This window comes from Staurois parvus, unplaced genomic scaffold (assembly GCF_062004578.1).
Source record: "Staurois parvus isolate SC_StPar_1 unplaced genomic scaffold, SC_StPar_1.0 ptg000468l, whole genome shotgun sequence".
NCBI lineage: Eukaryota > Metazoa > Chordata > Amphibia > Anura > Ranidae > Staurois > Staurois parvus.
In genome coordinates, this window is record NW_028318264.1 from 9165341 (window position 1) to 9292215 (window position 126875).

General features: G+C 41.9%; 1 protein-coding gene across 1 annotated transcript; it reads right to left on the reverse strand.

Moving 5' to 3' along the window:
* Window positions 1-17091: 17091 nt before the first annotated feature.
* Window positions 17092-114155, reverse strand: RPRD1A (regulation of nuclear pre-mRNA domain containing 1A). Its single transcript, XM_089689038.1, has 8 exons — window positions 113986-114155; window positions 111830-111911; window positions 99549-99691; window positions 96796-96902; window positions 92218-92339; window positions 81010-81136; window positions 80260-80435; window positions 17092-17515 (listed from the first exon to the last, which is right to left on the reverse strand). Exons 1-8 carry the CDS (start codon window positions 114153-114155, stop codon window positions 17366-17368), a joined length of 1077 nt encoding a protein of 358 aa, XP_089545164.1. The 3' UTR covers window positions 17092-17365.
* Between the last annotated feature and the right edge of the window lie 12720 nt (window positions 114156-126875).

Consider the following 126875-nt stretch of genomic DNA (forward strand, 5'->3'; position numbering starts at 1 on the left):
AGATACTACCATTACTCCATGCCCTTGATCGTCGTGCAACATGACAATGATCCAAAACGCACATCTAAGGCCACTGTTGAATTTCTGAAGAAGAAAGTGATTTAGTGGCCAAGTATGTCTTCCGGATCTGAACTCAATCTATGGGGAGTTCTGAAGAGACAAGTTGAGCATCACTCTCCATCAAGCATCCAAGCTCTAAAAGTGGTCATTCTTGAAGAATGGTAAAAGATAGATTTTGCAATATGTCGCCAACTTCTTCATTTCATGCCTAGAAGACTTGGTGCTGTTCTTACAAATCATGGAGGTCATAAAAAATACTAGATCTAGTAGTTTTTGTTGTGGGGTGTATTCATTTTTGCATCAACTAATTTGAGTAAAACTGAAGATTTTGTAAGTTATAATATTAATCTTCCTTTCTTGTAATGAGCTAAACAAATGTTCTATAAAACTCAGTTTTGCAAAGGTTCTGGAAATTGTTCTTGTGTTCATTGAGATATTGATTAAAATCTTACTTTTCAAAAGGGGTGTACTCAAATATGCTGAGCACTGTATATACAGTATATAACAAGAACATACAGTCATGGCCAAAAATATTGGCACCCCTGCATTTTTACCAGATAATGGACCACTTCGCCAAGGAAATTGTTGTACTTACAAATATTTAGGCATTCTCATGTTTTTTCGTTCATTTGTATTGGTATGACAAAAAAAAGTAAAGAAACAAAAAGCCAACATTTCACCCAAAACTCCAAAAATGGACTGGACAAAATTATTGGCACATTCTAAAAATTGTAAGAAGTAATTGCATTCCAAGTTTGTGATGCTCCTATTTGTAATTAAACTCACCTGTATCAATTAACAGGTGCTGACAATAAAGAAATCACACCGGCAACCAATTAAAATGGTGAAACATTGACTCAACCTTTCTGTTCTGTGTGCCACATGGAGCATGGAAAAGAGAAAGAACAGCAAAAAATTGTCTGAGCTTTTGAGAACAAAAATTGTGGAAAAGCATGGGCGATCTCAAGGTTACAAGTCCATCTCCAGCTATCTTAATGTTCCTGTGTCCACTGTGTGCAACATTGCCAAGAAGTTTACAGCCCATGGTACTATAGCTAATCTCACTGGATGTGAACAAAAGAGAAAAATTGATCAAAGATTGCAATGGAGGACTGTGCAAATGGTGGCTAAAGAACCTCGTTCAACTTCCAGACAAATCCAAGCTGACCTTCAGATACAGGGTGTAACTGTCAGCTTGCACTATATGTCATCATCCGAAAGAAAAGGGACGCTATGGTAGGAAACCCAGAAGGACCCCATTGCTGACACAAAAACATAAAAAAGCCAGATTGGAGTTTGCCAAAATGTACCTGAGGAAGCCAAAATCCTTTTGGGAGAATGTGCTGTGGACAGACTAAACAAAATTACAGCTTTTTGGTAAAGTCCATCATTCTCGCATTGACTCCTGCTGCCTTCCTTCTGGGTAAATGCACCTTTCTCCTACCTCCACTCTTAACTCCAAAACTCTTAACCCCAGAAACCACTAAACAGCTCATCCACTCCCTCATCATATCACGACTCGACTACTGCAACTCCCTCCTCACTGGCCTGCCTCGCCGCTGGCTATCCCCGCTTCAGTCCATCCTGAATACGGCTGCCAGACTCATTCACCTTTCCAACCGCTCCATCCCCGCCACCCCTCCCTGCCAATCCCTCCACTGGCTTCCGATTGCGCAACGGATCAAATTCAAAATCCTAACGCTGACGTACAAAGCTGTCCACCATACTGCCCCGAACTACATCACTGACCTAATATCCAAGTACCGCCCAGCACGCACAATCCGCTCCTCACAAGACCTCCTTCTCTCTAGTTCCCTGGTCTCCTCCTCCCATGCCCGCCTCCAGGACTTCTCCAGGGTGTTACCCATCCTCTGGAACTCCCTGCCCCAACCCAGCAGATTATCACCTACTCTCCTCTCCTTTAGGCGCACCCTGAAAACCCATCTCTTCAGGGAAGCCTACCCCACCCCCTGCTAACTTGCCGACCTCCTCCACTCTTCCTACCACTCCATCCCCCACAGCTATCTCCTCCTGTGCCACCACCCCCTCCCTCCTAGATTGTAAGCTCGAAAGAGCAGGGCCCTCGATCCCCTCATGTTTTGCATTGTATTGGTATTGTTCTGTCACATGTTCTGTCCCCCTTTGTAATGTACAGCGCTGAGCGAACTATTGGCGCTTTATAAATACTGTATAATAATAATAATAATAATTCTATTGTTTTCAGAAAAAAACAATGAGGCTTTTAAAGAAAATAATACATTCCCTACAGTCAGGTGGAGACTCACTGTTGTTTTGGGGTTGCTTTGCTGTTTCAGGCACTGGATGTCTTATGCATGGAATTATGAAATCTGAAGGCTACCAAAGAATTACAGGATACAATGTTGGGCCCAGTATCAGAAAGTTGGGTCTCCGTCAGAGGTCATGGGTCTTACAGCAGAGCAATGACCCAAAGCACACGTCAAAAGCACCCAGAAATGGTTTCAGACAAAGCGCTGGAAAGTACTTAACTGGCCAGCAATGAGTCTTGATCTAAATCCCATAGAGCACATGTGGAAAGATTTCAGAACAGCAATTGGGAAAATGAACCCTTCGAATCTAAGAGACTTGGAGCAGTTGGCAAAAGAGTGGTCCAAAATTCCAGTAGAGAGGTGTAAGAAACTCATTGATGGTTACAGGAAGCAATTGATTTCAGTTATTCTGTCCAAGGCGAGTGCTACCAAATATTAAATTGAGATGCCAATTAATTTGTCCAGTCCATTGACTTTCTGTTTCTCCACTTTTTTGTGTCATACCAATACAAACAAAAGAAAAAAATATGAGAATGTCTAAACATTTGTAACAATTCTCTGGGCAAAGTGGTGCATTATCTGACAGGAATGCAGGGGTGCCAATATTTTTGGTCATGACTATATGCAACAATATATGGAGACATAAATGTGGGAGTAGAATACTTGGGGTTCTCCGCCTCACCTCTCTCTGACAAGGGGGGGGGGGGGAACACACTATAAATTACCCCAAGTGATCACAGACATCCCACCTATGAAAATTTGGGATAGACTCCCTCAAGAGCTGGTTCTGGCCAGCTCAGTAGATTGTTTTAAAGAAGGCCTGGATTATTTCCTAAATGCACATAGTATAACTGGATACAAATATTAATAGATATTTGATTAAGTGCAGTTCTAAGTACCAAAACTAAAGTGAAGGAAAAAAAAACCCCACACCTTTGAAAAGTGAAATGACACTCTGAAGAGCAAGCTCAATAGTAAATAGTATGGCTCATATTCACTGTCTGCTCAATAACCATTGTGAATATAAATCCAATATATAATGGAAATATGAAAAACAAAAAATCTCTGAAAGGTGAAATGTCACGACGCACTCAGAAGTAAACGGCGCGTACAGAAAGTGTGCAGACCACACACAGAGGATCTATCAATTTTAAAAGTGGTTTTATTATCCACCTCATCCACCTCACCAACCGTTCAACATCTGCCTCCCCCCTCTGCCAATCCCTTCACTGGCTCCCGATTGCCCAACGCATCAAATTCAAACTGCTAACCCTGGCCTACAAAGCCATTCACAATGCCGCCCCAAACTACATAACTGACCTGATACCCAAATACTACCCTACCCGTGCCCTCCGCTCCTCACAGGGCCTCCTACTCTCTAGCTCCCTGGTCTTCTCCTCCCACGCCCGATTGCAGGACTTCTCTAGGACTTCCCCCATCCTCTGGAACTCCCTACCCCAGTCCATCAGACTGTCACACACCCTCCTCACCTTCAGGCGCAACCTGAAAACCCTCCTCTTTAGGGAAGCCTACCCCAACCTCACCTAACACCTGACCTCACCTAACAACCTCCTCCACTCCTCCCACCACTCCATCCCCCACAGCCATCTCCTCCTGTATCACCTTCCCCTCCCTCCTAGATTGTAAGCTTGAAAGAGCAGGGCCCTCGAACCCCTCGTGTATTGTATTGTTACTGTCTTGTCTCATGTTCTGTCCCCCTTGCTACTGTACAGCGCTGAGCATACCTTTGGCGCAATATAAATACTGTATAATAATAATAATAATTAAAATGTGAGTGGAATGTCAATAATAAATTGTTAAAAAGGATAAGGCACTATGTCCTTTTTCTTTTATTGCACCATTAATATGGAGAATTAAAGAGTGGAGGGAAAGGAAGTATAAGACCCCTGGAGAACAGAGGGAGAAATCCATCCATCCTGATCAAATACAGGGATCAGCAAGCCTAAGAGACCCCAGGTGTGAAAATTTAATTACTACAACTGGCAACTCATCATTCCTGGAAGTAAAACTACCATTGGAAAACACCTCATCTGTCCATTTAACCACCTCCCGCCCGCCGTATAGTGTAATGACGGGCGCAAGGTGGTTCTCTCGTTCCGGGAGGACGTCATATGATGTCGTCCCACTCTAACCGCGCATGCGCGGCTCCGGGGGCGCGCAGCGCGGTGATCGGTGGTGCGCTGTGTCCCTCGGACACAGCGGATCACTGATCGACAGAAAGAGCTGAAGATGTCGACTCGGTCATGTGATCAGTTGTGTCCAATCACAGCTGATCACATGTAAATAGGGAAATGCCGTTTATCGGCATTTCTCTCCTCACGAGCTGTCACGTTGACAGAGGAGAGGACAGTCGGTAATCGGCATTCCTCGGAGAGGACATGTACACTGATTATCAGGGCACTGATGATCAGTGTGCCCTGATGATCAGTGTGGCCCCAGGGCAGAAAGGGTGTATAAGTGCCCAGTAGGCTAATGGTTAAGGACAAAAATCTGTTTTAGCCTAATTCAGTTATGCTAAAATTAAGGTGAGCGCATAAGAAAATCATATCCGGTTTTTCAGAATATTATCATGGAGTGGACACAGTATTGGATTTTATGTTAATTATTGGACATTTTTTTGGATTATATTTCAATATCTTTTATATAATGTTTATAAAGTATAAATATATCACATTCAATTGCTGTTATCTATGTTTATATATTTGCTTATTCCATCATATATATGTTTTGTTTTTTGGATCATATTGTATATGGATATATTGAGCACATATTCCACTTTATAAACACAATTAATCTATTGAGTGGGGCGCGGCACACAATTATTATTTTAGACAAGTGGCTATTAGTCCTCAAATAGAGAGTAAGATGAAAGGTTACGAATAGTGGGGTGCTTCCCCTCCCCCTTTTTTTTCTCTCTTCTTTCAGTAGATTCAACAGGTGTTAGGCAGGGGGGAGGTTGAGGAGGAGAGGTTTATGGGGGGAGGAGAGAGAGAAGAAATATATATATATATATATATATATATATATATATAAATGTTTTTTTTCTTCTTCTCTCTCCACTCCTTGCCCTCCTTTCTTCTTTTCTTATATTAAAAATAGGGCATCCGGAAGCTCAATATGTCACATACGTTTGTGATTAAAGGATTGGGAGTAGTTTTCGGGATAGGTGTACGTGTCTTGGAGGAGTCGATTGTGGGATTATACCACTTCAGATTCCAGGGCTTGGATATGGGCCAAAGGGTTTTAAAAATAGGGAGAGGTGGGGGGAGGGGAAGGGTGGAAGTTGGGCAGGGGGATTTGGGGGGAGGGGGGATGGGTTATAAAGGTCACTCTGAAGATCTTTTCTTGTTCCAAATTTCACATATCCACGCTCCTTTTAAGTTGGTATTTAGATGAAGGAGATAGCAATAGGAATGATTAAGAGTAAGATGGTCAACAGGAGACGGTCAACAGAATCAGGGTCAGGCTGGGTCGGCAACAAGGCAATCACAGGAACAGAAGGAGCAGAAATCAACAGGAACAAGACCATACGGCAATTTGAGCATGCAAAGAGCCGGTTTAATTAGTGCGCCCTGCGCTGTCATTGGTGCCAGGCGCGCATCAGCAATCGCGAGTGCGCATGCGCGGCCGCCTCTGTTGCCGCGGTTGCCTATGTCCTAGTGGCCGCCGACTAATGCGCATCGGCGTTCTGCACATGCGCAGACCTGTGCGCCGCCGCAAGCCCTGGGATTCCTGACAAAATCAGTGTTAATATTTGGTACAGAAGCCTTTGTTTGCAATTACAGAGGTCAAATGTTTCCTGTAGTTCTTGACCAGGTTTGCACACACTGCAACAGGGATTTTGGCCCACTCCTCCACACAGATCTCCTCTAGATCTGTCAGGTTTCGAGGCTGTCACTGAGCAACACGGAGTTTCAGCTCCCTCCAAAGATGTTCTATTGGATTTAGGTCTGGAGACAGGCTAGGCCACTCCAGAACCTTGATATGCTTCTTACGGAGCCACTCCTTAGTTATCCTGGCTGTGTGTTTCGGGTCGTTGTCATGTTGGAAGACCCAGCCATGACCCATCTTCAATGCTCTGACTGAGGGAAGGAGGTTGTTGCTCAAAATCTCACAATAAATGGCCCCATTCATCCTCTCCTTAATACAGTGCAGTCGTCCTGTCCCCTTTGCAGAAAAGCACCCCTAAAGCATGATGTTACCACCCCCATGCTTCACAGTAGGGATGGTGTTCTTGGGAAGCAACTCATCCTTTTTCTTCCAAACACGACGAGTGAAGTTTAGACCAAAAAGTTCTACTTTGGTCTTATCTGACCACATGAATTTCTCCCATGCCTCCTCTGGATCATCCAGATGGTTATTGGCAAACTTCAGACGGGCCTGGACATGTGATGACTTGAGCAGGGGAACCTTCCGTGCAATGCATGATTTGAAACCGTGATGGCGTAGTGTTCTACCGACAGTGACCTTTGAAACTGTGGTCCCAGCTCTCTTCATGTCATTGACCAGCTCCTCCCTTGTAGCTCCTCATCTTTCTTATCAGTGATACCCCACGAGGTGAGATCTTGCATGGAGCCCCAGTCCGAGGGAGACTGACAGTCGTCTTTAGCCTCTTCCATTTTCTAACAATTGCTCCAACAGTTGATCTATTTTCACCAAGCTGCTTGGCAATTGCCCCGTAGCCCTTTTCAGCCTTATGGAGGTCCACAATTTTTTCTCTGGTGTCTTTTGACAGCTCTTTAGTCTTGTCCATGGTAGTAGTTGGCGTCTGACTGACTTTGGGGTGGACAGGTGTCTTTAAAGAGCTCAGACAGGTGCTACTAAGTTAGATTAATGAGTGGAGCAGAGGTGGACTTTTTAAAGGCACAGTAACAGGTCTTTGAGAGCCAGAATTCTTGCTGTTTCTTAGGTGTTCAAAAATGTATGTTCAGCAGTGCAAGACAAATAAATTCTTTAAAAATCATACAACGTGATTTCCTAATTTTTTTTTTTAATTCTGTCTCTCAGAGTGAGAATGTACCTACAATGTGAATTTCAGACCCCTCCATGATTTCTAAGTGGGAGAACTTGCAAAATCGCAGGGTGTTCAAATACTTCTGTTCCTCACTGTATATAGACAAAGATTTGGAAAATCTATACCTAATAAACGTTTAGGCATTTGTAGCCTTTAAACCATTCTAGACCATTTACCTCACTATATAAAGGAAGAAAAGCCTGAATTGTAACCTGTTAATATGTTTATGTCTTAACAATAAGGCTAGGTTCACAGTAGTGTGGGCTGTGCAGCCTGCATTTGCACTCATTTGAATTGGCTGCTGTGCCCACGATTCACGCAAAAAAGAAAAAAAAAAGGTGTCTTTTTGACCATGCTGTTTCCCTGCGGTTCCCACACCCATGATCATGCTGTGGGCTGAGATGCGTGGGGTTGCCATTGAGAATGAAAAAACATTTAGCTTTTCTCAGAGACATCCATTCTCATAAGAAACTGGTAAAAAAAAATTAGGCTTGATGGGAGTAGGAGGGGTTATATATGGCTAGTTAACATCTTTGCTAGTTCCATGCTCTTGTAGCCAACAGTATAACCCTTTTGTATGAGAATTCACCCAATGTCCCCTAATGGACAGTTAATCTACTTCTGTCATTTCAAGGTATATAGGGATTTTCCCACAATGATTGCATGTTCAATAGTTAGTAAAGACCTTTTATCTTAGATAGAGTATATTGAATACCTAAGCAAATAAAACATTCATAAGTGCATGATATGGCTGTTGCTTAAACTGCAGATTTACCCCACTTTCGAACCAGGCCATTTTGTCCTATAGCGCTGCGCTACCTTAACTGATAATTGCACAGTCATGCAACACTGTACAAAAATGAAATGTTTTTTTTACACAAATAGTGCTTTCTTTTGGTGGTATTTGATCACCACTGGATTTATTCTTTTTTGTGCTCTAAACGAAAAAAGACAGAAAAAAACCCACATTTTTTTTTTACTTTTTGCTACAAAACATCATTATAAATTTTAAAAAATGTATTCTGTTACATGTCTTTGATATAAAAAAAAACTCCCAATAAGTGTATATTAATTGGTTTGTGTGAAAATTACAAGTATTATTTTTTCTCTTTTAATACTAGTAATGGCAGTGATCATTGACTTATAGCAGGACTGAGTTAGTACAGCGGGCATTTTGACACTAACTGACACTGGGTGGGAACTGACTAACTGCCACAGACATCTGCAGTGACACTAATACAGTAATCCGTGCTAATAAAAGCTCTGTCACAATACAATTGACACTGAGCAGGAAGGGGTAAAATCTGTGGTGATCAAAGGGTTAACTGTGTGTTAGGGAGTGTGATAACTGTGTACTGTGTGGTGTTTTACTAGGGAATGTGCTGGTTTTTATCTCCCTGCTTTGCATGGAGATAAAAGCCAGCACACCCCCTGCTGAGAGATCTGTATTGTTTACATTCAGAGATATCTCTCCTGTCAGTTGCTCCTCCAATTGCCACGTCCCAGCCATAAATCGCTGGCTGGGACCCAGTGATTGACATGTACAAGAGCCAATGACAGCGCAGTAGGCAGGCAGGCACGCACATGCCCTCTACCTGGAAATGCAGAATCACGTATATACAGTTGTGTTCAAAATAATAGCAGTCAGACATCACTAACCTGATCAATCACTGTTTTTGGTAGAAATGATATTTCTAAATGGCAAATAATTTACTAGCAGGTGTAGTAGAGTAATAGAAATCCAACAGACCCAACAGTCATGACATGCATGCTGCTGATTCTGTGTAATTGGATCACTAGTTGAAAGGGACATGTTCAAAATAATAGCAGTGTGGAGTTCTATTAGTGAGGTCATTCATTCTTTGAAAAACAGGTGGCAATTATTGCCCTTATTTAAGGAAGGAAGGCAGCAAATGTTGTACATGCTGGTTACAGTGCATTTCTCTCTGAAATTCTGAGGAAAATGGGTCATTCCAGACATTGTTCAGAAGAACAGCATACCTTGATTAAAAAAATGATTGGAAAGGGGAAAACATATAAAGAAGTGCAGAAAATGATAGGCTGCTCAGCTAAAATGATCCCAAATGCTTTAAAATGGCAACCAAAACCTGAAAGACGTGGAAGAAAGCGAAAAACTACCATTCGAATGGATAGAAGAATAGCCAAAATGGCAAGGACTCAGCCAACAATCAGCTCCAGGAAGATCAAAGAAGGTCTAAAGTTCCCTGTGAGTACTGTTACAATTAGAAGACACCTATGTGAAGCCAAGCTATCTGCAAGAAGCCCCCGCAAAGTCCCACTGTTGAAAACAAGATGTGCTGAAGAGGTTACAATTTTCCAAAGAGCACATTGACTGGCCTAAAGAGAAATGGCGCAACATTTTGTGGACTGATGAAAGTAAGATTGTTCTTCTTGGGTCTAGTGGCCGGAAACAGTTTGTCAGACGACCCCCAAACACTGAATTCAAGCCACAATACACTGTGAAGACAGTGAAGCATGGTGGTGCAAGCATCATGATATGGGAATGTTTCTCATACTACGGTGTTGGGCCTATTTATCGCATACCAGGGATCATGGATCAGTTTGAATACATCAGAATACTTGAAGAGGTCATGCTGCCTTATGCTGAAGAGGAAATGCCCTTGAAATGGGTGTTCCAACAAGACAACGACCCCAAACACACCAGTAAACGTGCAACATCTTGGTTCCAGACCAACAAGATTGACGTTATGGAGTGGCCAGCCCAATCCCCGGATCTTAATCCAATAGAAAACTTGTGGGGTGACATCAGAAATGCCGTTTCTGAGGCAAAACCAAGAAATAGAGAAGAACTGTGGAATGTAGTCCAATCATCCTGGGCTGGAATACCTGTTCACAGGTGCCAGAAGTTGGGTGACTCCATGCAACACAGATGTACAGCAGTTCTCAGAAACAGTGCTTATACAACTAAATATTCATTAAGTGATTCAAAGGAAAACAAAATCTTCCAACATTTTTCAGTTTATATAGTGAATGTTTGAGTTTGTAAAGAAGAATACAAACACTGCTATTTTTTTGAACCGTCTAATATTCACTTTCCTTCAATTTTTTTAGAGGAACAACACAAATTTGATCTATTTTTCTTCATGTTTTGATTTGGAATAGAATGTGTAGTGTTCCCAATGCATTTGTGTGTATGGAAATAAAAGCTATTAGAAGGATTTTGAGCTTTATTCACTTTTTTCAACACACTGCTATTATTTTGAACACAACTGTATGCGTGATTCTGCACAGTGCAGCCGCCCTGTACCAGTAAAGTTACTATAAGGCACCAGGAAAATGGTTAATATAGTAATACAGTGTACTCAGCAATCTTTCACAAAACAACAACTCCAAAAATAAGAAAGAAACCAGTAAATGATGTGACAGGAAGGCAGGAAGAACTAAGGGATGTGTCCAGGATGAGAGGTATATTTGTCCCAGGTTCATGCTCTACACTGACTGTTTCTCCTTTGGTGCTGTGTAGTGAGCAGGGGCGGAATGACCATTTGGAAACTCGGGCACTGCCCGATGGCCCGGGGTCAGTAGGGGGCCGCATGAGATTTTCCTGGTACCTTTTTCATAGGCTTTTTTGAGTTTGGGCAAGGACACAGGGGCCCCATGATCTCCTATTGCCCGGGAGCCCCATGAGTTGTCATTCCGCCCCTGGTAGTGAGCCTGTCTGGCTCACTGATGATTTCATGAGCTCAGGTGTAGTGAGTTAAGGGCTCTGGGCTCTATAAAACTCCCAGGCTGCATAGAGAGAATGCTCCAACCTGGAACCAGTTTGCTGTGCAGGACAGACTGGGGAGCAACCAAATCATCCTGTGGTGAGAGAACATCTGTGTGATCTTAGACTGTGTGAACACCCCGTGTCTGAGCAGTGGTAGGCTGTATTCAGACAGCTAGATAGGAAACCTGTGTTTGCAGTTAGATGCCCAGTGTGGCAAAGTTTTATTATCTCTTTGTATTTTTTTTTTGCTGTTTTGACTATATGCACCTTGTGTTCATCAGACCTGTAAATAAAGCACAAACTTTTCACCAAGGTCCTACTGTCATGCTGAGCCTCTTTTTGTGCTTGAGCCCCATCCAGGGGGTCAAGCACAACCCGCTCCTGGGCTAATCCCTCACAATGAGAATGCTGATTCTATCCAAAAGGTATATTGAAAGCTGAAATAATGACAATGTTGTCATCTGATCCGCGCACATACCACACACATAATCAACACACCGATACCAGAAAATGATATTATACTAAACACACTGTACAGCATCTGATGATCTTTTCACTGCCTCAGGCTGCCCAGCAACTAACAACCTGCAATTACAAAGCTGGATGCACAGCACTTCACAGCTAATATGGTATACATAGTCCTCAATCAGCAGCACAATAGCAGGAGGCTCATAAATTGCAAACTGTGTAACAGACAACAGCTTGATCAGCAGAACGGACTTAACATAAGTAACAGTATGGATTTCCTTTATAGTCCATGTGTGCTCAGCGGTAACACCTGAACCATAAGGCTGAATTGATGATACTGACAACAGCAGAATAACAATGTATCAGTTCCTAAAACTGCAGATTCAAATGGTATCTTCACTTTACAAAGCCCCCATGTGATACATCGGCAACTAACTTGGTTTGGTGATGTAGCCAGGCACACTAACGGGTAAGTACAAAAATAGACAGGTAACGTGCTGCATGGAGGTGGGGAGGGGGTCAGTAAACACTGGATACAAATTAAAAGTATTTTTTAGGTTTATACTCATTTTATTGAGTTTTGCCAAATCCAAAGGAGGATGTTTAGAAATTGTACAGTGTGTGGGTAACCAAAGACCTCTCTAACTAAGCAGCCTCAAGCTCAATACAACAATAAAGATTCTATGAAAATCCCCAATCTTTCCTAGAAGTAACCCTCTTCTAGAATTAGCACAGTGGTTATACTAGGATCATGGCTGCGGATGCAGCTATCATCCCAGTAACAAAAGTTGCAACCAGCCTTTTCTGTGCAAGTGACCCAAGTGGCTCTACAGCTGCCCAATCACTTCTGTGGACTGATTGCAGAAGTGATTGAGCCATTCCTTAGTTTCTCTTCATTGTGATATCAGCCCCAACATCAATTCCATTGAAATACTTCTCAGTGCCAAACTCAAATATATCGTTTTTATGTGGAGTAATATGTCTCCACGGATCTAGAGGACTGCCTGCAGGTTCGTACTGGTCAGGTGTGTGGTGATGGCGCTTGGTGCCAGCCTTGCCACATCTATGTTCGGATCAAGGGTCTGGTAGGAATTTAAGGGGGTCCCCACACTGTTTTCCCCTCTTTTTTGGAGGTGTGGTATACAACAAATTGGAAAGCATCTGCAAGGAGGGGGCACGAAGGAGAGAAGGAACAAAGCTTGCAGGCAATTACAGGTTAGTGTGTGACACAGTCAGTCACTCTGTTGCGGTTAACGAGTGAAGATCCTAAGGTAAAGGGGGACACTGATATAAAGTTCCCCCCTTATATCAGTGTCCTCACTCCCTTCTTACATCAGTGAACCCCTTTACCTTAGTGTTTTCACTCCACAGACTCTGGTGTAAAGGGGAACTCTGCAGACCCTGATGTAAGGGGGAAGGTTGTGGACTCTGGTGTAGGAGGTTCTCTGGTCACCAAAGACCTCCTTACATCCCCAACAATGATTGATTTAATCCCACTCACAGAAAACATGGCGACAAGGGATAAGGGAAATTGAGAGCCTGCAAAGCAGTTTTACGCTATGTGGAGCTTTTTTCTGGCTTTTCTGTTTATGGACAGTGGTATGACCCTGGGGGCTGGCAGCGTTTAACCCATTATTGGCTGGAGGAATATTGGTTGATGCGATCTATATCGGTTAGAAATTGAGCTGTGTACAGTACGTGGTGTCATCTACTATCAGTGTGTATTTTTTATATATATACTTTTGGGGATGAGTACATTGGGCTCCATTCCCAAAAGCAGATTGAATGTGGTATTTAGGTGATCTGACACATTTTCCCTAAATATCACATGTGATCCTCAAACTGTCAATTCACTATACTGTTATGAGGTATTTACCGCAAAACTGTTAAACTGCTTGGTAAATACAGCATAAAAATGGGTATAAAGTCAACTCACAGAAGACAATAAATAATTTAATGCATGTGGTAATTGGGTAGCAGTCTAGGCATGCGGTAGCTAATGAAAATGCTCTACTTTCACTGGTTGATGGCTTCCTTAACAACCAGTAACTGTCATAGTTGTTAAGGAGCGGGCGGCCGCTGCATCCATAACAACTGGTCATCAGTCAATGGGTTCCCCGTTGACAGCTAAATGTAAACAAAACAATTGCCAGCAATTAACCACTTGTCCTCCGGAAGATTTACACCCTTCCTGACCAGGCCATTTTTTGCTATTCAGCACTGTGCTATTTCAACTGGTAATTGCGCCGTCATGTAACACTGTACCCAAACTAAATGAATGTCCTTTTTTTCACATAAATAGAGCTTTCTTTTGGTGGTATTTTGTTACCACTGGGTTTTTATTTTTTGTGATATTATCGAAAAAAAAACCCAGAAAATGTTGAAAACTAAAATATATCTTCTACTTTTGGTTATCAAAAATATCCAATAAACTCAGTTAGTCATAAATGTAGACCAAAATGTATTTTGCTACATGTCTTTGGTAAGAAAAAAATCCCAATAATTGCATATTAATTGGTTTGTGTGAAAGTTATAGCATCTACAGACTATGGTATAGATACTCGAATTTATACAGCTTTTACTTTCTGACTGCCTATCACATTTCTTAAGGTGCTAAAATGCCAGGATAGTACAAACACCCCCAAATGACCCCTTTTCATAAAGTAGACACCTTAAGCTATCTGCTGAGAGGCATGTTGAGTGTATGGAAGATTTTATTTTTTTGCCAAAAATGTATGGAAAATTATATATTGCTCATGTATGCCGTGGCTATACGTGGAATAACACCCCCAAAACACATTCTGCTACTTGTTCTGAGTATGGGGATACCACATGTGAGAGACTTTTTGGCAGCCTAGCCACATAAAGGCCCCCAAAATCCAATAACCACTTTCAAAGGGCATATTTCCTCATATCACTACCTATCACAGTTTTGGAGGCCCTAAAATACCAGGATAGTACAAACACATCCCCCCAATGACCCCTTTTTGGAACGTAGACACCCAAAGAAAATTGATAAGAGGCATGGTGAGTATTTTTCAGATCTCAAAGATGTCTGAAAAATACTCACCGTGGGGTGACTATTTTCCACAAAAGTGGTCATTTGGGGGTTGCTTCTACTATCCTGGCATATAAGGGCCAACATTAGAAGCTTATGTCACATATCAATCAGTCATCTAACCACTTGAAGAACAAGCCTTTTCTGACACATTTTGTTTACATAAAAAAACATCCTTTTTGCTAGAAAATTACTTTGAACCCCCAAACATTATATATTTTTTTTAAAGCAGAGGCCATAGAGAATAAAACAGTGGGCGTTGCAATTTTTTATGTGCATTTGCGCAGCAGTTTTAAAAAAAAATATATATAAATTTTTTTAGTTTGAATACACAAAAATACAATATATTGCCCAATTGTTTGATAAAATATAAAAGACATGCTTTAAAATTGTGCATGCCCGTGCAATGGCGGCAAACTACATAAAGGTTTAATATCGATAGGGAAATGTAAAAGCCTTTATAAGTCACCACTTTATATTTACATAGAGGTCATGCTAGAGTTACTGCCCTCGATCTGACGGACATGGTGATACCTCACATGCATGGTGCAGACTCTGTTTACATACTGACATGGGTCTAAAGCTTGCATTCACCTTTGTGCATATATAAGCTGTATCAACATGGTATGCACAGTGATACTGTTACATTCAGTGAATAAATAATATCGGGACCAATGCCCGATAGGGGTGCAGAGGCTGCAAAAATTAATAGCTCACCGCTCCCAGGATATAGACCGCATCTCAAGACGGATGAGAGTGAACACTGCCATTAAGTTCAGAGGAAGTCCGCCATCCACGAAGGATCCTGCAAGTATGTCTAGGGCCGTGTAAGACTTCCGGGTGAGGTGAAATGGTGGAAAGCCAGCAGGTTGCAGTTCAAAAGCCTGGGCATGCTGACACCAGTGATGTCAACGCATTGTGCCCAACAAGTCAAGTGGGCTTCGTCAGGTTGTCGTGGCTGCCATATTGACAGCCTTATATAACATCCTGTAACATCCTGATCATTTTCCTTAAGGCTTTAGCCACAATGTCACATAATCATCAAATATAGTAAATATATTTCCAAACGTATACCTATAAGAAATTATGTTGAACGGATGAAAATAAAGCCGGTGCCTTTATGACTGAAGTTGCCAATGTATTTGCCATGTTGTGAGGTACAGTATCAAAGCTTTTGATGGCATAAGTGTGGCTGACATGGTCAACTGACCGAAAGAGACAATAGGGCATTGCTCAGGATTGTGACCTGGAATAAGAAAACAATTGCTGCAAAAGTGACCAAAGAGCTCATTCTCAGTCTTTCAATGCAAAACATGCCATCACTTTCACAACTGCAGACCATGTAATGTTTCCATTTTTTGCCTAACCCATGTGGATTTCCAGTAGAGTTTAGTATACATCAATGTCTATTTTATATGCCTGTCATTAGAAAGGAAGGTTTATTGTTTGTGTGGTAGTCACATTAGAATGGGTACCTGACTGTTCTCTACAAAAATGTTCATACCCAAGCACTGTACTCTGGTGCACTAGGGTTGAAAGCAGCAGCTATCATATATATCTGTGCACAGCAATAACAAGCACAATCAGGAAGGGGGGGGGGGTCTGTAGTTGCCTTTCCTTGCCCTGTAATGTACTGAAAATGATCATCCTATATATAGGGCTAATATGGCGTCCGGCGTGCATGGCATCACCCCTACTGCAGATGTGTGTTTACACGAAACGCGTCTAGGAGGAGCCCCTGCACGCTTTGACGCTACGCCGCCGGATCAGGAGGTCCGGTGGCCCACATTAGATGTATACTGGTCAGTGTTTTTGGGTGCTTTTACTGCTCATAGCAGTCTCATATTATATATAGTCATTTATGTATGTATTATTGCTCAGATTTTAATGCAATAAATTTACAGTTTTAAATACTACACTATGAGCACCTTTATTCTCCATATCTGGCACTGAGCCTCCACACCTCAGCCCCAGTGTTTTAGGCATTACTGCGGACTTGAAGAAGTTAGCACATTGAGACAAGATCGGTATCCTTTTCTTACACCACTGAGGGACCATCAGAGGATTCCATTTCCGGGCTGTCTTTATTCAAGATCCTAGGATGCATGTGATCCAGATATGCGTTTTTTACTGGGTTTCTGGTGAGTAGGCAATCTATTCATATTATCACAACGGGAGACCGGATTGCACCTACAGCGTCAGAAATTTCACTGTGCACGGAGGAATCCATATATTGATATTACAGTGGACTTATTTTCATTTCCATTTTATTTTATTTTTCTCTGCCATTTAGATTTAACTTCATGTAGCGCTGCACTCCTTGTATTTGTGAAAATAAACAGGTGAAGTAAACTTTGGCATATTACTATGTTGGTGTAAGTGAAGCCTAAAACCAGCCTTCTATAATTCACAGACAAAGTACGCTTATACATTATATGTCACAAAATAGTTTAATAATTTACAATAAACAGTCAGTAAGACAAGTAATGTACAATGCCCATCAGTATGTTTTTGTTAAATAGGTGCTGTTTACTATCCACATATCAATGTTTTACACAACAGTCAATTTATTCAGAGTCAAACCAATTTAAACAATATACATAATCAACTCAATTTAAACAATGTACAAAATAATACTAATAAGCTTCCCATAGCTAAATGAGACAACTGGGGCTATCATGGAAATTTGACCACACAACTACCAGTTAGTCATCACTGTAGATGTCACTTGCATACGGCAAATGGACTCGACTTCCCGTAACGTTTGGAAGACGTGATAGATCTGGCAGATTTTGGATTCGGAGCCTTAGCTCTTTCCGGACCTGGGATACTCTTGCCAATTTGCGCTTGTACTCCTGAAGAACAGATACCAACATCAATTTAAAACAAGGCACATAGAATTGAAGCAAAAGTTTTTTTCAGAAACATCAGCATCTGTATTTACAAAGCAGGCCCACTGTTTTTCACACATGTACACTTGTGCTATAGAAGAGGTTATAATTTAAAGAAATAAATCCACTCATGTATACAGTTATATATATATATATATATATATATATATATATATATATATAAAATTTTTTAGAAACTTGAAAAATTTCATTTCCATTTCATTCTGCGATAAGTTCTCTAAAACTACCACAAAATTAGAGCATTACTTACTTGCATTATGGCTTTGCACTTTAATTGACTCACTGCTTTTCACAAAAGTCTGCGAAGAGCTGAAAACAAACGCTCCCTGCTATAAGAGCTATATTCTTAGAATCGTGCATGCCTGATTGTATGTACAGTGCCTTGAAAAAGTATTCATACCCCTTGAAATTTTCCACATTTTGTCATGTTACAACCAAAAATGTAAATATATTTTATTGGGATTTTATGTGATAGACCAACACAAAGTGACACATAATTGTGAAGTAGAAGGAAAATGATAAATGGTTTTCAAAATTTTTTACAAATAAATATCTGAAACGTGTGGTGTGCATTTGTATTCAGCTCTCTTTTCTCTGATACTCCTAACTAAAATCTAGTGGAACCAATTGCCTTCAGAAGTCACCTAATTAGTAAATAAAGTCCACCTGTGTGTAATTTAATCTTATGTATAAATACAGCTGTTTTGTGAAGCCCTCAGAGGTTTGTAAGAGAACATTAGTGAACAAACAGCATTAAGGTCGAGGAACACACCAGACAGGTCAGGGATAAAGTTGTGGAAATGTTTAAAGCGGGGATAGGTTATAAAAAAAGGGGGGGGAAGACAGGCGCATGGAATAAGCAGTCCGCAAAGTCTCTAGGCTGAATGTGGGATCAGTAGTTGGTGGAGGAACAAAAGGTCTGAGACACCCGGCGAGCTGTGGTAGAGTGAAGCAATGACTCTGGAGTGGATGAGAAGAGAAACACAGCTCCTTTGAATGTAGACTATAAGATATTTAATGGTCAACACAAATAAAACCACTCACATATAGGAGGTAATAAGTAGGCTCATAAGGGGTATGGGCACAACGCCAGAGTTGTTATCTGGAGCATAGAACAGGATGGCCAGCTGGACAGCAGGGAGAACTGGAGAAGTGTCAGGATGGAACCTGTAGTGTAAAGAAACAAAGAGGGCGCACAGGCCTAGTGCATTACCTTCTAAAAATGAGATTTATTGAATAAAGAGTAGTATACTCACAAAAGAATAACACAAAAGGCACATTGCATCTGAGAAAGAGGTTCTGCCTTGAAACGCGTCAGGGATTTGGTGGCCAACAGTCCCCCAACAGTCACCATCTAGGGAGATTGGACCATGCTGTCTTTTTTGTGATGTGCCTTTTATTTTATTCTTTTGCGAGTATACTACTTTTTATTCAATAAATCAAATTTTTAGAAGGTAATGCACTAGGACCGTGCGCCCTCTCTTTGTTTCTTTGCACACAGCTTATTTCCCTGGTCCATTGAGGGCAGCAAGGCTTGCATTCCCAAAAAGTACTCCATGTGGGGTTACGATCATTGTGGAGCTCATAGTCCAGCCCAGGAGTTTCCGCATTCATTTGCTCATACTTTTTATCAACCTGTAGTGTAAGCCTGGCAAGTCTGTGTGGACTCCCGCTGGACAGCAGGGTCGCTGGAACGATGTCAGCTGAAGCCTGAAGATGAAAGCCTGGCAGATTCCTGTGTGCTCGGGAGCAGCAGCGATGGCGTGTGACGTCATAGATAGTTGCTTGAGAAAGGAGCACGCCGGTCCTCAGAACCAGCGCATGCTCAGAAACATGTCGCATGTCTATGATGTCAAACGCCATCGCCGCTGCTCCCGAGCACACAGGAATCTGCCATGCTCATCTTCAGGCTTCAGCTGACATTGCTCCAGTGCACCCTGCTGTCCAGCTGGAGTCCACACAGACTTGCTAGGCTTACACTACAGGTTCCATCCAGAGTCATTGCTTCACTCTACCACAGCTCGCCGGGTGTCTCAGACCGCTGTGGTTCTCTTCTTAGGTTATAAAAAAAGCTGTGAACATCTCACGGAACACTGTTCAATCCATCATCTGAAAATGGAAAGAGTATGGCACAAATGCAAACCTACAAAGACATGACCGTCCACCTAAACTGACAGGCCGGGCAAGGAGAGCATTAATCAGAAAAGCAGCCAAGAGGCTCATGGTAACTCTAGAGGGGCTGCAGAGATCCACAGCTCAGGGGGGAGAATCTGTCCACAGGAAAACTATTGGTTGTGCACTCCACAAATCTGGCATTTGTGGAAGATCGGCAAGAAGAAAGGCATTGATGAAAGAAAGCCATAAGAAGTCCTGTTTGCAATTTGCGAGAAGCCATGTGGGGGACACAGCAAACACCTGGAAGAAGGAGCTCTGGTCAGATGAGACGAAAATTGAACTTTCTGGCCTAAAGGCAAAATGCTATGTGTGGCAGAAAACGAACACTGCACATCACCATGAACACACCATCCCCACTGTGAAATGTGGTGGCAGCATCATGGAGGGATGCTTTTCTTCAGCAGGGACAGGAAAGCTGGTCAGAGTTGATGGGAAGATGAATAGAGCCAAATACAGGACAATCAGAAGAAAACCTGTTAGAGTCTGCAAAAGACTTGAGACTGGGGCGGAGTGTTAGAATGGCCCAGTCAAAGTCCAGACCTAAATCCAATTGAAAATTCATGGCAAGACTTGAAAATTGGTGTTCAAAGACGCTCTTGAAAACCAGTTATCATTTTCCTTCCACTTCACAATTATATGCCACTTTGTGTTGGTCTATCACATAAAATCCTAATAAAATACATTTACGGTTTTGGTTGTAACATGACAAAATGTGGAAAATTTCAAGGGGCGTGAATACTTTTTCAAGGCACTGTATTTGCTGCTCATTTTCCAGTTACAACACTGAGACTGCAGGTGCTGATAAAGAGGGTAAATCTTGGGCTTTGCTTACATATGCGGTTGAGTTGCACTTTTACCACTGTCCAAGTAGCAAAAGCAGCTGTACATGGTTATACACTTATTGTGGTGGAAAAAATTATCCCCCCATTGCCTTTGGTGTGAAGTGCCATGTATTGTCCCCCCTATTGTACAGCGCTGAGCAAACCCTTTGGCGCTATATAAACTCGTAGTAATAATAATAATAATAATAATAGTACTGAAGGGTAAAAGCAGACAGTGAGGAGTCGAGATACACTATATTGCCTAAAGTATTGGGACGCCTGCCTTTACATCCACATAAACTTTCATGGCATCTCAGTCTTAGTCTGTAGGGTTCAATATTGAGTTGGCCCACCCTTTGCAGCTATAACAGCTTCAACTCTTGTAGGAAGGCTGTCCACAAGGTTTAGGAGGGTGTCTGTGGGAATGTTTTACCCTTCTTCTAGAAGCACATGCGTGAGCTCAGGCACTGATGTCGGACGAGAAGGCCCGGCTCACAGTCTCCTCTCTAATTCATCCCAAAGGCATTCTATCGGGTTGAGGTCAGGACACTGTGCAGGTCAGTAAAGTTCCTCCACCCCAAACTCACTCATCCATGTCTTTACCGACTTTGCTTTGAGCACTGGTGTGCAGTCATGTTGGAGCAGGAAGGGGCCAACCTCAAACTGTTCCCACAAAGTTGGGAGCATGAAATTGTCCAAAATGTCTTTTATGCTGACACCTTCAGAGTTCTCTTCACTGGAACTAAGGGGCCAAGCCTACCCCCTGTAAAACAACCCCACACCGTAAGACCCTTCCATCAAACTTTACACTTGGCACAATGCAGTCAGGCAAGTACCGTTCTTCTGGCAACCGCCAAACCCAGACATGGCCTTCGGATTGCCAGACAGAGAAGCGTGATTCTTCACTCCAGAGAACACATTTCCACTGCTCTAGAGTCTAGTGGCGGCGTGCTTTACACCACTGCATCAGATGCTTTGACCTGCACTTGGTGATGCAAGGCTTGGATGCAGCTGCTCGACCATGGAAACCCATTCCATGAAGCTCTCTATGGACTTTCGTTGTGCTAATCTAAAGGCCACACTTGCTGACCCCGCTCTGTAATTTTACATCACCTACCACTTCGTGGCTGAGTTGCTGTTGTTCCCAGTTTCTTCCACTTTGTTATAATACCACTAACAGTTGACCATGGAATACAGAGGGACTTATTGCACAGGTGGCAACCTATCACGGTACCACACTTGAATTCACTGAGCTCCTGAGAGCGACCCATTCTTTCACAAATGTTTGTAGAAGCAGTCTGCATGCCTAGGTGCTTGATCTTATACATCTGTGGCCATGGAGGTGATTGTAATACCTGAATCCAATGATTTGGAGGGGTGTCCCAATACTTTTGGCAATATAGTGTAGCACAAGTCAAAATGCCCTCTGAAAAGCGATCCACTGAGCCTGTGCAATTTGAACTCAGTTTGATAAAGAATATGGTTTATATGAATATTTAACCACTTGATAACCGCTCTATAGCTGAATGACGGCTACAGCGCGTTTACCCAGTTCTGGGAGGGCGTCAGAATGCGCCCTCCCACTCGCCCCCAGCGATCTCCATGTGATCTCCTGCGGACACAGCTGATCCTGTGGTGAGGTAAAAGGCCAATCACAGTTGTCTTTTACCATGTGATCCGCTGTGTCCAATGACACAGCGTGAGGAAAGCATTGCCGATAACCAGCAGCTGTCAGAGGAGATCAGCACTGATCATCCACCAGCCCAGCAATGCCATCCACCAGTACCCACCAGTGCCCATCAGTGCCACCCATCAGTGCCATCATTCAGTGCCCATCAGTGCCATCAGTCAGAGCCACCCGTCAGTGTCACCCATCAGTGTCGCCCATCAGTGCCCATCATTACTGCATATCAGTGCCTCCTCATCAATACACACCAGTGTCGCCTCATTAGTGCCACCTCAACAGTGCAGCCTATCAGTACCCATCATTGCTGCCTATCCATGCCACCTCATCAGTGCCGCCTATCAGCGCAGCCTCATCAACGCACATCAGTGAAGGAGAATATTTACCTGTGCAAAATTTTATAACAGAAACAAAGAAAACCTTTTTTTTTCAAATTTTTTGCTTTTTTTTGTTTATGTTGCAAAAAATAAAACACCCCAGTGGTGATTAAATACCTCCTAAAAAAAGCTCTATGTGTGTGGAAAAAAAAATTATAAAAATTTCATGAGTACAGTGTTGCATGACCGCGCAATTGTCATTCAAAGTGCCAATGCGCTGAAAGCTGAAAATTGGTCTGGGCACAAAGGTGGTAAAAGTGCCCGGTAGGCAAGTAATTAAAAACAGAGAAAGATAAGAATCTGAATTAAATTGAGCTATACAGCTTTCAACTTATATAGTTGGCATATAGGGAATGTTTATTTCCTTAATAAGGCTAGAATTTCCTTTTAGAGTGAACAATGGTGAGTATATGCTGTTGAGCTGAAGAAAGTTTACTTTACTTTGCCCTACCTGAGAAAAGGAAAGGGTCTCTTTAGTGTAAAGATTATCTGATGATCACTTTATGTTCCATCCCATGCTGGTCTTCTTAAGCCAGCCGGTTCAGCAGGAAATGGCCAAAATCCAAACCATCTATGGGCAGGCTGATTGTACTCAAGTCGACCCATCAATCAACTTAGGTACAACCAGCCTGTCAGATTTTACATGCAATTATAGCCAACAGCTTTAGCCACTAGCAATAATCACTATGTTCTCCCAGCAGGGAAGGCTCCCCATGCCCACCAGTTGGGATAACAAAATAGCTCTGAGGCAGGGATTCCCCCTATCAACATTGATTGCGGTTCATGGTTGCATGCAAGAAAATCACATTGACTAAAGCTTTAAGGAATCCACTTTAAAACATGCCTGTGCTTTGTCCATTTGTCCATTCAGGACAAAGTAACAGAACTATTTTAGTCCCACTATCTTCATACCTTTCATTCCCTCTCTCACCACTCCGTTTAGCATCAGGAACTGAAGGAAATACCTAGTATTGTGGGGTATGGAAGACCTTGCAACCTGGCTATTGGGCAACTCTGGGCCACTCACCTCTATCACATGGGGGAGTCCACAGCCCTGTGTAAGCTACAACTCTGGTGACTCGTAGCCTACACAAGGTTTCCTTTATGCTCCTGGTAACTAAACAGAGTGGCAGGGGAACAAAAAGAAAAGCAAGTATATTGCGTTAAAGTGAACCTGTTGCTTTGCCCTGGATAGGGAAAGCACGGATTCACTTTAAGACCTTTTCAAAAAGCACCACAATAAATAGTAACATGTACAAACCTAATTTCATACCTGAACGCCAACATATATGACATGTTCAGCATTTGGTAGTTTTTTTTTCATCAGGTTAAACCTGGTGCTGCAAAATATGTATGCAATTACAGTACAACATAAGTAAATTTTATAGGGTGGAAAAAAATAAAATGAAAATCAGACTTTGCAACATTATAAAGTCACTTTGTATGTTGTGATGCAAGTAGAATAAATAGGGTGTCATATATTTCCAATGGTAAATGCATGCATTATGTACAGTATAGTGCACAATGAAACACTATTGTGTATTTTCTCTCATAGAGATCACGGTACACCTCCTGACAATATCATCTCCCTTTCTTCCGCCAAGGCAAGACCGGTCTTAGTTCAGGCATATCCAAAATGAGCATCTGCCAAGATGCTAGTCAGTGTATGACACAGTGTTGCCACTGCCTGTATTGTAGTCTTTATGTTCTTGGCTGTATGTACATGCATGCAGCTGATGTACAAAGTTATTGATACTTCCTGCCTTGAGTGTGTTGAAAGGCAGACTACTTTAGCTAAGCGGGAAGTCCTCAAAACCACCTCATCCGTATGTAAAACCAAAAAAGGTTCCTCACTGGCTAATGCCACCAGTTCAGACACTCACCTCGCAGAGGTGATCAATACAAGGATCAGCACCTTGTGTATTAGTGAATAGAGACAGGAATGTCTCTCATAGGTGCAAACAGTGGTTTTTGAAGCACAGAAAACAGATTCATATCCTATGGAATCACAGAGGAAGGCGCAGGGGGGAAGTACATGGCAGATTTATTGTACAAAGGTCTTATTAAGACTAGGTTCACATATGTGCGGGTGGTGACGCTGCGGATCCTCACAAAAATCCGTGCAGCCGCACCACCCACACAGAAGAATGTGGACCCGCGGGCAGCTGCCATTAATTCTAATGGCACGCCGCCCATACTGCAAATCGCAACCGTACTGGGAACCAAGATTCCCGTGAGGGCTGCGTTTTCAGGAGTGCAGAGACTTTTTCCCTGCGTGTCCCGGGCACGGGAGTCCATTCAAATAAACTGGCTCTTGTGTCCACACAAAACACAGACTGCAGGGATACAGATATGTGAACCAGGGGTAAAGGAACGCAGAACAAAAATGGGAATTCTTCAAAACAACCGTATGCGAACACACAGCAAAATATATTCCCATTGACCATAAATTTAAAAGGCTAATAATAAAACTGATGAGGCTCACAGCCAGTTAAAAAAAAAGCTATAAATAATAAGAAAAGAGCTTTTAAAGAATATAAAAATGAAGGAACACTATCATCGTTTAAAGGTTACAAAGAATATAACAGAATATGTAAAAAGGAAATCATGGACAACCCCCCAAAAATTATATATTAATAGTAAAAAGCTCAGGTCTGAGTATGTAGGCCTCCTCCTCAAAAAACTACACTCCCTCGGCCTCAGAGATTCTGCTCTCTCCTGGCTCTCATCCTACCTGTCACAACGCTCTTTCAGCGTTACCTATAATGCTACCACCTCCCCCTCACTCCCCCTTTCTGTTGGGGTCCCTCAAGGCTCTGTCCTTGGGCTCCTTCTCTTCTCCATCTACACCTCCTCCTTTGGCCAACTCATACACTCTCACGGCTTCAACTACCACCTCTATGCCGACGACACACAAATCTCTTTCTCAGCCCCCTACCTCACCCCCTCGGTCTCCGCCCGAATCACACACCTACTGAGCGACATATCAGACTGGATGTAACTCCACTTCCTTAAACTGAACCTCTCCAAAACCGAGTTTCTTGTCTTCCCCCCCAGCCCGGACACCACCCCCCATTGACTTCTCCATCACATCCAACAACGCCACCATCAAACCCGCCCCGCAGGCCAGAGTACTTTGTGTCATTCTGGACTCCAACCTACCCTTCCAGCCCCAAGTCCAATCTTTAAAAAACTCGTGCAGACTCCACCTCCACAACATCGCCAAAATACGCACGTTCCTAACCCCAGAAACCACTAAACAGCTCATCCACTCCCTCATCATATCACGACTCGACTACTGCAACTCCCTCCTCACTGGCCTGCCTCGCCACTGGCTATCCCCGCTTCAGTCGATCCTGAATACGGCAGCCAGACTCATTCACCTTTCCAACCGCTCCGTTTCCGCCACTCCCCTCTACCAATCCCTCCACTGGCTTCCGATTGCGCAACGGATCAAATTCAAAATCCTAACACTGACGTACAAAGCTGTCCACCATACTGCCCCGAACTACATCACTGACCTAATATCCAAGTACCACCCAGCACGCACACTCCGCTCCTCACAAGACCTTCTTCTCTCTAGTTCCTTGGTCTCCTCCTACCATGCCCGCCTCCAGGACGTCTCCAGGGTGTCACCCATCCTCTGGAACTCCCTGCCCCAACCCATCAGATTATCACCTACTCTCCTCTCCTTTAGGTGCACCCTGAAAACCCATCTCTTCAGGGAAGCCTACCCCACCCCCTGCTAACTTGCCGACCTCCTCCACTCTTCCTACCACTCCATCCCCCACAGCTATCTCCTCCTGTGCCACCATCCCCTCCCTCCTAGATTGTAAGCTCGAAAGAGCAGGGCCCTCAATCCCCTCAGGTTTTGCATTGTATTCGTATTGTTCTGTCACATGTTCTGTCCCCCTTTGTAATGTACAGCGCTGAGCGAACTATAGGCGCTTTATAAATACTGTATAATAATAATAATAATGTGGTGACTGAAGACAAAGAAGGCAGATTTGTTGAATGCCAATGGCTCAAGTCCATTATGAGGATGATATTGACACAGCTCCAAATGAATCACTATGGCTCAAAATTGACAAGGTCCAGAAATGGTGATTAAGGCTCCTGGACCAGATGGCATACACCAACATGTCCTTAAAAATTCTGTCATTTCAAAGCCATTGTTTCTAATTTTTAGGGTCTCATAATGGTTGACCAATGTGGTTATTATGTTTAAGAAAGGGATCAAAGTCTTTATGAAGCAACTACAGACCTGTTAGTCTATAGTTCAGAACATACTGGAGAGTTTATTAAAAAACCACATAGATGAGTTCTTGCTGGAAAAAAATATTTTAAGCAACAGACAACATGGATTCATGAAAGACAGAAGTTGTCAAACAAATCTGATTTCTTTTCATGAGGAGGTGAGCAAAACCTTGGGCAGAGGGGTGGAAGTAGACGTGGTATACTTGGATTTTGAAAAAGCATTTGGCACAGTTCCCCACACACAGTTAATGTGTAAGGTAAAGTCTACAGGCTTGGAAAAATCTGTATGTAAATGGATAGAAAACTGGCTAAAAGATTGTATTCAGAGAGTAGTAGTTAATGATTCATACTCTGAATGGTCTAGATTTGTTAGTGGTGTACCCCAAGGTTCAGTGTTGGGACCCTTACTTTTTAATATATTTATAAAGGATATAGAGTCTGGGATACTGTTTCAAGCTTTGCAGATGACACCAAGCTTTACAGTGGAATAACGTCCTTACAGGATGTCTTCAAATTACAAACTGACCTCAATGCACTGTTTAACAGCTTTTCGACTGCCCTATAGCAGAAATACACGACCCACGGGTGCCGTGATTTGATCAGTGATGTTCGGCCTAAATTGGATGATCAATCCCTGCCCCATCAGGGATCTTTCTGTACCTGTGTTTACACTTACACAGGTACAGAAAATGATGACATCTTCTCACTCTGGGCATATTCCGTCCCAAAGAGAGAAGAAAGAAGACACAGTGAGTACAAACGCTACACTTTTACAGTTAGAACACATTTTAGGTCACATTTAATCCCCTGATCACCCCCCACCCCAGTTAACCCCTTCACTGCCCCGTCACCAGTGTCATTAGTACAGTGTACAGATTTTTTTAATGATCACTGTATTAGTGATCTCATATGCAGCAGAGTGTCAGTACTAGTGCTGCTCTACCTTTTGGTGAACTGGCGAGCACCAGCGGACTAGTACATCCTGGTCTTATACATACCCTGAAGTATCCCTCGGTGATGAGTTGAGTCCCATAAGTGCAGTACAAGCTGGTGCGGTGGCGAGAACAAGTATTGTCCCGCAACCACCAAGAATTCGCACACAGGCCCGTAGAGCCCCTAGTATCCTTCCGGATGTGCTTGCAAATCCCGATTGGCAGCCCACAAATTCTGCAGCACCCGTACTTCCCCCCCATTCACTGTCCAACCTGGAATTCAGGTGAAAACAGCAAATTTAACTACTTCACTTGATTTTTTGGAGCTGTTTTTCATGGAAGATCTGTATGCATTGATTGTGCAATTTATATGCACAACAGTTTATTGCCGCCACCCCAAATTCAAACCTTGCCAGACCATTCGCATGGAAACCCATTATGGTTTCCGAATTTAATTTAATTTTTTTGGGTCTAACCCTCAACACGTGCATTACTAAAAAAAATGAATTGCGGTTGTATTGGACCACAGACCCGATTCATCATATGTCCGTGTTCTCTGCTGCCATGGCCAGGCATAGATATGAGAGTATAATGTGTTTTATGCATTTCAACGACAATACACTCTGTCGTCCTTGGGGTGACCCTGAATTTGACTGGCTGCACAAAATTCGGCTCTTTGTAAATCACCTTAACCAATAATTTGCAGATGTCTATACTCCACAGCAAAACATCTGCGTTGATGAGTCCCTCATTAATTTTTCTGGCCGCCTTGCATTCAAACAATTTCTGCAAGCTTGCCAGATATGTGGTCAAGGTGTATAAGACCTGTGAGAGGGCAACAAGCTATACATACAAGTTTTGGATTTACGGGGGAAAAGATAGTCATGTGGAGCCCCCCTGGATGCCCAGACTACATGGGGAGCGGTGGCAAGATAGTTTGGGACTTGGTGTCATCCTTTTTCCATATGGGGTACTACTTATATGTGGACAATTGTTATTCAAGGGTGCCACTATTTAGACATTTGTACAATCTTGGAATTGGTGCATGTGGCACCGTGTGACCTAATCACTTGGGCTTCCTCCAATGGCTTGTAAATACCTGTCTAAGAAAGGGGGAAAAAAGCCTGCTTGAGAAATGAGGAGTTGCTTGCAGTGAAGTGGAAGGCAAATGGGATGTTTTCGTCCTGTCTTCCATTCGTGCAGACACGACCATCCAAATTGCCACGGCAGCTGGTGTTGTTGAGAAGCCCCTCTGCGTCCACGAATATAACCTTAACATGGGAGTGGTGGACTTCAACGACCAGATGATGAAGCTGTACTTAGTTTCCCGAAACGCCAGATGTAGATACAAAATATTGTCTGTTTATCTATTTAAATTGGCTCTATATAACGCTTTTGTGCTTTACAAAGCAACTGGACGAAGTGGATCCTTCCTAAAATTCCAGGAAGAAATAATCACGGCCCTTTTGTATCCAGAAGGTATTAGTATAGGGTACAGCATGGCACAGTTCAGGGCACATATTTTCACAGGGTCTCGAAAGATGTTAAGTAGTCAGGAAACAGGCTATCACATCTTGAGAGACCCTACAATCTGGTTAAGTTCAAATAAAAAAAAAAATTAAAAAAACCCAGAAAAAATAAATAGTACAAGTACAAAAAAAAAAATAAAAAATTGTAAAAACCCCAAATAGTTGTAGTTTTTTGTTGTTGTTGAGCTACTGTTCTCCTGTTACGATTTTTCTGTTTTATTGTTAACCATTGATGTTTTCTTTGCAGGAATGCCATTCAGCTGCAGCACCAACTTGTTTATTCTGACAGCAACAGGGTCTTGCTCTCGGAATATACATAAGTAAGTGTGTGCAGCGCTGTTTGATGAGATTTTTCATCCTAAGTTAAAAAAAAGAGCATATATGGCAAAGCATGGGGGCCTGGGGTGGCCAGTGGGTCGATGGCCCCTATGCTTCGGCATATACATTTTACAATATTTTTGGGAACATATTTCAATAAAAAAGTTGTTTTATTGAGTTACTGTTTTATTGTTAACCATTGGCTCCTATGTTTCGGTATATATCTAAAAAATACATTTTGCCAGAGATTTCTTCATCTACATTGACTGAAGTGAATGGAGGAATCTCTTTCATGTGTGCCCACCATTAGAATTGGGTGGATGCAGGGTGGTATATTGTAATGGTGGGCATCCCACACACTTTTTCTGGCAGAGATTTCTTCTCTTTTTTCATTCAGCCCACAGGCTACATACAAAAAAAAAAAAAAAGAACATAGCATATATACCCACAAGGACCAGAGAAGTACTGGTACATCACTGGACTTTGAGTGGTTATACCAGGATGATACCTGCAGCTGCAGGCACCATCCTGGTATTGTTTTTTTCATCCAGTGATTGGCTTTCATGTAAAAGCAATCCTAGTGGCTAATTAGCTGCAGGATTGCTTTTAAAAGACGCAAGAGATGCCCACCCCCCCTTCCACGGCCTTCTCAGGCAGTCTCATGCCATCAGGGGAACCTGAGAATGCAACTGGTGTTTCTGCCAGCTGACCATAGAGCTGATTGGAGACCGGAATGGCGCCAATCATCTCTATAGTCTAAGAAAGCGGAAGCCATGAGCATTTCATCACTTCAGTTTTGCAGCATATAAACACCATTTGTAAATTGGGAAAGTATCTGATCACACCGATTTTGTTGAGATTAGATGTAACGGCAGAAGAGATATCTAGAGTCTGATAGACCCCAGATTTCTCAAAAAAGAATATCTGTCAATGACCATTGAAGTTACAAGGGATATTTGCATTCCCTGTGATAGCATTAAAAGTAATAAAAAAATTAAAAGGGACAGTGTAAAAATGATTAAAAAAAAATCAAAATAACTAAAAAAAAAAAAGCACCCTCGCCATGTTGACCCCGTGCCATGTATGTGATGTATCACCGCAAATGTCAGATCAAGAGCAGTAATTCTAGCACTAGACCTCCTCTGTAAATCTAAAATGGTAGCTTGCAAAGGCTTTTAAAGCATTGCCTATGGATATTAAAAATGTATGCAGTTTGTTGTCATTGCACGGGGCGTGTTCAGTTTTAAAGCAAAAACATATTTTTCTTTTCTTTTTTTAGATTTCAAAACCTTGTAAGAAAAAATTAGATCTGCAAAATACTCACCATTCCTCTTTTTAAATTCTTTAAGGTATCTACTTACCAAAAAGGGGTCATTTGGGGGGTTTGGTGCTATCCTGGCATTTTAGGGCCTCTGAAACTGTGATAGGTAGTGAGGAAGTGAAATGAGAAAGTTACGCACCTTCAGGCTTTTAAAGTGGTCATTGGATTTCAGGCTCCTGTATGTGGCTAGGCTCCCAAAAAGTCTCCCATATGTGGTATTTCCATACTCAGTAGAAGTAGCAGAATGTGTTTTGGGGTGTAATTCCACATATATCCATGGCTTATGTGAGCAATATATCATTTAAGTAACAACTTTGTGTTAAAAAAAAAAAAACAATGTTTTTGTCATATTCCAAAAACTTGTGAAAAAAAAACTAAATCTTCCATGGACTCAATATGCCTCTCAGCAGATAGATTAGAGTGTCTACTTTCTGAAAAGGGGTCATTTGGGGGTGTTTGTACTGTCCTGGTATTTTAGCACCTCAAGAAATGTTAAAGCAGTCAGAAAGTAAAAGCTGTGTAAATTCCATTATCTATACCAGGCATCACTAAATGGTGGACCGGAGTTCGGATGCAGACCGAGTCTCTGTCCCATCTGGACCCATGCAGTCCTGCCATTAAGGAGCCTTTTCTTCGCCCAGCTGACTCGCGGTCATCCTCACAGAGCTGACAGCAGGAGGCAGGACAGTTCTGGACGGAGGGTGGCAGCTGCCCGAGGTTAACAAGCAGGTGATTGGTTGCTAGGATGAAGGAGTAGCAATCAATCACTGTCTGTCAATCGCTGTCTGTGTAAGGTAGGACAGTGGGGGGGGGGGGCAAAGTTAAAGGGGCTAAGGACATTAGTGTGAAGGGGGGCTGAGAACTGAAAGTGGGGGGGGGCTGAGAACAGTAATGTGGGGGGGCTAAGGACTGTGGTGTGTGGGGGCTGAGGACATTAAAGTGGCTGAGAACTGTAATGTGGAGGCTGAGGACAGTAACGTTGGGGGGCTGAGGACAGTAACATGGGGGGTTGACAGTAATGTGGGGGCTGAGAACAAAAACAAGGGGGGCTGAGGACAGTAACATGGGGGGTCTGGGGACAGTAATGTGGGGAGATGATGTAAAAAGGGGCAGAGTACACTTCAGTGAAGGGGGCAGAGGACAGTACTGATGGGGGGCTTTGATGTCAAGGAAGTGTGAGCACACTACTGTGAAAGGGGTGGAGGGGGGTGATGTAAAGGGGGAGCCGAGGACACGCATGAAGAGGGATCTTGCTGTGAATGAGGAGGGAACTGTGATGTGCAGTAGGGATTGAGAACACTGATGTAAGAACAGGTTCAGATCTGTACATGTGTTAGTTGGTGCACACATTGTGGGTAGGTCAGCACTACCTGCTAGAAACCTGAAGAAGTCCCCAGCCCTTTTTTTTTAAAATGCAAGTGAACAATCAATACACACATTCCTGCATTAAAAATGGCTGTGTGTATAAGTGGGTGCTGCAGCGACCGTCGGCTGGAATCGAACAGAATCAGCAGGGGAAAATGTCACCAGCACACCGAGGATAATAAGGTCCAAAAGTTTTAATGAACAATCACATAGTTACAGCAAGGCAATGTTTCGGAGTCTCCCAGGACCCATATTGGTGATCCTCTGTGTGCTGGTGACATTTTCCCTTTTTTTTCCAAAATCGCACCGCAGCAACACATGGTTTGGTGCACACAAAAATGCACCACAGGGGCCTACATGAGATTCGGACCTCTGATGCATGCAAATTTTACTGCCCAGACCTTGATGAATTTTAATTCAATACCCCTGATCTATACCATAGTTTTTTAGATGCTATAACTTTCACACAAACCAATTTATATGCAGTTATTGGGATTTTTTTTAACAAAGACATGTAGTAAAATACATTTTGACCTAAATGTATGATGCAATTTGGGTTTTGGATATTTTTTATTACAGAAATGAGAAAATATAATTTTTTTCAAAATTTTCTGTCTTTTCTGTTTATAGCGCAAAAAAAACAACAACCCCAGAGGTGATCAAATACCACCAAATGAAAGCTCTATTTGTGCGAAAAAAGGACATACATGTAATTTTTGTACAGCATTGCATGACCGCGCAATCATGCGTTTTCTTTTCAAATTTGTTTTGGTTTATAGCGTGAAAAATAAAAAAGCATACAGGTAATCAAATATCACCAAAAGAAAATTCTATTTGTGTGACAAAAAGGACATAAATTTTGTTTGGGTACAACATTGCATGACCGCGAAATTACCAGTTGAATGCAGCGCCGAATAGCAAAAAAAGGCCTGGTCAGGAAGGGGGGTAAATCCTCTGGAGGGCAAGTGGTTAATTGGGCAGCTATGTGGCAAATGAGGTTTAATATTGATAAATGTAAGGTTATGCACTTAGGCGTAAGAATATGCATGCATCATACCCCTGTACAAATCATTAGTAAGACCTCAACTGCAATATGCAGTTCAGTTTTGGGAACTAATTCACAAAAAGAACATTGGGGAACTGGAAAAAGTGCAGAGAAGGGCAACCAGTGTAGAGTTATTCACCCTGAGGTCATCACAGAGGACAAGAGGGCACAATTTACGTCTGAAGGAAAAGAGATTTAATTTCCAAACACGGAAAGGTTTCTTCACAGTAGGATCTGTGAAAATGTGGAATAGACTCCCTTAAGAGTTGGTTCTGGCCAGCTCAGTAGATTGCTTCAAAATAGTCCTGGATTCTTTCCTAGTTACACATAATATAACAGGTTACTAACATTATATATATATAGGTAAAGTTGATCAGGGTGGAGTTTTTTCCCCTACGGGAGCAAATTCTTTTGTGCTTTGCTGAGTTTTTTTCCTTCCTCTGGATCAACTGTGGGTAAAGGAGTATAACTTTTTTGTGTTATGGTTCAACTGGATGGACTTTTGTCTTTTTTCAGCCAGAATAACTATGTAACTATATGTAACTATGTAAGGAATGAAAGGCCAACAGTCTTTAAAACAAGGTAGAAAGAGCAGAAACCTTTCTCATGGAAAGTGGTTAACAAGTGAACTATGCCTTCCACATCCGATGATAGACCTTGAAAGAAGTAGACTTTCTTTCTTTTAAAATTGAGATTTTCATTCAGGGATTCTTTTAGAACCTGGCTTCATCAGCCATGCTGTTGAAGCCAGCGACTTGAAGTAGGATGGTTAAAATTGGTCATGAGACAGAAGATCTGGACAATCTAAAAAAAATTAATCGAGCGTCCACCATGAGTCTTACCATATAGGTGTACCATATCCACCCAGGCCACTCTAGATCACCAGAATGCCCTCTAACATCATCCTGTAAAGCATATGGTGAAAATGTGTCAGCATAAGGAAAGTATTTTTCACAGTGCATTGAACCTCGCGAGCCACTAGAGCATACACACATTCTTCTAGAGGATCCCTGTACCTTGAGACAAACCTGTTAAGTTTCTTGGTGAACCTTGAGCCCAGAATAATCACTTCTGGCATCTCGTACATGTAACACAAGTCCAGCAACATCTTTGGGATTTCAGGATCACATTCCTAGGTCCAGACACTGTTGGCTGAAGATGTCTGCCTTGAAACTGGCTACACCTGGGATGTAAATGGCAGACAAGACTGGAACGTGAAGTTTTTCCCAGGTCAGGATCCACTCCAACTCTAATGCTGCAGAGCCAGCCAAATAGCTTGAACCTCTAGGATGTTGACTGAGAAGAAACTCCAGAACCAGATTCAAGAGCCATCAAGTCACAGACAACCTGTTCCAAATGTATTTATCGGTCCAGGGACTGGACTGACTTGTCTCACAACAACAGAGTGTTATGTTGTATGTGTCTGGAGTGTAACTAGGTAAATGGGACTGACTAGAAGGAAGCTACCATTAGACCCAGGTCTCCTAAGCAAAATCAGAGAGGTGAAGGACTCTTGGACTGTAGAGCAGAAGTCTGGGGTTGAAGAAATTGAACTTTCTACTAAGGGTGAAATATTCTGGCCTAAGCTATACCTAGGACTAGACCCAGATACTGCAAATGATAAATCGGATCTAGCAACAAATTCTGAAATTTCAGGATTCATCCATAAATCCACCCATCCATCCTTTGCAATGTCTCGACAGTAATTTCCAAATTGTCCAACAAAGCTTGCACTGACTGTTCCCTCAACAGGAGGTCTTTTAAATAACTTTTAAATGGGATGCCATAAGAGCACAGCAGGACTGTGGACAGCACCTTGGTGAACAACCAAGCTGCACACGAGAGGCTAAATGGCAATGCCAGGAACTGAAAGTGCACGAGACCCACAGCAAAGCATAGGATATGCTGCTGCCCTGAAAAGATGAGGACATGCAAGTACATGGCCTTGATATCCAAAGAAGCAAGGAAGTCTCCCTAGTGAAGGGATGGGATAACAAACTTGGTAGATTCCATTCACAATTTCTCAGTGTGAATGAAGATATTCAATGCTTTGAGATCCAAGTTGTGGCGGATGCCCACTTTGGGTTTGGAAACAGAACAGATTAGAGTAAAACCCTTGAAACCTTTCTCCTACAGGAACTGCGGCATTGGAAACCTTATCTACTAGGCTGAGAAAGCTAGATGGATATCTGCTAATCAGTGCAGTGACACAGGAAAGATGGAGGTGAGATACTGAGAAGGGGGCAGGAAGCAAAAGTCTAGCTTGTAGCCCCTGAAAAATACCTGTATCTACGATGCAAGCTGTTCAAGTGTCCATGAAGACTAACAGATTTCTCCCCGCTTTGGAAATTGGAGGCTCACCTTCACGCAGAGAAAGGTTTATCTGAGTGTTTGATGGACTTTTTGTCCTTGACCATAAGGGTGGTTCTGGAGCCAAACTTAGGGGGTTTGGACTTGGATGTTGCAATAGTGATGTAATAAAACAGTGTTTCTAAACTGCTTGTAAGTAAGCATTCCTAGACTGTTCCTTTGGCTTTTTGTTTGTCTGGAGAGGATAGGTGCTCGTGCCACCAGTAGCAACCTCATTGATGGTAAGTAGATCTGATGAGACCACATGGAGCAGTATTTTTTTTAAAGCTTGTTATACAGGCCAACATTTTACTAAAGTGTCCTCTGCATGGACAGGAAACCTCCCACCTTTCCATTACCAACGCGGTATTAAACCCAAAATCTAATGTAACATACAGTATAGCAGCTTACCAATCCTTAGATATGGTAGCTGCATTCGTTTTCTCTTTTAGGCCCCCCCCCTCGCTTTTAACTGGTGATCTGGCCAGTAACACACCTTCTGTATTACAGTAACCCCACACTGGATAACTGAGGGCAGCTTTGGACAGCAGCATTGTCAGTCAGAGGTGTGGAGAGTGTTAGATGTACTTACAGATTTAGATACACTAACAAATTGAAGCCAAACTCCAGATAATACTTTATAGACAGTTACAGCAAGCAGTTGTTTTCCTTTTGGGAGAAAGGTTTCACATGAATAAATAAAATAATTATTCTAGGCAACCCTCTCAGTGAAATTGGTTTTTCTCAACCCTCTACTTCGCAGGATACCTTGAAAAACAACAGACATACTGGCCAGATTACCAGGTAAAAATAAAAGAAAGAAAGTCTAAAAAAGAAAACGAATGCAACCACCACATCTAAAAACTGGTAAGCTGCAATACATTACATTTTTGGTTTTGGGTTTAATATTGCACAGCCACAACTGTTTGTTCTATATATTTTCTGATTAAAAGATCAACCACAGCAGTGACAAACTTCCTTTTAAGTGATTTTAATAGGCCTATCAGTGAGAACAGTGCTCTAGAGAGCTTCCAACAACTTATCAGTTGGGTTCAGTTGAATTAAAATGGTTATCAGTTGAATTAAAACGGTATTAGACTCAAAACTAAATATACAGTATAATACATAAATGTGGTGGTTGTATCATTTTCTTTCTGAGCCTTTTTTTCTAGTCTCATCTGCTGATCTGACCAGTAACACACCTCTTGTATTAGAGTGCCTGGATGAATGAGCATAGGGGCACAGCAAACAGTAGCGATATCAGTCTTGGGGGGGGGGGGTACGTTTATTAGCAGATTTAGATACACTAACAAATTAAAGCCAAATCTCAGCTCACACTTTATAATCAGTTACAGAAAACAGTTGTTTTCCTTTTGGGATAAAGGTTTTACATGAATAAATAAAAGCTGATCGTGTAAGCACCCCTGCCAGTGTTAAATAGTTTGTATCTTCCCTGCAAACTGATACATCTGGAGGAGACCGTGTTCTTTTGGACAAGAACAGACTGAAAGTAGAAAGAAAGCCTAAAAAATAAAATTAATGCAACCATCACATCCAAGAATTGGTAAGCTGAAATATAGTAAATGTCAGCTAAACCAGGGGTAGGCAAACTTTGAGAGGTAGAGATCTAACTGAACAACTTGAAAGAAAGCAAAGATTACCGAGGTTCAAACCCCCCCCCCCCCCCTTTTTTAAGAAATTAAGTGTCAAGGCTTAACTAACTAGTATGGAAAACGTAGAAAAATATACTGAAACAAATGTCACTGGAAAAATATAAACTTAGTCTACCTTAACATTGGACAGTCAATAGACCAGTGGACAGTGTCAGTAGGGCAGTGGATGGTGTATGAACAGTGTCAGTAGGGCAGTGGATGGTGTATGAACAGTGTCAGTAGGGCAGTGGACTGTATGTGTGGATAGTGTCAATAGAGCAGTGGATGGTGTCAGTAGCTTTTTATTTGTATTTTTTGTAGTATTATGTTTTACAATTTTATTTTTTTTATCTTACAATTTTCTTTAGAAGCCCCATTGGGAGACAGAGAATAGAGATTCCCCAATCCCTTTCTCTGCAGCCTCAGCTGCACTGGAGGGTGAATGAATAGGAAATGCTCTCTGTTAAGCAGCTTCCTGTTCACTAAAGACTAAAGCATATTAACTTCTTGCCGACCGCGCATAGCCGAATGACGGCTTCACCGCGGCCGGCCAGTTCTGAGTGGACGTCATATGACGTCCTCCCAGAACGCGCTCTCCTGCGCGCCCCAGGGGGTGCGCACCCGGCGATCTCCGTGATCGCTGTGTCCTACGGACACAGCTGATCACGTGATGTGGTGAAAGGCCGATCCCACCGGCCTTTTACCACGTGATCAGCGGTGTCCAATGACACGCTGCTCACAGGGAAATGCAAGTGCCGGTTCTCGGCTGCACTTTCCTCACGCTGTCAGATCGTGAGGAAAGTACTGCCGAGAACCGGCAGTTGTCAGAGCGGGGATCGGCACCGATCATCAGGGCACTGATGATCAGTGCCCTGATGATCGGTGCCCAGCAGTGACACCCGCAAGTTCCGCCCAGCAGTGCGCCCACTAGCCCCGCCCACCCGTTCCCAGCAGTGCCCCCACCTGTGCCCAGCAGTGCCCCCACCTGTGCCACTCTGCAGTGCCACCTACCTGTGCCCAGAAGTGCCACCTACATGTGCCCACCAGTGCCACCCACCTGTGCCCACCAGTGCCACCCACCTGTGCCCACCCACCAGTGCTGCCCACCAGTGCCACCCACCAGTGCAGCCCAGCAGTGCTGCCAGTCAGTGCCGCCAGTCAGTGCCCAGGGGTTGTGCCAGTCAGTGCCCAGAAGTGATGCCAGTCAGTGCCGTCTATCAGTACCCATCATCAGTGTCACCTATCAGTGCCTCCTATCAGTGCTGCATATCAGTGCCGCCTATCCGTGACCCCTAATTAGTGCTGTTTATCAGTGCCGCCTATCCGTGCCACCTCATTAGTACTGCCTATCAGTGCCCTTTAGTGCTGCCTATCAGTGCCCATCAGTGCCGCGTATCAGTGCCCATCAGTGCCGCCTCATCAACGCAAATCAGTGAAGGAGAAAAAATACCTGTTTGAAAAATTTTATAAAAGAAACAAATAAACTTTTTTTTTTTTTCAAATTTTTTTGCACATTTTTTAATTTATAGCGCAAAAAGTAAAGCGCCCAGTGGCGATTAAATACCACCAAAAGAAAGCTCTATTTGTGAGAAAAAAATGATCAAAATTTCATATGGGTACAATGTTGCATGACCGCGCAATTGTCAATCAAAGTGCGGCAGCGCTGAAAGCTGAAAATTGGCCTGGTAAGGAAGGGGGTATAAGTGCCTGGTAGGCAAGTGGTTAAACACAGTTTATTATCACTGACAGTGTTCATTCAGAAAAGGATGGGGTGGGTAAATATTTAGCGGGCCGTTCCCTGGCCTCCAACCTTAGCCATAGAGGGATTACTTTGACGCAGTTGGCCAGCTTAAGCATGTATTGCAATATGTGTGAACCAAATATTCCTATTTATTGCATAGTCTGCTTGAAAGGGTATATACCAGTGTGCAGAGGGTCCTCAGAATTTCTAGTGTTAATATGTAGTTACACCCCTTTAGCACCTGATGGATAAATGCATGCACTAGCTGTTGGGATTTGAGCACAGGGATCTCTTGTTTGTTGTATTGTTGGGTCAGTAGCCAGACCTGAACCTTGTAGCTCTCCCCATTGTGTCTTTTCCCCTATGCTAGCATTGTGTCCACAGTAGCATTTGCGTAGGCAGGGCAGAGTAGGACTGGCCATAGAGGGATTACTTTGACGCTGTTGGCCAGCTTAAGCATGTATTGCAATATGTGTGAACCAAATATTCCTATTTATTGCATAGTCTGCTTGAAAGGGTATATACCAGTGTGCAGAGGGTCCTTCAGAATTTCTGGCCTCCAACCTGACACATCCCCCACAGCAGCTGGCAGGAGAGGTGAGGAGGGGAACCTGGCAGCGCTGCGGGGTGTGAGGTAGCATATGGGGCTTGGAGACACCTGAAAAAGGAACCTGGAGAGGTGGGGAGGCATTTAATGGAACTAATGGCTGTATTTTACTCCCTGCAGCAATGTCGGTGGGAGAGGAGGAGAAGTGGGCATTGACAGTATTAAGCAGCTTAAGGGAGGAAAATACAGGCCTGGTTGGTCCTACAAGTCCAACTTGTTACTGTGTCCAAGTTTGCACTGAATATTCCCAGTTTAAGTCCTTTGAGCATTAGCTTTGGACTGCTACAGGTTTCCACCATTGGTTTTTGTGGAACATGTATGCAACCAAGATCCATCTGAAGTTTGTGCAGGATGGATTTGACTTTATCTGCCTGGATATATTTTCTTCCTTATGACCTGCAAGTACTACAGTTTTTTAACCAACACTTTAACTAAAGTTAAAAGTAAAACCACTTGTAATTCCATAGTACTTTTTAAATTTCTGTTCTCAGGGCCACTGATAAGGGGGTACACCCGGCCCTCCTGTAGGGGGCCCAGCCCCATCAGCTGCAGAGGGGGGCCCGGGCAACTGCAGCTGCCAAATTCCATTGTTAGCCTCCTGTCATTCTATCACACAGCGGCTCAGTGTTGTGAATGTTACCTGCGCTCCTGCTCTGCTCCACAAGTTTGACACTTTCAAGTTTCCCTCTGTTTATAGTTGATTGAAACTTCCTCTCCTCTCCCCAGACCGATCCCTTTCTGTTCACTGCTACAAACCTCTCTCCTTTTATAACTTGACCCCCTCCCACTGTCATCAGCTGTTCCCTCTGCAAATCTATACATCACGCTCAACTCTTTTTATTTAACTACTTATTTACTGATCTAGTTAATGTGTCTCATTTCCTATCACCTACAGCTCAGATCTCGCATTATTATATGATTCCTAATTGTATCTCACCACTAATCTGATTGAATTCACAATTCCTGGTCAGTCCCATTCCCTGACCTATAATAACCTTTAGGGCCAGTTCACACTACATGTGTTTCAGTTGCTTTTTTTCTGTATCCAAAACGCACAGAAAGTAGGTTATATGGCTGTCAATGTCATAGTTCACATCAGTGCTTGTTGTTCCAGTGCGTACCAGTTGTAGAAAAAAGTAGAACATGCTGCATTTTTTCTGCACAGAACTGTAATGTAATGAGGTAGAACGCATCAAAAAGCACTGGAATGCACCAAAAATGCACTGGAACATACATGTCCCTAATTAAATTGAAGAAAAAGATAAATAAACTGGAATGCATTAAAAAAACGCACTGGATAGAACATCTCAAAAATGCACCAGACACACGCATGCAAAAACGCATCCGGAACACATCTAGACTGTGTTTCTATAATGTGAACCGGCCCTTAGGACTTGTTCACACCATTTGTGGTGCAGAGCACGCATTTTCCAGCACAGCAAAGCAAAGCAAAGCAATGCAATGCCCTCTGCAGATGTGCGCAGGTACCATGAACACTTAATTACACCTCCACACATCTAGTAAACACAGATGCATTCACAGCCACCAAAACGCATGACACCACACTACTACTGTGTGGTTAGGTGCAGCACACTTTTAAAATAATATGACTGCAGTATTTTTGCATGTTCCCACACGTCAGGCAGCCCATTGAAATTAATGGGCTGAGGAAAATAAAACTGTCAAAAATACCACATTCGCACAGGTCCTCTGGCCTGTACAGCATGAATGAGTGGGTTGTTCATGTGGCTGGAGCCACCTGTTACACTATGGGGACACAGCAGCTGTATGAACACAAGTTTTAATCTGACAAGTGTGCAAGCGTGGGGAAGTGGTCCTGAATGCTCACTGTCTGTGTTCAGGGCTGTACACCTGCACCCATATGCCTGTCAAATTAGGACCCGCAGCGTTTCCATAGTGTAACCTAAGTTGCCTGCAAACGGCGATAGCCACAAAAACAAACCACTGATTCCCACTCTACAGGCCAGAGCACCCATGAACCCCAAAACCTCAATTACACACACAGCTTTATTTAATAACTCAGTACAGTTTTATCACTTAGATTTAACACATATGTTGTTGGTATTGTGTACATTAATAATGTTTTTAGTGTATTTTTACCATAAATATAATTTTGATATTTTCTCTGGTTGTGGTGGGGGCCCTGTCAGGTAGGCTGTATGGGGCCCCATGATATCAAACAGCGGCCCTGTCTGTTCTGCAGGATTCAAACACTTGATCACTTTACAACTGAAGCCAGCTGACATCATCCAGACCAGAACAACCTCTATTCTCCACAGATTTGAATATTATGATCAATGTCCAAGAAGAGGTTTTACAATTATTGATATATAAACCTCTTTAAAAATGTTCTTTTACATGCAATTGTGACTTGTATATCTGTTTTACAAGGACATTGCACTATATATAGGGAAATGTGGTCAATTTCAGCGCTGCTCACTTTCATACCTCTCTGCTTTTATTTCTACAACAGTAAACAAAAAAGTATGTTACTCTGATGATTTGCCAAATATGTCCTACCAATACCAACCTGGCACACAAATTAGAGACTTGTTTTATATTGGCTATTTGTGCGATTTACTCCTAGTCCCTTAACCAGATATCAGGGAAAGTTGTGGGTTAAATTCAACTACTCACCACTTTAATAAAAGAAGGCAAAAAATAAAAATGTCTAAGGTTAATAACAAGGAAACAAAAGCTTCCGTTTTTACACCAGAACCTCCATCTCTACTGTGATCTTAGTGTGTCTAGTAACTGGACAAGGGATTTCGGGAGTGAATGTGGCAAATGTAATTTCGGCCACAGTTTTTTGTGTTCTTTTTTAAGGAGAAAGGAGATGTTATAACCTGTCTGGACTGCATGAAATTCAGGAATGAGACCCACCCACCTGCCAGGAGCAGTTTCCTGAAATGTTACTATAGTTGGTTACACTGAACCTAAACTATATTTAATTTTTTTTTTTTTGGACAGTTGTCGTTTTGATTAATTTTGACTTGGCTGGAATGTAACTTTATTAACAATAGCATGGAAACTAGACCCTGTGACCCTCTTAAACCCTACAGATCAGTTACCAAAATAAATCTGCATTACATCTGACCTAGGCACTATGTATAAAAATGGCTAATGTGTAAGGTAAAGTCTACAGGCTTGGAAAAATCATATGTAAATGGACAGAAAACTGGCTAAAAGATCGTTTTCAGAGAGTAGTGGTTAATGATTCATACTCTGAATGGTCTAGGGTTGTTAGTGGTGTACCCCAAGGTTCAGTGTTGGGACCCTTACTTTTTAATATATTTATAAATGATATATGGTCTGGGATTAAAAATCCCATTTCAGTCTTTGCAGATGACACCAAGCTGTGCAGTGGAATAACGTCCTTACAGGATGTCTTCAACTTACAAGCCGACCTCAATGCACTGTTTAATTGGGCAACTATGTGGCAAATGAGGTTTAATGTAAGTTTATGCACTTGGGGGCTAAGAATATTCATGCATTATACATACTAGGGGGGGGGGGTACAACTGGGGGAATCAATGGTGGAGAAGGATCTGGGAGTTCTGGTAGATCACAACAAGCTTAATAATGGCATGCAATGCCAAGCTGCAGTTTTCTAAAGCGAGCAAAATCCTCTCTTGTATTAAAAGAGGTATAGACTCCAGAGAGAGAGATATCATATTACCTCTGTACAGATCATTAGTAAGACCTCATCTGGAATATGCAGTTCAGTTTTGGGCACCAATTCACAAAAAGAACATTGGGGAACTGGAAAAAGTACAGAGAAGGGCAACCAAACTGATATGAGGCATGGAGGAGATCAGCTATGAGGAAAGATTAGAGGAACTGAATTTATTCTCTCTTGAGAAGAGGAGATTAAGGGGGGATATGATCTCCATGTATAAATACATCAGTGGTGCATATAGTGAACTCGGTGTAGAGTTATTCACCCTGAGGTCATCACAGAGGACAAGGGGGCACTCTTTACGTCTGGAGGAAAAGAAATGTAATCTCCAAATATGGAAAGGTTTCTTCTGGCCAGTTCAGTGGATTGCTTTAAAAAAGTCCTGGATTCTTTCTTAGATACAAAGAATATAACTGGATACTAACATTTATAGGTAAAGTTGATCTAAGGAATACCCGATTGCCTCTCGAGGGATTAGGAATTTTTTTCCCCTGTGGAAGCAAATTGGATCAGGTTTTGTTGGGGTTTTTTTTTGCCTTCCTCTGGATCAACTGTGGGTATAGAGTTATAACTTTTTTTTTTGGTTGAACTGGATGCACTTTTGTCTTTTTTCAGCCAGACTATGTAATCATCTGCCCTCATGTAAAACCTGAAAGCTTTTACCATCAATGGGATTTTGAAACACAGTGACCAAGTAGAGAAAGGATAAACCCCATGGGATTTCAATAGGTTAGTCTAAAACAAATGTCTTATGAATTTTTTTCATGGTATTACCTGAGTTTACAATATTTGAGATAAATTAAACAATTGTCAACAAGAAGTTAAAGAATATGTAAACCTAATATTACATATTCCTGATATGTGCCTGCGGTACCATGTACTTGTATGAAAAAGTATCCTGTGGTCTTTCTTTCTATTGCTTCCTTTGTGTGAAATCTCTGGTGTTCCTGCCAGTCCCTTCCTGTTAAAAACTGACTACACTAGGCCTGAGAACAAACCGTGGTCAAGTTCTCTAGTTGTTCTGGGAACTCAGCCTGTTCTCCTCCAATGATCAAACCTGTCCTGAAACACCTCACCTGAACAGCCTTTCACTGGGAAGATCAGTGTGATGCTGTTTCTCTTCCCATAGCTTTTATGCAGCTGAGAACAGAGGGAATGTGATCACTTATAAAAAAGGTATTTATTGTTTTTTTAGAACCATACACAAATGGTTTGCCTTTCATTTCTATTTTAAACTGAATGTGTTGTTTTACAAGCTGAGGGTTTACAATCACTTTAAAACTGAACTCTGGGCAACGCAAAATCATTAAACTTACCCCCATTCCACAGAGGATAAAGAATGTATTGCCTATTTCGTCTAGGGGAGAACACCAAGTAATACTCACTTTATCCCATGGTTCCATGACAATCAGTTGGCCTCTCTGCTCTCTAACACTGGAATGTGGGCTGGAGTTCGTGTGTCATCACACAGTGTAGCAATAGTGGCAGCCACTGGCTCTGCATTGTACATGATGACATCAGCAAGAGGGGCATTAACAAAACTGGTCAGAGAATGGGAAGGAGTGCGGCTTTGGGGGAGTGATTGTCACAACCAGAATAGGTTTAGCAGTTTGGAGGAAGCTGGTTTAAATAGTTTGGCAAATGGCTGGAATTAGTCTAGCCATAAACTTTTTTGTTAGTTTTGGATAAATATTAGTGAATGATTGAACCCTTTGTCAGTATTTACCACTATAGAATTCAGAAGGAGAAATCAAAACAGGTAATAGAAGATTTCCTCTTACCTCCTGTTACAGTGACAACCATAAAATGTGGATTTCCCATTCCTCTCTGTCCTGGTATCAAAGATATCAAGATAAAATAGAGAGGATAAACATTCCCAGTGTGAGCACAAGAAAAAGTGCATAGAGATTCTAACCCTCTTCAGCTCTATCAAAGAAAAAAAAAGTTTTCACTAGAGACACACTTCAACTTCTTGTTGTCATTATTAGGACCGATATGGCAATCTTCGACAAAGACGGTGAATTCTGAACAGTATATTTGCCAGGCACTTGGGATCTGCACATTGTAGATTGGATGGACAGATTGTTGGGTGGGGCTGGGGAGGACTCAGCTGTCATGGTACATATCGCTACAAATGACATAGAGAATGACGGAGAGTCCTTAAAAATGATTTCAGTGACTTAAGTGGTATGTTAAAGAAAAAGAACTCCAGTAGGGAGTATTCTCAGAAATACTGCCTGAACCTCAAGCCACACAAGAGAGGCAGCATGAGCTTAGAAAGTTTAACAAGTGGCTTAGAAACTGGTGGAACAAGGATGGTTTTGGGTTCATTGAAAACTGTGACAGCTATTTGGTCGGTTATCTGCTCTACAGCAGGGACGGACTGCACCTAAACAGGAAAGATTCTGTTGGGGGAGAAGATGGGCAGAAGGTTAGATGAACTTTTAAACTAGAGTGTGTGTGTGTGTGTGGTCGTGGATCAGTGAAATATATATATATATATATTGAGGGGAAGGGGGCCTCAAACCAGCTGATAGAGCAACTAAAGTATTGAGGACTAATACTTATAGGCTGGATGAATTGTGCTGTAACCCAAGAGCAAGAAATTATAAAATATGTAGGTGTATAAAATGAAAAGACATGTTAAAAAATGCTAGAAGCGTACTCCCTTGTATAGGAGGGGCAGGATAAGTAGAAGAGGGGGAGGAGTGTAACTTAAATGTGGGACTCAGCGTGCACTCAATAATAAAAGCAGCTAGTACACTAAAAAAGAAAACCGTATACCTTCTAAATGACAAATAAATACATATATGTGCAGCACTAAAATGGATTTACGTAAATGACTATATAATCTCAAGTGCTTGATATCTATATAAAGTGCTAATGATCCGGAATAAATAGTTGATAATACATATAAAGTGCTTTATGATACCCAAATAAAGTGCTAATTATCCAGAGATATATGATGTCATAAATAATGGTGGATAATCAAAGAAATGAATAAATAATTATGAACGTCCAAACAGATGGAATTAAGATAAATAAAAGTTCCAATAAATATCAGTAATCCGGATAAAGGTAAATCTTGTTATCCCAGTAGCATGCAATCATATATTCCGGTGATGTGCGGGGTATAGTAAAAATACACACTCACCAGATGCGCATTTTAAATGCGCAGTATGTTAATATGTGGTAATCAGCCAGAGGTCACCTCTATGGTAGGATGGAATACAGCATGGGATGGATAACCCTCCTCTGGAGTCTGGGGTGATAAGTCAGCCAGAGGTCCCCCTAAAGGTAAGCTGGAATATGGCCTGATGTGGATCTCCCTCCTCTGGACACTGGGATGGTCACCTGGGTTCCTGAGAAATTAAATGCTAGGTGCAGAGCAAAAAAGGATGGTGCCCATAGTGTAGTAATTTGGTATTAATATAGGGTTTTATTGTGCAAAGATTAAAATCCAGACAGCTTCTGTATGAATAGGAGTACATGCAGCACAAAGCTGCCTAACACACTGACCAGCTGGTAGGCAAAGATGGCCGCCGGACCACCACGATCCGGCGGCATGATGTCACGGTGTGCAGGCTCCTCAACACGTTTCCTACCATGTACGTTGTCAAAAGGGGTGTGCCTGTATGTCAAGAGGGATTTCATGATGCATATGAGGGATGACATAACTAACGGGGCTAATGAGGACGTGGACACTTTGTGGCACTTCAAAAGGATGAAATAAATTGTAAAATAATTGTGGGTGTATGCTATATGTTAAGAAGGAAGAGAATAATCTACTTTCACACTGCACAGTTCCCACTATCCTGATACTGACTGAGCAGATGGAACTACGTACTCAACTAAGACTTGTTTCTTGAACGGTATGCAGGACAATTTCAAATGCTGGAAGCCCCAACTAGAAATAATGCTCTGCTGGACCTACTAATTACAAACAACATGACATTGACTGCAGATGTCGCAGTAAGGAATAACTAAGGAAACAATTATCACAGAGTAATTACACTTATAATAAATTATAGGAAAAGGAGACACAACGGTAACACTATATTTCAAAAGAGCAACTTTACTAAGCTGTGTTTCATACTACATGGCACTAAATGGGATTAAATCCTTGAAACAATGAACACTGAAGAAAAGTGGGAGTGCTTTAAAGGACATATTTAACAATGGATTTAGTCATTGAATTCCAATGGGAAACAAATAAAAAAGAGCAAATATTAAACCTGGGTGAATACCAATGTAAAAATGCATAATGAGAAGACTGTCCTTTAAAAAGTATAGGGTGGAATGGTAATCTTTGGCATTCCAAAACTACAAAGAGTGCAATAAGCAATGCAAGAGCGTGTTTGGGGCAGCTAAAATAGATTATGAAAGACAGATTGATGAGACTAAAAAAAAAATCCCAAAATGGTTTTCAAATATATTAAAGTGTTACTAAACCCAGGACCCTGCATTCACTATATCTGGTCTCCAACAGTACACAGAACATGGAAATGCAAAACTGGTTAAAACTTGTAGGAGGAGTTTTGTTTCTGCTGTAGGAGGATGCAAAACCCCTGACCCTCTGTCTAGACAGTGCTGACTGGCCCTGTGCTGATCATATGCACTCTCCCAAGAAACTTCATTCATTCACAGAAGTCTGCGGCTGTGTGGTTTTCAAATCTGACAGATAGTACGGGAGAACATCTCCCTGTACTTCTGTCAAAGCGAGGGGTGGCAGCAGGCAATGGCTGCAGCATTGGAAACATTTTACATGTTCCACCCTTAAAAATGGGTGAAACATGTTCCCAAAGGTGAACTTATCCTTTGAGCCAGAGATTGTGTAGCAGGATAAACATTAAATGCCAGGGCTCGCAGGCAGAAGTCTCACTACAGTATGTCTGTGTACCACAATCTATGAGAATCACTGGGACTCTTTCCTCTTCTGTCTTGCACAGCAGTTAAGGGGGGATTTTCTTCAAAATTAAAGCATCCAAGAAATCACCTTCAAAATTAAAGAGTCCAAGGAATCACCAGAGCATCTATTATGAAGGCTAGGGGTTTCCTAGCTTTGCTTAGATTTTTTCTAGCTTGCTGTTGAACCTGGAGGCCAGGATGCCCACATCTGGTTTCCTCACCTTTGACGATTTTACAAGATGCTAGGGTTGCAAAGACCACTTGTGCTAGTGGTGTATGAAGTCCACTACTTGCCAGTTGTCCAGTCCAGGGACTGCTGAGAAAGCTGGAATGTAAGTTTCTGCCTCAGATAGAATCAGACTTGTTTTTCTGAATGGGTGACCTTTCAGAAGGGAGGTAAAATGTTGCAGAGGTAATAGGCTGACTCAATTTCAGAATGTCAATGGGAAGCTTCAACCCCTCTGGGACCATGACCCCTGAACAGTCAAAGAGTTGTTAACTCTTTCCCAGCTTGCAAGGTTGGCATCTGCTATTTTTACCTTTCCAAGGCATGCAAAAAAAAAAAAAATCAATTTTCCCAATTCCAAGGCAAACTTTGGCTGGAAGATGAAGTGATCCAAGGATTGGATCTGCTTTCCATGAGTATGTTGGTTTGAATAGGTCCAAAGTAAAAACTTGGCAAAGGAAACTGCCTTCAAGGCCACAATGAGTCCCATAATTCTAATGCAAAAGTTAACGGAGAGGTGCTGTTTTGATCTAAGGGAAGCAATTTCTGAAGAAGGAAGATTCTGACCTGGGCTATGTCCAAAATTAGAGCCAGGTACTCCAGGCCCTCTCTTTGTTCTTTCCCCTACTCCAAACAATGTAAGGGCTGCAGAGTAGACTTTGGAAAGTTTGATTATTTAGCCAAAGGTTTGAAAGAACTGAATAACCCCTTGAACATTGGCAGATAAATGTATGCCTAAGAAGCCTTTAGTAGGTCATCCAGATAGGTTTTTAGTAGAGCCTGAAGCAGGGCAAGCACTTTTGTGAGCACTCAAGGTACAGAGGAGATCCTGAATGGTGGAGCTGCAAAGATGGAGATGTGTAGGTATGCATCTTGTATGTTTACTGATGTGAGAAGAGGGAAGAAATTATGAATATCTTCAATTCCATCCAGAATTTTGTTAGGCAGAGAAGGTTGATTAGAGATTTAAGTTTAGCATTGGACAAATTTAAGCATTTTGTTTTGGGACTGTGATTAGATTTGAATAGAAATCTTGAAACCGTTCTTCTGAAGAAAATGGTACATCAACCCCTTGTGAGTGAAATTAATGTAAGGCAGTCATTAAATCTGCCTTCCTTTGTTCTGAGGCTGGAGGATTGGAAGGTAAAATGCAAAGATTAGGAAAAGATAGCAATTCTATTTTTACCCCTTTGAAATGACAGACTGGACCCAGAGGTCTGGGATATCTTGGATCCTGATTGACGTAAATGCCACAATGGACAGACATCCCCTACCTCTAAGGAGTGGGAGTGTCCCTTCATTGAGAGGAGGGCTTCTAGGTAAGCTTGGTGAGCTTAGTGAGTTAGTGATGAAAGGAAGTCTTAAGGCTTAGTTTTAAGGGTTGAGGCTTGGGGAGAACATAAAAATCTATTTTGCTGAGTAGAAGTAGTAGCTGTAGGAGTAGAAGACATAGGTTTTTTTCCTGTGGAGTAGAAGTAGCTTTTCCCAGTAACTTATTTGATGAATATTTCACCATCAAACACATGTGTAGAATATGCTTTTTACACTCAGACCAAGGTTTTAGTTACAAACTCTTACGCATAAGCATAATGGACATACTGGGAACTGGCAAATTACATTCTCCAGCCAGTGAACACAAAAACAATAAACCTGAGGGCATCAGTTGTAATTGTTGTAAGAGAGCAGGGCCATAAATAGTGACCTGGGTTCAGTTTGAGCAGGGTTTGGTGAACATTACTAAAGTTTGGATGCCAAATCCAAACTCCACTGAAGTCAATGGGAGCAGAATGTCAGAAAAACAGTTCTGGGCTAGTATGTAAGGGATTATAAAACAAATGATATTGGAGGGCTGGGCATTTTTTTCCTTTATTCCATTTGGTGAGGAGCAGATTTAGTAACGCTTAAAATTAAAACACTAAAAATGCAAATCTCTATTGAAAATGCCTTGGCCCTGCCTGTAAAGTGGAGCATGTGTGTGATGCATACAACTTACCTAAAGGGTTTGGTATAAATTTGGGGGAACCGCCTGCTGTTTTTTTTTATTAAACTACTCCTGCACCTTTTGCTTTTAGAAAAAGAAAAAAAAAAAAAACCTATTCCCAGCCATGTCATTGAATGGGGCTGGTGACATCCCTGGTTGTGAGGGACTTGGTGGTGCCTGCCCCCCCCCCCCCCCCCCACTGGCATCCTTATCAACCATTTATAGCAGGAAGTTGTCATAGAAGAGCAGAAGTAATATTGCTATTTTTACATTGCATTTGGCTCTGGTCAAAAAGTTGGTAAATGTTTGGGCATTTCTCCAAATGCCCTAGCAGCCAAAGTTTATTAATATCTAGTTATATTTTGTATATTTAGGAATGCATCCAGCTCTTTTTAAAACAATCTACTGAACTGAACTAATTCTCGAAGTCTATTCCATATTTTCACAGCTCTTGATGTGAAGAAGCCTTTTTATATGTAAAAGTGAAATATCTTCCTCCAGCTGTAGGTGAGTGTATAACACAAGATCCAGTGCCCTAAGCAAATACTGTAGGCCAGCCACACACAGTGGGGTCCAGGAACACATGAAGGGTAACTGATCAGGAAACTAAGAAACATACTTCTCCAGAGAAGAACAGGTCCATCACCTAAAGACTTTAGCAAGAAATTGGAGCCAAAAGGAGTGAGCGAGGTTATATGAACACACTGTAGGGACAGCCCTAGCATGTTTTTACCAATGTCCAGTTACCTGAAGGTAGCCTGCAGATAGTCAGTGGTCTAAGAATACAAGTCCTGTACTGTATGATTAAAGTATAAGTTTTTTTTGTACTTACCATAAACTCTTTCATTTAAGTCCACTGGGTGCAAAGATTTTCACCTCCCACTACCAGCATGCCTCACTTTTGTAGCAAGCAGTACAGAGAGTGTAATCAAAAACACAGAGTTGTGGGATATATGCTCCTCAATGGACTCCATGAAAAAGATGTTGGTTCATCCAAATATCCTATTTTCTTTCTCATTTATTGAGGAACAAAGGAAGTCTTTTATGGGATGTCGAAAAGCTGTCGGACTGGGGGAGTGGGCAATAATTGCTAATAGGCCCAACATCCAAAGCTGGCATCTTATGAATCAGTAACCTCCTGTTGGTAGAAAAAATGTGAGAATAGATGACCAGATAGCAGCCTGGCATTGGGAAAGGGATGTCAGAAAGATCAAGAAACACCCACGCACGTATTGAAGGCATGTCATGACATGAAGCATGTCTTGACAGAGAAAAAAAAAAGAAAACAATCCTCAAGACCAAGCTTGGAAGATCGTTTCACTCAAAAGGTAGAACAAGAAACCAAATCATTCTATAGAAGTCAGTAGCTGAAAGATTTACAGCATGAAATTACAGCATAGCCAAAAAAGGAAGAGGACCTCCTCTTATGAGAACTAGAGCAGGACAATGACTGAAGGACGATAACAGCAGAAATTGCCCTAGGTCATAAGAAAGACCTAGGCTCACCTAATCCCATTACAGGCCCAATGGAAATGGAGTTCTATGCATGGAAAGGCTGGCAGGTCAGGCACTCACCTCACAGAGGTGATGACTTTCTGGAAAGGACCCTTTGAGGATGGACAAGAGTAGAATTGCCTTCAAAAAGTCTAAATGGCCACACAGGGGTAGGTAAATGGGAACTTCCTATACAAGGACCGTATAAAAAGGTAACATGCTTAAACAAAACTAGCAGGGAAGATTCCCTAACTGATAGTGCTTAGAGGTAAGCTCTAGCCAAACTTATCTGCAATAAGGAAAAATACTCCTTGGGTGAAGATTTATGGTAGACCGTGATAGAATATCCTTCTTATTCTTGAGCATAGTAAAATTACAGATTTAGACATACTTCTGACTCCTCAAATTCAATGATCTGTTAGAGCCCATTTAGCAATAGTCAGGAGCCTTATCAAGTCCGCTAACTACATTTGCTTTGGACGAACCGGAGCAAGGAAGATTATCAGAAAGCCCTCATTTCTTGATTGCTATGCAGACTTGAGATAAAGTATTAAAGATGAAAGCCCTAAATCTGAGTCTATAGATCCCACAGAGGCACCGAAGCCACTACTGTTACCACTAGAGGATTCCTGCACTTGGAGAAAAAACAGTACAGCGTCCTCAAGCTGCAACACAGGTTCTGGAACGCATTTGGGTGTATGGGTCACTCCCTCATGTCCAGAAGTAATCAGCTGGGGAAGCCTTTTCACCAACTGTTCACACCTTAGATACAAAGAACAGGCGTGCCCAGGTCAGGATCCAAGCTACCTGTTATCGCAGTAAGATCCCCTATTCCTTCTTAACAGCTGAGGCATGCCATCGCTGTAGTGTTATCCAACTGGATCGACCAGGTGACCCGCCCAAGGGATAGTTTAAATTTAAACACACCTCCCTCACCCCTTTTGCACAAGGCAAACGTGTCCAAATAATTGGGTATTATATTGTGTTTGTGCACACTAAAATTGATTTTACAGCATTTGAGCCTGAACATATGCGTTTAGTAGACAGTTGTGAAAATACTATGCAGCATACAAATATGCAGCTCCCACCATTTTTTCAACAGGACCTCTGCTTTAAAAAAATATGTAATTGTTTGAGGGTTTTAGGTAAATGTCTAGCAAAAATGCTTTTTTTGTGTGTGAAAAAATACAAAATTGCCCTGGACTTCAGTGCTTTAAGAGTGATTCCAACGATTGATTTGTAGAACACTTGAATGCAGAAATGGCTTCCAATATCCTAGTGGTTTCCTTGTTAAAAAAAAAAGGCCACTGATTAATGCACTGTGGTAGAACCCTGTTTGACAAAATCCTTTCCAAACAGAAATAAGTCTAAGTAAATGGTTGAGGGGTGTCAGGGACATGACAGGGTGTTTTCAATGCCCACAGTCAAAGACCTCAAAGTGCAGATGCAAATGGTAGGTCGTTGCAGCTGCAGGGTCTGCAACATTTCAGACTGGAAACAGCAGACTGTTCCTTCAGTTTCAGAGTAGAATGCCAAAACAGTCTCCGAATTCTGGAGTAATAGCATAAGAATGAGACTCCTCAAGGATAATCTCATAAAAGGTAAGGACTGGAGTAATTCAGATGTTGTCACTGCAACTGGTGGCTCAGCCACCAGGACCATGGGCAGATCAGCCATAGAATATACTAGGGAAGACAGGGGAACATGCTTAATTCCTCTGAGGTCAGAGCCAGCAAGGAACTGAGTGGAATTGGGCCACAAAGTCTTGCATGACTGTAGTAGATACCCTAGCTGACATCACAGGGAACTTGGTCCCATGCAAAGGGGCTAGGGAAAACTCTGATGATGAGTTAGACTCTATGAACCAAGGATAACAGGATTCCAGGTTGCAGATGTCAGCACCTTCAGAAGGCATGGAACAAACGTGGCCAGATTTGTTAGAGGCAAACCAGCTGTATTACCCTAACAGAAACAGGCATGTTGCAACTGAATAGTGCTAAGACACCTAAGCAGTGGGGAGATGCTTCCTCCATTCTGCATGGAGGAGACTCCACCCAGCATATGACATCGCCTCAGTTCCACCTGGTTCAGGCCTTCGATGGTGAAAACCTATTGAAAACAGGAAATTTAAAAGGCACCCAGCAATCTATGGAAATGGAGTAGCTCCAGGTCCTCAGGCTGACTGGCCTACTTACTGAGTAAGTCTTCAGACAAAAGGGAAAGGCCTTAGGCAACACCAGAGTCTGTGGACATTTGAAAAATGCTTTGTGGCTAACTTATTATCAGAACATGGTCTGGAAAGGGCCTTTTGTGGAATAGAAGTGTTCAAAGGTCATTCCCAGGCTGGTCCAAAATTGTACAGTCCAGTGGGGTCCAGTTATGACAATTCAAAAGTCAGGTTGAGGTGAGGACACCAGTGCCAGGTAGCAATAATTGCTGTAACAATGGGTATAAGTGAGCGCTAAAAAACGAAGCCGCTGAACACAAAAGGCACCAAAAAAACCTCCAAAGATTCACATATAAAGAAAGTGCAGCGCTTGTACATTAAAACATGCAAAAATATCAAAGTGCAAGAATATGTCACTGCAAAACGCAGGTCGGGTATAGTTATACTACCCCTTATGAGTCTCAATATGTCACACAAATATAGTTCACAATCTCCCAGTGAGTTAGGTGAGGTGAAGGATCAGATGGATCCCTGTTGACATGTAGTGAAAATCAAAAGGTGATATGTGGTGATATCCAAAACTGATAAAAGATTGTGCACTCACCAGATGCACAACCAATATGCGCATGTAAGAGATAACCCCTCTTAAGGTATGGTTCCAGGATTCATCAAGGACAAGATCTGGTCAAACTCTGCGTAGTAGACCCTCCGCTGTCATGCATGGCTCTGTCCCCTATTCCACTTTATTCTGCCGATAATTGGAAGCTCACCAGAGAGCCCCAAAAAGAAACAAGGAGGCCAGAATAGCGTGATACCGCTTAAACATGCGTGCGTTTATTTCAGCAAAGAAGGGTATGGTAAAAACAATACTGACCAGATAAGAAAGTTGACCGCCGGGACCCCAGTGGTGCCGGCGGTGGTAAACATCACTGTGCCGCAGTTCCTCCCTGACGCGTTTCGTGCAACCGCACTTACTCATAGGGGGTATGCTCTGGGCCCAGAACTGCGACACAGTGACGTTTACCACCGCCGGCACCACTGGGGTCCCGGCGGTCAACTTTCTTATCTGGTCAGTATTGTTTTTAGCGGTATCACGCTATTCTGGCCTCCTTGTTTCTTTTTGGGGCTCTCTGGTGAGCTTCCAATTATCGGCAGAATAAAGTGGAATAGGGGACAGAGCCATGCATGACAGCGGAGGGTCTACTACGCAGAGTTTGACCAGATCTTGTCCTTGATGAATCCTGGAACCATACCTTAAGAGGGGTTATCTCTTACATGCGCATATTGGTTGTGCATCTGGTGAGTGCACAATCTTTTATCAGTTTTGGATATCACCACATATCACCTTTTGATTTTCACTACGTGTCAACAGGGATCCATCTGATCCTTCACCTCACCTAACTCACTGGGAGATTGTGAACTATATTTGTGTGACATATTGAGACTCATAAGGGGTAGTATAACTATACCCGACCTGCGTTTTGCAGTGACATATTCTTGCACTTTGATATTTTTGCATGTTTTAATGTACAAGCGCTGCACTTTCTTTATAGGTAGCAATAATTGTAGAGATCAGCTCTAGCAGTGATGTAGGGAAAGATCCTAATTCAAATTCAAATGAAAAGTGCTGACGAGAAAGAAGTTAGTTTTTTAATAGCTGAGCTGAAAAAGGGCATCCATAGGGCACTAGAACTAAAAGAAAAGGAAAAAAAAAAAAGCTGAGGCATGCTGGTAGTTGGATAAGAGTTATTTCTTGGCTGGCCTAGAAACGTTTGGGTTTGCCAGTGTTCATTGCACATTGGCAGTATAACCTAAAGGTCAAATACTTCCTGTGTTCCTCACTCGATGAGGAATTTATTTTAGAAAACTGCACACACATTACTAAGCATAATGAAAAATAGATTTTGGGCAAACATACACTTTACCTTAAAAATGTTAGAACAGCTTCAAATTATGCTGCAGTGTCTTACTTTTATATTTTGTATAAGGCAGCCAGCAGCCACTTTCTGATTGCATATGCTCCAGAGATGCCTGCATTTCATTTCTGATCACGCACATTTAAAATATTGAAAATTAAAACGGCAACCTTAGCCTTCCAGATTGCAATACATGGGCCCTCAGCTACTGTTCTCTGGCAAGGTGGGGGAGCCTCCACACATTTGCGGCAGTTGCCCCCGCCCTGTAACATACAAGGTGTGTCTAGAATGTAATCAGAATGAAGTTCCTTCGCTCAAAAAGGGCTCTGTGAAGGGAGAAGCTGGCCAAGGCCACTTGAGGTGGGGTGCTAGGTATATGTTACAACACTTGCATTCCAGCCCTGTCAGAGTCGAGACATTCTTTTTTGTGACACCCTGTTCAAGTGCCTCATATTAAGAAAAATGCAAGCAAGTTTGGAAAAGCAGTACAATATAAATATTTTGTGTGAATTTGGGTAAAAGTGCATCAGAAACTTTGGAAATGGTGAGGAAAACATGGAGAAGCTGCACTATCATCTGCACAAGGCTTCAAGGAAGGGTGAGAAGGTGTCGAAGACGACAACAATCAGGAAGGCCTTCTTTGTCAAAAACGGAACAGAATGTGGATGAAGTGAGGTCTGTTCTCAACCATGACCAATGGCTCACTATCAGAATGACTGCAGAAGAAACGGGAATCACCAAGCCAATTGTCCATTAAATCATGACTTTGAACATGAGAAGTGTGTGCAAAACTTGTTCCAAAGAACTTGTCACCTGATCAGAAGGAACACTGTCAACTCTTTGCGACTTTTTCAATTCCCAAAGATGAAGAAGGGTTTAAAAAGACACCATTTTGGTAGTGTAGATAATGTCCAAAGAGTCACTAGGCAGGCTCTAAACGCTGTCCCACTTGAAGACTTCCAGAGATGCTATGGAGAATGGAAAAATAGCTGGGAGCATTTTGTACACTCAAGGTACATATTTTGAAGGAGACAATGTTCAATTGTAAAATAATAAAAAAAAAATATTCTCAGTACTTTCTGGACACATCTCGTATATGTGTAGGCTTTAATGGCCTAGTTAAAGTACTTAATGGCATGTTTGCTGGTTTGTGGGTTGATCCATCTTCTCCAGTTATCAGTTCTTGTAGATGATGAAAACGAAACAAAAAGTTTTAACTTTAAAATATATTAAAAAAAAAAACATTGAAGCATATGCACTACTCTTTGACCCACTGTCATCTATTACAATGATTCAAAGCTACACTGGCAGCAGTGTTACTGCTTCATAGAGCCATTGACAGCATGCTGCAGACCTGATGGCACCATTCCTTGTAACCTACATTTGGCAAACAATTTTTTAAGCAATCTTGCAAAATGGTGTTTGGTTTTCTACAACCTTTCGTACTCAAGGTCTATGAAGCACTCTGCAGTCTAAACAGAGCAACCAAAATTATGGACAGACCTTAAAGCCCACAGCATTAAAGAATAAATTACTTTGTATGAAAAGACTATCAAATACTCACAGAGCCCAGAGCAGAAAACTACTACTAAAAACCTACTGTGATGAAAAAAAAAAATCTACCTCAGTTACCACGGATGTTCAAATATATGAAAAAAGGAAACAAAGAAAAAAACATATACATAACTCTAATGCTACCTTCTTAATTTCTTTTATTAAAAAGGTAGAAAAACAAAAGTTAAAATCAAGTGCCTACAGATCTGCTATATCACCCCAACGTGCTAATTTCAGTTCATGGATGTAATTATGCTTGGAAGATTCTATCAGCTAACAGCCTTCTTTGTGATGTGTCCTCCTTGAAGTTGGTCTGGAGGAGCTACAGCAATAAGTCCTTATCCTTGTGAATGAAGTGGATAAACCAATTTACTTTTGATCGATCTTTCTACGGTTGTTTTATTTACGCAAGGATTTTTGTAAGCATTTGAGGAACTTTTGTTTTGTTATAGAGTACCACCACTATTCCTATATGATCACTACATTCTTGTTTAATATGTTCTCTATGATTAAGTTTATATACATATTTACATTCTAGGACGTATGCATATATCCATTTAAATGGCCATTTTTGTTTTTTTAATAGGCATACCTTGATTTTAACTTGTTTTTTGTATTTTTCTAACTTTGTAATGAAAAACATTTTGTGTGTTAAGAAGGTGGTTTTGTAAGAGTTTTATACAAATGTGTGTGTATGCGTGTATATATACATACACACGGCTCAAAAAAAAGAATAAAGAAACACTTTTTAAACACAGTGTAGCCTCATCAATTAATCTCCTGAGATATTGATCTGATCAGTTAAGTAGGAGAGGGGGTTGTTAATTTCATTAACACCAAAGCAGCTTGGTGAAATACTCAGACCAGCCCATCTGCTACCAACAATCATTCCATGTTCAAAGTCACTTAAATGCCCTTTCTACCCCATTCTGATGTTTTCTTCACCTTGCTACCAAGCATTTGAAGAGGTGTACCTAATAAAGTGGCCAGTGGGTGAGTGTGTGTATATATATATATATATATATATATATACACACACACACACACACATATATACAGTGGGGATCGAAAGTTTGGGCACCTCAGCTAAAAATGTGTATTAATGTGCATAAAGAAGCCAAGGAAAGATGGAAAAATCTCCAAAAGACATCAAATTACAGATTAGACATTCTTATAAGATGTCAACAAAGGTTAGATTTTATTTCCATCATTTACACTTTCAAAATAACAGAAAACACAAAAATGGCATCTGCAAAAGTTTGGGCACCCTGCAGAGTTAATATCTTGTACTGCCCCCTTTGGCAAGTATCACAGCTTGTAAACGCTTTTTGTAGCCAGCCAAGAGTCTTTCAATTCTTGTTTGAGGTATCTTTGCCCATTCTTCCTTACAAAAGTCTTCCAGTTCTTTGAGATTTCTGGGCTGTCTGTCACGCACTGCTCTTTTAAGGTCTATCCATAGATTTTCAATTATGTTGAGGTCAGGTGATTGTGAAGGCCATAGCAAAACCTTCAGTTTACGCCTCTTGATGTAATCCCCTATGGATTTCGAGGTGTGTTTAGGATCATTATCCATTTGTAGAAGCCATCCTCTCTTTAACTTCAGCTTTTTCACAGATGGCATCAAGTTACCATCCAAAATTTGCTAAAATTTTATTGAATCCATGTTTCCTTCTACTTGTGAGATGTTCCCTGTGCCACTGGCTGCAACACAACCCCAAAGCATGATTGATCCAACCCCATGCTTAACAGTTGGACAGAGGTTCTTTTCATTCAATTCTGTGCCCCTTCTTCTCCAAACGTACCTTTGCTCATTCCGGCCAAAAAGTTCAATTTTAACCTCATCGGTCCACAGAACGTGTTTCCAAAATGCATCAGGCGTGTCTATATGTTCATTTGCAAAGTTCAAACGATGATTTTTGTGGTGAGGACGTAGAAGAGGTTTTCTTCTGATGACTCTTCCATGAAGACCATATTTGTACAAGTATCTCTTTATAGTGGAATAGTGTACCACAACTCCAGTGTCTGCCAGATCTTTCTGGAGGGATCGTGCAGTCAAACGTGGGTTTTGAATTGTTTTTCTCACAATCCTGCAAGCTGTTCTGTCCGATATTTTTCTTGGTCTTCCAGATCTTGCTTTAACTTCCACTGTTCCTGATGACTGCCATTTCTTAATTACATTCCGAACAGAGGATATTGACATCTGAAAACGCTTTGCTATCTTCTTATAGCCTTCTCCAGCTTTGTGAGCGTCAACTATTTTCAGTTTCAGTTTTCTAGACAACTGCTTAGAAGAACCCATAGTGCTGATTGTTGGGGCAAGGTCAGATGAGTCTGGGCATTTAAAACCTTTGAGATTGACATCACCTGGTCTTCCCAGACGATGATTGAGAACAATCCATGACACTGGCAGGTCTCAGCTTGGCAAAGGGGGCAGTACAAGATATTAACTCTGCAGGGTGCCCAAACATTTGTAGATGCCATTTTTTTGTTTTCTGTTATTTTGAAAGTGTAAATGATGGAAATAAAATCTAACTTTTGTTGACATATTATAAGAATGCCTAATCTGTAATTTGATGCCTTTTGGAGATTTTTCCATCTTTCCTTGGCTTCTTTATGCACATTAATACAAATTTTTAGCTGGGGTGCCCAAACTTTCGATCCCCACTGTATATATATATATATATATATATATATATACATACATACATACACACACTACTTAAAAAAAATTAAAGGAACACTTTGAAATTACATCAGATCTCAATGGGGAAAAATATCATGCTGGATATCTATACTGATATGAACTGGGTAATGTGTTAGGAACATAAGGATGTCCCATTGTTTGGTGGAAATGAAAATGATCAACCTACAGAGGACTGAATTCAAAGACACCGCAAAAACCAAAAAGTGAAAAAAGTATGCAGCAGGCTGAAATTTCATTGCAGCAACTCAAAATGGTACTCAATAGCTTGTATGGCCCCCACATACTTGTATGATGTCTGACATCGGGGCATGCTCCTAATGAGACAACGTATGATGTCCTGGGGTATTTCCTCCAAGATCTGGACCAGAGCATCACTGAGCTCCTGGACAGTCTACGGTGCAACATGGCAGTGTCCGATGGACCGAAACATGATATCCCAGAGGTGCCCTATTGGATTTAAGTAAGGCATCAGGGGGCCATTCAATGGTATAAATTCCTTCATCCTTCTGGAACTGCCTGCATTCTCTTGCCTTGTGAGGCTGGGTATTGTCTTGCACCGGGAGGAACCCAGGACCCACTGCACCAGCGTAGGGTCTGACAATGGATCCAAGGATTTCATCCAGATACCTAATGGCAGTCAGGGTGCCATTGCCTAGCCTGTAGAGGTCTGTGCATCCCTCCATGGATATCCCCAGACCATCACTGACCCACCACCCAAACGGTCATGCTGAACGATGTTACAAGCAGCATAACATTTTCCAGACCCTTCACATCTGTCATGTGCTCAGGGTGAATCTGCTCTCATCTGTGAAAAGCACAGGGCGTCAGTGGCGGGACCTGCCAATTTTGGTGTTAATGGCAAATGCCAACTGAGCTCTATGGTGCCAGGCAGTGAGCACAGGACCCACTAGAGGATGTAGGGCCTTCAGGCCACCCTCATGAAGTCTGTTTCTGATAGTTTGGTCCGAGACATTCACACCAGTGGCCTGCTGGAGGTCATTTTATAGGGCTCTTTGATTAAAAAGTGTTCCTTTAACTTTTTTGAGCAGTGTATTTAAACCTCAGTGGTAGCCCTTATAGGTAAACACATTTTTTTCACATTCTTGTAAATTACCTCTCCAATATCTTAAAAAAACTTAAATGTCAAAATAAAGGCATAGTTGCCAATCCTGCACATCTTAGGCCTCTTTCACATGGACGTTCCGAACAGGTCTGCCTGAACATTTTTCAGGCAGACCCGAGTGGAACTTCCATTCTTCTCTATGGAGAGGTGTCTGTTTACACCCGCTGACATCCAATCCGATCAGCAAAAAAGGGACGGATAGGGGTTCCAATTCCCTTTCCATCCGTCGGATCAGATGGAAATGAACAGGTGTTTCGTTTTCATCCGACTGCCCATTAAGGATAGCAAGCTGCTGTGTCTGCTCTGCAGCAGTGGAGCGGACACAGACCTGTCATCCACTTACTTAACGGGGATCAGTGGAGAGATCCCTCGTTGAGCAAGCGGATCAGCTAAACTGGTCCACCCCATGTGAATGGACCCTTAAGTAATGCTTCTCAAGCTAAGGTGCATGATTCAGGTGTTCCTAGCCCTCCTCCTACACCCTGCAGATGTCACTGGTGACAGTAGAAATCCATTTTGTAAAGTGTTTGCTACTATGGCATCTTGCCGACATTGCGAGGACTACATATTATGTGACATTATTGTGCATGCTTACGACAGTGGCATTGCCCAGAGCGGCCCCGATGCTCTTTGTTTATCCCCATAGCAATCTGTTTGCTATGGAGGCACACAGTGTCTGCATACTCCCAAGCTGTGTGTCCATGAAGCCGCACTCTATAGCCTTACACAGCAGGACATAGCACTGCCCCCCCCCCCCACTTCCTCCTCACTGCATTTGATTGACAGCCAATGGCTCCTGCTCAAGTGCTGGGTGAAGAGTTCAGAGAGGGGAGAAGAGACACAGCCATGCACAGTGCTCGATCTATTCTCCCCTCTTTCACTTCACGCAGGGAAGGGGGGTAGAAAAATAGAAAACATTTTTACCTTAAAGTGGTGGTAAAGTCCCCTTTTTTTTTATACCTAGAGGGAAGCTTATATTAAGGCTTACCTGTAGGTACAGTAAATATTTTCTAAACATGCAAGGTTTACGAGATATTTACTTTATATTTTGTTATATCCCAATCTTAGATTATTTTTATAGGGCAAGAAGATGATGTAGGTAACAAGGTGGTCTACATACACAGACCTGGTCAACAAGGTCCACAAGCCACAGAACTCAGATAACTACAGATCTAAAAGGATAGTAGAGGATTAAATGGCTCTTGGTACAAAATAGGAACTGATAATATGACTGTAACAGGGAAAGCTTCCAAATCAGTCAGAAAACATGCTGACATAGTGAATTTCAATAGCTGAGGTATGGACCTGCAGTAAAGTTTACTCGATTTGTCATATATCTGACAGGGGGAGGTGGGAATTTTTATTTTCAACAAATCTGGAGTTTTGCTATATACATAGTTACTTAGTTAGTCTGGCTCAAAAAAGACAAAAGTCCATCCAGTTCAACCATTAAAAAAAAAAAAATTTAATTCTATACCCACCGATCCAGAGAAAGGCAACCCCCCCCCCCCCCCAGCAAAGCATGATCCAATTTGTTCCTGCAGGGGAAAAAAATTCCTTCCTGATCCCCCAAGAGGCAATTGGATATTCCCTGGATCAAATCTACCTATAAATGTTAGTATCCAGTTATCTTGTGTATCCAAGAAAGAATCCAGGCCTTTTTTAAAGCAATCCACTGCGCTGGCCAGAACCAACTCTTGAGGGAGGCTATTCCACATTTTCACAGCTCTCAGTGTGAAGAAACCTTTCCATGTTTGGAGATTACATTTCTTTTCCTCCAAATGTGAAGTGCCCCCTTGTCCTCTGTGATGACCTCAGGGGGAATAACTCTACACTGGGCTCACTATATGAACCACTGATGTATTTATACATGTTGATCATATCCCCCCTTAATCTCCTCTTCTCAAGAGAGAATAAATTCAGTTTCTCTAATCTTTCCTCATAGCTGAGCTCCTCCATTCCCCTTATCAGTTTGGTTGCCCTTCTCTGTACTTTCTCCAGTTCCCCAATGTTCTTTTTGTGAATTGGCGCCCAAAATTAAACTGCATATTCCAGATGAGGTGTTACTAATGATTTGTACAGGGGTAAAATATCTCTCTTAATACGAGAGGATTTTGCTCATTTTAGAAACTGCAGCTTTGCATTGCATGCAATTATTAAGCTTGTGATCTACCAAAACTCCCAGATCCTTCACCATTGATTGCACTAGTTATACCCCCCCTAGTATGTATGATGCATGAATATTCTTAGCGCCCAAGTGCATAACCTTACATTTATCAACATTAAACCTCATTTGCCACATAGTTGCCCAATTAAACAGTGCATTGAAGTCAGCTTGTAAGTTGGAGACATCCTGTAAGGACGTTATTCCACTGCACAGCTTGGTGTCATCTGCAAAGACTGAAATGGGATTTTTAATTCCAGACCCTATATTGTTTATAAATATATTAAAAAAGAAGGATCCCAACACTGAACCTTGAGGTACAACACTGACAACCCTAGACCATTCAGAATATGAATCATTAACCACTACTCTCTGAATACAATCTTTTAGCTAGTTTTCTATCCATTTGTATATAAATTTTTCCAAGGCTGTAAACTTTACCTTACACATTAGCTGTGTGTGGGGAACTAAATCAAATGCTTTTGCAAAATCTAAGTATACCACGTCCACAGCCACTTCTCTGTCAAAGGTTTTGCTCAGCTCCTCATAAAAACAAAACAGATTTGTTTGACAACTCTTGTTTTTCATGAATCCATGCTATCTGTTGCTTAAAATATTTTTTTTCTAGAAAGAACTTATCTATGTGGTCTTTTATTAAACTCTCCAGTATCTTTCCAACTATAGAAGTTAAACTAACAAATCTATAATTATTTGGTAAATAATTTGACCCCTTTTTAAATATCGGCACCACATTGGCCTTATGCAAATCCAGTGGTACTATGCCAATTATTAAAGAGTCCCTAAAAATTAAAAACAATGACTTTGAAATGACAGAGCTCAATTCTTTAAGGACCCGTGGGTGTATGCCATCCAGTCCAGGTGCTTTATTCAGTATACATATTTTTGGATCATATCAATTGTGAGCCAATGTGGATCATCTGGAGCGGTAAATACCATGCCCATTATGGACAAGAGCTCCCCCATGCTCCTTTGTATACACAGAGCTGAAGAAGGTATTTAATACATTTGCCTTCCCTTCGTCCCATCACCCACTCTAGATTATTTTGTAAAGGGCCTACATGCTCGGACCGGACCTTTTTACTATTATTATATTTAAAGAATGTTTGAGGGTTTGTTCTGCTATCTTTTGCAAATGATGTTCATTTTACATTTTTTCGGCCTTTATTTCCTTTTTGCATATTGTTATATTCTTTGTAATGTTTAAATAATGAGTGTTTCTTGTGTGTTGCCGTAACCCACATAGGTTTGAATTTTAGCTTTTTAAACTTGTTGCCCATGGGAATATATTTTGCAATGTGTTCATATGCAGTCTTTTTGCTGAACTCACATTTCTGTGTTGTGTTTATCGATGCCAATATTCCCCCTCCGTTTAAGTCTTGGAAAGCAGCTCCTAGCCTTGGAAAATTAGCTCTTAAAATTGAGCATTTTTTTTCCCCGTATGTGCTTGCTGTTCACAGCGAATAATAAATGAAATCATGTTATGGTCACTGCTACCCAGATGTTCTTTTAAATGGACATTCGTAATAAGCTCTGCATGGTTTGAGATTACCAGGTCCAGTAGATCATCATTCCTAGTTGGGGCCTGTACCATAAAATTATCCTGAAGTAGGTTTAAAAATGTTTGCCCTTTAACTGTTCCTGCAGTACCATTACTCCAGTCAGTTTCTGGGTAGTTAAAATCCTCCATTATCATCACTGTCCCAGCCCTTGCAATCTGTGCAAGGAGCAGAGTCTCCACCTCCTCATTAAAAGTGGGAGGCCTATATCAAACTCCCAAGATTACCATTGGAGTACGCACCCCCATGTGCAGTTCCACCCATAATGCTTCAGCCTCATCACACTCTCCATCAACTAGGTCCTCTTTCACACTCGCTCTGAGATGACTTCTCACATACATACAGACACCACCACCTTTCCCATTTACCCTGTCTCTCTGAAAGAGAATATAGCCAAGAATATTAATGGCCCAGTCATGTGAAGACTAAAGCCAAGATTCAGCAATACCAATTAAATCATAGTTTTGTTCATGCCCCAAAGCTTCCAACTCACTTATTTTGCTTGGCAGACTTCTGACATTGGTGAATAAACACTTTAATGCATTGACACCTTGTGCACACGTATTTTGCATTTTTTTATTCTCATACAAATGGTACCAATTCCAATGGTTGTTTGCAACATGGGAACCTTCTTACCATCTGCCATAGCCCTCCCTTCATTCCACCCACCAATAAGAACTGACCCCTGTCTGATCTGTCTACCCCATTATAATCCAATTCTCTCTCCCCCCTCAATCCTAGTTTAAATACTCCTCTAGCCTCCCCATAAACCTCTCCCCCCACACAGCAGACACCCTTCAATTTAGGTACAAACCATTTCTAGCATATAGGTTGCACCCCAATGAAAATTCACCCCAGTGCTGTAGAAACCCAAATCCTTCCCTCTTATACCAGGTCTTTAGCCATGCATTGAGTTCTCTAATCCCCCCATCTTTCCTGAGTTGCACATGGTACAGGTAATATTTCAGAGAATATCACCTTGGAAGTCCTTCCCTTCAACTTGCAACCTAGTTCTTTAAATAGATTCTTAAGGAGCCTCCACCTTCCATGTATTTTGTCATTGGTTCCAACATGGACCAAGGCAACTGGGTCATGCCCAGCCCCTCCCAGTAATTTATCAACCCAGTTCACCACATGCCAAACCTTAGCACCAGGGAGACAGCAAACCATTTGGTTGAGGCGAGCCTGGCGACAAATTATTCTGTAGTTCTGATTATAGAATCCCCTACTACCAACTGTCTAGGCCTTCCTGCACTACCCTCACCACCTTTTCCAGATGGTCTATCCTCACAGCTATTAGGAATAGCAGTGACATCCAGGGCTGCCAGCCCTGAGCTTGCCACCCCCCCACATCTTCACCCAACTTGGCAAATCTGTTTGGGTGCACAAACCCAGGGCTGACCTTCCTTTTCTGTGAACCCCTACCACTCCCTCTTGTTACAGCAACTCATCTCCTTACCTAATAATCCTGATTAGGCCCTCCATATCAATTCCATTAGCTACCTGCTCAGGGAGCAGAAAACCCCTTTCAAAGTTGTCGGTTCCACCCAGTCTTGCAGCTTGCTCCTCCAGATCTCTAATGCGAGCTTCCAGAAGGGCAAACCACTCACATCTGTTGCAGCAGTATCCATCCTGGAGCCATTGCTCCATTGTTGCATACATGTGGCACTGCAAAAAAAAACTTCAACCTAGCTAGCACTCATATCCCAATTACAATATTAATATTACTAATAAGAAGACTGCTGTTTTCCACTCCAGTGTTTTAACTCCTTAGTCAAAGGTCCAGCAAGCAAAATACAGGCAAGCTCAAGGATGAGCAAGCTCAGAGTGAGCTCTACAGCAAGTTATATAGGGCCTGGAGCACCTGTGACCAATTAACCCCTCCCCTTAATTAGCAGACTGAAGAAAGGAAAGGAATAAGAAAAAAATGCTATTTAAAAAGGGACAGAAAAAGTGATTTGAAAAAGTAAAAGCTTTTAGTAAGACCCAAAAGAAGAAAATAACTACAAGCACCAGCAAAGTAAAAGTTTTTTGCTCTCCATTCAAAATTTCCCACTCTTTAGCTATCAGCCAGAAAAAAGTGCCAGGCCCAAATGTGTGCTCTACAGCAAGTTATATAGGACCTGGAGCACCTGTGACCAATTAACCCCTCCCCTTAATTAGCACACTGAAGGAAGGCAAGGAAAGGAAGAAGAAAAAAAAAACGCCATTTAAAAAGTGACAGAAAAAGTGATTAAAAAAATTAAAAGCTATACAAAACCTTTCATGAGAGAAATAGCAATGGCTGTCATTGAACTGCAGTTATTCCAAGTTAGTGACTAGAAGAGTTGGCATGAGAGCTAGAATGACAACTGGGGAACCAGAATTAGCAAAATATGCCAGCAATGGTCTATATTGTTCTCTCAGCAAAGGTTTTTTTCAGAACACTTGCTCAACATCTGATTTAAAGAAACCCATTAACAGCAAATAATTTTGACCCTTACTTTCACTCAACTGTGTACCTTCCAACATGCAGATATCGATGAAATGTCAGTTCTTTGTGCTACTACACTAGAACAGCTTTTTGTTGTTGACGCTGATATATGTATCAGAAGATATTTCAAACACAAGTTAAAATACAGAAAAACCTAACGGCTCCCCCTTTTTTTTGTGATCTCAGGTGGCAAAACAGTGCATTACCACTCTATAAACAGAAAGCAACTGTGACAACTGCTTTTGTCCCCTCATGTTAGCACAAGGCCTCATGCACACTGAGAACCTCAAAAACATTTTTTGAGGTACAGCAGTTTTCAGAATCAAAAATGCAGTAATAAACCATGTTTTTGCAGGCGCATGTGATAATGCATTATTGTATTGGCCCGAAATTCTGGCCATTAGAATACATTAACAAGCACTCATGCATGTTATTTTGCTTTTGAGTGTTTTTTTTTTTTTTTTGTAGGCTCAAAAGCACGTCTCCTGAATGCACAAGTTCTGGGTTTATTGTTTCTGCCTATAAACTCATGAAAATGCCTATAGTGTGCATGAACACATATAGGGGGAAAATTATTTGAGCCCCTGCAGATTTGCCCACTTACAGAGAAATGACGGGTCTATACTTTTTTATCATAGGTGTATTTTAAAATGATAGAAACAGAATATGAACCAAAAATCTAGAAAAAACACAAAACAAATGTAAATTGAGTTGCAGCTCAGTGAGTAGACTAAGTATTTGATCCCCAAGCAAAACATGACTGTGCTTGCCAACAAGGGTTTCTCCACCAAGCACTGAGGTGAGACCTTTCTTGTAGTTGGTTACCAGGTTTGCACACATCTCAGGAGGGATTTTTGGTTCACTCTTCTTTACAGATCTTCTCTAAACCCTTAAGGTTTCTTGGTTGTTGCTTGGCAACTCGAAGTTTCAGCATCCTTCATACATTTTCTATAGTATTAAGGTCTGGAGACTGGCTAGGCCACTCCATGACCTTAATTTACTTCTTTTGAGCCACTCCTTTGTTGCCTTGGCTGTATGTTTTGGGTCACTGTCATGCTGGAAGACCCATCCACAACCCATCTTCAGTGTTCTGGCTGAGGGAAGAAGGTTCTCATCCAAGTTTTTACAATACATGGCCCCATTCATTGGCCCCTCAATACAGCAAAGTCGGCCTGCACCTGTAGCAGAGAAACAGCCATAAAACATAATATTTCCATCTCTGTTCTTGATGGTAAGGATGGTGTTCTTACGGTCTTAGCATTTTTCTTCCTCCAAACACAGAGAGTTGAGTTAATGCCAAAGAGCTAAATTTTGGTCTCATTTGACCACAGCACCTTCTCCCAATACTCTGAAGTTTGAATTATTTAGATGTTCAATGGCAGACAGGCCTGTATATGTGCCTTGTTGAAGAGGGGGACCTTGTGGGCACTGCAGGATTTCAATCCATGACAGCATATTGTGTTACCAAAGGTTTGTTGGGGCCTGTGGTCCCAACTGCCTTGAGATCATTCACAAGCTCCTCCCGTGCAGTTCTGGGCTGATACCTCACTTTTCTCATGATCAGCCTTACCCCATGAGGCGAAATCTTGCATGGAGCTCCAGACCAAGGGCGATTAATGGTTATTTTGTATTTCTTCCATTTGTGAATAATCACTCCAACAGTTGTCTCCTTCTCACCAAGCTTCTTGCTGATAATCTTGTAGTCCATTCCAGCCTTGTGCAGGTCTACAATCTTGTCCCTAATGTCCTTTGACAGCTCTTTGTCCCATGATGGTAAGGTTTGAATGGAAGAAAATGATTCTGTGGACAGGCATCTTTCATACACATACATTGTCGTTAGGAACACCTTGTCAAACTCACAGGACTAATCTGTGAACCACATGAGCACATAGCCAGTCTGTGGCAGCCAGAATTACTAGTGGTTGGTAGGGAATCAATTATTTTACTCACTGAATTACAACTCAATTTATAACATTTGTATCATGTTTTTTTTTTTCTGGATTATTGGATGATAGTCTGTCTTTATGATTTAAAATACACCTATGATAAAACAAAATATAAACCCTTCATTTCTTTGTAAGTGGGCAAACTTACAAAATCTGTAGGTGATCAAATAATTATTTTCCAAACTATAGGTTAACATGCAGGGGAGTTAGCCAGAGAAAAATAAAAGCTCAAATGGCTGCAAGAGTGGCTTTTTTGAGAGGCAGTGTGGATGAGGCCTCAAGGACACTTTTTATACTCATCTCAATGTATTGGTTTTATCAATATGTACAGGCTTTTAATGAAATTCCTGACTCAGGTACAAAAAATGTATATGTAAAACTATAAACTGATAATGTTTATATTTATTTTACACTATGGGGTTGGGGGTAGGGCTATGGGGTTAGATTGTGCTATATCATGGAATGATTTTTTGCTGGAATGTAGGGTGAAAGAATGGCTAACAACAAAGGCCTGTTCTTGTAAATTACCATTGAAAAGCATTTTTTGTTTCCCCCCCTTCAGTCCTGAAGCCAGCTATCTACCCTGTAATCTAAATGTAAGATTTCACATGCAACTATTTTCTGCACACAGCAAGACAGCTTGAGGTGGAAATGCAGGGCAAAGACTTATTTAAAGTAGGCAGCATGTACAATATTTTAGATCTAATTTTATAAACGAGAGACAGTACACTAGTTTTGGATGTTATGTTTTATTGTTTTACAGCAGGGCTGGCATGGTAATGAAGACATCCTTGTGGAAGATATGTCCATATCCTGTAATAAAATCTAGAAGAGGTTAAAAAAAAGCCACAAATTTAAGATCATTACATTCTCAATACTTACCATTTCAACTGCAAAGTCATGCTAGATACAAATGAAGATGTGTGCAAACCAATGGAGACTACTGGAGTAACAAATATCCTATATTTCATAGCAGTACTCAATATTAAAAGTACTACACACAATGTATGTACACTATTATCTTCTATTTTAACCAAAATTAGTACCTTCAAATGGCTTAATCAACTGCTATTCCCTAAATGAGTGGTAATCTTTGTTACAACCTGAAAGGCTTTCTATAATTTATCCCATTATATACACCATGTATGGCTTTCTATAATTTATCCCATTATATACACCATGTATGGCTTTCTATAATTTATCCCATTATATACACCATGTATGGCATGTCTTTTTGCTGATGACACAAAGATGTGCAATAGAGTTGATATCCCTGGAGGTGCCTTTAACATGGAACATAATTTGACATCACTGAAAGATTAGTCAAAACATTGGAAACTGCAGTTCCAGGATTCTAAATGTAAAAAATTGCATCAAATGGGAAAAATTATCCCTTGATAGAGTATATAATATTGGGGGTACAACGGTGGCCAGAACTATAGAGTAAAAATGTTGAGGGTACTTATTTTTAGATGGTTGTAAAATGAACAAACAGTGTGGCCAGGCAGTGAATAGAATTTTAGGGTGTATAACTAAAGGGATCACCAACAAGAGGATAGAGAACATGTTCCTATTCTAAATAAAGTTTAACTAGAGTTCTGTGCCTGGTTCTGGAGACTTCACTTACAAGATATTGAAAACTATTGAGAACAAAGTCAGAAAAAGGGCAACTTAATTGGTAAAATGGCTGTGGCAATAAAACAGGAGGAGAAACTGCAGGAACTTACTATGTAGTAAAGTCTTGAAGTTAAAAAGGGAAAGGGGGGACAGGATTGAAACCTTTAAATACATTAACAGCGTGAATATGGTTCAGGATGGCAGCAATTTCAATATGAAGCAAAGATAAAGAACATGGTGAAATGACCTCAAACTAGGAGAACAGTTCAAAATGAATGTTAGAAAGTATCATTTTGTAGGGTTTATGCTTGGAATAGTCTTCCATCAAAGGTAGCAAGTGTGACAACAGTATATGGATTCAAAACATGCCTTGGACAAACCTAGATCTACTTAAAAAAAAAAAAAATGGGGCAAACTTGGACAACTTAAACTTTTTTCTACCGCCACTCTTCTACTTTACCATGTTTAAAGTATGTTAATCCAAAATCTATTTTTAGGATGCTTAGCATCGTGTCTCACTGTAAACAGTTCTCCTTAAGCCAAACTCTGGGAAAAGTAAATATCCTTCACTGCAGTGGGGCTGCACTCACACTGCAAGGGTTAAATGCTTGTTTATGTCTAAGGGACCAAGAAAAGCAATTTTACTTACCAGATCCTCCAAGCTGCAATATTAGTACTCACAACCGGTTATCTCCTTTGTTCCTGTGTGAGGACACCAAGGAATATTCCACTGCCAGAACACAGGAGAGCGCCGTCTCCCAGGGGTGGTGGGGGTGGTAGTGGCGGGGGGTTGTGGATGGTTGATTTAAATAAAACTGGAGCTAAAACTGGGCTTTAAGAAATTATTTTTTGTGGATCTGTTATGAAGTTTCTTACCTAAAGATCCTGTCAGAAACATTAGCTACCTGCCAACTCTAAGCTACTGTCTCACATTTAGCAGCAGCATTGTCAGGCAGTGGCTAAGCATTGTCAGCCTACATTAGGAAGCGTTACTACTGGCAGGATCTCCAGATCAGAAACTTTGCAACAGATTCACACAAAATAGTTTACTAAAGAAAACAGTATAAATTTGGCAGAATTTCTCACTGCATGGAGTTTACATACATTTTAAAGTGAGTTTAATAAAAGTGTCATATATAGATTTGGCGGGCATATTATTATTTCAGGTACTTATATATCACCGTCAATTTATGCAGCGCTTCACATATATATTGTACATTCACATCAGTCCCTAACCCTCAAGGGGCGTACAAGCTAAGGTCCCTAACTCACATTCATACATACAGGTACTAGAGCCAATTTAGACGGGAACCAATTCACCTACCAGCATGTCTTTGGAGTGTGGGAGAAAACCGGAGTACCTGGAGGAAACCCACGCAGGCACAGGGAGAACATGCAAACTCCAGACAGGTGGTGCCGTGGTTGGGATTCGAACCAACGACCCTAGTACTGCCAGGCGGAAGTGCTAACCATTTAGCCACTGTGCTGCCCCCGTGCTTGCAGAACTAATTGGATTTCTTGTGGTTCAGTGGAAACCCTGTAAACCAAGAAGCTCTGATAAGCAAGCAATAGTCACTGGATCCACCAGATACCTGCTCACCAGTTTCAGAGCCCTGAAAAATTAGGTGGGTTTTAGATTCTGAAAATAACACCCAGCTTCCAAGGGTACAAAGAAGTCAGACCTGAGCATTGTGTTGCTTTAAGCTCAAAGCCCCAGAATACTCAACAACCACAATCCTGTATGTTTAAAATTGTGCCTGTAGCTCAGAAAGGTACACAAGCTACTTTTGAAGCAGAATGGGGCAGTTTTGGCCTCTTAGACTTCAATGGACACATCTGAAAATGAACAAATTGTCAAAAGTGTCTAAACAACCATCTCCACCTCCTAAAAAACTAACTTTTCATTGACACTAAAAATAAAAATGAATACTGCAAAGAAAAAAAACATGATGGTGTAAATGCAGCTTTAAAGTGGTAGTAAAGTCCATCCTGCTGTTATACCTACAGGTAAGCCTATAATAAGGTTTACCTGTAGATACAGCATATATCTCCTACACGGTGACCGTTTAGGAGATATTTACCTAAGTAGCAACCAGTGACGTCATGGTGCATGAGCACTGCGCTCTGCATGGATGATGCCAATACAGGGGAGTGATGTCATCTCAGCTCGGCCATTCAAGTGGCAAAAGCCACAGAACCCGGAAAGACGACTAGGTGAAGATGGGCTCATTATGACACTACCTGCACTGGCCCAATTTTTACTTTTTTATTTTTGTTTACTATCGCTTTAAACTGATAGGCAGGCACCCAAAATGTACCGGCTATCCCATACAAGTGGTTTTTAAACAACTTATGTTTACAGGTTTATTTTAAAGCAGAACTGCAGCCAAAAATAAGATAAAAATGATCTATGCTCCCCCTCCCAGCCCCCCTAATACTTACCTGAGCCCCAGCAATGTGCATGAGAGCCTTGGCTCTCTGGGGACTCTCCTCACTGGCAAATGGCTCCCACTGCTGTCAATCAAAGCCAGTGAGCCAATGAGGAGAAAGAGAGGGGATGGGGACGGCTCGATGTGTGAATGGAGTTGCAGAGCAGCTTGAGAGCAAGCCTGCTTGGGTGCCCCCATAGCAAGTGGTTTGCTCTAGGGCAGGGGTGGGCAAACTGCGGCTCTCCATCTGTTGTGGAACTACATTTCCCATGAGGCATTGCAACATTACAAAATTGATAGTTACAGCTATAACTTGCAGAGGCATGATGGAACTTTTGGTCCTGCAACAGCTGGAGAGCCGCAGTTTGCCACCCCTGCTCTAGGAGCACTCATCAGGATGGAGGAGCCTGAAGCGCTGGCGGGGGACCTGAGAAGAAGAGGATCTGGGCTACTCTGTGCAAAACCACTGCACAGAGCAGGTAAGTAACATGTTTTTTTTTTTTTTTTTAAATTGCCTTTAATATCACTTTAATCTGATGGCAAGCATCAGTGGACCCACTTCCCTTAAGCCCGGGTCAACCTGGACCCACTCCAACCTTTATAAATCCTACTTCAATTTAGCTCAGGAGCCACTCCAGCTTATGACTGAACAGGGAAAGGAGAAACTGCATTGTTATGAGTTCATCTCTCTGTCACTCTGTTTTCTCTTCCTATCAGCATGCTTCTTGTTTGGATATTTATGCTGTTTCTTCCTCTCACACTTCAACTCGGTCATATAGGGACTTCAAGAGGGGGATACCATACCAAAGCCAAGTACTTACAATGTTATATAAAAAAATACATTTAATGATGGACAAGGGTGCATTATTTTGCGACTTTTATATTTGCCCAGAGTTCAGTTTTAAAAGAAGACCATAACTTAGCAATATGTTTGCCTATGGTGATGGTGATCTAAAAAAAAACAAAAACAAAAAAAAAACCGAACATTCCCTGCACTAGTTTTTTGAAGCAAAACATGTTGCGGTTGTCACTCTGGATGAATGGTTATACATGGTAATTTATGTTAAAGCCGAACGCTGGCACAGAGATTTTGCAAAGTTGATGTGTAAACAAATGTTACCTTGATTGCTTTGGAGTGCTTAAAAGACATTGGTCTTTCTACGAGATCGTTCAGTTTCCACGGTTCTTCTTGCCCGATCTAGGCACAGGCCGCAGTTCTGGCGTTTCTCTACCCCTCCCCTCTTCATTATTCACAAAAGGACAAGGCCCCAGACTGCAATATGCAAATAGTCAAAGGGAGAGGGAGTGGAAAAATTACACCAGACCCGCAGTGATCATGTCAGGAGTGAGCCAGAAGTACAGCAGGAGCTATACTATTCGACAGAAAGACCAGCATTAAATTTAAAGTGCTCTGATAATGTATTATAACTGAGGAGAGGTAACCTGTGTTTGCACAACAAAATATCTGTCATGAATTGGATTGGTAATACACCTTGTCATGCACTTTAACCACTTGGGAAAGGATAACATTTTAATATGCTGACACACCATCCCTTAAAGCGGTAGTAAACACCGCTTGGTGACTTGTACCTACAGGTAAGCTTTATCATCAGGAATATCTCCTAAACGTGCATCGATCTGGAGCTGCATACAAGACTGAGAACTGATCGATCAAAAGACAGGCGATTGCTCAGTTCACGGTCTTTAGTGAGCAGAGAGCCAGTCATCGTCTCTCTGTTCTGCCCTTCCATCGCTCACTGGAGCGCCACCTATGCAGTGGCCTGAGAGGCTGAGCCAGCTGCCAATCAGGAATCTGGAGGGATCCCAACATTAAAGTCAGGATCCTTCCAAAGTATGGAATGAGTCAGGGACGTCAGGCGACAGCGCAGTCCATGGCTTGACAAATGCCAGGTTGCATGGCGACTAGAAATTGCATCCTGTTACCTGGGTTCACACACGGCCTCCCACAGATTTCAATGCAAAAACTCCTCTCAATAGCAATCCTATGTGAAAATTTATCTCCGCACGCCACTCTGCTCTATCACTTGCGAGTTTGGAATGCACAGCTACAAACTCACACAGGACCCTTTTCGTAATGGCACTCAAAACACAATACGTGTGGATTGCATCGGTGTGAAACACCTCAATAGGAACACATAATAAATTAGTTGGGTGCAATGTATTCTTAAACAGCTCTGATGCAACAGGTAGATTAATCCTCCTGGTGCAGTAAAAGTACAGATAAAGCGGATAAGTTAAAAAGAAAAAAAAATAATGTGTATGGAGGAACCGACAGAGCATGATGTCATATCCGCCCTGGAGCCACGAGGTAGCCCGGCGGCCATTTTAACTAAGGGGGGGACCTCTGGATTCAGCAGATACCTTAATCCTTCCACCTATTGATATCTTCACAGCCTACATTATATGCGCATTTTCAATGCACTTCCGGTGAGTGCGCACTTTTACTACTTACAGATGTCACAAGTTCATCTGCTGCTGGTTTTCACCTTTTGAAAGTTTATTTTAATTGAACTTTTTATATACTGACATTTTGCATTTACTTACTAAGATTTTATGGCATATTTTTATTTCTATTGGTTTATATCATTTTGCATTATATTACCATAGCGCTACACCCATTTTCTGTCATAACACGTGTACTTCTTAGCAATTAAAGAAACTGAGAGGATAAAGAAAAACATGATGATGATAGAATTACTTTTAATTCTTCTGTTCTATACATGGGTGATTTGTCACATTATGGCAGTTCAGCAGAGAATTTCGATCCATCTATAGGCAGGCTGGTTGCACTGAATTCCATCTATTGATTAACTTCAGTACAACCAGTTTGTCAGGATTTTTTTTTTTTTTTTAATATATAGTCACTTTGGGCTATAGCAACTGGCAGTGATCATTGTATTCTGATGGCTGGGAAACCTCACACTGTCAGAATACAAAAGCTCCGCAAGAGGGATTCCCCCATCAACACTGAATGTGTTGATGGGGGAATCACAGGCTGCAGGAAAGAGAATTGCTTAATGTATAGCCTGATTAAAAATTATAAAGTGTTGTCCATCTTATTTGCATATTGTATTGACTTGAATAATGACCTGTGCTGATCATAGGCATAATTACAGTATTTTCAGCTCTTTTTAAATGGTTTACAAAATATTTGCTGCATGATGGTTCCAAACATCTATTTAATTTGCAATACTACCTTCTAACATTACCTGTGATGTTAAAAAGTGTTATTTGTTTTAAATGCGAAGTAAACATTCATACAATAGATACCCAAACACTTCTGTGGGACCATCTCTCAAGTGCTTTGCAAAGGGCCAGGGCATGGGAGTCCATCTTGTTTGAAAGCTTACTTACCATCTAGTAGTCTTGCATGAAATTATACATTTATTTTTAGAGTAATACACTTAATCTACTTGTGGAAATGCAATTTTTTCTTCCCCCAGAATTAATTTTTTTTTTTAGTACTTCTTAGTCTACAACTGTGCTATGCATATTAAGCACCAAAGTCCCATATCTATTCAGTATCTAAAATGTGACATGGAATTAGGTCAGGACCAAATTGCAGAAGCACACCAAACTAGATAGATTTAACCGTCCAAATACAAACACGATTGGCCTACCTTACTAAAATGTGTTAATACACCCTCAAACATTGTGTTATTCCAATTAACCCCTGCATGCTGGTTGCAAGCATCTATTTAAATTACCTTCTAACATTGCCAGTGTTAATTTGCTAAAACACCAAGTAAACTTTCATGCAATAGATTTCCAGACTTCTGTGGGACCATATCCTGAGTGTTTTGGAAGCGGCAGTGCATGGGAATTCATCTTGTTTGAAAGTTTACTTTCCCTTTACCAGACTTGCATGAACTTATATAGTGGACATAAAAAGTCTACACACCCCTGTTAAAATGTCAGGTTTCTGTGATATAAAAAAATGGGACAAAGATAAATAATTTAAGAACTGAAATCTTTTAGGTGGAGGGAAGTAAGAATAAAAACACTAAAAAAATATGGTTGCATCTTGACTTGGCAATATTTGCCCACCCTTCCTTGCAAAAACACTCCAAATCTGTCAGATTACAAGATTACATCTCCTGTGCACAGCCCTCTTCAGATCACCCCACAGATTTTCAATCAGATTCAGGTCTGGGCCATTCCAAAACTTTAATTTTCTTCTGGAGAAGCCATTCCTTTGTTGATTTGGATGTATGATTTCGGTCGTTGTCATGCTCAAAGATGAAGTTCCTCTTCATGTTCAGCTTTCTAGCAGAAGCCTGAAGGTTTTGTGCCAATATTGACTGGTATTTGGAACTGTTCATAATTCCCTCTACCTTGACTAAGACCCCAGTTCCAGCTGAAGAAAAACATCCCCAAAGCATGATGCTGCCACCACCATGCTTCACTGTGGGTATGGTGTTCTTTTGGTGATGTGCAGTGTTGTTTTTGCGCCAAACATATCTTTTGGAATTATGGGCAAAAAGTTCAACCTTGGTTTCATCAGACCATAACACATTTTCCCACATGCTTTTGGGAGACTTCAGATGTGTTTTTGCAAAATTTAGCCAGGCTTGGATGTTTTTCTTCATTTTTCTCTACCCCACAGCCCAGACATATGAAGAATATGGGAGATTGTTGTCACATGTACCACACAGCCAGTACTTGCCACATATTCCTGCAGCTCCTTTAATCTTGCTGTAGGCCTCTTGGCAGCCTCCCTGACAAGTTTTTGTCTCATCTTTTCATAAATTTTGGAGGGAAGTCCAGTTCTTGGTAATGTCACTGTTGCACCATATTTTCTCCACTTGATGAGGACGACTGTCTTTACTGTGTTCCATGGTATATCTAATGCCTTGGAAATTCTTTTGTACCCTTTTCCTGACTGATACCTTTTAACATGGAGATCCCTCTGATGCTTTCGAAGCTCTCTGCGGACCATGGCTTTTGCTGTAGGATGCGACTAAGAAAATGTCAGGAAAAACCTACTAGAACAGCTGAACTTTATTTGGGGTTAATCAGAGGCACTTTAAATGATGGTAGTTGAACGTATTCCTATTTAACATGATTTTGAATGTGATTTCTTAATTCTGAACATAGCTACATCCCCAGTTACAAGAGGTTTGCACACTTATGCAACCACATTATTTTAGTATTTTATGTTTTACTACCCACCCAAAAGAGGTTTGTGTTTCAATTGAGTTGTACAGTTTATAGGTCACATTAAAGATGGAAAAAGTTGTGAATATATTTTATCTCTGTCTCATTTTTTTACATCACATACACCTGACATTTTAACAGGGGTGTGTAGACTTTATATCCACTGTATTTTTTTATTTTTTTTTTTTTAGGAAATTTTCCTGTCCCATAGCCAAAATAGAAAGTAGAAAGTGAGAGGAAATTCCTCGACAGTGAGGGAATCCTGTTAGGTCATCAAGGTAGCCAGAACTAGCATCCTCAGAAGATTTCCCCTTTATTAGCGTTCTGATGTTAACCCAATATTTGGGATTTACTTTTACTTTCGATTATAATGGTAAAGATGACAAATGGAGAGAGTGAATCTCCCTAAGCCCTGGTTCACATCTGCCCAGTTGGGCGGGCTGCAATTTGCGCACACATGAGAGCCCATTCACTTGAATGGACTCCGGTGTCACGGGACATGAAGGGAAGAAGTCCTTGCACTACTTGGGAAACCTCAGCCCACACGGGAACCGAGGTTCCCAGTACGGTTGCAATTTCCAGTGTGGGTGGCATGCCATTACAATTAATGGCAGCCGCCCGCGGGTCCCGCATTCCTCTGTGTGGGTGGTGCGGCTGCAGGCATTTGGACGGGTCCCGCAGCGGCACCACCCGCATAGATGTGGAACTGAGGGTCAAGTGGGCACATACAACAATAAAAACTGACAGGTGTTCTAAACCCTTTCCACTCTAACCAAAACTAGGGGGGGAAAAAAAATGTTCCCTATAGTTACACGATAAAACTACCTTTGTAGCAACGAACTAACATTTACCTCCAAGTTATTTGGCTATCATTTTTTTTTTTTCAATCAAAGGCTGTCTAAAATCTTGTCAAAAAATATACGATTAGGCTACTTTCACACTGACCTGCAGCAAAAACACAGCAAAAATGCATAGGCATTTTTACCATGCTTTCTGAGCATTTTTAAAGGATACATGACTTAAAAACTGCACCAAAAACGCTTCTCAGAGGAGTTTTTGAGATGCTTTTCAGGAGTTTTCCATTGATTTCAATAGGAAGAGGCATTTATGGGGTGTTTTTTTTTTTTTTAATTCACCAAACATGCCCCAAAGCAGGAGTTTTTTACACTGCTCCACAAGCGCAACACACCTCAGTGTGAAAACATACATAGATATACATTCACATACATAGGGAAGAATTTTTCTTGAACTTTTCAGGCACTTTTTTTTTTTTTTTACGCAAAAATGCTTCAAAAACTCAGTGTGAAAGTAGTCTTAGAGAAATGAAAAAAAAAAAAAAATGCAAAAAAGTACGCACTTCTAGTTGGTGTTCCTTCTCATCGAGTACCTCCTTCTGACATCGCAAGAAATCTGACAGCATTTTGGTCAGTTGTTTACGGTCATCTATTTCTGCTGCTAGTCTGCCATTATAATCTGCAAGCAGCATGCAAGCATCATCCACCATCTTTGCAAGTTGATCTCCCGAAGCTTTATCTAAATGGTCCAAAAAGAAAAAAACAACATTGCATAAATCAGGGAAGACAGTCTTTAAAGTGATACTAAAGGTAAAAATATTTTTTACCTTAATGCATCTCTTGCATTAAGGTAAAAAACATTATTATTTCTCTGCCCCCCCCCTCCCTCCTTCCCTGTGTGAAGGGAAAGAGGGGAGAATAGATCCAGCGCTGTGCACGGCTGCATCTATTCTCCCCTCTCTTCCACTTCACACAGCACCCAAGCATTTGGCTCCTGCTGCTGTCAATCAAATGCAGTGAGGAGGAAGAGGGAGGCGGTGCCAAGTCCCGATGTGTAAGTCTATGGAGCACGGCTCCATAGACACGGCTCGGGAGTGCACAGACACTGTGTGCCCCATAACAAATGGCTATGGGGACACACTAAGAAGAGGAGATGACAAGATCGCAAGCAGGGGACCAGAGAAGAGGATCAGGGCGGCTCTCTGCAATACCACTGCAGTATAACATATTTGCTTTTTTTTTTTTTTAACATTTCTTTTTGAGTTTAGTAATAATTTAAGGTATACTAGGTATTGAAATAATCCAATCCTCACCAGTAATCTTGTTTAGAAGTGACACATCTTGTACTTCTATTGGCAGTGAGCTTATCCTCTGATGCACAGCTGCATCTCCAGAAGCTGCATTTTCCAGTTCCTGCAGCGCTCGTATAAGATCTGTAGTCTAGAAGAAAAAGCCACATTTCAGCTTTTTAAATACACTGTATAAGTTTTGGATTCTAAAGCAGTATTAAAACCAGTGTACTTACTAAATGATGTGTTCAGGTTAAAAACAAGCAGCACAAATACTGTATGATTTACAGAGATCCCTCCAGCACTATTCACTCACCGGTCACTTTATTAGTATCAAGAAAATATTCTCCACACCATTACACCACCAGCAGGCTGAACCATTGATACAAGGCAGGATGGATCCATGATTTCATGTCGTTTACACCAAATACTGACCCTACCATCTGAATGTCACAGCAACCAGTGTTGCAGTGTTGGCAGAATCAGGCCTGATCTCTGTTAGCACTTGCCGGTAAATTTTGATGACTCATATGCAGCAGAGTGCCAGTACTAGTGCCACACTATCTTTTGGTGAACTGGTGAGCACCAACAGTCTAGTATATCCTGGTCTTTCACATACCTCTTAGATTGTAAGCTGCAAGGAGCAGGGCCCTCCTAACCCTCTTGTATTGAACTGTATTGTTCTGTATTGTCTCCCGTTATATTGTAAAGCGCTGAGAAAAGTGTCGATGCCATATAATTCCTGTATAATAATAATAATACCAGCACTGCAGTATGACTTGGTGACATTGCGAGTTCCATAAGTGCCATATAGGCTGGTGTGGTGGCGAGCACAAGTATTGTCCCGCAACCACCAAGAATTCGCACGCAGGCCCATAGAGCACCTAGTATCCGTCCAGGTGTGACTGCAAATCCCGATTGGCAGCCCACAAATTCTGCAGCACCTGTACTTCCCCCATTCACTGCCCAACCCGGAATTCAGGTGAAAATAGCAAATTTAACTACTCCCCTTGACTTTTTGGAGCTGTTTTTCATGGAAGATCTGTATGCATTGATTGTGGATCAAAGCATTTTTTATGCACAACAATGTATCGCTGCCAACCCAAATTCAAACCTTGCCAGACCAGTCGCATGGAAACTACAGTTTCTGAATTTATATTTTTTTTGGGCCCAACCCTCAACATGGGCATTACTAAAAAGACAAATGAATTGCAATTGTATTGGTCAACAGACCCGATTCATCATATGCCTGTGTTCTCTGCGGTCATGGCCAGGCATAGATATGAAAGTATAATGTGTTTTATACATTTCAACGACAACACACTCCGTTGTCCTCGAGGTGACCCTGAATTTGACCGGCTACACAAAATTCAGCCCCTCGTAAATCACCTTAATCAAAACTTTTCAGATGTCTATACTCCCCAGCAAACAATCTGCATTGATGAGCCCATCATTAATTTTTCTGTCCGCCTTGCATTCAAACAATTTCTCCCCAGCAAGCGTGCCAGATATGGGGTCAAGATGTAGAAGACCTGTGAGAGGGCAACAGACTATACTTGTAAGCTTCGGATTTACGAGAGAAAAGTTAGTCATGTTGAGCCCCCCCAGATGCCCAGACTACATGGGGAGTAGTGGCAAGATAGTTTGGGACTTGGTGTCATACTTTTTCCATATGGGACACCACTTATGTGGACAATTTTTATTCAAGCGTGACACTATTTAGACATTTGTACAATCTTGGAACTGATGCATGTGGCACCATGTGACCTAATGTGTGCCCACCATTAGAAGTGGGTGGATGTAGGGCGGTATATTTTAATGGTGGGCATACCACACTTTTTTTTTGGCAGAGATTTCTTCTGTTTTTTTTCATTCAGTCCACAGGCTGCATACAAAAAAACAAAAAAAAACATAGCATATATACCCAACAAGGACCAGCGATGTACTGGTACATCACTGGACTTTGGTTATACCAGGATGATGCCTACAGCTTCAGGCATCATCCTAGTATCATTTTTTTCAGCTGGAGATCAGCTTTTATGTAAAAGCAATCCTAGTGGCTAATTAGCTGCAGGATTGCTTTTACAAGCACCGGGAGACAATACCCCCCCCCTCCCCTGCTGCCTAGCACGGCCTTCTCGGGCAGTCCTGAACCTGAGAATGCAGCCGATGTTTCTGCCAGCTGATCAGAGCTGATTGGAGACCAGAATGGTGCCAATCAGCTCTATAGCCTAAGAAATCAGAAGCTACGAGCATTTCAACACTTCAGTTTCGGATATAAACAGCGTCATTTGTAAATTGGGAAAGCATCTGATCACACCGATTTTGGTTTGATTAGATAATGTAAGGGCAGAGGAGAGATCTGATAGACCTCAGATTTCTCAAAAAAGAATATATGACAATGCCCACTGAAGTTATAGGGGATATTTGCATTCCCTGTGATAGCATTAAAAGTGATAAAAAAAAAAGGGACGGTGTAAAAATAAAAAAAAAATAAAAAGTACCCTCGCCCCTTGCGCGCACCTGCGTTTGTAGTTTGTGTTGAAGTGTTGACCCTGTGTCAGTATGGAAACAGCAGTTGCACCATGCATGTGAGGTATTGCCACAAACGTCAGATCAAGGGCAGTAATTCTAACACCAGACCTCCTCTGTATATCTAAAACGGTAGCTTGTAAAGGCTTTTAAAATGTTGCCTACGGATATTAAATACGTATGCAGTTTGTTGCCATTGCACGGGACATGCGCAGTTTTAAAGCATGTCATGTTTGGTATCTATTTACTCGGCATACCATCATCTTTTATATTTTACCAAACTATTTGCCAATATATTGTGTTTTTGTGCATTAAAAGTAAAAAAAAGGTGTATTTTTTTTTTTAAATTGCGTTTGAAAAATCGTTGCGCGAGTACTATGTGACATAAAAAAAATTGCAGCACCCACCATTTTATTCACTAGGGTATTTGCTTTAAAAAAAATATAGAATGTTTGGGGTTTAAATTAATTTCCTAGCAAAAAAAGACTGATTTTTTTTTCATGTGAATAAAAAGTGTCAGAAAAGGCTTGATCTTCAGCTGGTTAGAAGAGTGAATGATGTGTGGCATAAACTTCTAATGTTGGGCATAAAACGCCCCCACCCCCCAAAAACGACCCCTTTTTGGAAAGTAGACACCCCAAACTATTTGCTGAGAGGCATGTTGAATCAAGAGAAGAATTTATTTTTTTAACCACAAGTTTTTGGAAAATAATTTTTTTTTTTTTTTTTTTTTTACACAAAATTGTCACTTAAATGATTTACTGCTCACACATGCCATGGGTATATGTAGAATTACTCCCCAAAATACATTCCGCTACTTCTCCCGAGTATGGGGGTAGCACAAGTGAGAGACGTTTTGGCAGTCTAGCCAAGTACAGGACCCCAAAATCCAATAAACGCCTTCAGGCTTTTAAAGGGCTTTATTTCCGCATTACACTTCCAGACTACCCATCAGTTTCGGAGGCCCTGAAATGCCATAATAGCACCTAACCCCCCCCCCCAAATGACCACTTTTTGGAAAGCAGATACCCCAAAGAATTTGATAAGAAGCATGGTGAGTATTTTGCAGATCTCGTTTGTTGCCACAAGTTTTGGAAAATGAAGAAAAAAAAAAACAAACATATATTTTTTCTTTTTTTATATTTCAAAACCTTGTGAGAAAAAATTAGATCTGCAAAATACTCACCATGCCTCTTCTTAAATTCCTTGGGGTGTCTACTTTCCAAAAAGGGGTCATTTGGGGGGGTTTGGTGCTATCCTGGCATTTCAGGGCCTTTGAAACTGTGATAGGTAGTGAAGAAGTGAAATGAGGAAGTTACGCACCTTCAGACTTTCAAAGTGGTCATTCAATTTTAGGCTCCTGTATATGGCTAGGCTTCCAAAAAGTCTCACACATGTGGTATCCCCATACTCAGTAGAAGTAGCAGAATGTATTTTAGGGTGTAATTCCACATATACCCATGGCTTGTGCGAGAAATATATCATTTAAATGGCAACTTTGTGTTAAAAAAAAAAAAAAAAAAAAAAAAGTAATTTTCCAGAAACTTGTGGAAAAAAAATAAATCTTCCATGGACTCAATATGCCTCTCAGCAGATAGCTTATCGTGTCTACTTTCCGAAAAGGGGTAATTTGGGGGTAATTGCACTATACTGGTATTTTAGCACCTCAAGAAATGTGATGAGCAGTCAGAAAGTAAAAGCCGTGTAAATGCCATTATCTATACCATAGTTTGTAGATGCTATAACTTTCACACAAAGCAATCAATATACACTTACTGGGATTTTTTTAACCCAAAACATGTAGCAGAATACATTTTGGCCTAAATTCATGACGAAATTTTACTTTTTTTGGATATTTTTTATGACAGAAATGAGAAAATAGTTTTTAAAAAAAATGTTTTCTCAAAACGTTTTTGTTTATAGTGCCAAAAATAAAAAGCGCACAGGTGATCAAATACCACCAAAATAAAGCTCTATTTGTGTGGAAAAAAAAGGACATAAATTTCATGTATGTACCTTGTTGCATGACCACGCAATTGTCAGTTAAACTAGTGCAGCACTGTATAGCAAAAAAATGGCATAAATTGCAGTATCTATACCATAGTTTGTAGACGCTATAACTTTCACACAAAGCAATCAATATACACTTATTGGAATTTTTTTTACTAAAAACATGTAGCAGAATACATTTTGGTCTTAATTTATAACTAAGTTTTTATAGCCGAAAGTAAAAAATATAATTTTTTTTTAAACTTTCAGTCTTTTTTTGTTTATAGCGAAAAAAAATAAAAAAGCGCACAGGTGATCAAATACCACTGAAAGAAAGCTCTATTTGTGTGAAAAAAAGGACGTAAATTTCGTTTGGGTGCAGCATTGCATGACCGTGCAATTATCAGTTGAATTAGTGCAGTGCCGAGTAGCAAAAAGAGGCCTGGTCATTAAGGGGGGTAAATCCTCTAGACGGCACGTGGTTTAGCTTTGACAAAAACAAACAAATGGAAACTGATTGTTTTCTATGCAGAACTGTACAAGATTTTGCACTCTCCAGTTTTAGTAAGTCAACCCCTTAGTGATTAGTGATATGTCCACTGACCTCTACCTGGGCAAACTATTTAGTCTAGCTGATTTTGTTTTCATCTATACCTGCTCCCAGAGTGACACTGGGGGTGCCTGTTGTGCATATCTACATGCTTGTTATGAGGAATAAAGGATGTTAAAGTGGTATTTGTTTTCTTGTTTTGGGCTTTTTTCCCTAGTTCTCTGGCCAGTGAAACACTTCCTGCCTTATGATATCTCTACTCTAGACGCAGGAGCAACAGTGACACCATTGGACAACAGCACTGTCAATCTGAGGAGAGGCTAGCATTAGATGCACTAGCAGATTTAGATGAACTTGACTAAAACTGAAGGCACAGTTTTACAGCAACATTTTTTTCGTTTTGGGATAAAGGTTTGAAAAAGCTGACCATTGTAAGTACGCCTGTTAGTGTTGTTTCTTAACCCTCTTACTGCCACTTCTGCTAGACAACTTGATTTGTTAAAGCAAATGAAAAATAACACAGGGCGGATCACCAGATGAAAAAAAAAACCATAAGGAACAGGAAACTAATGCAAACACCACATCTAAGGCAAGATGCAATATATAAACACTTGTTTTGGGGTTTAATACGGATTTTAAAAAAAATTACATATTTGCCAATGTCCAGACCACATTTCCTATTGCCTGCGTTAAAAGTCAGACTGATAAGTTTATTATCACAAGCAGGGTTTTTTTTTCTGTGTTTTTCGTCAGATTTACCATTAAAAAAAAAAAAAAAAAAAAAAAAAAGAAAAAACAAAACAATGAGACAGGCAGACATTTAAGCACAGTGACAAATCATTTGTAATAAACAGAGCAAGAAAAATGTGACCACTTCAGCATCTGTCCTGGCAAGGAAAAAACAAACAAACCGTAGAGCACTGCTAAAAATCAGCCAACTACTCACCAAAGAATAGTCCAGATTGGGCAATCTTGCAAAAAGTGTTCGCTTTAAAGAATTCAAGGACAGTTTAAAATGGCCAGATTAGGAGAGAGATCTCCCCTCATGCCAGGGTACTAGGTGTAATCCTGGACTCCGACCTGTCCTTTCAGCCCCAAATCCAATCACTGTCAAAATCTTGTAGACTTCACCTCCGTAACATCTCCAAAATACGCCACTTTTTAACAGTTGAAACCACTAAGCAACTTATTCACTCCCTTGTTATCTCTCGCCTGGACTATTTTAACTCCCTCCTCATTGGTCTACTTAATCACAGGCTATCCCCTGTTCAGTCTTTCACGAATACTGCTGCCAGACTCATCGACCTTACCAACTGTTCTGCGTTCGCCACCTCTGCCAATCCCTCTACTGGCTTCCCAATGAATAAAATTCAAAACATTAAATAACCTACAAACCCATTTACAACTCTGCCCCGAGCTACATCACCAATCTTGTCTCCAAATATCACCCAAACCGTCCTCTCTGCTGCTCCCAAGACCTCCTCTCTAGCTTTCTTGCCTCCTCCTCTAATGATCATCTCCAGGACTTCTCCCACTCTCCGGAACTCCCCAATCTGTCCAGCTATCACCTACTCTATCCACTCTTTGGCTATCCCTGAAAACGTATCTCTTCAGGGAAGCCTATCCTGCCTTCAGCAAATAACCAAATCTTCTATTTTCCCCCAACAGTTCATCCCCCACAGTTATTACCTTTTGTTCCACCAGCATCTCACTATTAGACTATAATCTCCCAGGAGCAGGGCCCTCTTAACACTTTTGTATTGAAATTGTATGGTTGCTGTATTGTCTCACTTTATATTGTAAAGTGCTGAGAAAACTGTTGGTACAATATAAATCCTGTATAATATTATTAATAATAAACGCCATCAGGAAATCCCACTTGACAATTCTTGGGGGAGAAATCAAAACAGGTTGGGAAAACAAGAACAGCCAGGATCAGCAGTGTCCGCAGATTTTATCCCACAGCCCCCTCATTCCCTAAAAAAGTAGCTCTTATACCTAAATGCATGTTGGTGTGTATGAATAAAGCTGAAACATTGAAAGTTGTGAGGTAGTTATATCAAGTCTTGATTAGATTATGGAATTCTCTGGCAGATGAAGCGATTGCCTATCTTTTGACTGTAGCATAATCATCTTTAATTTTTTTTTTATTTACTATGGAACTTTCAGCAATTAAATGACACAGTTTTACCTAGCAAACAAGCATAGAAAATTATGTATTGATACATCTTGCGTTCCATCCCCTATTTCCATGAAAATTGTTCCCAAAAAGAAAGTTGATGCTTGTTTATCCAGGATAAACATTTTTAAAAGGCCCAGCGAATACCACAATGTCCTTTTCTTTCCTGGTGCTCTTCTACGGTGTGCCCTGTGCCACCATCTTTTTTTTCCTCCTGCTTCTTGCAGCCAACCCCCTGATAATGCAGTGCCGGGCCTCGCGCATGAGCAGACAGACATCTGGTGCCATGTCATTCACAATATGCATTGCCAAAGCATGAGGCGGTCTCTTCCCCACAGCCTTCATCCCTGAGATCTCTGAAGCTGTGGTAACGTGTAAAGAGAAATATGTGGCATGAGATCTGGTGCAATGTCTTTCACAATACATGTTGCCATAGTGGGGGGAGCTTGCAAAAGTTGGGCATTTACAGTGTTGAAGACTTATGAGGTGGTTGATGTGTATCGTGGGAGGCTGGGGGAGGAGAAGGGCCAAGTCATTTTCGCCTAAGCGAGGAACAAGGAAGTTATATTGTGAAATGTAAAAAAAAAAAAGTATTTACTGAAGGGGGGAAAAATAATAAGCAATTACGTAAATAGGTAAATAGAAGGGGGAAGAAGAAAAAAGACAGTTGTAAATTTAGTGGAAGATCTGCTTTGAAATTCACACACTCAACAGTTTGTCAGTCTGACCTTTACCAGGTATATCCAAACATATACAGTACATGCAGGTTTTAAAAATGTTATATTTACATATATAATTATATAACCATGGAAGGGTGGTTGTTAAACTGTACAGTATGCAAACCTTTACAATAAGCCTCCCATATTTGCACCTTCTGGCCTGTTAAATATGTTAAGAAGGGAAATGCTAGAACCTCTGTCAGCTTTATATTGTTGTCTGTGTCCCCGTTGCAGAATTTTTCTCATTTCCTGTCTGGTAAAAGGTTTTCCCCAAAACAGAAGGCAAGGGAAAATCTCTCCAAAGAAACCCCATTTATCAGTAAAACATGACAATTGTTCTCATCCTTCCCATTCTATACAAAACTAAAAAAACATTGGGTTTAGATGCAGATTAACCTCCTCAAGTTCAGACAATTTCACCCCCTTCCAGTCCAGGCCAATTTTCAGCACTGTAACACTTTGAATGGCAATTACTAAGGCATGCAACACTGTGCCCAAATGGTGGTATTTGATCACTACTGTTTGCCATTTTTTTTAACTATATAAAAACGAAAAAGTAAAAAAAAAAAAACAAAAAAAAAAAAAAAACACACACTGAAAATTTTGTGGAAAAAACGAAAAAAAAAAAAAAACCCAGCACATTAATTTTTTTGTTATAAATCTTCATAAATATAGGACAAAATGTATTCCGACATTTTTTAGTAAAAATAACCCAAAACCGTGTCCGGCGTACGGCACTCACCAGGAGGCTGGTCCGGCGTACGGCACTCACCAGGAGGCTGGTCCGGCGTACGGCACTCACCAGGAGGCTGGTCCGGCGTACGGCACTCACCAGGAGGCTGGTCCGGCGTACGGCACTCACCAGGAGGCTGGTCCGGCGTACGGCACTCACCAGGAGGCTGGTCCGGCGTACGGCACTCACCAGGAGGCTGGTCCGGCGTACGGCACTCACCAGGAGGCTGGTCCGGCGTACGGCACTCACCAGGAGGCTGGTCCGGCGTACGGCACTCACCAGGAGGCTGGTCCGGCGTACGGCACTCACCAGGAGGCTGGTCCGGCGTACGGCACTCACCAGGAGGCTGGTCCGGCGTACGGCACTCACCAGGAGGCTGGTCCGGCGTACGGCACTCACCTGGAGGCTGGTCCGGCGTACGGCACTCACCTGGAGGCTGGTCCGGCGTACGGCACTCACCTGGAGGCTGGTCCGGCGTACGGCACTCACCTGGAGGCTGGTCCGGCGTATGGCAGACAGAGCACTGATATCGCAGCGATCAAGACTCTGGTATGGAGTATGGCAGTGACCAAGACGTTAGCATGGTGTTTGGCGGAGTAATTGTGAGCACTGGTGACACTGGAACAGGTGACGGGCTGTCTGCACTCTACATTGTTTTTACACTGGAACAGTGATCAGGGACACTGGAGCAGACTGGCACTGCAGTCTGTGAGTGTACATGCAGCTGGACAGGCTGTTGTACACTCACAGGCTGCAGCATCGGTTCTCTCTACTCTCACAGTGATAGAGAGAACTGATGCGTATGTTCATTTTTGCATTGTTTACTATGTGACTGCAGTGACTGGACACGGCAATCACAAGGTAAAACACCATGTGATCACCCAGACACACGGATCTCAGAGCTCCCAGGTGCGTGCTCTGTAAGCCAAGCAGGAGCCGTCGATGCGGGCTGGTGTACAAGTACGTTCGCCCGCATCAGCACTCCTTCCAGTCCGCCGTTTATAGGCTATGGGTGGACGGGAAGCGGTTAATTGCCATTAAAAGCAGTCTGTCAGCAGTTACACTGTATAAACATTTGTTATTTTAGTCAGTGTTTGTTTCCTTCCTCTTTCCCAAAATCCTTAGCATATAAATAAAAATAGGCTGTAAAATAGAAGAGCTTTAGGTCAGTAGGACAGATACAGCACATCATACAGTCAGTTTACTAAGTATAAAATACTGTAAAGGTTTACGTGGACACATCTAACACCTGACATAAAGTAGTTCCCTCTTAGATTGTAAGCTCCTAACCCTCTTGTATTGAACTGTATTGTTGCTCTATTGTCTCCCGTTATATTGTAAAGCACTGAGCAAACTGGTGGCACTATAGAAATCCTGTAGAATAATATTTACTTGTATAGGTAAACAGATAACGTGTTTACCTCATAGTGCACTAGTTACCCATGAATCAAAGAAACAAACATTCCTTAAAAATGAGCATTATTTCAGAGTATGCAGCCCACAAAATTACTAGAAACAAGTGCCTCACTGCAACATGAAAAGCGGCATTCTTGAAAAAACAGCCAAATATGAATTTGAAATGCATATTTGTTTACTTGTTTTACCAGTAAAATGATTTATAATTTGTTTAGGACCTCTGGATCACCTCAATACTAAATGAACAGAGGTGAGAATACAGGTAGAAGACTGGAGACAGAGGGGTGACATAGAAAACTGCATTGCTAAACCAGTAAATAGGTTGCCTGGCTGTACAGCAAGGGAGACATGTAAATCATTAGACTACATGTACAGAATGGCATATTCATGTAAAAGAGTAAGGGTCCTTTCACACAGGCATTCCGTCTGTTCATTTTTCATCCATCAGTGAATGAAAAATAGACAACAATGCACTTCTATGAGCAAACTGATGATCATCCGTTTACATCCTAAGCATATTTTAAAAGTATATTTAGCAGTCTTCCTGGAGTTCTGATTTGATATCCTGCAAGATGTGACAGAATGTAATCCTTCGCAGCTGAATAGTTTTACAGGCTTGAGGATTGTGAACTGATTTCTGGTTGTCATTATAGTTGCCCCTACATGGGCTGTTCAGGCCACATATTGATCTGACTGGCTGCAGACAGGTGATCTGCAGTAGATCAGGATATCTACAATTTCAGCCAGGTTTGACACACATTGTCGTTTAACGCCGATGGAAAAATGTTTGCACCATTAGGGAACAAAATAAAATGAACAAAGTTGTGCATGAGGCCCTTGTATGATTCAATCTTCCATACCAGAAGATACATAGTAGCCTTTACAATAGGTGGCAGGCAATTCATGAGATCTTTTTAGCAAGGAATGTCTAAAACGCCTCTCTTTGTGGATTATATACCCTTTTCCAGGCACAAATATATTTGTACACCCTTTGACTGGTCAAATAAAATAACCTGATTCCAGATGAAAGTAACTACTAATAATTATTACTCAAACTCATAAAAATGACTTCATTAGATGAACAATCTCAGGAAATTTTAATATCATGCAGCACCTGAGGCGGATCTTCAGAAGAACCTTTTGAAGAAGCATTATCGTCATCCTCATCATCGTCATCATCATCTTTGTTTACTTTTATTTCTTCATACGGTCGCTTTTTATTTTTTTTCTCACCATCTTCAAAAGAAAAAAAATCATTAAAAATAGATCTAAAACATATATATTATGCACACACACACACAATTGACTTGGCCTAATATTAATGCTTACACAAAATTTACAGGTAATTTTTGTTCCTAAAGAGCTATTAAAATCAATAATACACCACTACCACTGGTCAGTTTACTATATATCACTACAAAGGAGACCAGCAAAAAATGAGTTGTATAGCTGTATGAGTGTAAAGTCCAAAAAAAATTAAAGAAAATAACTATAGTGTAAAGCAAGGAATTAATCTATCATGTTTTAGCCAATTCAGTTCTAATAACCAAACTAGGTTCTGTTAAATAGATTTATTAAAAAAACAAGTAGAAACAAATTGAACCAGTCACCAGCGTGTTCAAAGCAAACATGACCCAGGCTTTAAAAGAAAATATTGTATACTTACCTGTCCATCAGCCTGTGCCTTAAAACTCTGCCACTTTGCCGATTCCCAGCGACGGCAGTAATGTAGGAGCCAGAAAGAATAACAGCACCCGGCAGGAAGGGGGGTGGGGGCTTTGGTGGGAGGTGAGCAGGTATTCAATGCACGTGGAATTAATATTTGTAACAGGTATCAGCAAAGCTGATGAGTTTGAAGACACATGCTGCAAGAAAAAGGTAGGTACACAGCATCTTCATTTACAGCATGTGCTTTGTTTAGGCTGGGGGAAGGGGTGGCAAAAATGTGGGGTTGAGCCATGTTAGGTATATGGGATGTTCCAGAGTCCACACCCTTCTTACCCCACTTCCAGAATGTTGAATTGTGATGGCTTAGAATGAAATTGATCACATGGAACTGCCTTGAAGGAGGACACCATAAGGCCAAGGACCCGTATGCAAAAAACAAGGAACTTGGAACGCAGAGACATTAACAGATGAGTCTGGAAATGTTCCCAAGAAAGAAGAAACCCTGAACAGGTCTGTGATTAAGGACAGATGCAAGCAATGAGATGGTACCAATGCGGATTTCTGAAGATTTAGGATTAGGTGACCTTCCGTGGTCAAGTCACTGTAGGCAACGGTGAGGACTAACCCTGAGCTCTCATGTGGACCCAACATGGTGTAGAGGCTGATTGCAGAAGAGACAGAAGAAGCATGCATGTACGTGAGGCACTTGTGTTACAGTACATGTGCACTAGGAAAGCACGCAGGACATATTTTATAAAAAAAAAGTCACAGACATGCACTTACTGTCCGACTCCTCACATTTCTTGTGGGCCAGAGTATGTTGTATCAATGTACTCTCTGGGTGGAAATCTGTGACTAAGTCACATCTACTAGGTACTGGAAAGCTCCTGTGTAAAATCCTTAGTGAGGTATACCAAATCTAAACCGTCTTCACCCTTCTGGTGAGCATACTCCCTAAAGTCTTCAGGGACTGGGTTCCACCAGGGATGCATACCTTGGCCCTGGACCTGTAGAGCTCCCACATGTGTAGTTAAGTGCCAAGTGCAGAATCCAGTGCCTGAGAATAAAATTACAGGCTGTCCCCACATCATCTTCACAGTGGGGTCTGCCTACGGCTCCCCTAGAGCAACATTAAGGAGTAGCCTATATGGAAGCTGCAAAATTGAATCCCAGTGGTTTCACAGTAACTGTAGAATCTTGCTATAAAAGGGTTTGCTTCTCTCAGAGCGGAGAAAGGATGTTTATTCTCCTAAGGGTACTAGCGCATGCTGAGTGTGGGAGGGGTTATACTGGACTGTTCTCAGTTTTGCTTTACTAGTTTAATTCTACTGAAGGAAGCAGTATAACCCAGTTTTTCAGAATACCAGAATACTAACCTGTGTCCCGTAATACAAGACAAAAAGTAGGGCTTTTTTCCCCCCGTTACACTTACCTACAGTGGATAAATAAAGTCTACACACCCGTTAAAATATCAGGTTTCTCCGATGTAAAAAATGATAAATCATTTCAGAACTTTTTCCAGCCAGAGCCCAGACCTGAACCCGATCGAAAATCTGTGGGTTGATCATAAGAGGGCTGTGCACAGGAGATGGCATGGCAATCTGACAGATTTGGAGTGTGTTTGCAAGGAAGAGAGGGGAAATATTGCCAAGTCAAGATGTGCCATGCTGATAGACTCATACCCAAAAAGACTGAGTGCTGTAATAAAATCAAAACGTGCTTCTATACAAAGTATTAGTTTAAGGATGTGCACACTTACGCAACCATATTATTTTCGATTTTTATTTTTACTTCCCTCCACCTAAAGGATTTCAGTTTGTTGTTCAACTGAGTTTTACAGTTTATAGGTTACATTAAAGGGGGAAAAAGTTCTGAAATTATTTATCTTGGTTTCATTTTTTTACATCACAGAAACCTGACCTTTTAACAGGGGTGTGTAGACTTTTTATATCCACTGTAGGTGGATGCAACATCGGTCCGATACTGCATCTGTCCCCCACTGCCCAAGTGTGAGAACTCAGTGATCAAATGACCGCCGAGTTCTCCTCTTTGCTGTGAGCAGAAAGCGGGACTGTTCGTCAACGCTCTCTGCTCAGCCCCCTCAGCACTCACTGGAGGGCTGGGCTGTGGAGGGGGAGGGAGCGGCTAGCTCAGGCTCTCAGCGCTTTGCTGAGAGGCTGAACCAAGTGCCGCTTCAGACTCTGTGGTGGATCATGACTTTGAAGTCAGGGTCTTTCCCCAGCCTGGGCTGGCTGAGGGATGTCAGCTGACAGCGGACTTCAGTCTGCTGTAAACTGAAAACGGGTCACAAAGTGCAGAATGAACTGCATTCCTGTGATCCACAGGAGAAGTACAGCAAAAAAAGCTGGCTGTACTGCTCCTTTAGGTATGTCTTTGAGTGATACTATCATACAAAACCTGAACACCATCCAATGAGGGCCAGAGATGCTATTTCTAGTACTTTTTTTACAAAAAGATTTGTAGTTTTTCAGAGATGTCTCTGGAGATGTTTACAGTAATTCAAATAAATACCATACAGCAGGGCTTAAAATTTCTAGAGTCTAGACCAGGGGTGGGCAAACTTTTTGACTTGAGGGCCGCAATGGATTCATATATTGGACCCGGGGGCCGGACCAAGAGTAGATGAATGAATATTCCCCCATAGTAATTCATCCCCCCTATAGTAATTCATCCCCCCCTATAGTAATTCATCCCCCCCTATAGTAATTCATTCCCCCCTATAGTAATTCATCCCCCCCTGTGTCAATTTACTTACCTTTGCTCCGCGCGTTCTTCTCGCAGTGTTCCCGCGCCGTTCCGGTCTTCAGGGCGGACTGTGAGAGGAGCCTAGCTCACGTTAGTCACGCTGCCCCGCCTACACACATCCTGACAGCACGCTCCGCGGGCCGGATTAAAAGGTCCGCCGGGCCGTATACGGCCCGCGGGCCGTAGTTTGCCCATTGCTGGTCTAGACCTACTAGCCAGGCACAAACCTTACTCTCCACCAGTTGCCCCACCCAACCTTGCCCAGGTCCGCCTCCAACCCCCAACCACGCCCCTTTAAAGCTTATGAAATTACATTTTGCTTTAGAATAAACTTTATTATAAATAAAAATGTAATTTCATAAGCTTTAAGAGAAAAAGAGAGGGAGGGGAGTCAGAGAGAGGGAGGGGAGTCAGAGAGAGGGTGTCGGGGGGGGGGGGGGGCAGGGTGAGAGGGAGGGGAGTCAGAGAGGGCAGGTGTGAGAGACCCCTAGCCTGTCCCTGTCTGCAGTTCCTCCTGTGCCTCCTTGTCCCAGTACCCATCTGCTGTCTCTGATAAGGTGTGTGTGATGCTCAGTACGATACCTTCCATGCCAGTAGGATGTGCATGATAGCCAGCAGCGGGCAGGGTCTGGTCTTGCTCTTGGCGAGGACAGGAGGTGCTCTACTCTTTCCAGTGAATCTATGTGATGTGAGATGGAGCGGTCCCTGGCTGCCTGCACCTCCAGTCCGTCCCCATTCTCTGGGATCCTGGTAAGTCTGTTTTCCGGTCCCGGAAGCAGAGAGGAGGTTGTGTAAGGGGTGCGCATGCGCCCAGCAAAACCATAGCAGCATCTGACAAGGAGTGGCCATCGGATACAGACAGCTAGACGAGCCACAGGACACAAGTACTGGGGGAGGTGGGAGAACCTCATACTGTACAGTTGATAAAAGAAAAGGGAGTGATAGAAGGTGCAGGAGCGGTCAGCAATGGACAAGTTGTAGCCAACAATAACACTCGCGCCCATGTTATTTCCACTCGCCAAATGCGAGCAGAAATTTTAAGCCCTGCCATACAGGAAATAAATCAGCCTTTTGAAAATGAAGAGGGTTTGCTTACAAGCATATATCAAATAAAATTATTTAAGAAATACTAAAAAAAAAAGACAAAAAAAATCATCTTCAGAGAAGACTTCCCAAAACATTATCAAACCCTATTGTCGGTAAAATGCATACACTCCTAATAAATATGAATGATTGAATGATTGAACAGATAACTTACATAAAGCGGTCTTCAGTTGATCCAGTATGTTGTTTTCATACACAGCCCTCTCTTCCCATATAGAGAGGACCCTAGCCAAATGCTTCTTACAGCTCTCATCCGTTTCACTACGGTAAAATAATTTAAGATATTGATAAGAAAGCAAAATTAAAAAGAAAAAGAAAAAAAGGAAAAAAGAAAAAAAGAAAAAAAGTTTAAGACGCTGTCTACATACTGCAAGTATAACTAAACTTGTAAAGCATTTCAATTACAAAATGAATGCTGTTAGACTGACTCAGTCATGTAATTCTTAACTTTCTAGAAGACAATAATATTAGCATGATCAACTAGCTGAAATTTTACTCATCAGTTTTTGGTGAAGAGAATTAGATTATTTTGCACAGGTGTGAAAAGGGTGCACGAAACATGATATGAAGGTCTTCTGACTATTAGAGGTAAATGGATGTATTGAACTGATCCAATCAGTACACAGCAGAACATTTGCCTCAAGCTTTATTATTCTGTCCTCAGCAGGTGCACAAACAAAAAAAAAAAAAAAGCATGAACGTTCCGCAATAAAAATGCAGGAACATTTTTTACCTGAAAAGAAATTAAACAGACATGTCATACTCACCTGCTCTGTGCAGTGGTTCTGCACAGAGCAGGCCAGAACCTCTTCTTCTTGGGTCTCTGGTGATACTGGCTGCACCCCCTTGACCAGTGCCCCCAATAGCAAGCCACTTGCTTATGGGGGCACTGGTGCGTGCTCGCTCCTGAGCCCCGCTGTACGCCACAGCTTGGCTCCACCCCCTGCTCTCTCCTCATTGGCAGTGATTGACACTCTGATGAGTGATTCCCACTGCTGTGTCCCAGCCAACGAGGAGAGGGACCCAGGACAGCTGAGGCTCCTGTGCACATCGCTGGATCGAGAGGGGGCTCAGGTGAGCATTAGGTGGGCTGTGAGGCAAGCAGCACACAGAAGGTTTTGTTTTACCTTCAGGCATAGAATGCATGAAGGTACAAAAACATCAGCCTGTACAACCACTTTAATGCAGGAAAAGCATTAGGGTAAAAAATGCCAAAAGCCTTTAGAATCACTTATGGCATGATGATTTATTTTCTCAAAATTGCCCAATTTGTACTTTCTTTCCACCAACCTACAGTGCTCAGCATGAATGTGTAAACCCCAACAGATTTGTCAAAAAACCTTTACTTTCCTTCCAGAATCAACATTTTGTATAGGACACTATACTACAAAATACTCCCACAAATGCAGGCCATTGATTGTGAACATGATTTGTTAATTTGCACACACACAAAAATATTTTTCCTAACAAATTAATTCAAGACCATGTTGTAAAAATTAATACACCCCAAAAAAGTCTTAGGAGCAAAGCTAAGATCCTAATGAACAAGAATTCAACTACAGGCGAGTCTAATTATTCATTAAACAGGTGTCCAGCAGACAGCCGATTATAAATACTTAAAAAAGAAAACCCCTTCCCATGTCATGCGGTTAGCAATGGCACCACATGGAAGAGAAACAAGAAAGAAAGAAAATTTCTTTACACAAGATCAGCAAAGATTTACTTATCAATCAGAATGCTGTAGCAAAAGTGATACAAAAATTTAACAAAAATAGAACTGCAACCATCTCACAGAGACATCTAGGCTGTCCATGAAAGTTAACACCTTAAAAAGGAGTCTTCTGATGAGAAGAATTGAAGAAAATCACCATGCAAGTTCACTGCAGTTCGCTAAAGTAGAAAGCCAAACTGGGTTGATGGTTTCCCGTGGGACAATATGGCGTACACTGCAGAGGAATGGCATGCATGGTTGTCATCCACGAAGGAAGCCTCTCCTAAAGCCCATGCACAAAAAAGCCCGTCTAGAATTTTCCAGGGCCCATGCTGAAAAAGAAGACGATACTGGCACTCTGTACTACTGAGACCAAGATAAATGTTTTTGGAACTGATGACTTCAAAACTGTATGGCGTCGCAAAGATGAGGAGTACAAAGAAAAATGCCTGGTGCCTACAGTGAAACATAGTGGTGGAAGTGTCCTTTTGTGGGGCTGCATGAGTACTGCTGGTGTTGGGGAGTTGCATTTCATTGATGGTATCATGAATTCACAGATGTACGGCTATATATTGAAAGTAAAGATGCTACCATCACTCTGTGTCCTTGGTCATCGTGCACTTTTCCCAACATGACAATGATCCAAAACACACATCTAAGGCCACTGTTGCATTTCTGAAGAACAACATGGTGAAATGATTCAGTGTATCAAGTATATCGCCTGATCTGAACCCATTCTTGAAGTGAAAAAGATAGATGTTGCCAACTTAATTCCATGCCTAGAAGATTTGGTACTGTCCTTACAAATCATGGATTTCATACAAAATACTAGATGTAGTAGTTTTTGTTGTGGGGTGTAGTCATTTTTGTAAATTTTAGTAAAACTGATAATTTTGTAATCTAAGTTATATTATTAACCTTACTTTCATGTAATGAACTAAACAAATGTTCTACAAAACTCAGTTTTGTCAAAATATTGGAAATTGTGGTCATTGAGATATTGATTAAAATCTTACTTTTCATACTCATTTATGCTGAGCACTGTACCTACTTTTGACAATTTTTTTTTCCACTTAATGTCAACACCACAACTTCCAAATACAGAAAACGTAGCCAACTGAAAAGTACTTTTTGTGGATCTTTAGAATTAGGCCAGATTTTAAAAAAGAAAAATATGAATCTCACCAGGAACCTACCTTGCAACATGTTTAAATGCATCCACAATAACAGGTGCAAAATCTTTTGTAAATTCAGGCCCTTTTCTCTTGCTGTTTTGAATCACATCATTTGCCAGGTACAGAAATGTCAACTTTCTACTAGGCTTTGCTGTGAGACCAAGAGAAAAAAAAAAGGAACACAAAAACAGTGATTAATGCATTAAACAAATGCATGAAGGTAAAAAACCTTCAGTCTTTAGAACCACTTTAATCAAGACCCCGGCATTTTTTCCCCAGTGACTTCAATCAAGATTATTACAGCACTGCTTGAGCTGGTCTTTACATAGCAGCGTATCCTCAGGAGGTAAGAGGCCATACCCAGACCCTTCCGGAGTGGACGAGTGTGGGGCTATCCTGCAATGCAACTTTCAGCCGCTGGGATTTCAACTGTAGCACTTTCCAATCCTTTGTGAACTGTGTTGGTTAGCGCTGGAGCTCCTTCCAGGTCCAGGGCAAAGGCAACTCACTCAATGAGTAAGACCAGTTGGGCTGAAGAACCTGCAACTACCTCACCAACAGTTTCACTGTGATAAGGATTAATGCTGTGGCATTGAGTGTTGCAGCACTACAGCCTAGTGGATGAAGCCATGTGTACTCCATGCTCTCTTTCTGCAGTTCAGCCTGCAGGAAGCACCATTCCTGCTGCTGCTTCTAAAGCACTGCGTTGATCATCTGGCCTCATTCTGCTGCCTGCATACACTGACCTGGTCACTTCCTGCCATTTGAAACACATACCTGCTGCCCAAGTTTCTGTGTACTTGAGGCCTTGTCTCACATCGGGCCTAGTTGCTTTATGTTGAACAATGCATTATGTATTTTTAAAGAAACACAAGACCGTACCACTAAGGGTGACCTGAGCCCCATACCCCACCAATGGTTTTGGGAGTGTTTATCTGGTATCCTCTGAAAAAACTGATGCCTTTTATCTAGAACCTGAGACCCCTATTAATACAGAATTGTCTTCATTGACGTTTTCATAAGTTCCATGGGCAGGGCTGTGGCCTCCTTCATGTCTACAAGGACTGTCATATCCACTCTGAACTTTATATTTGTATGTGCCCAGTTACTGGAGAATCCTGCCTGCACAGGTGCTAAATGCGTTCAGGCACCATCCCTGGCAGACTAACTTGGACCCTTCTTGGCCAGGCCCGGAAAAAACAGAGCCGTAGACATAGTTTCCCATCTTTGATTCACAGTCCAAATAGTCTACTTAGCTTTTTTCAAGCCACCTGCAAAAAACCCTCAGATTTACAAGGGGTTGTTTCCAATTTGATAGACACATTGTACCTGCATCTGGAAGTCCACCCTGCACAGACCTTCCCACTACACCTGCTATTTAAAGCTGATCTCCAGCTTTTAGTGAAGTTTAAATAGCTTGTTTGGACTAAGGACGTCCAAAAAGGAACTATTAGCATCAATACTAGATGTGTCCTGTGTGTGCTGCAAGTAGCCTCAGCTAATTACAGTATATAGCACTGTGTTCTGGCAGCGAGATGGGAACGTCTTGTCTTACTCCCGAAACAAAGCTGAGTCAATGAATCATGAATACAAAGCTTCCTCACAAGCATCCCCAACTCAGCCATTGAATAGGAAGCTCTGTATTCATTTACCAAATTTCACTAAAAGTTGAGAGATCAGCTTTAAGTAATTTTCTAAAAGGTCTGGAAACTCCCTGCAGGATCCCAAGTCCCTCCGGAGTGTTGGAGCTTTTACCCTTTTAGAGTTTTTTACTCTGTGATCTCTTCCCATCATGGATGCTTAGGGTCCTTTCACTAGAGTGAAATCAGTTGCATCACAAAAACGGACGGAAAAAAAAAAAAGCGCATGAAAACTAAATTCAGTTTGTAAATCTGTCTTCAGCTCAGTTTACAACAGTATATATCCATTTTTCACATTTTTTTTTTTTTTAAGTCATATAGGTGGAAAAACATGCAAACAAAAATGTCTTGTTTAAAAACTAGATATTCCTTTAGGTCTGCAAAAATGGGATTTTTGTTACTTATTGTAAAATCCCTTTCTCCGAGTTTATTGATGGACACAGCTCTTCTAATCTTGACTATAGGGTTATATGGCCACCAACTAGAGTAGGACACTAGCCAGAAAAAGAACACAGCATCACCTATGGGCAGTCCTAGCTGGTGTAAACTCCATCTCTGCTATAGGCAATCCAGTCAGTCACAAAGCAGTGTAGGAAGATCGAAAAAAACCTCAAGGAGAGGTGGGTACTGTGTCAATGAACTCAGAGAAAGGGATCTTATGTTCTTTGACGGACACAGCTCTTCTCATCTTGACCATAGGGACGTCCCAGAGCCTCATTGAGGGTCGGGCAAACCAAAGAAAAACTGGAGCAGCCAGGCAGACATGTCAACCACCCAAACAAACCCCCCCCCCCTCCAAGGGGAACAAGCAACCCTCAGCATAAGCTTGCAAAAGGTATTGCAAAAAAAAAAAAAAAAAAAAAGAAAGCCGCTGGAGACATGAGCATATCGATAGAGAACATCAGCAACAGTGCACACAGAATATCAGGTAGTAACCTAAGACGCAAGCACTGGATGTCAAAACCTGCAGAGGCACCATAAATCTGGAGGAGCGTGCCGCAACTTGGAAGGGTGAAGCCAAACTGTTAGGGCGAAAACCTCAACTATCGTCAGCCAAATCCCACAGGAAAGAATAGCAAAAGAGGGCAGAAGGCCAAACCAGGGTTCTTCTGTGATCGCAAAAAGGAATATCTGACCTCTGAAAGGAAGCCGAAGCAGCAAGGTATACAGGAACTGCCCAGGTCTATTCCAAGGAGGTGAGCAGCTAAACTCCCTCAGGATGCATAGTCGGGGACACAGGGACAGCTGGACAGTCCACAAGCAGGTGGAAAGGGAAGAGGGACCCGGACAGAGGACCCCCATATTCCTGCATAAAACCAAGAGGAAAAAAATCATACAGGATAAAGTCGCCAATGCTCACACTCCCCACACGGAAGTGAAAGTGACCAAAAAGGCTAACCTGCAGAAATAGCACCCATAAGGAAACAGCCCGAACACCCTGAAAAGGGAGCTTCTAGGAGGACAGAAAGAACCCAAGTCAGGTCCCACGGTGGAAACACCACACTGTGACCCTTTTAGATGAAGGCAGGAACTAAGGCATGCACAACCAAGGGCCATAGAAAGAATATTGCTACTGCAGAAAACCTGGGCTCTAATGGTATTTCAGGCAAGCTCTTGATCAATGCCTCACTGAAAGGAGAACACCCAGTGGTGCCACCAAGAAGGTGCACGGACTGACACCCAGAAAGCAAGAATTAGACTTGCTTGCCTTCAACATGGTCGGGGATACTAAATCCGAAAAATCCCTGACTCCCAGAACCAGGCTTTCAAGAGCCGCGCAGTCAGGCCAGAGACTGCAAACGGGGGGTCCTCAGTACTGAAGGTTATTCCAAAGGAGAAGCAGCCATGTAGCACCTGCGATCAGCCAGCCACCAGAAGGACTGGAATCTCTTTGGCCTCTATCTTGCATAGCTTATAAGCACGGAACTGGAAAGCAGGAAATGCAGAAATGAGAATACTTAAAATCTTCCTGATAAGAGGAGGCACCAGAAGATCCACATCCAGGAGGACCCAGCATAGGAAGAACTGGCAGAACATGACCACATGTAGTGGTCTCTCCCTCTGATCCAGCATTGGATGACTGGAGTAATTCGCCTGCAGGTTTCTGATGCCTGGCATGTACATGGCCCTATTCTAAGGGCCCTATTCTAAGGGCCCTATTCTTAAAAAGACAGAATAGTTAAAATAGAGAGAACAAAAAAAAAAAAAAAAAAAAAAAAAAAAAAAAATCACCATTTTTGGAGGGAAAGTTTTTTCTATTCCTGCAGCGGATGCTGTGTATGCAGGCATGCGAGTCACAGCAGAGAAAAATAAAAGGAATTTAGGGTAGTGAACAGAAAAATCGCTCTAAACTCTGGTTTAACCACTTGCCTAGCATGCACTTTTACCCTCTTCCTGCCCAGGCCAATTTTCAGCTTTCAGTGCTGTTGCACTTTGAATGACCATTGTGCAGTCATGCAACATTGTACCCATATGAAATTTTTATACATTTTCTTCACAAAATAGGTTTATTTTGGTGGTATTTGCAACTGGGGTTTTTATTTTTTGCACTATAAACAAAAAAAAAAAAAAAAAAGTGAAAAAAATTTATAAACAGAAACAAAACTACTTTTTTTTTCCAAATTTTTTAAACAGGTAATTTTTCTCCACTGATGTGTGTTGAGGCTGGTACTAGTGGTCATTGATGATTAGGCACTGATGATCAGTGCCCTGATTATCAGTGCAGATCTGCTCTGTGACATTTGCCGGTTATCGGCAGTACTTTCCTAATGCTGTGACACCGTGAGGAAAGTGCTGCCGAAAACCGGCAATTGTTTTTACTTTGTGATCTGTGTGTCATTGGACACAGCTGATTACGTGGTAAAAGGCCGCTGTGGTTGGCCTTTAACCTCGTCATGTGATCAGCTGTGTCCATAGGACATAGCAATCACTGACAACACTGGGTGCTCATTCTGGGAGGACATCACACAGATCCCATTAATTGTTAAATGCATTAGAGTACACGTGTATTTTGCGGCCACCAAATCACATGGTACTAGGGCTTGGTGTGACATTTATAAAAGCTGCGCCTGCCGTATTTTGAGAGTTTCTGTAACCCATTAAAATGAATGGGCTCTCACATGCTATGGGCAGGCAGTTACTGAATTGAAGGAAGAATCAATCTACAAGGAGCACTCATTAGCACCGTCACAGTTAATTGAAAACAACAATGGTAGTTGTAGTCCAGTCACTCACATAAATCTGTGAATGAATGATACAGCTGTGTGGGCAGAGCCCCGCATGGTTGCGCAGTTTTCAAATTATGACAGCAGGTGGGGGGGGGGGGGGGGGAGAAGATCCCCTGCTTGCTGTCACAGGGAGGGGGAGTCGTAGGGGCGTTGGGGGAGGAATGTAGAAGGCAGGAGCTGTAGCATGTTCCACCCTAAATTCAGGTGGAACACATATTCCAAAAGGTGAACTTCACCTTTAAGCTCTGACAAAATCAGGAAACGGAATGATATCTATACAGAGCTGCACCAAATTTTGCACGCTCCAGTTTTAGCAAATCTTCCCCTTTGAGTATTATAGACCCAATTTAACTAAATTTGGACAAGGGTGATGCAGTCATTGGCCTGAACTTTGCTTCCTTGTAAGAGCAGAAACAAAGCAGGATTACTTTCATGACACGGTCATCTTGCTCCTAGTATTCTTCATAATACTCAACAGTATTGCACTGGACATGCAGGGCCCATTTATCTAACCATATTTGCATATCATGAATCATGAGAGAATTAGGTTAGGTTATTCAAAGGCTCCTCTTTATTTATCCATAATGTAAATTTAACTACCTGTCTACCTAATTATACATAGGGAAACAATGCTCGACCGAAGAATAGTTCTTGTACAGGAGCTCTTGTTCAGCCCCCTCCATCATAGTCCTCTCTCCTCTCTTCTGGAAGTGTCTAATTACTCTCTGTGCTGGCCCAAGTCCTCCATCCTTTTGCATAACTCCCTATGTAGCTGCCAAGGGAGAGATGAAGGGGAATACTACATAGTGCCACTTGAATGACAGCTCCGAGTCTGTTGGGACTGCTTACATCACATCCAAAACACACAGAAGCAGTCTTAGGGCTTTTGGATATCTACAAAAGGGAGCCTTTTACAGGTAAACATGTATAAATTGAAAATAGCATGTAAACGTTAAAAGTGTATATAATCTCATGGAAAGATTTCCGTTGAAATTAATGGTCTGGCAACAGGGTGTCTCTAACCTATGGTGATTAAGGAGGAAAAAAACAAAACAAAAAAGCAAACAAGCTTAGGATTGAATAGAGAACTAGAGGTTTCTATTCGAAAATTAATTTTCTGCCTACATGCCATAATGGAAGATCAAAAAGATGTAAACAAATATGTATCATACTATGTCTCTTTACAATAAACACATCTTCCTCCTTGCAAATTTCTTCAACATGTACACTAAAGCTCGCATGTGCGGTTCACTGTACAGTTCTGGCATTTGCCAGGTAATGGGAAAAATTACCTCCCATGTCCATACATACAAGTTAATTCATCACCCTTATCAAGAAATTTGAAGGTATTGGTGAGGGTGCGTGCACAGGTCGTATTGCTGGAGCCGCAACTATAGCTCAGTTTAGTTCCACTTTAAAAAGAGGAGCTTTCTTCTCTATACATACACACCTCTAGATGTTAATATGAAATCATCTCACATTCATAAGTGAAATAGACACGACTTACAATCACCGTTTTTACACTTCCTGGTTAAGTGAGACATTGGCTGACTGACGTCCTCACAGAGGCATCCTGTGACGTTCCTGTTACATGTTGCAGGAGGCAGACCCAGAGTTGCAAGCAGAGTTTCAGAAAAAAGGGAGATGGATTCATCTGCCCTTCGTTGAAAAATCGCCACCGTGGGAAGAAGCACCTACACGTTCATCCTCAACCGCCTGTGGTCACAGTTATGCAATGGATTCATGTTTTTACCATGACAAAACTACTAACATGACAAAAGTATAAGGTTTTGATCAAACCAACATATTAAATTTCTTTATCTACAATAGCAATTTCCTTTTTTTTTAATTTAAGAATTATTAAAATTTAAATATATTTAAAAGCAGTATTAAACCACAAAAAGGGCCCCTGCAGGATAATGTTATAATGTAATAGTATGTATCGCATACTAGCACATTATGGCAGACATACCTGTAAATGAAGCCCTCCAGTGGCACACTATCACCGCTGACAGGGCTTCCGTCTTCACACGGTCTTCCTTCCGGGTTCGTGGGCTCTGGCCATTTGATTGGCTGGGCTACGATGACGTCACTCATGGGATTCACGGCAGCAGAACAGCTCTGCTGTGGCATGCCATCCATTGAGAGCGTAGTGCGCCTGTGACGTCACCAGCTGCTACAGTTCACATTTAGGAGATATTTACTGTATGTACAGATAAGCCTTATTATAGGCTTACCTGTAAGTATAGATAAAAAGGAGGACTTTACTACCTCTTTAATACCAGCATTAAATGTATAGAATAACGCATATATAGCATCTGGCCTAGGCAGTGTGGCCAAAAAAAAAAAACCTTATTTGTGTTATTCATATACATTTCCAAATATTTAAAGCATCAAAAGAAAAAGAACTATTAAATGTAAGTTACAAGACAAAAATGTCATGTATCTATTCATGAGATCGTAAAGGTAGATAGAAATGTTTTAGTGGTGTTCCTTCAAAACAGTCTTAACAGACTTGACTCTGTTCTGTTAAAATTACGTATTACCGGATAACTCCTTTTCCAGGACGTCACATGAGAGAGATAGGCTTTACCTTCCACAGGAAACACAAGCAAAGAAAAGTTTAAAATGCCGCCCTCCATGGCTGCCCATCAGTGTTATAAAGGCAAACTGCCAAGTGAACTTTCAAAGTACTAGTGCACAGGCCTAATTCCACCCCCTCTTGGACGAATTTTAGCTTGGTAGGTATTTCGTTAGGATCTTGCCCACTGGCCAAGGCTCTAGATATTTTCCCCAAACTTTAGCATATCTATCTCGTAACTTCTTTCCTACTCTTCAACAGAGTATTGATGGCTTTGGATGAGAATCCTTTAGGATCCAGGCTGATGATTTCAAAGTGTTTAATTGTGGATGAAAAATCCTGATTGCATCATCAGATCTTTTCTCATTGGTAGAATCCAATGTTTCTCTCTTGCCAAAATTTTCAATAGCGAGAACCATGTTCTTTTTACCTAGTAGGGCACAAAGACTATCACTCTCGCGTCTTTTCTATTTGTATGTTTTTCAGAATTCTTAGAAATAGCTGTAGTAGCAGAAAGGCATAAGCCTGCTTGAAGCTTCATGGAAACCCCTGGGAATCTGTCCCTTCCTCCTCTCACAGGAGGAAGAAAAAAAAAAAAAAAAAAAAAAAGGGGGTTTTCCTGTTTACTACTGTGGTAAACAGATGCACAATTGGGGTCCTCCACATTTGTTTTAGCATAAGAGGCAGCAGTGGAGGGAGGCATTTTAAACTTTTCTGCGCTATTGTTCCCTGAATGGGGTGGAGCCTCTCTCTTATGTGACCATCCTGAAGGATGATTTTGGAAAGTATAGACAGGCTTACCTAGAGGATATTATCCAGAAATAATGAATGTATTAAAAGACGTTAAAAAAACTGCAATAAATGGCCTCACAATCCTCGCAAGTCCCATCTTTATCTCTAATATCATGTTTTCCCTTACAGATGTGCACTAAAAATGTTAATTATACAGATTTACACTCAACATGTTAAGTAATTGAATCCAGGGGGACTTTTCCTTTATAAGTTTTAATTATATATAACAGTTGATTGGCTTAATTTGAAAGTAAACAAGGGAAGGGAACCATGGAATCACAGGTCCTTTGAGGCTAGTCCTCAGAGGCCAATTAGGATTTCTGTACTATTACCTCCGTATAGCCCTCCCCAACCCCCCCTCCCCTAGCCCTGAAGCTTTTGCTCACTACACCCCCCCTCCCCTTTTTTCCGCCCGCAACCCCCTTTGAGTTCAAGAGTTTTTTTGGAGATTTTCAGTTCCACCTCTAAGCTTTTGTGAGTCATTATTCTGTAACTTTTACATACTTCATGCATCCAATGATACCCAAAAAAATAATTAACAGACATCTAACAATATATATGGTAACCAGCACCAGTGCACAAGGGGAAAGGACAAGCATAATAAATATCCTCTGTGGGAAAATAAACACATTTCACAAGGAGCACATTCTACACCCCAACAAAACCATTTGAAATGGAACCCCATAACAGAAACAGGCACCAGTTTGCCGATAAGCCATATAATCAGCTATACAGAGCAAAGCTGACACTTTGATGTCCAAGGGTTGAATGGGTCTGGACAGGGCAGGACTGAAGGTAAGTATTTAGATGTGTGCTACAGCAAGGAAAATAGGAGAGGACTTTAAAAAGGTGATGTCCAGGTATGGCCCAAATTTACCACAAACCTTCTCACCCTAACATTTCTTAGCATTATTTTTTTTTTTACCTTATTCATAGCTAGAAATAGCTTTGATTACTCTGGTATCATTAGCAGGTTTGTGCTGCTGGGAGGATGAATAATTGGTGTGCCATGTCATTTCCATTCAGTGTAGTTCTGCCCCCCCCAGAACTACACCTTCAAGAGTCCTTTCTTTGAACCTAGCATATGGGCAAGATCTTGGAAGTCAAGTTTGCAACGATTGCTAAAAAAAAATAAATCAATGTATCTATGAATTCAAAGCAACAGTACTGGCTGCTAAACTGTTGAAGTGTATACCCAGCCAATACTTTTCTAAGTTTTGGATACAGTGGAGAAGGATTAGAACCCATTAGGTTTTTACGGATACCTGGGTTTCTGTTCGAGAAATTAACTTTAGTTTCCTGTCTTACTGACCAAGTTTTACCAGACAGGATGCGAGCGTGTATCTCCAACAGTAAAATGAGGGCAAATCTAGAACCCCTTCCAAATTTTTTTATTTGGTATCTTTGTCCATGCTACAGATTTTCCTTTATTTCCTGTCAAGTGAAACGTTTCTCACCTGCTTCCCAACTGTATTTAAAACTACAAAAAAAAACAAAAAAAAAAAAACCCTTTACTTTAAGTAGGGACAGCTTCTTATTGTTGTCCGTTTCCTTTGTGCAATTTCTCCCTTCATTCCAGGTTGATAAAATGTTACCCTCAGAAAAGAAAGTGAAAGGAAATATATCTAAATGCAACTCCTGATTCTAATATTAAAAAAAAAAAAAAGACTTTTGGCTGTAGATACACTTTACATGAGCAGAACAATAATGTCCTACTCTGGCAGATTTGTTAGACCAACTTGTTTCTTCTACCTTTGATATTGCTAGTTCAATAAATGTTGAAGTGTTACTTAAGGCATTCTATTTAAAGCAATGTATTATACACGGTTAAAAACTGAAATCTCCACCATGGTGCAGAGGGATCTATTAGCAATTACAAAAAATCTCTTAGGAGAATACGATACGTCAATTAAAAAAAAAAATACTGGTATCTGTTTTGCAGAATGGTATTTAAAATATCTCTCAGCCATGGGAGACAGCTCTATGAAAGTCTATGGGGACTGTCTGAGTTGGTGCACTCAGTGTAAAGAACACTCCACAGAAGGAGGTATTGGATTTGTAGATGGTAGCAGAATAGAGGCAAGAATACATTTGGGATGGAGAATGGTGCGCAAAAGGGGGGAAGAAAATGCTCTTATACGTTAAGGGTAAAAAAAATAAATAAATCTATTTGGCCATATTTGTCATGGACTACATTATTATCGCAAGGAATATTCAATACATCTGAATGGACAAATTAAAGCGATATGAAAAGCTCCTATTTTTTCCCAAATATAAAAATAGAGATTGATACTTGCTTGCCCTGAGCAAGTATACTGCAGAGTGGCCCAGTTACTCCTTTTCTGGAGTTCCTTGCCAGCGCTGTTTACTCTTGCTCTTCTGCATGTTCCCCCTTGGCAAGCTGTGTGCTATGGGGGCATGCACCCAAGCTGGGCTGTGTGCATCTATAGACAACACAGTGCAGCTCTGGCACCCCCCCCACTCCATCCTTATTGTACTTAACTGATAGCAACAGGAGCCATTAACTCCAGCTGCTCTCTGTCCTGTGAGAGCAGGAAGAGACCAGCGCTACTGCAGATGGGCACAGTGCTGGATCAAGAGAGGAGTCAGGCAAGTATTTTGGATGGGTGGTGAAGTAACCGTAAGTTACAGGAAGGTTTTTCTTTTTTTTTACTTTAAAAATGAGAACTATGTTTACTTGTTCTCCAGTGCTGTAAAACACCCAGAGCCGCAGGCTGACATCTTCAGCATAGTGGCTTCCGGGTATTGATCCCTGGCTATTTCCATTGGCAAGGCAGGCATGATGTTAAGTCAACTTGGCATTGCCCAAATTCTTACATGGAGCTGTACATGCGCAGCTCAGTGTACAGTGCAAACAGGCAAGTAACTAATGCAGAAGAAGCATTTTTTTTTTTTTTTTTTAAAGGTAAAGTTCTGTTAATGCATTAAGGTAAAAACCATTTGACTTTAGAACCACATTAAGTAAGCCTTTGGTGAAGAAAAAAAAAAAAAAAAAAAAAAAAAAAGAAGAAGCTTCTATTCCTGACATTGTTAACTGCATGGCTACTATGCTGAACGTTTTGCTTTAGTGCCTTGAGTCAATGACCCAAAATAAGCATGCTAATAAGGAAAGTGAAAATAAATCAGAAGTCTCACTTGTTTATCTGTCAGTGAAACATTGAACCAGCAAATTATTGAAGCCAAATGGTTAACATGACAGCTAAGCAACCAACCTTCTCAGGAGGAAAAGTCAGCAATGGTAACCTCTATGCTTCTTTCATTTCTAGTTTCCCTTATGGTTGAAGATGGAACAAAAACAAAATTGGATTTTTTCTACATGCTTACCTGTAAAATTAATTCATTGGAGTAGATCACGGGACACAGAGCAGGCTATTCATGACTATGTGGGTTATAGCCAACCTATAGGTGAATGGCCAGTGGCCGACAATCACAGAGGAAGTCCTCCCCTATATAAACCCTCCTATCCAGGAAGTACTTCAGTTTTTGTAGCAAGCAATGAGCATTCCAGAAAGAGGGACAGGACCTCTGTGTCCCGTGATGTACTCCAAGAAATGGATTCTACAGGTAAGTAAGCAGAAAAAAAATCCAAAATTTTCTTTATCGTACACAGGACACAGAGCAGGCTATTCATGACTATGTGGGATGTCCCAAAGCGATAAGACATTTTGAGACAAGGGTGACACCATGATAGCCACCATCCATAATCCCTCAGGACCTACTAAGCTGTCTGTAAAACACTACGGCCAAAGGCAGAATCCTCTGCGGCTCTGACATCCACCTAGTAGAACCTTGTGAATGTGTGAACCGAAGACCATGTAGCGGCCTTGCAAACTTGAGCCACTGACGTCTGATGGTGGATTGCCCAAGATGCCCCCACACTCCTGGTGGAGTGTGTCTTCACCCGAAAGAGCGGGCTTTACCTTTCAAGCCATAGGCCTGAATGATCAACTGGCAGATGCAAAGAGAAATAGTTGGCTTTGATGCCACTTGCCCCTTCCTAGGCCCCTCTGGCAGCACAAATAGAGCATCTGACCTCCTGACCTGTGCTGTTGCCTTCAAGAAGACCCTTACAGCAAGAACCACAGCCAAAGTATGCAGAGATCTTTCTCTTGCTGACCGAGGCCTAGGAAAGAATGAAGGCAGAACTATGTCCTGATTAAGATGAAAACCAGAAACCACCTTTGGTAAAAAGTGCGTATGAGGTCGCAACACCACCTTATGATGCAAAACCAGAAATGGTTCTCTGCAAGATAGAGCTGCCAGCTCTGACACCCTTCTCAGAGAAGTGATTGCCACTAGAAACAACACCTTATGAGTCAACAGAACCTGTGGAATCTCTCCAATAGGTTCAAATGGTGGCTTTTGCAATACCTGATACCAAGTTCAGGTCCCAAGGACACAAGGGCAACCTGACAGGAGGAGCCATATGCATCACTCCTTGTAAAAAAAAAAAAAAAAAAGTGTGGACCAAAGAGTGAGACGCAACGGCCTATTGAAAAAGAAAGAAAGAAAAAAAAAAATAGCAAAATGTTGAAACTTTGCCCAACAGCCAAATTCCACTGGCAGGTCTCGGTTTCTTCAAACAGGGTTGCAATCACATACTTTCGTGGGTGCCATTTGTGAACCTCACCAGGCAATGTAGGCCTTCCAGGTTCTGTAATAAATGTTCCTAGAAACTTCCTTTCTAGCACCTAACATGATGGGGATTACAGAATCCGACACCTTCCTATCCTTCAGGATCTGGGTTTCAATAGCTGTTCCTTTAAATTTAGCTACTATTAAGCTATAGGATCTTGAGACAACAGGTCTGGCCGATATGGCAGGGCCCATTTACTGCCATCTTAACTATGTCTGCGTACCACGTCCCCCTGGGCCAGGCCGGAGCAATCAGTATCACCGGAATAGACTCCTCCCAAATGCTGCGTAAGAGACACAGCAGCAGCTGGCTTGGAGGAAAGGCATAAATCAGTGAGAACTGGTTCCAAGAACTCATTAAGGCATCTACCCCTGCAACACGAGGGTCCCTTACCCTAGACACAAAAACTACCTTGTTGTTGAACCTGGATGCCAATGGATCTACATCTGGGCAACCCCAATCCTGGCAGATTTCTTTGAAAACATTGAGATGCAAAGCCTATTCCCCTGGAATCAACTGCTGGTGACTGAGATAATCCACCTGCCAATTTTCCACACATGGAATGAACACTGCAGATAGACTTGGAACATATCTCTATGCCCAGGTCAGAATGTAATTCACCTCCTGAGCACCTTGACTCCTGGTACCACACTGGTGGTTGATGTATTCCACTGCTGTGGCATTGTCAGATTGAATCCTTACAGGCCAATCCTGAAGCCTGGATGTCCAATACCTCAGAGCTATGCTAGCATTGTGTCCACAGTAGCACTTGCGTAGGCAGGGCAGAGTAGGACTGGCCATAGAGGGATTACTTTGACGCAGTTGGCCAGCTTAAACATGTATTGCAATATGTGTGAACCAAATATCCCTATTTGTTGCATAGTTTGCTTGAAAGGGTATATACCAGTGTGCAGAGGGTCCTTCAGAATTTCTAGAGTTAATGTGGTTACACCCCTTTAGCACCTGATGGATAAATGCATGCACTAGCTGTATGGATTTGAGCACAGGGATCTCTTGTTTGTTGTATTGTTGGGTCAGTAGCCAGACCTGAACCTTGTAGCTCTCCCCATTGTGTCTTTTCCCCTATGCTAGCATTGTGTCCACAGTAGCACTTGCGTAGGCAGGGCAGAGTAGGACTGGCCATAGAGGGATTACTTTGACGCAGTTGGCCAGATTAAACATGTATTGCAATATGTGTGAACCAAATATCCCTATTTGTTGCATAGTTTGCTTGAAAGGGTATATACCAGTGTGCAGAGGGTCCTTCAGAATTTCAATACCTCAGAGCCAGCCTCACTGCTTTAAGTTCCAGGACATTGATGAGAAGAACCCTTTCCTATGGAAGCCAGGATCTTCCCTTCTCCATATTGTGAGTTATCAACCAACAATTCAGGCTCTGCAGCAACTCTGCAGACAGAGATATGCACTAATCTAGGGCCGGAATGCTCCAGACACAATGTACCTTTGCAGCAGTCTGGAGTGGAATTGAGCATAGGGAATAGCCTTGAAAGAGGAAACCATCTACCCCAGCAACCTCATACAGAGGCGAATTGAAACATACGTCTTGGCCTTCAAACTGCAAACCTCGTTCCTCAGGGCGCGTTTCCTTGGAGCCAGAAATACCTTTGCCTGAACCATGTCTAGGACCACCCCCAAATACTCCAGGTCCTGCACTGGTTCCAGGGCCAACCTGAAGTTGAGCACCCAGCCCAGCTGTTCCAGGATCTGCATCGTAAGGACCACATCCTGCTTCAGATCTGGCACCGACCGATTTCTGAGCAAAAGATCATCTAGATAACCTGTGACTGACTCAAGTTCTGAGTAGCCCCAACAATGGAGGAAGAATTTTTGTGAAAAAACACTCTGGGAGCCGTGGCCAGCCCAAATGGCAGTGCTATGAACTGGTAATGCTGAGCCCCTACCGCAAACTGCAGCAATCTTTGATCAGGAATGACTATTGGTACATGCAGGTATGTGTCCCTGATGTCTATGGATGCTATAAAAAAAAAAAAAAAAAAATCACCCTCCTGAAGGGAGACCATTACGGAGAGAACAGATTCCATATGAAAGGATCAGACATTTAGGAACGGATTTAGCCCCTTGAGGTCCAAAATGAGCCTTACATCCGGATTTGGTTTTGGGACTGTAAACAGGTTTGAATATAACCCCTGAAACCTTTAGTTCACTGGAATCTCAGTGATTACTCCTTCAGCCAATAGGCAATCAAGTGCCTGAAATAAAGCTCTTTTCTCTGGATTCACTGGTACATTTGACCAAAGAAATCAGGGAGAGGGGAATACCTGAATTTCTAGTCTGTACCCCAGAGAAATTGTGGAAATGACCCTCCATGCAGCCACAAAATTCAAAAGCCTCAACCCCCCCCCCCCAATGAAAAAGTGGGGGCACCCCTGCATAAGCAGACATACTTTGGATCTGTTTAGCCAACCTTTGCACCCAGGGCCTCCTTGCATTTTGATTCTGAGATCTACCCCTAGAGGGACCTGTGTGTGGCAAAACGACTGCCTGGTAGGTTTTACAGGCAAAACCTTAAGGATTCTTCTTCTTATACAGCGAGGCTTGGGAACCAGGGTACCATCCATTTTAGCTCATAGCCTTCAAAATGGATCTGCTTAAAGTCACTGATTCTCTAATGGAACCATTCTGGTATGCGCCAAGAGCACAGCAACAAGTTCAGTGACCTACCTTAGACACTGGTGAAAAAACTGAAATAAGTCCTGTATAGGAGGGGTTATATAGGGGAGGACCTACTCTCTGACTGGTCGACCAGTGTCCATTCACCTATAGATAGCCTATAACCACAGTCATGAATAGCCTGCTCTGTGTCCAGTGATGTACGATAAAGAAAAATGGAGGGCAAAAAAACCTAAGTGGACATCATGGGGGTGAAGGTGACTTTAATATTAAAGTCATCTCAGTCTTAATATCTATTATTAGGGCTGGTTCACACCATTCCCACATCTGAATCACACAGGAACATGCTGTGCATTCCTGAGCAATTCAAACCACATACCAAACCATCTACATTTGTGATGTCTGCAGGTGCCAAAAAGTTGACACTCCAAACACGTTGTATTTGCCCGCACTGGATCACACATGGTACTTTTGTATCATGCGATCCAGTTGCAATATGCTTTAAAAGCAGTGCATGCACTACTTTTGGAGAGGTGCGATTTCATTCATTTTGAATGGGCTGAAATCGCGCCGCACAGAGCCACATGTGAAACGTACAGCGCATTCCTGTACAATTCAAATGTGGACATGGTGTGAACCAGCCCTTCGTGTTACCTTTTATAAAAGCATTGTAATGTACAAATCCCACATGTACTTTTTGGTAGTGGTACTTCAGGCGGTCTTGCCTTGAAATGCCAACACCACCCTAGTCAGATTTTATGGCTACATCAAATGCCCTCTTTGGTAACAGGCGGAGAGCTCAGATTAGCCATGCGACATGCTCTCTCCATTCCTATCTGCATGGTTCTTTATACAGTATTGCTTTGTCCTTTGCCTTCTAAATGAATTCTTCCTAAAAGTAGGTGGTAATAATTTAGGTCAGAGACAGCAATAGCTCAGCATTCATACTTTCATACCTCAGCCTGTCACAGCATTTTCTGGTACAGAAACCGTATATCATGTCTAGTGGACTCTTTATAGTACTATATAAATAAATAAAAACACATGCCAAGTACAAGAACCACGTTTTGGGGGCTGCTAGACAACAGGGAAGATCAAGAAAATGTCCAGTGTTTATCCACTCCAGGAAAAAAAAAAAAAAAAAAAAAAATGTTCTGTGGTACACTTGCCCATCTAGTCTTTTACTTACCTTTTCCTGATCCAGCAATATATTGCAGATGCTCAAAACGTTCATGGCTGGACCCTTGCATTCGCTCTATACTCCTATTCACTCTGGAGTACAAGCTACAAAGATGCAGTTACACTTAACAGAGATGAATGTGTATAGAACAAAAATTGCCCTTGGCCAGTGATTGCAAGGCTTGGCATGGCCTTTCATGGCAGCAACAGGAGGGGGTTTATAGATCTTTCAGTAGATCACACTTCTCAATACACCCGAGGATCAAATTTGTGTTTTTTCTGCCTTGATATAGTCATTTACATTAGAGCATTGTCTTGCTTTTTTCCAAGTTAATTAAGTTAGTTTTGCTGTAGTCTCCTGTTAGAAGTAAAAGCCAACACTTGTTAATTAAAGCTGTGCAAAGTATTCCATATCAATTGTGCTTTGCTATGTTTATATTAATAAATACACATTTCAAACCATGCATTTCCCTAGGCCTGCTGCCAATAACCTCTTTTGTATACTTTCTTAGAATCCTGCTTGATGATCATTCATAGCAGAAAAAGCTCTAAATGCAGGTATTCCATGTTGGAAATAATATTTCAATGTAAAAAGCTGGTAGAACCAATAAAAATATAGACTATATACCGAATCGAAAAAAAAAAGTTCTTTAATTTGATATGATTCAGTCACAATTTTAAATGGACGAAGAAAGAAAGGGCTCAAGTCAGCAAGCTAGCTTATGTTATTGTCAATCACTACTATAAACAATAGCTATTATATTAAATATCACTTGTTACTGCTTAGTGAATTGGGTCCATGTGATCTAAATGCAATTAGTTGTAAAAAGTAATTTTGCAGGGCTTTTCAGTCGTTCTTTACGCAAAAGAAATATTGTGATAGCAAGTGGTTTCCTAAAGAGACCGGTTACTTCTTCATGCTATTAAACATCTTGCATTAACAATATGGCTGCTCTTCCATTTGCAAATAGTTTTCTCTCTAGGTATCGAGCTAATTTTTCTAGTGAGCTACAGGTTTTTTTTCTTGTTCTTAATGAAGTTCTATAGTCACAGCATACACTTCTATTCTGTAACATCAGCATTTTTAATTTTAAAGCAAATAGTTATTTTTGACAACCCAACATATGCTTACTTGAAAAATCTCCTTTCATGATGTGAGTGCTGCCTGTCTACTGGTCATCTCTTCCACAACTGCCTGGTTTCCCTGCATCCTTTGTAGCTTCTTCTCTGCTCCTCTCTTTGGCTCACTTTAAAATTCTAAGAACTACAAAACCTATGGTACCTTGCTGCATGCAAACCATGATTCCTGTATTGATTCCACTTCCTGAAATGCTTCTTTTTAGCACATCTGTAGTTCAGAAGGTAGGCTACAGCAGTGTCTACTCACAGTTAATAGTAAATATGTGTCACGGAAAAAAAAAGTAAATGAGTGTTGAAGTTTACAAATTTCAAAATCATTCAGATTATTTGGAGTAGGCTAGAAATAATTGGAATACAATGTGGAAATAGATATACTGTATGATTTTCAGTTTTGACCATAGATACACTTTGTCATAATTTACCGACTCATGAGCATTGTTTCTGTCAAAGCTGATGAGAAGAAATACTCAAACTATGCTTGAGGAAGAATGGTTTTGCCCAGCACTACATACTGTGCTGGACATAAAACGAAGATGCACTGCCCTCTAAGTCTTATACTTACCCGTCTCCAATACTCTGAGATCCGTGATGTGGCACCCAGTCTCCCGACCAGGGTCTGCTTCTTTACCAGTTCTATGGGAGGGTTGTGGATTATTCTTCCCACCAGAATAAGGCCTTTCCATATAAATGCATGGTGATGCTTCTGTGCATGCAGAGCCCTTTGATGAAGTTGTGTGGCTTGAATCAGGCTGCACAGATGATCTTGGAGGCAAGTATAAAGTAATTATACGACGGGGGGGGGGGGGGGGGGGTACATATTTAAAAGGTCACTGCTCTAAAACTACAATTATCTTTTAAGGGTACACAGCTATAGGCTTAGACGTCAAATACAAAACACAACTAGCTTTCATTATTAACCACTTGCCCTCCAGAGGATTTACCCCCTTTCCTGACCAGGCCATTTTTTTGTGTTATGGCGGTTCGTTACTTTAACCTCCCTAGCGGTCTGATTATGTCTATATTTCTATGCTCAAAGCGGGACTTTTTTTGCATGGAAATATGTATTTTTTTTTTATTGTAGGCCTCTAATTTTTAGGAATAACTCACTGCAATCTGTCCGAACAAGAGTCTAGTAAACATTCCGGGTATGTTAAAATTTGAAACACGAAATCATAAATTATAATTTAATAAATAATCATAAAAAATAATAATAAATTTAATTCAATATTATAATCAAACCAAAAACACAAAAATTTGAAATATAGCGCCAAGTTCGCACATCACTGAGCAAAGTTGCAAAATCGTTTTCAGTGTCTGATGATGAATTTCCCCACAAATCATTATCACTCAATTCTGCAAGTGGTTCTAATTTACTATCACTGTTTTCTAGCTGGTCTAAAACCACTTTTGACCTAAAGGGACGCTTTTTGGACGCCATGGACATTTCTCAGTTTCCAGGCAGAAAGAACGGTAAAAATGCAGGCAGGGCACAGGACAAAGCACTCGGGACAAAATGTATGTGAAATTGTTGGATACAGGAATGTTTTACTATGTGATTTTAGTGAATGTCACCTTTTGTCATTTTCAAATTTCCCACCGTTCCGTCCCCGTACGTCCTGACGTCGCAGGGGACGGAACCCAGAAGACAGATGCCGGCATCCACCGGAGGACATTACAGGGGACACTGCAAGAGGGACATCGCGGGAGTGCAGGACAAGGTAAGACAAGAACAGATCCCGGAGTAGCGCCGCATGGTATTCCCAAGTGTATTCCACAAGGGTGTGTTGAGGATACCTGCTCCCCACGCCAGCCATGTGACATGGTTTCTCTATAACTAATCGATGTACGAGCAAGCAAGACAAACCACAGCACACAGCTGGGAAGCAGGTATTTGACGAATCCCAAAGTGTTAATTACCTGTAGATGCCAGAGAGCAGCAATGCGATGCAACTTTAACACATGGGCCCAGAAAATCTTCTATAGGCTGTTTTTTGGTTTTTTTTTACGTTGTTGCCATGTAGTGACGGGCCACTGTATAGCTGAACTCTGGTAAAATCACAAATCTTCCCATCCAGTGAAGCTACCCATGCATGGTAAGCATTTGCTATCGTCTAAGTAAAAATCAGTTTTCCTTACCTTACCCCTTGCTCCCTTGGCAGCCGGCACTTTCCTCTTCCCTCTGATGCTCTGGTTTTTGGATGGAGCCCTTGGCACCTTCATTTACAATGCAGGACCAATGGTCCTGCATTGTATGAGTTGATGTCAGAGTGCAACAGACAGAGCAACAAAGAAAAGCAGCTTTGGGGGACCAGACATGTAGAAAGGAGAGGGAGAAATAAGGTAAGTAAAACTGCTTTTATAAAAAGGTACCTTACACAAAAATAAGCATTTAAACCTTGCAGCGCCACAGGAATTACAGGTCTTACAAACTTTTTAACACCCCCACACAGCAGAAATGTGTTTTTTTTTCTTGGAGTTTAGTAACACCAGGTGCACTGTCAGGTACACACTAGTTACACAGGGGAGTGTAGGGGGGCAGGAGGGCGAAGCACAAGCATCCAACACACCCAGAAGTGTCAGATACTGAAGATTCTTAGTGGTGGCTCTAGCAGTACAAAACAGTGAGGAGTAGATCAGCAGCAAGGAAGTTACTGTAATTAAGAATTTTTACACTTGTATTTTAGGCAGCAGTGTTTGCTTTTTCATTTTTATTTTGAGGCAACAGTATCTCTTTAGGGCATTTTAACATATTGTCTTGGTCACTTGATTTTTTTTTTTTAGACAAATACTATACCAATTACACAAAAATTGTTTGTTATGTTATCTTACAAGAAAAATTTTTGTGCTTGTCCCTTTGGACATTTTTGCACGACTGTTGAGATTGGCACTCAAAAGCTGTGTACGAACAATCAGATTATCGAACGATCGCTCCAGAAGCATTTTTTTCTGTCCAATTTTCTCATCGTGTGCTCTAGGCATTAGGCCTTGTTTACACTTGCATCCTGGATGGCTGGTAAAAACAGTTAGCTGATCTATGTTTTTACCTCTTCCCTCCAGCCACTGTTAAGTTACAGAGGTGGGTCATTAAGAACATGGATCTACTACATTTTTATTGCCACCTGATCCCGTCCTCAAGGTCCCATTCACATCTGCACGGTGTTTGTGTCACGCTTTTAGGTGCGCTGCCATTAAGCCATCATAGAATGTGCATTTTCATGAAAGTGCATCAATGTCCTGCATGTGGCATCTTTGGTGCACTTTCACATAACGTGCGGTCTAATAGAGTTTAATAGCAGTGCTCCTAAAAATACCTACAAAATGCGACACAGAAAACACACCACACAGATGTAATCCAGCCTAATTTAAAATGATTGCCAAAAGGGAAGATACACACAGCAGCCACAATGCTTTACTTCATGGCTGCAGGAAAAGATACACCACAGGTCACGTTCAGTAGTTAGTACTACTGCCAAATATGACCCTTTCAAGTGAATGGGGCCACATTGAAACTGCAGATAATGGATGAAGTTATGGCATGGCGCTACTGGCATTCAAGTGTTAAAACAGGTGCCCCTAGGGCAGTGTTTCTCAACTCCAGTCCTCATGGACCCCCAACAGGTCATGTTTTCAGGATTTCCCTCAGATGAAACAGCTGTGGTAATTACTAAGGCAGTGAAACTGATCAAATCACCTGTGCAAAATAATGGAAATCCTGAAAACATGACCTGTTGGGGGTCCATGAGGACTGGAGTTGAGAAACAATGCCCTAGGGCAGTGATGGCGAACCTGTGGCACGCGTGCCACAGCCGGCACGCCGAGCCTTATCTGTGGGCACGCCAGGAGAATACCGTATTTTTCGCTCCATAAGACGCACTTTTTTTCCCCCAAAAAAGGGGGGAAAATGTCAGTGCGTCTTATGGAGCGAATATAGAGCGGCCGGTCCGGTATTTCCACCGCCGCGTCAGAATACCGGGCCGGCCGCTCAGCTCTGCAGTGGGACCGTACCTGTCCCTCTATCCAGCGGCGTGCTGTCTTCCCGGCTTCTGTAGTGTGCGTGACAGCCGGGTCCCAAGTGCGCATGCGCAAGAAGCAGTGCTCTTTGTGAATGGTAAGGCGGTACCTGGGACACATGACAGATCCCAGAAGCGGCCTGACCAATCACAAAGCGCAGCGCTTCTCACGCATGCGCACTGGGCATCCGGCTGTCCGACGAGCGCCCACACTACAGAAGCCAGGAAGACAGCGTGCGGCTGGATAAAGGAACAGGTAAGATAAAAAAAACTCTGCGGAAGAGGGGGAACTGTCAAATTCAGGTACCCGCTCCCCCTCCCTCCCCAAAGGTCAGCAGTCATCTGTACTGTCCCTGCAGTCTCTGGTCATCTCCTGTACCGTGTCCGCAGTCTCTGGTCATCTCCTGTACCGTGTCCGCAGTCTCTGGTCATCTCCTGTACCGTGTCCGCAGTCTCTGGTCATCTCCTGTACCGTGTCCGCAGTCTCTGGTCATCTCCTGTACCGTGTCCGCAGTCTCTGGTCATCTCCTGTACCGTGTCCGCAGTCTCTGGTCATCTCCTGTACCGTGTCCGCAGTCTCTGGTCATCTCCTGTACCGTGTCCGCAGTCTCTGGTCATCTCCTGTACCGTGTCCGCAGTCTCTGGTCATCTCCTGTACCGTGTCCGCAGTCTCTGGTCATCTCCTGTACCGTGTCCGCAGTCTCTGGTCATCTCCTGTACCGTGTCCGCAGTCTCTGGTCATCTCCTGTACCGTGTCCGCAGTCTCTGGTCATCTCCTGTACCGTGTCCGCAGTCTCTGGTCATCTCCTGTACCGTGTCCGCAGTCTCTGGTCATCTCCTGTACCGTGTCCGCAGTCTCTGGTCATCTCCTGTACCGTGTCCGCAGTCTCTGGTCATCTCCTGTACCGTGTCCGCAGTCTCTGGTCATCTCCTGTACCGTGTCCGCAGTCTCTGGTCATCTCCTGTACCGTGTCCGCAGTCTCTGGTCATCTCCTGTACCGTGTCCGCAGTCTCTGGTCATCTCCTGTACCGTGTCCGCAGTCTCTGGTCATCTCCTGTACCGTGTCCGCAGTCTCTGGTCATCTCCTGTACCGTGTCCGCAGTCTCTGGTCATCTCCTGTACCGTGTCCGCAGTCTCTGGTCATCTCCTGTACTGTGTCCGCAGTCTCTGGTCATCCCTGTACTGTGTCCGCAGTCTCTGGTCATCCCTGTACTGTGTCCGCAGTCTCTGGTCATCTCCTGTACTGTGTCCGCAGTCTCTGGTCATCCCTGTACTGTGTCCGCAGTCTCTGGTCATCCCTGTACTGTGTCCGCAGTCTCTGGTCATCCCTGTACTGTGTCCGCAGTCTCTGGTCATCCCTGTACTGTGTCTGCAGTCTCTGGTCATCCCTGTACTGTGTCTGCAGTCTCTGGTCATCCCTGTACTGTGTCTGCAGTCTCTGGTCATCCCTGTACTGTGTCTGCAGTCTCTGGTCATCCCTGTACTGTGTCTGCAGTCTCTGGTCATCCCTGTACTGTGTCTGCAGTCTCTGGTCATCCCTGTACTGTGTCTGCAGTCTCTGGTCATCCCTGTACTGTGTCTGCAGTCTCTGGTCATCCCTGTACTGTGTCTGCAGTCTCTGGTCATCCCTGTACTGTGTCTGCAGTCTCTGGTCATCCCTGTACTGTGTCTGCAGTCTCTGGTCATCCCTGTACTGTGTCTGCAGTCTCTGGTCATCCCTGTACTGTGTCTGCAGTCTCTGGTCATCCCTGTACTGTGTCTGCAGTCTCTGGTCATCCCTGTACTGTTAATTAGTTTGCACTACTGTACGATTTGTTTTTTCTAAATCAAAAGCTCGATATTCAGGTTTCATTGCAGTGTTGGCACTTTGAAAGAAATAAGTTGGTTTTGGGTTGCAGTTTGGGCACTCGGGCTCAAAAAGGTTCGCCATCACTGCCCTAGGGTGACACATAGGGGTTTATTTACTAAAGATGGAGAGTCCAAAATCAGGCTCCCTTCTGCATAGAAACCAATCAGCTTCCAGGTTTCATTGCCAAAGCTTCATTGAACAAGCTAAGGTTAGAAGCTGATTGGTTTCTATGCAGAAGGGAGTCTGATTTTGGACTCTCCAGCTTTAGTAAATAAACCCCATATTGTCTCCAAGCTGCCTGTCAACTGCCTCTAAAAAGTGATGTGTAGCTTTTCAGAGGAGCGGCAATGATAGCTGCAAGTGTAAGTGAGCCCTTTCAGCTGGCCATACATGCATGAAAATGTTCTATAGAAGTCAATCTACTGATCAACTTCTGTACAGTCACCTTGTAGGATTTTCCCCGCTCAAACAGTGCTGCAGGCTATAGTCTGCGACGCTGATCAGTGTATTATGATAGCAGGGAAGACTACCCAGTGTCAGAATACAATAGCTCAGTGGGCAGGATTCCCCCATCCACATCAAGTGTGTGGATGAGGGAATTGAATCAGCTTTTTCATTCAACCTGTTGGTCTGTCAAATGCAATAGGTGCATAAGTTTTTTAAAAATGTTTACTGGACATGGCAAAAAGTCACAAATATTGTGTTTTTCCTAAAACTTGTCGGACTTTTTTTTTTTATAGCACAAAAAAAAAAAAAATTAAAAAAAAAAAATGCACAGGTGATCAAATATCACCAAAAGAAAGCTCAATTCGTGGTAAAAAAAAAAAGTAAATTTCATTTGGGTGCAGCGTTGCATGACCGCGCAATTTCCAGTTAAAGTAACAGCACCGGAACGCAAAAAATGGCCTAGTCAGGAAGGGGGGTAAATCTTCAGGAGGGCAAGTGGTTAACTTGCAGAGGGGCGGTAACACTGCAATGTAAAGTGGTTATAAAGTGATGGTTAAGGCAAAGTTTTTTTTTTTTTTTTTTTTAAATAACAAGCATGTCACACTTACCTTACCTAATCATTAGTAAGACCTCATCTGGAATATGCAGTTCAGTTTTGGGCACCAATTCACAAAAAGAACATTGGGGAACTGGAGAAAGTACAGAAAAGGGCAACCAAACTGATATGAGGCATGGAGGAGCTCAGCTATGAGGAAAGATTAGAGGAACTGAATTTATTCTCTCTTGAGAAGAGGAGATTAAGGGGGATATGATCAACATGTATAAATACATCAGTGGTTCATATAGTGAACTCGGTGTAGAGTTATTCACCCTGAGGTCATCACAGAGGACAAGGGGGCACTCTTTACGCCTGGAGGAAAAGAAATGTAATCTCCAAACACGGAAAGGTTTCTTCACAGTGAGAGCTGTGAAAATGTGTAATACACTCCCTCAGGGGTTGGTTCTGGCCAGCTCAGTGGATTGCTTCAAAAAAAGGTGTGGATTCTTTCTTAGATACACAGAATATAACTGGATATAACATTTATAACTTTTTTTTTCTTGGCGATTGAACTGGATAGACTTTTGTCTTTTTATAGCCAGACTAACTATGTAACCTGCTCTGTGTAAGGATTTTGCACAAAGCAGCCCCAATTCTGTTCTTCTGGGGTCTCCTTGGCAGTGCTCCTGGCCCCCCCTTCACTGGCAGTAATTGACAGCAGCAGGAACCAATGGCTCCCACTGCTGTGTCTGAGCCAATAAGGAGAGAGTGCACATTGCTGGATCAAGATCAGGTCCTCCTTGCAGAAGGTTTTTACCTTAATGGATAAATTCACCTTTTATTTAAAAGATAAATTTAAAAAAAATGCAAATTTTTTTTGCACGGTAAAAAAAAAAAGTGCATTTATTATTTTGGTCAGCAGGAGCCTGTAAACCATTGCACCAGCAATCACCAGATCGCTGGTTCCCTGCAGGTCTCCTGCAGACCTGTCAGTATATCTGCTTGCTCTAACGGAATGTATGGACAAGCAGGAGGAATGAACTAGCACAGCACCATGGTAATCCACTGAAGAACTACAAGCTGACAGCTGCTAAGACTGTTGGAACTTGTAGTCCCTCATTCACAGCTGACTGAATGAGTGACGTGGTTGCGTTTTAAACAAATCTGACAGCTAGTGAGGGGTGGGGAGAAGATCCCCTGCTAGCTGTCAAAGCTGGGACCAGGGGGGAGAGTGGGAGCCGGTCTGATTGTACCGGTTCCATGTCATACACGGAATGTGGGTGTGACATGTTACAAAAGGTGAACTTATCCTTTAACCTCCCTAGTGGTATTCCCGAGTGTAGCTCGGGGTAAAGTTTCAGTACCAAAAGCGGTAACCCCCCCGAGCTACACTCGGGCTTACCATGCGGTGCTGCATAGGGAGTCCCTGCAGCACTTATCTTGTCCTTCGCTCCCGTGATGTGTCCCCTGCAGCGTCCCCGGCCATCTCCTCCAGCTGATGCCGGCATCCGGCTTCTCTGTTCCGGTCCCTGTGACGTCGGGACGTACGGGCGCCGTCGGCAGTGGGAAATTTGAAAATTTTAAAAAAATGTAATTTTTTTCCAAACAAATTTTACATAGTAAAACATTACTGTTTCAACCCATTTCACATACATTTTGTCCCGAATGCTTTGTCCTGCGCCCTGCCTGCATTTTGACTGTTCTTTCTGCCTGGAAACTTAGAAACGTCCATGGCGTCCAAAAAGCGTCTCTGTAGGTCAAAAGCGGTTTTAGATCGACTAGAGAACAGCGATAGTAAATCAGAACCACTTGCAGAATTGAGTGATAATGATTTGTGGGGGAAATTCGTCATCAGACACTGAAACCGATTCTGCGACTTTGCTCAGCGATGTGCGAACTTGGCGCTATATTTCAAATTTCAGTGTTTTTGGTTTGATTATATTATTGAATTAAATGTATTATTATTATATTATTATTTATGATTATTTATTAAATTATAATTTATGATTTCATGTTTCAAGTTTTATCATACCCGGGATGTTTACTAGACTCTTGTTCGGACAGATTTCAGTGAGTTATTCCTAAATATTACAGCCTACAATAAAAAACTACATATTTCCATGCAGAATAATGGTACCGCTTTCAGCACCAAAAATCTGAAATAATCATACCGCCAGGGAGGTTAATGCAGAGAATGCATTACGGCAGCGGCTTTCCCTCCTCACAGGGCATATTGATAGCAGTGGGAGCCAAATCCTGTTACAGGGGATTGGCCGTGCTGCCTGTATCTATAGACGAAGGCAGCATAGTTTAGAATCAAGACCGCATAAGTGCCCCCATAGGAAGTGTCTTCCTATGGGGGAACTCACCAAAGTGAAGCCAGGAGTCGGATGGGGGCTGCTCTGTGCAAAACCATTACACAAAGCAAGTAGGTATAACATGTTTATGGGGGGTTATTTAAAAAAAAAAAAAAAAGGGGGGTTTTGAATTACTTTAGGCACCCGTTTTTACCACCCCTCACCCACCTGTGTAAACGAAGCCTCATACAGGGCACTGACTGTACAAATGTATACAGTGTAGTGTGGCAGACCTGAGGGAAGCAAAGGACAAGCTGTGCACATGGACAGGAGGGCAT

Bases quoted from the DNA above. Each gene is read 5' to 3' on its own strand.
- RPRD1A (XM_089689038.1), bottom strand. From the start codon at position 114,155: ATGCAGATCCTGGAACAGCTGGGCTGGGTGCTCAACTTCAGGTTGGCC. The intron at 111,912-113,985 runs GTATGTTTCAAT...ATTCTTTCCTAG, and splicing joins TGCAGTTTGAAGGCCAAGAC to GCCTCGGTCAGCAAGAGAAA. The intron at 17,516-80,259 runs GTGCGTACTTTT...TCTGTTCTTCAG, and splicing joins AGAAGGAACACCAACTAGAA to GAGTACAAGCGCAAATTGGC.